The sequence below is a fragment of the Neovison vison genome, chromosome 4, assembly GCF_020171115.1.
Source record: "Neovison vison isolate M4711 chromosome 4, ASM_NN_V1, whole genome shotgun sequence".
Classification (NCBI taxonomy): Eukaryota; Metazoa; Chordata; class Mammalia; order Carnivora; family Mustelidae; genus Neogale; species Neogale vison.
The window spans coordinates 189689207-189833385 of record NC_058094.1 but is presented as its reverse complement, the minus strand read 5'-3'; the positions used below and the strand labels follow the sequence as shown (position 1 = coordinate 189833385).

The following is a 144179-nucleotide window of genomic DNA, read 5'->3' as shown; positions in this document are numbered from 1 at the left end:
AATCCCCGCAACCAGGGCATGGTCTCAAAAGGAGTGTGCAGACTCTGGGCAAGTAGGTCCTCTCAGCTTTGGCAGCCTCCTGGGCCAGAGCAGTGTCCCCTAAAGCACAGAGCCCCAGGGATGGGCCGCATCTGCCCGAGATCCATTTCTGTTCTACCAGAACTTCACCCCCACTCCCAAATTCTAACTCCCCTCTCACTCCCAGGGACTGTAGCCCTACAGGCCTTATCAGTATCAGGAATAAATTTCACAAACAATCCTGCCCCACTCGAGGTCAGAGCCGCCTTGCCAGCCCTTCAGGAAAACTCCTAATCCTGGTAGCTTCCCTCAAGCACGTGATAACCCTGAGAGCCTCACCTGGAGTTTCCATCAGGACTGTGGACGATCACCTGGAAAAAACTCCCATCGATGCCCCTGCCCACCCCCCCACACACACCACCACACGATGCTGATTCAATTGGGCCTGAGGAGTCCAAGAGCCTTAAGGAGGAGCAGCTTGTCTCACAATTTCCTTAGAAGCAAGAGGCTCTCTGGAGGCACCTGCATGTTGTTTTTTCCTCCATCCTTCAGAGAACCTTCCAAAAGAGGAGTCCGGTGGGTGCTTCTGGGATTCGTTCTGTCACCCCCAAGCCTGCGCCTTCTGGAAGCTCCGGTGAATCCTGCAGGCTCTGATCTAGCCCAGATTCACAGGTGTCACCTGTAGGGTCTCCTTCTCTCAGGAGCTTGAGTGTCTGAATGAGTTTTAGGTGACGGAAATGTGTGTTTTGGGGGCTGACAAGGAAAGTCTCCAAAGGACGACCTTCATGCTGGCCAAAGGCAGCACCCTGAGCACTCGATTCTCAGAGACTGAGGGACGGGGTCACCCTCCTTTGCCACACTCACAGCTTCACTGGCTCTCTTCTGTCCCTGGTAGACACATGCTGCGAAGGCATGTGTTTGGAGACTGAAGTTGCCTGATCACCATGGCGACGAAGTTGCCTGATCACCATGGCGACGAAGACGTGCTACCTGCATAGCACAGAGCGTCCTATATATTTAGCAACAGCAATTAGAAAGGCTGCAGTTGCAGCCTTGGGGGGCACGTTCCTGGCTGCCATGAGCATCTTGAAGAAGACACAGTCCCCAGAGAAGGCTGGATGAGAAGGTGGGAGGGCTGAAGGCCTCCCCGTGGCATGACTGGGTCTTGTGCAGTCCAGACCAGAGGAGGCAGCATGGCGGAGCAAGCCTGCGTGGATGGAGGACCAGGTGTTCTGGAAGGCAGGGCTTGTTAAGGCCAAGCCGAGGTGTTCCCAGGGTTTAGGCACGAGGCCAGGGCATGCACATCCCCACCGGGTTCTTGTAACCACCCCAAAAGATAGGGAAGCTTGTCCCTGTTTTGCAGACAGGAAGTGGGGCTCAGAGACAGTGAGTTGCCTAGTACGTGGCAGAGCTGAGAGGAAAACAGTCTTACTTTACAGTTCTAACTGTGGGGAACCTGGGTGGTTCAGTCAGTTAAGCATCTGCCTTTAGCTCAGGTCATGATCCCGGGGGCCTGGGATCGAGCCCTGCTTCTCCCTCTCCCTCCCTACCGGCTTGTGCTCACTCTCTCACTCTCTCAAATAAATAAAATCTTAAAAAACAAAGTTTTAACTGCAACTCTCCAACTCTCTATTTCTTGAATCTGCAAAATGGGTATAACAAAAGGTCCTGCCTTTCTTGGTAAATTCAAAGAAAACTTCTGAGGAAACACGCGACAGAAGGTGGAGGGGGCTGGCTGTGGCTGCCGGGCCTGGAGGAGGTGGGAGACAAGAGCAGGGAGTTACTGAGGGCAGATGGCTTGGGCACCCTGGGGCGGGAAGACCTCGCTGGCCAGAAGAGAGCAAACCTTGGGGTCCTGATGAGGCACCCGGCCAGAAGAGACGGACAGGAGAGTGAGTCTGGAAGCAAACACAGCATGGCTGGGAAACTCATGTATGGTTGCCTTTAAGAGGTGGCACTTCAGGGGCTCCTGGGTGGCTCAGTGGGTTAAAGCCTCTGCCTTCAGCTCAGGTCATGATCCCAGGGTCCTGGGATCGAGCCCCATATCAGGCTCTCTGCTCAGTAGGGAGCCTGCTTCCCCTACCCCCCTCACCTGCCTCTCTGCCTACTTGTGATCTTGGTCTGTCAAATAAATAAATAAAAAATCTTAAAAAAAAAAAAGGTGGCACTTCACAGCTGTGGGAAGAAGGTGGCTTCTGCCAGGAGTGACGCTAGAATGAGGACTGGCTCTGAAGAAAGAAAACTAGAAAACCCGAACTGAGGGGTTACGCTGCCCCCACCACTGTGTTCTTTGCTCTATACACATTCTCACGTCATCTCACTGGCTTCTCACTACACACTTATAAACACATTCTGTGGTTTTTCCCATTTCACAGAAGAGGGAACAAAAACACTGAAAGTGCGACTTGCCTGAAGTCATCAGTTTGGATCCACAATCCATCGTCCTTAGGTTCCCAAAGCGAGGATCTTGGCCACTGTTACAGGATCAGGCTGGAACCTTATCTCCCTCCTCACAATGACATAAATACCCAAAGGAGAGAGAGTTTTAATGTAGAAAGTTAAACCATCTACATTTCAGAGGAAAACACGGGTGAATATTCTTATAATCTTTGAGTGGGAAAGATCTTGCAAATATAACGTGAAAGCTAGAAACCCAAAGGAAAAGTCTGATAAAATTGACAGCAAAAGTTTGAAATTCTCTGTCAATAGAAGACCAAAAACAAAGGCAAGGAATTAACCACATCCTGAGAAAACTTACATCATATGTTACAAGTCCTAATATCCTAAATAAATAAAAAGCTCTTACAAATCAATGAGAAAGAAAATGAACGACCTAAGAGTAAAAAGGACATTAACAAGCATTTCATGGAATAGGAAGGAAACAGAGTCTACATTATGAAAAGAGGCACAACCTTGCTAAAAGTTCCAGTTAAAACAATGACATTATTGGGACGCCTGGGTGGCGCAGTTGGTTGGACGACTGCCTTCGGCTCAGGGCGTGATCCTGGAGTCCCGGGATCGAGTCCCACATCGGGCTCCCAGCTCCATGGGGAGTCTGCTTCGCTCTCTGACCTTCTCCCCTCTCATGCTCTCTCTCACTGTCTCTCTCTCTCAAATAAATAAATAAAATCTTTAAAAAAAATTAAAAAAAAAAACCAAAAACAATGACATTATTTTCATCTATAAGAATTGTATAGATTTTTGGAATGATTAATACTTGATGTTGTTGAAGGTGTGGGCAAGCATGTCCATTCATGTACCACTGATGGGCAACTCAGCAATACCCTAAAATGTGTCCATTCTTGGATCTAGAAGACTTGCTACAAAAATTTTCAGACAAGCTCATTGAGATGTGTGTGCAAGGATTTTTTTTTTATGGAAGTGGTGTATAATAGTGAAAGTGGGGCAGTGGGAGAGGATGGGCTGGAAAGGAGACAGATACTGGGCATGACGGGAATTCAGACGTTATGCTGTGGGCTGGGATGCTTGTGAGGTATTCTAAATGAGGCAGGTAAAGGAGTATGGGAACATGGTCAGGTTTGGGTTTTAGAAAGATAAGACCAGGTAAACTTGGAAGCACAACCCAGAAATGTACACCAGGAAGGTTAATTATGAGACTACTGCAACTGTCCAAGTGGAAGACAACAACTTTGTGAATATATGAAACACCTGAATTGGACACTTAAAAGGGCATGTGAATTATATCTTGTGGGGGGGGGGAGTGAGAGAGCCTACACTGAGTAATGATGAGGATATTTAAACAGTGGAATAGTTTTCCAACTTTCAATTCCCAGAGCCATATTAATGAAACTAGAAACTCTCTAAGGGCTACAAATTCTATTCCATGACCCAATTTTCCATTTGTTGTCCTTGCAGCAAGATGAAAATGTTATTATCTTAGCAGTTGTTAAATGAGCAGGCCTCAGGAAAATCCTCTCCATGGGGCCTGGGACCCCTCCTACTGCCTGCTACTTAATGCCTTCTTTTCTTGTTTTGAAAACAGTTGAGATTAAGTCTCTGCTGGCTGGAGAGGATAACAAGTACCAATAATATTTTAATTTTTTACTATATGCTAGGAACTATAAAATGCTTTACTTTTTCTTAAAGGTGAAATTCACATAGCAGACAATTAACCTTGTAAAAACATACAGTTTAGGGGCACCTGGGTGGCTCAGTGGGTTAAAGCCTCTGCCTTCGGCTCAGGTCATGATCCCAGGATCCTGGGATCGAGCCCCGCATCAGGCTCTCTGCTCGGTGGGAAACTTGCTTCCACCTCTCTCTCTGCTGCTGCTCTGCCTACTTGTGATTTCTCTCTCTGTCAAATAAATAAATAAAATCTTAAAAAAAAAAAACCATACAGTTTAGTGGCATTTAGTCCATTCACAATGGTGTGCGACCACCACCTTTCTCCAATTTCAAAATCTTTTCATTACCCCAGAAGAACACCCCATACCATTAAGCAGTACCTGCCCATTGCCCCTCTCTCTGTCCTCTGGTAATTATTAATCTTTCTTGTCTCTATGGATTTGTCTATTCTTGATATATCTTAACCAAAGGTAAGATATATGGCCTTTTGGGTCTAGCTTCTTCTACTTAGTGTAATGTTTTTGAGGTTATCCAAATTGTAGCAGGTCATCCTTTTTTTTTTTTTTTGAGATGTAAAAGATACATACTATTATAAAAGTTTCAGATGTAGGACATACTCATTCAATATATGTGTATGTTGCAAAATGATCCCTATGATTTCTTGGTAACATCCATTATCACATACTCACCAAGACTTTTTCTTGTAATTAGAACTTTTAACATATACTTTCTTGACAACTTCCAAACATAAAACATATATTTGTGTGTATCAAGTATTATTAACTATGGTTACCATACCTAGACTCCTTTTCTATGGCTGAATAATATTCCAGAGCGTGGAGGTACCATATTCGCTTATCCATTCATCCACTGATGGCACATATAAGTCATTTAATTCTTTACAATCCTGTGAGGACTTTTTTTCCTGTTGTTTTTTTAACTGAAGTGTGGTTGACACAATGTTACATTAGTTTCAGGTGTACAATATAGCGATTCACTAAGTCTATGCTTTATGCTCTATGAGGACTTTTTTGTTTTTTACAGAACAGGAAATTGAGGCACAGAGACATGAAGTGACTTGTCCAGAGTCCTACATGTAAGGCAAGGTAGAAGAAAAACTGCAACCCAAACAGTTCAGCTCCCTTCAGTGTGGTGCTTCCCCACAGAAAAGTTCTCTATTTAGGGTCAGAAAGTGAGACGCTAAAGACACATGTAGAAGGCTTAAAGAGAAAATAGAAAGAAACTGTTATAAATGTTGGTTATTTGTTCACAAGGATGCTCACTGGAGAATTATTTATTTAGTGAAAAAATGAAGACTGCCCCATATCTACTAATAAATGGCTGATTAAATTATACAGGGAGTTTATACACATAATTCATATTATAATAATTGCTAAGTTATGCTGAGTTCTTTCCATGTGTCACTCATCATTTTAAGGGCTTTATTTTGTATTAACTCATTTAACCCATGTGATGGATTACAGTGTGACCCTTAAAATAAAATTGCATAGGAATGTTTATGACTTGAGAAAATGTTCATGATCTATTGCTGAATGAAAGAAGCATATTACAAAATTATGTTTATAGCTGCTTTTTGCATAGTTGCTCAAACTTGGAACCAACCAAGATGCAGGAGGATGAATGGATAAATAAACTGAAACATCAAGATAATGGATTATATTCAGTGCCAAAAAGTCATGAGCTATCAAGTCATGAAAAGACAGGGAAGAATTTAAACGCATATTAGTAAGTGAAGGAAGCCAGTCTGGAAAGGCTACATACTGTGTGATTCCAACTCAACGACCTTCTGGGAAAGGAAAAAACTATGAAAACAGTAAAAAGATTGCCAGGGTTTGAAGGGCTGGGGAAGGAAGAAATAGGCAGAGCCCAGAGGATTTTTAGGACAGTGGAAATACTCTGAATGATCTCATAATGATGGCTACATGTCACTTACACATTTGTCCAAACTCACAGAAGGAATAACACCAACAGGGAACTGTAACGGGAGCTATGGACTTTGGGTGGTGATAGATGTGTTAGTTGTACCAAGTGTCCCCTCTTGGGAGACTGTGCGTGTGTGGGGGGGGAAGGGGTATAGAGGAAATTTGGACTTAACCCTCAGTTTTGCTGTGAACCTCAAATTGCTTTAAAAATGTGGTCTTAATAATAATAGAAAAAGCCCGATACAGATGTAAAAAGACCATAATTAGGTCTAGAAAATGGAATTATTGTTTTTATTATCTTTGTAGTTTGATGACTATTCCACAATAATAATCATTGATTTTTTAAAAAATGGTTTTAGAGGTGCCTGGGTAGCTGAGTTGGTTAAGCGTCTGCCTTCAGCTCAGGTCACAATCTCAGAGTCCTGGGATGGAGCCCTGCATCGGGTTCCCTGCTCAGTGGGAAGCCTGCTTCTCTGTCTTCCTCTGCCTGCCACCCACCTGTGCTCTCTCCCTCTCTCAAATAAATAAATATAATCTTCAAAACAAAAACCCGTTTTAAAAATAAATACATAGGAGGTGCCTTGGGGGCTCAGTCGGTTACGTGTCTGCCTTCAGCTCAAGTCATGCTCCCAAGGTCCTGGGATCCAGCCTGCATCAGGGTCCACACTCAGTGAGGAGTCTGCTTCTCCCTTGCCCTCTGCCTCTCCCCCTACTTGAGCGCTCTCTCTCGTTCTCTCGCTCTAAAATAATTTTTTTTAATTAAAAAAAAAGAAAAAAGAAGGGGAGGCTGACGATACTTTAAAAATAAACAAATAAATAAAGTAAATGCATACATAGTCAAGTGCGAGGTCCCGAGGCGCGGAGCAGCACCAGCCCTGCACTAGAGGCGGGCTCACTGATTAAAACAATGGGAGAGGAAGCCCAGCTGGCACCATGGCCAGGGAGTCCAGGACCCCTGGGGCTGACCACAGGAACCTTAATGTGAATTCGGATCCACCTGGAATGCAGAAGATCGTTTATGCTCTGGAGTACACTTGTGAATTCATCAGCACCCAGGAGAGGCACTGATGGAAAAGTCGCCCCGTGGCTGGAAGAGCAGTTACGTGTGCTACGTGTGAACATATAAAACAGTCTGGCGAAAACGCATCGGCCAACAAGCCAGGATGGAAGAAGAGATTTGGGGTTGAATTTAAGGAGATAGGAACAATTGTGTTCCTTTCCTAAAATACAAACAAATGAGCGAAATGTAGTCGGGTCATGGGGGGGTCCCTACAAGTCTCCCCACAGTACAGGTATGCTCTTTGACCCCTGTTATTTGGAACGAAAACTACCCCCAGGAGGAGCCCTGTGTTCCAGAGCGGATATGCTGATAAGCCAGGGGAACAGTGATTACTTACAGGTTTGAATGGCCTTTCCCCCACCCTTCCGCTCGGGACCATCAAACAAAATACCCGATCTGCTTCTTCCTTACCAAGCCCTTACAAAGGGCCATGAATTTGTTGTGTTGGACGCACAAGGCAGCCCCATGCTTCACCTCTTCCCTACATTTCTGCACAAATATATTTGGCTCATTGTTTACTTAGACTTGGCAACTTCCAGTCGACATCTCAAGGGAGGCATCAGGTGGCTGGGGAGTGGAACAAATGTTCGGGAAACCCTCAGGCCAGGTCCCTCGTCTGATGTCACCTGTCCCCAGGCCTGGAGTCCCAGTCCACTCTCCGTGGCCCTGGCATCAACTAGGCCCCTGTGGCCACTCAGGGTTGGCAGAGGGAAAATGTGCCCCCAGGGTATGGATCCCACTGGAGGAGCCACACTGAAGAAGTCACTAGAAATAGTTTTATTTATGTACATCCTAACCCCTAGAAGCCTCTTCCTGAAGGGCGTGGCATTCTTCTTGGAGAGGGCATTTGTGACAGAATACACGACTATGCCTTTTTTTTTGCCTTGTTTTCATACATGGGAGTTGATTAAATTCAAGAATCAACCCCTTTGCACACGTGTGATGAATACAGACAAGTGACTTTAATCTACACATGTAACCCTTGCTTCTTAGAGCAATTCATGCCTTACGTATATGGGAATTTTTTTAAGTAAAGACTCTTTAATCAGTCCGTAAGGTTTTTTTGGTAACAACTTTAATGAGATATAATTCACACAGCTTTCCATTCACTCATTTAAAATGTACAGTACAATGGTTCGTATTATCTTCAGAGTCGGGCCACCATCATTACAATTAATTTTAGAACATGTTCATTGTTTCAAAAAGAAACCTGTACACTTTAGTTATCATCTCTCCCCACCCATGTGTTACCCCCTTCCTCATTCATCTCCCAGTCCTAGGCAGCCACCCACCAATCTACTTCCTGGCTCTACAGATTTGCCTCTTCTAGGCATTTCATAAAAATAGAATCATAAAATACGTGGTCTCTTGTAACTGGATTCAGTTAACATGATGTTCTCAAGGTTTATCCATGAGCTAGCTCCTTATTAGAACTTCATTCCTTTTTTATTTGGGGTTTTCTTTTTCATTCCTTTTTTTATAACAAGTGATATTTCATTGCACAGATATAGCACATTTTGCTATCCACCAGTTGGTGGACATTTGGGTTCTTGTCACCTTTGGCTATTACAAATAATGCTGCTATGAACATTCATGGTCAAGTTTTTGTGTGCACACGTGTTTTCCATTCTCTCGGGGTTATACCTAGGAGTGGGTTTGCTGGGTCAAATGGTAATCCTGTGTTGAACTTTAGGACTATTCTCCAATGAATGCACCATTTTCCATTCCCATAGCAGTGTGTCCATCTCCTCATCAACACTTGTTATTGTCTGATTTTTAATAATAGCCACCCTACTGGTTGTGATTTGGTATCTGGTTGTGGTTTTGATTTGCATCCCCCTGAATGTTTGTCAGGTTGAACATCTTCCCCGTGACTCTGTATATCTTCTTTGGATAAGAATTTCTAAGGTACCTTTCCCATTTATTAAATTGGGTTGTCTTTTTATTATTAAGTTGTAAGAGTTCTTTTTCTCTACATATTCTAGGTACAAGTCCCTTACCAGATACATGATTTGCAATTATTTCCTCCCATTCTATGGGCTGTCTTTTTCCTTTCTGGATAGTGTCCTTTGAGGCAGAAAAGTTTGAAACTTTGACAGTCTAATTTATTTATTTTTTGTTATTGTTCATGTTCTGACATCATATCTAAGAAATCATTGCCAAATACAAGGGCATGAGGATTTATCCCCTACATTTTCTTTTAAGGGATTTCTTTTAGGTCCTTGATCCATTTTGAGTTACAGGGTCGAGCTCTTGCATGTTTGTCCAGCTGTTCCAGAACCATTGTTGGAGAGGACTGTTCCTTCCCCTGTGAACTGTTTGTCACTCCTGAAATTCAAGTGACTATAAACGTGAGGACTCATTTCCGGATGCTCAGTTCTACCTCCTTGATCTCTCTGGCCATCCTTGTGCCTGTACCACTCCGCCCAAACCACTCCCTTCTTTTGTTACCACCCTCCTTGATTATTTCTGCAGGACATTTGCTATTAGCCACGAGGGAGAATCTCCCATGGGCTGAATCTCAAGGAGCTTAGAAAGCTGTTTCTCGCACTTGCTCAGTAATGTCACCAGCAACATCTCTTTTCAGTCCCATGTGGCAATGCCTCCAACTTGGAGTTCCAGTTGTGGAGATCAACAGGGGAGATTTTCAGTGGGGACAGGAGCAGAGGACCCCTCCACCTCAGGAAGGCTGTGGGGTCCTGGGCCCCATGCTTCCTGATGCCCTTCACCCCAGGATACAGATGGGGGTCACAGGGGCCACCTGGTTTTCTTGGGCTTTTTCAAATGTCCAAATGTCCCTAAATGTCTAGTTTTCCTGGAACTCTTTAAGCTGTAGGCCAGGGTCCTGAGACTATGCTTTGGGCATGACTGAGGACCTGGTGTGAGAGGCGGGAAGAAACGGCCCCCATGTGCAGCGTGTCCTGGAACCGCCAGGCCCCCAGCCCCTGAACTTCGACCTTGAGCCCTGACTATGACCTTGACCCCCCCAGCCCCAGTAGGAATGAGCCAAGGCCTGCAGGGCCAAGCCTTTCCTGCTGGACCGGGAGCCGCTGAGCTCCGGGAATTGCAAAGTCTGTGATCCTGGGGCCATCTCTTCTGGCTCATGAGATCTGAGAAGCAGACCAATTACTATAGGATGGAAACCAGCCAAAGAGCAATTTCCAGTATACTCGGGTGTGGCCTGTTTGTGCTTCTGATCCTCTCCCATCAGCTGGTGTTGTGGGGCAGAGGCACTGGTAAGGATTATTGGAATGGTTGTGACATGAACCTTTCCCCAAGTCCATAAGAAAGCTTCAAAAGTAGGATTTTTCATGGGTGCAAAATATTACATTGTCTGCCTATATCATAATTGACTTAACCACTTCCTCCAAAAAGACTGGGGTCTCTTTGGAGGACAGAGCACTAAGTTTCCAATGCATCTCTTTGGATAAAGACACATGTCACCAGCATCAATGACCAGCAAGACAGTCACTCCCCATCTCCCCAACAAAGATAGTCCACAGACAATTCCTGTCACTGAAGGGTCAGCAGCTGGGACATGGCCCCAGGGTGCAGCCTGGCCTTCAGCTGTGGTTCTTCTGGAAAAGCCACAAAGCCTATTAGTGAAGGAGAATTCTGGCAGCACAGAGAAAGAGAATTTTTCCAGTGGGATGTGTTAGGATCCAACACTTTAAGTAGAACAATTTACTTTCAATGTCATTCTTGAAAGAAATCAGGGAGGAAGCCCCCATCAGACACAAGCTGTTTGTGTTTATTGGAACCTGAGAAATTGCCAGGGGGGCCCACAGGAACCCACCCAGGAGCCAGGGTCCCAACGAGGCAACACTGGGCACTCAAAATGAACAGAAGGGCAGACTCAGCCTGGAAAGCTCTCTGTGCATCCAGCAAATTCCCTGGGGCTTCATGCATGGCCTGAAGGTTTGACAGCATCTGGGACAAAGCCTTCATGGTTCACGCCCAGCATTTTTCCTGGCTCTCACCTCTTTGAGCGGCATCTGCAGAGAACTGCTCGAGTCATCCTTCAGACCTCAGGACCCAGGCATCCCTGCCAGGCCAGGCGGCTCTCTCCTGACACTCTCTTTCCCTATGGATTAGCTCTGTCCCCACGCCCATCTCCTTCACCAGTATGAGACCACATCCTGGAATGCGTGAGTGTCCTTATAAATATGTGTCATGTGCTCACATGGTACATTTTCATTTATGGGAATGGTATTGGGTTCTTTTTCTTCCTTGCCCGCCAAGCCCTGTGTTGTCGCTGGATGGGTATGGTTTGTTGAACATCAGGCATCTATCAGTTTGATGTCAAGAGAACAGAAACCACCAGGTAAAAAAAACCCGGGGAGTTTTGTCTGGCACTGGCTTGCTGAGATTCCAAGCACATGTGACCCACATTATCTTTGTGCCTCGTTCACACGGAATTATTCACCTTGAAATGCAGATGATGTTAGATGTTTCCCCTCTGATTTATTAGGAACCACCCACTAAGACCAGGAGGTGTTTAACATCAGACATTTTAGGACTCCTCCTTTGGATCCCACATCTCTGGGTGGGAGTGGGGGCGCATCGCCCTGAAAATGTCCTCCAGGTGTCCGGGTCACTGCGGCGCCCCCTGCCTGGGCAACGCTGCAGTCCTACCCCACAGCGCACATTCACTGGCCTCCTCCCTCTGTCTGGCAGGGCCCTGCCGAGGAGGACGCCATCACCCTCCCACCTGGGCCTGCCCAGGGCTCTCCACGCAGGATCCCTGCAGCCTTCTCCCCGCCCACAGGTGAGCTCACAGCTCTTCTTCCCAGTCCCTGGGGACTGAATGGCAGGCTCTGCCCACTGTGCCCTTTCCGAGCCTCCAAAATGCAACACATTCATTCTGCTTCTTGGGGCCATGAAGGGCAACAGCCTTAAAACTACGAAGTTTTTCCATATGGAAAGGAGGTCAAGATCTTAAGAACAGTAAAGTCTCTCCCTGCAAGGAGAAAAACACCTTTCATTGTCTCCTCAGCAGCCACGAGCTCACTCTGCCCCCACCCTTCAAGGAATTACTTAAATAAAACACCCACAAAACCAAACAACCGAAATCTCTCAACCTTTCAGCTACCATCGCGCTGCGCTGATGTTTACTGAGCACTTACTACACCCAAGACGCTTTGCCAGTCACTTGATAGAAGCATTTTATCTTCCCAAAGACACTGCGAGGTACAGACAAGAGTCTCCATTCTCCACAGGAGGCGTCCGGGACAGCAGAAGGGAGCTTGCTCGGGGTGGATCCGTAGGACCAGAACGGGCCCCTGCCTGATGCATGACTCTGAGAGCCATGGAAATATTCTGGGCTGAATGGACTTTGAATACCCGATGGCTTTTAGAAAACTGCACCCCATCTGCAAAGCCTTCCTCTTGTTGAAGCTAAGGATGACACTGTATGCAAGCTAGGCCTTGCTGATCCTTCTAGCACCTTCTGTCTGCCCCTCCCAAGGGATGCGTTCCAAACCTAGCTCTGCCAAAACTCCAGAAATTCATCCTGCCGTGTCTTGTGCTGCGTTGGCCTCACTGGCTTCCTGGGGATGAACAGGGCTGTGCTCTTTCGCAAAAGGCTGACAAAAGTTCAGCCACAAGAAAACCGGTTTCCTGCTTCTTCCTCCTCTCACTTTCAGGGGCTCCTTTCTCTTTGGTGATAGAACCAGGAGTGAAGGGAAGGCCCAGGAGTGGGTATCACAAACTTGCCCTGACATGCGCCGGCACACTCCCGCAAAACAGACTCCCAGATGCCTGGAGGTCTTCCACTGGCCAGGTTTGACTTTGGCTCTGGGTTCTCACTTCTCCTGAGGCCAGACTAGTTGGTTGCTCTGCCATCCGCGGCCCCTTGGCTGTGCTGACTTGCAAAAGCAGGAAGCATCACTCATCTGCGCGTGTTTCCATCTACGGGAGATTCATTCCAAAGCACAGACTTGTGAATCCACTTGTTGAGGGGCAGCGCGGGCACGTTTCTTCACCGTGGGAATGCCAATGACTGTGGGTCGGCAGCCTCGGACACAGGGAAAGCATTTCGCATCCGCTGCCCCTTTTAGCACAAGGGTTCTTAAAGCTGCGGGTCAGAAAGCAACGGCTCCCGCCTGACAGAGGAAGAAACTGAAGCCCTTTGGATTCTTAAAATTCAAAAAGGTCAATATAGTCCAAGGAACTTAGTGCCGCTGCAGCTGCTGAAGCCAGAGGTTAGTCTGCAAAGGGGCCTGATGCTGGGGCAGTGCCTCCCCAGTGCCCTCTAGGAGTTGTGTTCCCAATTCTTCAGCGGAGGGGTGCGGGGGGAGATACTGGTACAGACTTGCTCCCTCTCCTTTAACCCGAGAAGTGGGCAGGGCACAGGTAGGGGCCTCCACCGACACACCCATTCCCATAACTGGGCCACCTGCTAGGCAATGCCAACAGACTTTTCAAGTGTCCAACTCAGTAACTCTGTGACAGGCCCACTGTGTGCTGTCACAACTCCAGAAGGGGCACCTGAGAGCCATCAAACCCGTTTTCCAGAGAGGTCCACTCATCCACGGAGGACATGGTGAGGTCACTGGGGAATCCTAATCCCAGTGCCCGCTTCTCCCAGCCAAGCTGATACTCCCAGGAGACTCCCATTGGTGTCCGCCCCTCCCCAGCCAACAGGAAGCAGATGCCCTCTTGTCCTTGGTCAGGGCCCCAAATGGGCACCACAAGGGTGCTTGTCCTCCTCTCCGTGCTGACCTCAACCCCAGCCGCTCCCTCACTCCCTCCTTCAGTCTCATCGCTCCTAAGCATTTCCACTGGGCAGCCGGACCGCCCCACACCACGCTCCACAGACAGCAAACTCCCCCGAGGCAGGCTGAAGGCTCCTTCCACCTCCTGCTCTCCCTGCTCTTCCTCGGCCTGGCCCGCCCTGCGATGCAACGAACGGGGAGACCCCCATGAGAGTAAGTGAGAAGCTGGAGGGAGAAGACTGGTCTCCGTGGCGGGTCGGGCAAGGCCAGTTCAAGATGCCGGACAGGATCTAAACCCTCAAGGACTAGGGCCTGGACCACCCACCCATGTGGTTCAAAATAAAAGGAACTTAAAACTGCAAACCAGTACAACAAAATCCAGGACTCCAACCAATCCTGGCTTCCCATAGTATGTCATTTGATGCCGTTTTTTTAAAATTTCAGATTTCCAACTCTTACCCTCCCCAGGGTTTGGAGACATAAGTGAAAGTTTAATGTGCCTTTTGGGCAGTGTACATGGGGCTGGGGAGGGAGAGAGGTGAGGCAGAGTGTTGGGTCGGGGGTCCCGGAGCCTCTGAGGAAAGAACAGGCGCAGGTGGAGACCTCTATAGGATGGGGAGAGGGAGCCTGAGCTGCAGAGGGACAGGGCATGGCGGGGGCTGCAGGGGGGTGGGGTGAAGGTCCATGGAGATGAGGTAAGAGAGAGGGTTAGTCTCCTCCCCGTGGTGTTAACCTGGGCTTTCAGCCAGCCACGCTTTGTTCAACAACAGTCGTGGTCACTCTCTGTCTCGGGGATGCTTGGGGCCAGAGGTGGGAAAGCCCAGAGCTGGTCCAGGCCAAGGTCAATTCCCCCCAGGAAAGCAAAACAATGCTGACTCACCAAGTGGAACTCCCAGGGAGACGTGAGGCTAGGAGAGAGCTTCTCCGCGGCTGCGGGCCTCTTGGAGGGAGGCTGCCCACACTGATGTGTGTGCTTTGCAACGTGCTCAACGCCTGCCCCTTCCACTTACAAGACTCCAGGCACTGGTTCAGTCATTGTGCTGCCCCTGGCCACGGGAGGAAGAGAGGTAAACTCAGAGTTGTACAATTCAGTGACATTAATGACGCTCCCAGTGTTGTGCAGACATCACCATTATTTTCAAAAAGTTTCAACAGCACAAGCAGAGACTCAGTACCCATCAGGCAAGAACTACCCAGTGCCTCCATGCAGAACCTAGTAGCCTTTAGTCTGCTTTCTGCCCCTCTGCCTTTGCCTGTTCTAGATGGTTCTTCAAAGTGGAATCTTGTAACATTTGTCCTTTGGAGTCCGCCGTCTGGCTTTTTTCACTTGGCATGTCACTCGAAGTTAAATCACCTGTGTTGTAGCACGGTCAGCATCAGAATTTCCTCTTTCTCGGGCTGCATAGTCTTCCACGGCAGGTACAGACCAGTCTTTGTCCACGCATGTGTCCCCAGTGCTTGGGAAGCTTCCGCCTTTCGGTTGTTGTGAATACGCTGCTGTGAACAAGCGTGTGCAAGTATCTGCCTGAGACTTGCCTTCACGTCTTTCGAGTACGTGCCCAGAAGTGGAAGTCTCTTGAGAATATGACCCAGAGGCTGAGTCGTATAATAATTTTATATTTAACTTCTTGAAAATGGCAACACCACTGACGTTTTCTTGGGTTGTAATGTTCTGTTTCAAGAGTCTAAGTGACTTTGGCAACGTTCTTAAAACTCTTCCTAAATAAATAAAAGTAACAGAAGGTCCTGAAGTATTTCTGAAGCAAAATAAAATCCGACTGTGCAGTGGTACGGAATCTAGGGGAGGCCCTCACTCAGGGCCGCTCCTAGGAAAGTCCCTTTCCCGCGCCGGTCCCAGCCCGCGTGGAGATGCTGCCACCTTCTGTCCCAATGGCCACCACCCGCCGTGGACGCTGGAATGGCGGCCCGTGGGAGCAAAGCAGGGACTGTTCCCATAGATCCCAGCCCCCGCTTCACCCCAAGAGACAGAGGCCGGGAGGCACTGGGCGTGGACCCGTGCAGGGGATGGAGTCTCCAGGCTACACGCGTGGGGAGCCCGGCCCTGCACAGGCATCCAGGACCGCCAGGGGGCGCAGGGGAGCCCGCCTTAGGCAAGCGCGGGGCGGGCCTGGGGGCACCCCCTGCTGCTCCTCTATTCCTCAGACCGACTTCCCACCCGCCCCACTCCCAACCCCCAGCCCCGCCCGAGATGGCGGCGGGATTCCGTTCTCCCCTAGTCGCAAACAGAGGTCTCAGCGCGAGGCTGGGGACACCTGGGGCCAAGGCCGGGCCCAGCGCCGCCTGGGGGAAGGGAGCCTGAGGGTCTCCACCATTCCGGGACCCTCACACCGGAGCAAATGTTGACCACACCCAACTTTCCCTGTGGTCCGACGCTGAGTGTCCCCTCATCCGTGCTTCATACCTGTTTGTATCAGAGGCCACAGGTTCCTAGAGGACAGACAGGAGCATCAGGCACCTCTGTCCCGTGCAGAGGGGGCATATGCACACCCCATGTCTCCCAGCTGCCCCGCGCATAGTACTTGGAGCTCAGAGAAGGTGGATCGAATGAATCATTGACGAATTAATCAATGAATCAATGAATTCATGAATCAATGAATGGGAAAGAATGACTTTGCCCCCACATGGTGTACAGAGAAATGAACTGGGAGCCTGGCCACTGAACTCTGATGTCAATACTGCCACTGATTTCATGCAATCGATCCGCAATGTTTACTGATGCGGGAGGGGTCCAGGCCCTGGGACACTGGAGTGATCCCCTTTAAATTTATATTAAGGAAAATGCAAGCACAACAGCCAGAACTGGGGGCTTTGGGCCATAATGCAGTCTATGTAAATATGAATACATAAATATATATTGGAAGATAAGGTAGCAAAAGGATATTTAAATGTTTTTCATCATATTAAAAGCTCATTAAATTTCACCAAATTTTTACTATTGTACTGTTATTATGAGGGAATTTCCTTGTTTCTTGAAAATACACACCTATGTATTTAATACAAGGGGCATGCAGCTACAAATGACTCAGAAATAGTTCAGAAAAAAGTGCCTTTTGCAAAAATTATAAATTTAAAAAGTTCATGAAAAAAATCGATAAATAGGGAGGAGCTATTTGACAGTCAGTTGGCGGTACCAGTAGGAATCCAGCCTTGGTAGGGTTGGGGGTGGGGTTGGTGCTGGGATGTGAGCTCTGGGCACATCCAGGACCTATGGAGTAGAGGCTAGTGTAAACTGACATCCAGGACAGGCTGCCAGGGGAAGGGAGAGAGGTGGAGTCTCATGAGTGCCAAGGTTTAGGGGCTGCCTGGGTGTGGGAAAGAAGGTTGTAGGGTAGGCAAAGCCCCAGATGGCCCAGAACTGCAGTGTGGGGTGGGGGTGAATTGAACTGATTCAAAGGCCCATATTGGCTGCAGCCTTGGCACCTTATTTACCCACAATCCCTAGGGGAGACAAGGTTTGGTGGGAGCAGAGGTGCTCTCTGGCTCATGCGGTCCTCTCAGTGACCACATCTGTGCCAGTCGCCATATTGGGCCGTTGCAGTTCTTCTCTGAGGTTTGAAAAACTCTAAGGCAGGGGGAGAGATCTTGCTCTCTTCTCTGGTCAAGAATAGATTGTAAAGATATGAGCCTGGGATTACTGAAGGCTGTGCGTTAGGTCTATGGGGACATCTGGTCTGAGTGAGGAGGGGGCAAGGGATAACTCATTCTACATGAGGCCTTCCAGAAACCTTGACAGAGGCTTAGGAAGCTCAAAGCCACAGATTTGCCGGCTTTATTCATGTTGATACCTAAGCCTGTAGAAACTCTTGTATATTTAGGCAATAAGATGTATACAGTAATGCTCACCGCAGCATTATTTGTAAAAATGAAAAATCATGTTCCCCAGAAAGTGGATGAAATGTGGTAGCAGCCTCCTCCTACTCCAGCTCTTGTACAGCTGCCTATCACACTGAACAGGGCTGAGCTGCAAAAATATATTGTGGAAGTGACATTGTGTGACTTCCAAGAGCAGGCGATGAAAGACACTGGGGCTTGTACCTTGCTTGTTCTTAGAAAACTTGTTCTGGGCCCAAGCCAGCCACCATGTCACAAGGACACTCAAGCAGCTCCCTGAAGATGTCCATGGAGCAAGGGGCTGAGGTCTCCTGACGTCGGCTTGCCTAGGATCTAGAGAGGAGGTGAGAGAGAGCATGAGCGAGGAGAAGGTCAGAGGGAGAAGCAAACTCCCCATGAAGCTGGGAGCCCGATGCGGGACTCGATCCCGGGACTCCAGGATCATGACCTGAGCCGAAAGCAGTCGTCCAACCAACTGAGACACCCAGGCGTCCCAACAAGTGTTATTACAGTTTAACAATAGTTGTTACTAAGGCATTTGTTGCTTTGCATGTAGCAATACCTAATACAAAAGTTATATAACCATATAGTGAAATTTTAATCTGCTTTTTAAAATTTTTTATTTATTAAATATTGAGAGACTGAGAGCAGGTGGGGTGGGGAAGGGCAGAGGGAGAGAATATAAAAAAGACTCCCTGCTGAGTGCAGAGCTTGATGCCACTACCCCGAGATCATGACCTGAGCCGAAACCAAGAATCGCTCAACCAACTGTGCCACTCAGGAGCCGCATATTTTTTAAACTTTTTTTTATAAGTAATCTCTACACCCAACATGGAGCTCAAACTCACAACACTGAGATCCAGAGATACATGCTCTACCGACTAATCCAGCCAGGCATCCCTAGTCTGCTTATTTTTTAAAAGGGCTTAAATAGGCAAATCATAGACTTCTACTGAGCTTTAAGTGAGAATCTGCGTGAACTTTATGTGTCTGGCACATAGCAGGCACTCAATAGGCTTGTCACCGCACTCTTCTCCGGTTTCCTTTCCTTCCCTCAGATTCCCAGCTGAATTTCCCATTTGATAAACAGGTATTCTTCCTAGTTTGAATATTATCACAATATTCTCATTTGGTACGATGAGGTCATCTGTTCTCACAGTACAAGTTGGAGAAAAAGCCCATCTCCTCTTTAAGGCATTAGGTAAATATATATAATACACACACACACACACACACACACACACACACACACAAAGGGGTCAACCCCATCTGAATGCAGAGATCACAGAAGGAGAGCTTGCCTCAGTGACCTCTACTCCATCTTCCATTCCAAGCACCTAACTCTGAGTGATGGGGTCTAATTAGGCACTAATGAATTGGAACTTAGGGAAAGAAAATGCCAACCTGAGTTCCTGGCACCTCTACCCAGCAACACTAAGGTCTCAGGGAGATCTTATTTTGGTGTCTAGGCGAAAGACCTTTTTTTTTTTTTTTTTTTTTTAAGTAACCGTGCTAAGCCATAGATTTATATAATCAATCACATGAGAGACAAAATCGAGAGTTCTCTCTACTACTACTGGACAAAAGACAGATTCCTTGACTTATGAGCAGGGGGGAGAAGTTCACATTAACACCAAGGACTGTGTGCCAGTGCACCCATCATTTCACCCACCACTTGCCAAGCTGCTTAAATCACTGGCTTATCCAAAATACAGGGAACTTTTCTGTGCCTGCAAGTCTAGCAGAGCATGTATTTAAATATGAAAGAGACCAGTGAAATTCAAAGACACTGGAATTAAATGAGAAAATGAAAAGTTGTAAGTCCCTGCTAGACCAAGTCAGTTCAGTACTCCACACTTTGGTGAGAACCAGCCCCTCACCCCTACCATCATCCCGGGGGACTACTGGGGTCCGTTTCCTTGTTAATATCCAGCATGAACTATTGTGCCTCGCAACACCTGAAAATTAGGAAGCTAAGCAGGCCCACTTTTAAGAGAGCGAGAACAGACATTTGTTGACAGTGTCTAACTATCCCCACATTAACTCCCACCTATTCTCAAGTGTCAACTACTGCGTTTCCCCATCCCAAAGGATTTCAGAAAGCCTGAATGGTTTTAGATTTCAGCATGTCCAAATACTGCACCTTAAACAGTGGTTCTGTGTGGCCAAGGGTGTTTTAGCCTACCCTTTGAAAGCCTGGCACAGAACAAGCTCCCCTTTTACTTGACCCTCCTTTGCTAATACAAGGCTGTTTGGCTGGGCCCAGCACTCCATGGGGCAAATGTTCAAGCCAAGAATAGTCTTCATTCTTCCTGTGAAGCTTTGAAAGGCTTCTAAAGAACACAGGAAATTGTCAACCCTTATTTTCTATTGAAAATGGCTGACACTAAACTTTGAACATTCTATGGATTAATCCCAAATCATGGGACCCAATTTGCTTGAAAAGAACCAATTTTTTTCAGCCATGTCAGAGATGAGATACTCTGATAAACCATCTCAGCATTACTTGCAAAGAATGACATATTTCATAACTCCCATTACTGGCACTGTAGAAAACCCACTTTTTACCAAAATTGCCTTATTTCCACGGTGTACTCTATTGTCAAAACATACTTCACTTAGTAACTCCAAAAGGCTTTCTGTGTCTACAAAGAAGCAGGTCTAAAGACTTATCAAAGCACCATGCAAACTTACTAAAAATGCACCATCATTTAAATTTGAGGAGAAACAATACTCTTTGTCATGGGCCCAGCATCACTGCTTCTATCAACATCCAAAGATAATCTCTCAAGGTCCAGATATGTTCACATGACCAGTCTTCACTCTGAACCAGCAAGGGAGATATGGGCCCTAATTTATACCCGAAGAAACAACTGTTCATAAAGTAAAGTAATATGCCCAGTTCACAGAGATGGGATTTGAACAGATTAGTGTGTTCAGGGTTTTCTAGCACACTCCAGGTGGTTGTACGGCATAAGACTGAAGCACATAGGCCCTGATGTCATCACCATGACTGGTTCAAACCCAGCTCGGCCAGTTACCACTTTTCTCCTAGGTAAGTCACTAAACATCTCCAAGCCTGTTTCCAGTCTGTAAAAGGATGATACTGGTATCTTTTAAGGGTTAAATGAAGATAACGCACAAAAACTAGTTAACTTACCATCTGGAACATAGTAAGTGTTCAATACATGAATAATTGTTATTATTACAAAGGGCAAGGAAAATATCCTGAATGAAACACAGGGACTTTTGTTTACATTTGCAAGGTTTTTATTAGAAAAGACTTTAATTTACTGGAGTGGCAGACAATTTTTCCTTTCACATCAAATAGGATACCACAGCAGTCTTCATTAGGACATCCTTGGGGAGTCAACAAAATTATTAATGATCTACACACTACCTAAATCAATGGCTTCCAAAGTGGAATGAGCTAGATAATTCACTGGGGCTTAAGAGTGCTAAACTTTTTCCCCCCACTTTAAAAGTCTGCTTCATAATGTTCACAGTAACATAGTAGTACATGCATACAATTTATTATACAATTGCAATTATGGATACATGCTGAAAAATATTTAATAAGGAAACAGGATAAAGTTTGGAAACCGTGATCTAGATGACTTGCTATGTCAACATTCTGCTCTTGCTGCATTATCAGGCCATCTTATACACTTTCCTCTTGCTTTTACCTCACCTACTATACACCTACCTCCACATTACTAGGTCAGTTTCTCCAAGAGGATAAAAGGCACAAAAGGTGGGGCGGGGAGGAGGGGAGGTTCTCAGAATATGCAGGTGGTAGAGTGACACCAAATTAATGAGTCTAAGAGGCAGGAGCCTGTATGTATCTCTTCAGCTTTCAAGAGTATGACCCAAGTTACATAGAAATAAACCGTACATCCAATCAATTCATTTTATCAACTTCCCTGGTTACTTGTGAACTTGAGAACAAGACAAGTAGATCTCATCCCACTAGGTGGCAGTAAAGCTCTATCACTGTGGTGCCCAAACCAGTCAGTGGACTGACTTGGTCAATCCTGCATACTTAAAGACAGTGGTTACCAAATTGCTTCAGTCACATAATGCCTCTAGACAATGGAGAGTAGGCATTGCTTTTCTGTTTACAAGCTGGCCTTTCCTGATGCCTTCCTGAATGTTATATGTATTATGAGTAATCATAAAGCAGTTCTCAGAAATTCATAGGCCATACAGCAAAAACAGCCCTCAATATGCTTGAGAAGCCTGGAGTCAACAATCAGAAGACCCATATCAAATTCAGGTAAAACCTTAAGTATGACACAGATAAGGATTTGTGCAAATTTTTACTAGCATAGTAGAATAAAAATGACTTACAAACTTATCACAATATACAGAATTTTTAAATGGTAACTATGAGGACCTGTTTCTAGGAGTAATACTTCACTAGTTAGGCAGGTAGTCTATACAAAGTTTTTCATTTTGCATTCTCCAAATTCAATAGGTTGTCAACTCCCTAAAACCAAATCCTTCTGGTTACAGGTGTTAACCCAATCTTAACACAGGAAGCAAAACAAATGTGGGGGGGGGAAGCCCTACATATTTTACCTATAGTTATTCTGGAACACCTGTCTTGAATGAACCAGCAATTATTTTTAAAAATACCATGTTAACGTTCTCCAATAGCAGAAGGCATTTTAGGATTAACAAAACTTTTCCAAGACAACTTTTAACTAGTGATAGCCATCAAATAAGAATAAATGTTTACTGTGGTATTCCTAAATTGTGCTTTTAATGCCTCATGAGATCTACTTTAAATATAGCAACCCTGGGGTGAACTTATACGTAAAGTCAAGATTATATAATATGAATAATCTATGTTTTACATTTTGGATCTATGTATCTTTGAAAAGCATTAAGGGTCTTTCAAGCATATGGACTTGCTTAAATCCTTCAGCGTATGAAGCCAACAAAAATAAGAATTAGCACTTACTTCCTTCTGCTTGGATCATTAATTTTAAAATGTAACAAACACAGTGAAATTTTTTATGGTAATGAACTTGGTTGTATTAATTGTACTTAAAATGCCATAAAGCATTATGTTAAAATCTGTATCATATGACCTAGTGAAATTATACCACTTTCTTTCCAGTTAAAAGTTTCAGTTTCCAGGGACATAAGAGTTTACCCAAGGTGAATGAATTGGGATTTTTCTCAGAGGAATAACATATTAATGAGATAGTAATGAGTAGAGATACTATATATCTCATAAATTAGAAAACCAATACATAATCATTCCAAATGAAATAAACATGCAAGAGAAAAGATGAATTACAATTGTGGAGGAGGCAAATTCAAGTTGAAAAGTTTCTACCCAAATATATTCTAGTTTTGCGTATCAGCTGTAAAATATTTAAGAGCCCACACTCTATTACATCACAACATTGTTTATTATGTGAATTTTTTACAATACAAACAAAAAAATACAGAAATGCAATATATGAATACAGCTAAATGCAGAATGGTGACTTTTTTTCTTTTCAAGAGGCCATGATTCCCATTTCTAGTAAAATAAAGAGACGGCACATAGGTAGAAATAGGTTGGTCGTTAGCTTCACAATTTTGCCTAGAAATGATCTATAAATGCATTTTTCCCCCTGCTACTTACCATAAAGTGTAAAAAGGGAATTAAAGGAAAGTTTCCTTGTTGGTTTCTATCATATGAAAGATGCTATATTCTATTTTTAGCAGGGCCAATATATGGAAAATACCTAAATAAAATGTTATTAAAAAATGAAGCAGTAATGAGATTCTGGCTAAAGAGGGCACTAAATGAGAATAACATATATTTAAAGAATCCAAAACAAACAAATAAACAAAAAAAGGTTGTTATAAAAAAGCTCTAGGTGCATTGTAAGCATATAGGATTTTTTTTTCCATGTGTATTTTTAAACAATGGAAGTGTCAAAAAATAGGGTCAACTGTGTTAGACTAAATTACATTATTGTATACGCTGTACTGAATGGAACCTTTGTATTATAATTATCATAGAGAAGCATAGTTTGCATCATATTATGGCAATTTATCCTCAATGAATACCTTCCAGAGTCCTTTTATTTTGGAATATCCTGTAAACAATCAAACCACCAGAACATGATTGTACAACAGTAAAATGTTTTCTTGCATTAAATTGAAGACATCTGTTTAATAAAAAAACAAAAAACAAAAAACAAAAACAAAACAAAAACAAAAACAAAAACAAAAAAAAGAAAGAAAATGTAGGAAAGGTACTTAGAGCTGTTAGTTTCTAAGTACACAACACCCTAGACAATTCAAGGCATCTTAATCTCCATCAAGAACAAAAAAATAATAATTTTTGTCATGCTGTTAAATCCATCATTAAGGATAAAACTGGTGCAAATTGGTCAAACGGATCCAACAAACACTGATGTCCAAGCTGGCATATTGGCAACTAATACGTAACTGGTGGTCAATAGAGGGTTTAAAAGATCTTCCCTTTCTTCTTGTTCTTTTCCAAGGTTCTAAATGGTTAAAGGAAAATAATCAAAATGAGTAGCCATGTTATAAACATTACAGACAATACATGATAGTATCAATGGCTAATCAAGCTACAACTGTGTTAGATTTTTCCAACACTACTTTTTTTTTTTTTTTTAAAGATTTTATTTATTTATTTGACAGACAGAGATCACAAGTAGGCAGAGAGAGAGAGCAGGGAGCCCTATGCGGGGCTTGATCCCAGAACCCTGAGATCACGACCTGAGCCGAAGGCAGAGGCTTTAACCCACTGAGCCACCCAGCACCCCACAACACTACTTTTTTATTTAAAAAATTAAAAGGGGTAGTTGGGTGGCTCAGTCAGTTAAGCGTCATTGGATTCTTGATTTCGGCTCAGGTCATGATCCTAAGGGTTGTGAGACTAAGCTCCATGTTGGGCTCTGCACTGGCTGTGGAGCCTGCTTAAGATCCTCTCTCTCTCCCTCTGCCCTCCCCTCCCTTTGCTCTCTTTCTCAAAAGTAAATAAAGAAATAAAACTTAAAAAAATTAAAAAAATGAGGTTTAGAAGCGAATAATGAGGACAATGCAAATTGTAATAGACAATCGAGTATTTGACCAAATTTCAGGATAAACAGTAAAAACAGGACAAAAACCCATTTTTAATGCATGAGACCAATTCTTTCCAAATGAAATAGTGCAAATTGAAAAATATCAAGTGACATCAAATACAGTATCCTTTTCTTTTACTGACATTTGAATTTTGCATTATGTTTGCATTTACCAATAGATTTTCCTCTTTGCAGGGGAAAAGTTAATAGAAGGACAATGTTACAGAACAAGCATTTAACCCTGAAAATATTTAGCAGTGAGAGTAAACTGTAGAATTCTTTTTTTTTTTTTTTAAGATTTTATTTATTTATTTGACAGACAGAGACGTAGGCAGAGAGGTAGGCAGAGAGAGAGGAGGAAGCAGGCTCTCCGAGGAGCAGAGAGCCCAATGCGGGACTCGATCCCAGGACCCTGAGATCATGACCTGAGCCGAAGGCAGAGGCTTTAACCCACTGAGCCACCCAGGTGCCCCTGTAGAATTCTTATAGGGATACAACTTTTCAGTTTTTAATGGGACTAACAAGAAAAAGAACAAGTCAAGGTACAAATATTACTGAGTTTTGTGTAAACTAAGAACAAGTAACTGATTAGCTGTATTTGGAATTAGATATCCAAAATTTTATCTTAAGAAATAACTTTTATCCTAAAGAAATAATTCAGTACAAATAATTCAGGGGGTAAAACATACCCCTAAATGTGTAAAAGATCTTTGTAGCAGTGTTTTCTATGCTTGTTAATGATCGAATACAACTATTTTGTCCAATACTTGAAGAAAGAAGATAAGAAATTGATTATGGTAAGTCACTTAGGGAGAATGCTATGAAGCTATGAAATCATAATTATGAAGCCTGTTATGTCATGGAAAATATTTGTAATGAAAAGAAATACTGTCAGAGTAGACAGATTGCATCCATCTATTAAAAATATTCATCCATGAAATTAACTGTGCTTGGGTGACAAAGGGTGAGGTCTTTATTTATTTATTTAGTATTTATTTATTTGAGAGAGAGCAAGTGCTCAGGAGCCAAGGGAGTCTAAAGCAGGACTCCATCCAGGATCATGACCTGAGCAGAAGGCAGGCATTTAACTGACTGAGCCCCCCAGGGACTCTGAGTAAGGTCTTTTAAAATAAACAAGACAGGATGCCTGGGTGGCTCAGTGGGTTAAGCCTCTGCCTTCGGCTCAGATCATGATCTCAGGGTCCTGGGATAGAGCCCCGCATCGGGCTCTCTGCTCAGCAGGAAGCCTGCTTCTCCCCTCTCTCTGCCTGCCTCTCTGCCTACCTGTGATCTCTCTAATAAATAAATAAAATCTTTAAAAATAAATAAACAAGATAATAATTCCTTAAAACATTAATATACATATTTCTTAGGAATCTGATATGAATTACCTGGAAGAGTTCTGTTGTTCTAAAATACGTTGTTGGGCTTCCCAGTTTGCTTTCTCGTCTTCAAACTGACGACGTTTCTCCTCTAATTCTTTGTGCTGTGCTTCCAAATTCTTTTTCATTTGCTCATGGCGCCTTTGGAGCTAAATCACAGCACAATATGTAAAATAAAGCTGTTTAAGATATCAGGAGCAGAAGTATGTTTTCACCCAGGCCTTCTAATGTTAATAAGCACTGAGTTCTTATGCTATAAATTCAGAATACCACCTCGAAAGTGTTGTCTAGGATTTCTCTTTCTGTAGGACTTGCCACCCTAAAGGCCAGTGACCCAAGAGAATAATTTTGGGAAATGGTGAAAAAAAAGTACTACAAGTTTATAGTTGTGTTGAACTTTACAATGGACATATTCTATCTTATTTATCATCTCATCTTATTTTATCATCTCATCACTACCCATAAGCATGAAGAAACAAGGCAAGGAAAACATCACTGTCCTCACTGTACAGGTGAACAAAGAGTCGCAGAGTGTAAGTCACTTGCCCAAGATCACTAGCCAGAATATCGGAAGAAACAGGATTGAACCGGTCTCCTCATTCCAAGTTCAGAAAGCTGAGACAAGTGGAAAGAAAGCAGGTCGATAAGGACTTAAAGGGCTTCAAGATCACAGTAAGCCTCCCCAATTCCTATAAAGCAGTGGTTTCTCAAGTGTTAGTCTTCATATAAATCACCAAAAGTGCTTGCTCAAAATACAAATTACTGGACCTCACCCAGACATACTGAATTAGAATCTTTGAGTGTTAAGACTAGAAATCTGCATTTTCAACACACCCCAGTGATTCCAGTGCACGTATTTTTCCTACATTGAGAATTAATGCTGTAAAGAATGCTGGCTTAGAAGTAGAAACACTTGTGCAAAGTAACCGCAGAAACAGAGCTTATCTAATGGTTCCTTAAATAATTTCATTTAGGCACTAGTCAACCTGTTTCTGAAGAAAATAGTTACACCAATAAAAAAAAAATTAGGTTGAATCTAAATACACTTAATACCTGAAAACTATTCAACCTTCAGATGTCCAGGAATCATATTCTATTAATGATCATATTACATCAGTGAGTTAACATCCTAAATTTGGATGATAGTAAAATTCTGCATATATAATTTGTTTTCTCAATTATTTTGTAAACTACGAAGAGTGACTTCATAATTATTCTTACTGCAAAAAGTTCATGCAATTCCTACAAAACCATCTAAGATAAATACAAACAAACATGAGTCAAATTTGAGATACCATCTTCCTGATTACAGCAAACAAATTGCTAAGAAAATATAAAAATAGGAACACAGGAAAATGCCTCTAGTTATCAAAAAAAAAATGCAAGGGAATCATAAATACGTGATTCACAACAGTTACTTCAGAGAAGGAGGGAGAGACAGAGAAGGAGGGAGAGAACTACTATAGAGGAGAGTTACAAAGGTTAGAATGTTAAAATGAACTAATGAGGTCTTATTTTTTAAGCTGGGTAGTTAATTTCACAGGTATTCATCATTCCTTATCAGTGTATTTCTGTTACATGTAAGTATCTTTTGTGTTAACTACATGTAGGCAAAAAGTATAGGTTACAAGCCCTCTCAAAGGACTGTCAGGTGTTAGATGTCTTAACAAAATTCTGACTTTTTCAGATTTTAGAAAGGCATTATTACTTAGGAAAGTATATAAACTACATTTATAAAACACCTCCTGGGCTATCTAGGATAGCACTTATCTTAGTATCAAACACATTTCTATTTTTTGCAGTAAATTTTATAATATTCACATCAAGTGGAATAAAACAATTAGTTCTATGTCTGGTTTTGCAGTTTTCAGAGCTTATTAAGATTTAGGATTTGAAACTGTGGATACATGATTGTGGACTTATCTCGTGATTAAGAGCAAACGTAAAGACTTAATGGATTCAACTTACAACAATATGCGGCACTGACGTAGTTATTTTATCCTTCCTCTTATCTATAAAAAGGGAGATGGATAATAGTACCTACCTCATAGGGTTATGGTGTGGATTTAATGACACAATACATTAAGAATGCTTACTACTGTGCCTGATGCACTGTGCTGATGGATATTAACAGCTGTGCCCTAAAGAAACATTTCTAACACTAATGAACTAGAGAAAAAACTGTATTACACAAGGTTAAATAGGTCTCTTCACCTATATATTTATATACTTATATGGCTTACAGTATTAGGGGAAACTTGGCAGTTCTCTTTACAGATTCTTTGAATGCTAAGAAAGATTTCATCCTTCAAAGAGTAAAGTTTCTCAAAACTGTTATCACCACTCACAAAAATCATAAAACTCTTGAAGGGTTTTCCAGCTAGTTTCACAATTATTTGTTTATAACATTTACTCTTAGGAGCAGTTTCTAAAATATGTCTATGGCAAATGTAAATTCAACTACTTTTAGATTTTCAATGAAATCTAAGTGTAGAGGTAATACAGACTCTAGATTATTCCTGTTTTTATTCCCCTCTATTACAGATTTTCCAGATTATTCACTCTTTAGTGAAAGGGCAAAAACTCAAATGGACAGAATCAATAAAAGGCTGATAAGTAAAAAGATTAAACTTAATCTCTAAAATGTCATCTTATTAATAACAGATGCTAGGGATCCTATTCCTGCAATGCTTTACAGTCTCAAACCAGAAGGAAGTATTCCTTATCTTTGCTGCATTAAGTTTATGACAAATTTATCAACAAAGTGGCTGTCTATTTTTTTTTTCAAAGTAAGAGATCAAAGGTAAAGCCTAGTAATTTGAGAGTAATCTAATGTGGAATATAAACATTTCCTCCAAATTACTCAATATTTTACTCACTCCATGCATTCTATTTAGTGGATTAAAATACTTCTGGTTATTTAGTCAAAGAGGTTTCAGTATTTTATGCAATAATTACAAAAGCAATGAGATCAACCATAAGAACATAAATAAAATAGACCTAAATCCCCTTTTAATATACTTAGATACAAATATTATTAATGGAGCCACATATGAACACAAGGATCTCACTGAATTTTAACATTAAAGGTCATTTAAAAATATTTCATATTAATATCTATCAAACCAACTATTACTCAATTCTCATGTTACTGTTTTTTTCCTCCATCTTTCACTTCTTGAAGGAAGTGTGAGGAAATGTCTTCCAGGTCTTTTTGATTTATAGAAACTAAATGTATGACTCAACATCCAAGGTAGTAGATAAGCTTGCTGGGATGCTTTGTCACTACTCTACCAATGTGCTAACAATGGCAATTACTCTGACGCTATATTACAAATATGCCCAACTCATTTACAACAGCATCACCTTCCTTCTATTTTCTCCTCTTTGGCGGTCTATAATTTATCCTGGCAAGCCCTTAGTTCAGTTAAAGTTCTTTCTTTTATTTTCTCATTCATATGCAAATAACTCTGATTTATTATTATAATTCTCATACAAGCTTTTATTCTTACAACCACCCAAAACCCTTGATCTTTACTCTTTTTACCTTGAATACAGGAAATAGTTTATAATTTCATTTCTCATAATTTGTTCATTAAAACTGATAATTCATCGTAAGTATTCTATTATATCTTCCTAACAATATTTATGGCCACTTACATATTGAAGTATATATTATTATAAACAAAGTGCTTCCTTTTATTTCTCCATCTTATTACGTTAGGGCATTATATTAAATTTGGGAAAATATGTGTAGAAAGGTTTCATTATCTATACTAATAAAGATATTATTATTTTAAAAAGAAATAATGTGTCTGCAAGATGAAAATGTTAGGCTGATTACCTCAGCTTCTGAATCTTTCAGTTTTTGAACTTTTTCTTTGACCTTCATCTCAAACACCTGCTCCATCTCCATCTCCATCTTCTTCATCTTAGCTACATGCTCCCTTCTTTCTTCTTCCATTTGTGCAAGAGGGCTCCTGTTGTGAACATTAAGGATAAACATCAGAAGTCAAAATACTAATTCAATACAAAACTCTGAAACAGTGATGAAAACAAATAATATGCTGAATTCCACTACTAAATTCTGATTTTTTAAAGTTTGAAAATAATTTTTCAATTATTCTAACACCATCTTAAATGACACAGAACACAGATATTAAAAATTCTTTAGAAGCTTTACAATTTACAGATACTTATAATCTAGAACTTCCTTCCATTAAGTTTTATATTTAAACCTGGATCTCTAACAAATAATTACTATGAAAATAGATATTAAAAAAAAAAACAGACTATTGGGGTGCCTGGGTGGCTCAATGGGTTAAAGCCTCTGCTTTCAACTCAGGTCATGATCCCAGGGTCCTGGGATAGAGTCCGGCATCCAGCTCTCTGCTCAGCAGGGAGCCTGCTTCACTTCCTCTCTCTCTGCCTACCTGTGATCTCTGTCAAATAAATAAATAAAATCTTTAAAAAACAAAAAACAAGGGATGCCTGGGTGGCTCAGTTGGTTGGACGACTGCCTTCGGCTCAGGTCATGATCCTGGAGTTTCGGGATCGAGTCCCGCATCGGGCTCCCAGCTCCACAGGGAGTCTGCTTCTCTCTCTGACCTTCTCCTCGCTCATGCTCTCTCTCACTGTCTCTCTCTCAAATAAATAAATAAAATCTTTAAAAAAAAAAACACAAAAAAACTGTTATTAGCAGAATGTTTCTCTTAACCTAGTGTGTATCAAATCTAGAGATGACATAAAATAAACTTTAGAAGGAAAATGGAAAGGAACCATTCCCAAATTATACTCACAAAATGGAAAATGAGAAGAAAATCATTTAATTTTGTACTTTAAACAAAATTTTAATATGAAAAAAAGAACCAAGCTAATGAAGTTTAATACATGTAGACTATTTTTAGCTCTATAAATTTCTAAGTGTTATAATCTCTTTTTTAACAACTACTGACATTACAATTATAAGTTAATTAACACTAATTCAAACTTATTTTTATTTTTTTTTTATTTTTTCAGTGTTCCAAGATTCATTATCAAACTTATTTTAGTAACTGAATCACCATGTTGGAAATACTACCTACCAATCAATCCCTAGAAATTTTTCATTTAGGTATGCAGAATTTCCAGGCCATTTACGGTAATTTCACTGCTCATGAAATTCATTCCATGTAACTCAAATATTTCATTGTCCTTTTTGTTTTATTTAAAAAAATATTTGGTGATAAAACACACACAGATGATATATAAGAGAGAGAATCAGAAGCAAATAAATATGCTTATAATTATTTCTGAAATGCCAGAAAACAGATATAAACATAGTTAAATGAAGTATTTCATTCTACTGACATTAAAGTCCACAGGCTCAAATCTCTGCACAATTTTGTTTCTGGGTTTTTTTTTTTTTTTAATTTTATTTATTTATTTGACAGAGAGAGACACAGCAAGAGAAGGAACAAAAGCAGGGGGAGTGGGAGAGGGAGAAGCTGGCTTCCCACTTAGTAGGGAGCCCAATGTGGGGCTCCATCCCAGGACCTGGGGATCATGACCTCAGCTGAAGGCAGACACTTAACAAAAGAGACACCCAGGTGCCCTGAAATCTCTACACAATTTCGATCAAAATTTTCATATTGGAAAATATTGCAAACGAGTTTTATCTTAAGGCTAGTATACTTAAAGAGACAAAAATAAATGCCAAAATATCAGTAACTCACTATAGTCCCACGGAGGAAAGAAACCTGTGCTCCCTGAGGATCTTTGAAAACTATTCAACACATAAGACAACTTAAAAGAGACATGCCTTCTTCTGACTTTGTTGATAAACATGTTTATTTTGCCTTCACATCAACAGGCTTTGACCACTGATGGGACCACTGACTTGCACATTTTAAATTGGTGAATTTTATCTCAGTAAAGCACTTTAAGAAATTAAATCATGGCTTACAAACAAAAACAAAATCAGGCCTTGGATTTCACCTATAACTTCTAAGGTTAGTCACTTTAATCCTGAGCTGACATACTTTGATTACGGTAGACCTCTCTCCTAATGAGGCTGAGTATTCTTTTTTTCTTTATTGTAGCTAAGAATTTTTACAGCACTCTTCTTCTGTAATCAAGGAGGAGGACTAGAGAGCCAGATGGGATATATTAAATAAGAGGAACAGGACAGAACATTGGCTACTGATTTTTCTTAGCAAAAAGGGAGGAGAAAGACATGAAGTACTGCTGTGATCAAGATCTGTTTTTGCGGGCACCTGGGTGGCTCAGTGGGTTAAGCCGCTGCCTTCGGCTCGGGTCATGGTCTCAGGGTCCTGGGATCGAGTCCCGCATCGGGCTCTCTGCTCAGCAGGGAGCCTGCTTCCTCCTCTCTCTCTCTCTCTCTCTGCCTGCCTCTCTGCCTACTTGTGATCTCTCTCTGTCAAATAAATAATAAAATCTTTAAAAAAAAAAATAAATAAAATAAAAGATCTGTTTTTGCAATTAGTGTAAATTTGAATAAAATGTTAACTAAAGGATATTTCTTCACCAAAAGTAAACTTAAAAACCTGCGGTATATTTTAACAATTAAGCAATTAATCAGAGGTTCTGAAAATGAAACTAAACCAAATATTAACTTAAAAACCTGCATTCAAAAAGTGAGGCCAACTAAAATAAACTTTTATTTTTATTTTTATTATTTTTTAAAGATTTTATTTATTTATTTGACAGAGATCACAAGTAGGTAGAGAGGCAGGCAGAGAGAGAGAGAGGAGGAAGCAGGCTCCCTGCTGAGCAGAGAGCCCGATGCGGGACTCGATCCCAGGACCCTGAGATCATGACCTGAGCCGAAGGCAGCGGCTTAACCCACTGAGCCACCCAGGCGCCCTAAAATAAACTTTTAAATATAAATATCATTATTTCATTAAAAGTTAGGGGCCTTCCTGATAACATAGTTCTCATCTTCATGGCAGATGTTTTTAATATGGGGGCTTCCGATCTCTTTGGCAGAACTCTGAATGAATCCCCTGAAATGACATACCCAATCTGTGTGTCCACGCAAGCATTTTTCTGGTGAGAAGGTCCAAAGCTTTTGTTAGACTTTGAAAGAGTCTTTTATAAACCTCACTTCTCCTACCCCTCAAAACATTTTAAACTCTAGAAAAGAAATAATCTAATAACTATTTTTTCAGTTGACAGTGTTAATTGAGTATGTAAGTTTAAGCAAGAGAGATTATCCAATAATATTGTTGCAATTTGAAAACACAGCTCGAAACTGTAAATATATTAAATAAAAGAGAATTTCAGAGTGATCTTAAAATTTTATATTCTTATTTATAATACTCTATAAAATGTTTATTTAATTTTATCCTTGGAAGGAGAAGGCAATCATTTAAATATAAAGAATTTATCATATAATTTGCACATGAAAAGGGTACCAACTAACCAAAATTAAACACTGTCATCTTGATTTTTATTTAAAGAACTCCAAGAAAATAGAAGACTCCAGACAATAGGCTATGTTTTGAAATTTGCTTTTAAAGTCAAAATTTAAATATTAAAAATCTCTACATCATAAACCTGCCTAAGTCTTTGGGAAACAAAGACTTACATGCCTTCAACTGTGTCATATCTAAGAGAACAAAAAAGAGAGACTTAGAACACTTACAGTAAGCCACACTAAAGCAACAATTAAAGGCAAATTCAGAGATTTCACAATTGAGTAATTAAGGTCTGTGCCCTAAAATATTAAGTTTATGGCAAAATTTATTAAAGCTAATTAATTTATTTCCCAAAATTCTATTAGTAATTACTATACCAAATCATTATGAAAATAAAATGCTATGCAATTATCTTCTGACAGCCTGCTCAGATTTCTAGACCTATTTAAATATGAGTACTTTCAAAAAAAAGTTTGCAGAATTTCATATTGAGATACTTTAAGTTGTTCAGCCTTGCCAAAATATTTGACTCCTGACCAAATGAAATGATATTCCAGTGTTTAAAAAAGATAGTCATATATATATGTCTAAAATGGATTTTTTGAAGCCTCTCACCAGTAAACATCTTTCAAATCCCTTTAATTTTTAAATTAGCCCCTCATTTCTAGTCATCTTTATTAAAGTATTATTTTAAAAACTGTAATACAAATTTATGCTTACAATGTGGAAAACACAAAGATGGGTCATTTTTTTTCATCACATTAAACATTTTTTTCCAAATAAAACTTTTTACTAGACAGCTGCAAAAAGCATTTAATACTATAGCCTAACTGCTTTTTAATGGAAACTTCTTTACACACATAGATAGGCTAAAGCTTATAAACTTAAACTTCTCTTTTTTTTTTTTTTAAACTTAAACTTCTCTAAGAAATTTAAAGCAACTCTGCCAAAGAAATAAAAAGGCCAGGTAAAAGAATAAAAAGAAACAAAAAGGTATAACATAACCTGCATATCTCGCTAAATCCACAAAGATTTAACATAACTCCTTTGGGATCACTTTAAAGGGTTATAGTTCTGAAACCCACCAGATGACTCACCCTTTCATGTGACAAATAGCAAAATCATAACAAGGACCACACAAGGCTGACCTAGAAAGGTTCTAACAGTGGTTGTGTTATACACCCCACATTTTGAGTATAACAGAAGACAACCACATTTCACTTAGATTATGTGTGGTCTTTCCTGAAGAACACATTAAACAAACACATTCACATACTTTTTCTCCAATGGTTAGTAAGGCCACTATGTACACAGACATGTAGCAACTTTCATACAAAAATTTTCAAAGGAATTTCACTTAGATTTCAAAGAGCAATAAAAATTTCCAAAATTTTGGGAAAGAATACCAACACTTCATTTTGTCAAGTGAAAGCATTAGAGCCAACCATAAAACAATACTCATTATATTTTCATGAAAGGACATTTTAACAAACAGTAAAATATACAACTGAATAAATATAATTTTTTGAAAAAAACTTCAGAAAATTTCAGAAAATTGTCTTTATTTCTCTTTCAATGAAAACTGTATTGTACCAAAAGAGTGCAGAGAATCAGCTTTTGGAAACCTGTATTTTCAGTCATTTCTAGGAATCTGTTATCCACAAAAGTTTCCCCAAGCTTACAGATGGAGAAAACTATACAAAACAGAAAAATAACATATGGGAAAGAGGTAACAGGGTATGCCCAACTTGGAACAAGATACCAACTGTCATAACTGGTGCCAATGATAGACAGCAGTTCATAAAAGAGTCGTCAATCAAATGTGATTTTAAGTAAAAAAATACAAAAGAAGACCAAGGAAGGAAGAACTTGAAGAAGCAGGTTTATCAAAACCAATACTAAATAAATAATAGTAAGTTAACCTTCTCCTTATTGGAGGGTCACCTTCCTTTAAGAGATCTACCATCTGGATATTGCTAATTCTTCTTCCTTTTCCTTTACAACCCCTTGTTGAATCTTCTTTGATCTGGAACTTCACCTCCCTTTCTTCACTTCCAATTGCCTACCACCCTCCATACTCTCTAGTCAGGGATGAACAAGATATACACTCCCTGAAGATTTAACAAGTATTTAAATTGGTGACTTGATATTTTCTTTGCCAGATACAGACAATACCTGAATTGCTGCTAGAAAAATGCCATCTTCCAGATTTGGCCTTGAGGCAAATTATTATTTGATGAGATATGCTCAGCTACTTTCCAGATTTTTACCAAATCTGCGTTTTGGTTTCTTTCCAGCCTTACTGAGATACAACTGACATATAATATTGTATAAATTTAAGATGTACAATGTGATGTCTAAATCTTGTTTTAGTGTCCTTCCACAATAAAATCATTCTAGGACCACTAACCTAACAGAAAGGCACATTTTCAGATATACAAACCAAATATCTTTACCCACTATTCAGTTTATTCTACAGTCCATCCAAAACTGCCTCAGAAAATTAAATGTAAGATTCATTGATGGAGTGACTGGGTGGCTCAGTTGGTTAAGTGTCTGCCTTCAGCTCAGGCCATGATCTCAGAGTGCTGGGATCAACTCCTGCATCAGGCTCCCTGCTCTGCAGGGAGTCTGCTTCTCCCTTTTCCCCTGCCACTCGTTCTCTCAGTCTCTCTAATAAATAAATAAAATCTTTAAAAAAGATAAAAAGATTCATTGACCTAGTTTACTACCTAGTGCTTAATTGTGATTAACAGTTTGTAGAGTATAAACTGCCATACAAAGATTAATAAAACTAAATTTTTAATGGATTTGTATATGTATAAATATTAGATGAGGGCAATTTAAAACACAGGTCCACTAGCAATCAGTAGATAAATGGCTTTATGATCAATTTTATTTCTTCCTCAAATTGCCTGCAGATGCTATTTAGAGACCACACAAAGTGATCAAATGACCACCTTTCTTTTTTTAAGGACCAGAGATTATCTAGATCAGTGGTCTTCAAACTGAGGTCTCTATTTATCAAGTATTCCAAGAGTTACTTAAGACCGTGCAATTTTAAGAGACTCAATGTCCAGATCCTCAACTTCCATACAAAGTCTTGCCTAAAGTGATCTGCCTGAAAATTTCCAAGTTACAGATAGCCCATTTCTCACTTTATAGAAGGAAGACCTACTCTCTCCAAACCAGCCCCTATCAGAGATGCACTGTGCCAGGTGTATCTGGAGGTGTGAAAACCTCCAGGTGACAGGAGAGCAATCTGCTTCAGTGATTAATCAAAGTACTATAATATAATCCCACAGTGTGTCTGTATCTCCCAATATTAAACATGCTTCTATTAAGGGCTACCTGTGATATTAGAAATGCAGTATTTGGGTCCATGCAGGGATGTTCTGAGCTCAGATTCATAGTAGAGGGAGGTGGCTGGACAAGTGGCAATTTTTGTTTAATGACCCTACCTCTTCCATTCCAAACCCCCCAACAACCTCAACAGACATAATAAAAGGAAAAAGCTCTGTCGTCTCCTTAAAGAGAGTATAGAATGTTCATCTTAAAAGTAAAATGGGTTAAGAGATCTAGGTTGTAACAATTTTCTTCCCTTAAAGAAAAAAAGTGTACTTGCACCCCTACTTTATACCAACATTATTTACAACAGCCAAGATACTGAAGTAGCCCAAGTGTCCATCCATAGATGGACACCCATGTCCATAGTAATACATATGATGGATAAAAAAATATATAGGGGTATTCAGTCATAAAAAAGAATGGAATTTTGCCATTTGCAACAGTAGAGATGGAGCTAGAGGGTATAATGCTAAGCAAAGTCAGTCAGTCAGAGAAAGACAAATACCTCATGATGTCACTCATATACAGAATTTAAGAAACAAAACAAATGAGCAAAGGGAAAAAGACAATAAAAGAGAGATTGAGAGAGACAAACCAAGCAACAAACTCTAAACTACAGAGAACAAACTGATGGTTACCAGAGGGGAGGTGAGTGGGGGGTTGGGTGAAATAGGTGATGGGGATTAAGGAATGCACTTTTCATGATAACACCGGGTGATGCATGCAATTGTTGAATCACTGGTATTGTACATCTGATATGAATATAACACTGTATGTTAGCTAATTGGAAATAAAATAAAAACTTTAAAAATTTATTTGCAAAAGGAGCCATTTGATTTCTAATCGGGGATCTATTAAATGTGTGGTGTACAAACATGATGGCAAATGACCAGAAAAGAATTCATGGCTCTTTCACCTAGGGAATAAAACACTTCCTGTGACAAACAGTAAAATATAAAACTGCCAAAACAAAACTTAACAATAATAAATTTCAGCTATTGTGCATAAAGAATATTATCCCAATTTTCTATTGAGTAGCCAAGAAGAATTTGATGAAGATGAAACAATATGATTACTACATAAATGATACCTTTTCTGGAGGACATAATGTATACTTACTTGGTAAGCTGCCCTTTATTCTTGTTATTATCAACTCCATTATAAGTCACAGCTGCCAGTTTTCTGCTCCGGTAGTTCTCATAGTGGACATTATTAGTGACATCTTTCAAGTCCTGCATGTGTGTTCTGTCATAAATAAATAACATATGAACAGTTTGCTTCTATGAAAAAAGCTTTGATTTAATTCAAAACTTTATCAAAACAAAAATTCTAGACTTAAAACAAGCAAAAGACTATTCTTAAGGAAGAGAATTCCTGTCTTCATTTATGTTCAAGTCAGAGCAAGATACAACACGCTAAACTTGAAACCAATGGATTGTTAGGTTCCAAATGAGAGTTTAAGAGTTCTAAATCTTCTCAAAGCAGTTACTAAAGGATGGCATTTCCTCAGAAAAGTATTTATAGTATATAGTATATATTTTATTTTACTAGAGAAAGGAGATTAGCTCTTGGCGAAACTCTTAAAACCTCTAAGAAACTGGTTGTCTTTATTATTATTTGAGTTTTTAACTAAGGTAACACATAGGAACACTTTAGATCACATAAGTTGAACTCAAACTGAGGAAAATAATTTAGAGTAAATCTGTTTCTTTAAACTGTTCAGTGAAATGAATTTTACTCATGTATTTCTATCATATATAAAATCAATACATACATGAAATAAACAACATGAAACATGAGACATTTCCTCATTCCCTGAAGATTCTAGAAGCCAAAGACACTCTGAGCTGCTCTAGGATATCCTTTACCAAATCAGGGAAAGGACACACCTGGAGGGGCAGTACTCTGTATTGTTGGATTCTCCCTTTTCTCATACCATCCATGCCTGCCTCCACCATCCTCCACCTCCCTTACAGGAAACAAACAAAAAAGTGTACAGTTTCTTTTTGTTTGCTTGTTTGTTTTAAAGTAGGCTTCACGCTCAATGTGGAGCTCAGCACAGGGCTTGAACTCATGACCCTGAGATTAAGACCTGAGCTGAGATAGAGTCAGAGAGACACTTACCTGACTGAGCCACCCAGGCGCACTGAGGTGTACTGTGTTTTTACTCTCTCTGATATCCAGAAAACATTTGCTATTACTTTCCCTTTGTGAACAGAATGTGATTTTCAATTACTCTAATTTATCTCCTATTAACAGACATTTTCAAGCAGTTCTCTGATAGTTCACTCATCCGATGGAGTACTTTAAGTCTGGGTTTTCCAACAAGTCTCCTTTTCATTTATGCTCTGTTCCTTGAAGAATTTATCTTCTCCATGGCCACTATCCCTTTCCACTTCAGTCAAGTCAGGCAGCTCCTTATTCCTAGCATATCCAACTGGCTGAGACTGAATAGCTCATGCTAATTTGTCACTGACTCTTCAAACTTAAGAGTGCCCCTACTTTGAAAGCTCTCTTTCCAGCCCTGAAATCAAGTCACTCTAATCCGTGACAATTTTCTCCTTGGTTGTCAGCCATTTTTTGGGTTAGGGTCATAAAATCTCTGAAGTTTTACTGTAAGCTCCCTTTTATAAGAAGCATTTTTGCCATCACTTCTTGTACTCTTGATACAGATAGCACATAATAGGACCTTAAGGGGCACCGGGGTGGTTCAGTTGGTTAAGCATCTGCCATTATCAGCTCAAGTCATGATCCCAGGAACCTGGGATTGAGCCTCTCATTGGGCTCTCTGCTCAGTGTGCTTCTCCCTCTCCCTTTGCCTGATGCTCTGCCTACTTATGCCCTGTCAAATAAATTAATTTAAAAAAGAAAAAATCTTAAAAAAAAAATGGGTCCTTAACCAGTAATGAAGTATTAAAGCTGAGGTAAGATAAATACTTGATTTTCTGGAATAAATTACTGTTACCACCTTCTCTAAGTAGAGAATAAAAACAAATAACTGTGTAAGTATAAATTAAGTATTTTGTAATTTTACATATAGATTACCTCAACAATGAATCACTAAAGGACCTGAGGTGGAGCTGAAATACAAAATGCATGAAATAAAAATAAGGTGGACTTACTCATTGTTTAAGCAACTTTTGTTAATGCCATCTAACATTTCAGACAATGAAAGATTTTTTTCCTTTCACTAAAATACCCTTTATAATTACCTACTTCTGATTTTTTTGCTCTATTTCCACTTATTTACATGGTTCACTTTATTTTTTTAAGATTTGACTAAGTCCCCCACTCTTTTTTTTTTTTTAAGATTTTATTTATTTATTTGACAGAGATCTTAAGTAGGCAGAGAGAGGGGGAAGCAGGCTCCCTGCTGAGCAGAGAGCCCAATGTGGGGCTCAATCCAAACTTACAAGAAAAAGTGATAAAATATTCTTAAGCTTTTCATTTTATTTTAAGGCTTTATTTATTTATCTGTGAGAGAGTGAGAGACAGAAGTGGGAGATGGGAAAGGGAGAGGGAGCCCTCGCCTGAGCAGGGAGCCCAATGTGGGGCTAACTTCCAAGATCCTGGGATCATGACCTGAGCCAAAGGCAGATGCCCAACTGAGACACCTAGGTGCCCCAAGATTTTCCTTTTCAGACTATAATACTCTTCAAGAATGTTTTACAAACTTAAATGTAAAAACTATAAATGAAAACTTGTGAGAAGAAGCAAAGCAAAACCACCTAGCGTAAGTGAACATTTATGCTTTAGGAAAGAAAAACAAATGTGCTGCAGCAAACTGAACAAAAAAATTTCTCATTAAGTAAAATCATCTAAACATCTACCTTAAGGAGCTGAAAGCAAAGTCTTCATCCTACTCATTAATAAAAATATTAAACAGGACCACTCCCAATCTCACAATCACCACTGAATGACTGTATTTATCCTATGTTGACATCTTTTCTATGAATCCTTTATCTGACTCACTCCATGAAATATACGACTTACTCTGAATTCTTTTAATACATCTAAGTATTCATTTCATAGCACATATCTGTTTTCTATTATGCAACTTCAGAGTTTTTTTTGTATTTTCATACATGCACGACTGTCTTGCAGCTTTCCTATGCTTAATCTTCCTGCAAGAATGGTCCATTTGCTCTGTAATCCTTTTATACTAGTGAGTCCTACTCACAAGCTGCCAGGCTATAAACCTTCAAATGTTCAAAGTCTCGCTTCTGGCTCAGTAACTAGCCTTCCCTTCTACAGTATTTTAGCTATGCAAGCAATTACTGGTTGCAGCATATTTAAAAAATATGCAAGACAAAGTTACAGAATACCACTGTGTCAAGCACTGGGCAAGCTGCGCGGGGGATTTAAAATTGAGGAAAAGAACAGTATGAGAGAGAATGCACTGACAAGTAATATTTAAAAACATCCCCTACATATATATTGTTGTAAGCAATTATGAGTTCTTTTGAAGTCACATCTTAAGAATGGAAGAGAAAGGGAAAAGTTCATAATAGAAAATGAAATGTTACATTCTCAAAGCTGAGACAGATGACCTCCCTTTCGTCTGCATCCATTCTCTCACTGAGTGAGGCCTGGCAACCCCAATTGCTGAATCAAGCCTATCATCTACTTCCTACCAAAAATACCTGGTTATAAGCTTCTTTAAGAAAGACTTATAACACGGCAATCTCTTTGATTTCAACATTTACTCTGATATTTAGTGTACCTCTTGAGGTAGCAGTTTGACTCACTTAAATTCACCCCGCCACTTGTAAGAATAACCTTACTGTTCCATAACTTCCAAATATCAATAGGCATGTTAATACTTCCACACAGATAAAGATACTCCTGTGTATTGGGAAACTGGAGATTGAAGGGAATATGTGGTGGGGGCCTGGAGAAGCAAGCAAGATGGGGGTGGAGGGAAATGGGGAAAGGGCTATGAGATGGCAAGAGGAAGGAATTTATCTCAACATGAAAACACTAAAGTTCATTTTGATGCCTTTTCTGTTTCTTGCCCACAATGTCTCTGGTTTCCTCTCTGCTATTTCTTTTTTAATTCAAGTCCCAGTCCTCTAATCAGGCTTAGCTTAATGTCCTAGTCTCACATCTCACAAGCTTCCTTCTCTTTCATCAGCTGCACAAGGTACAGTTTAGGAGTAATGTTTTCTCACCTAGGAGGAAGATCAGTTTTGGTCACTGTGTTCCAGTACCAAAAATGCCCCTCTTGCCAGTTTCCAGGCCATGCACCTTTTAACATTCAAAGTCTAGCTTTTGACTCAAAATCTAGCCTTCCCTTCCACAGTTTTCCTAAATTTTTCACATGAAAGAGCAAAAGCCTCTTCCTTTCCTTCTCTCTTTTACTATTAACAATAAATAGACCCATTTTCCCATACATCTGTAGCAATAACACACCTTATTTTGTATTTTTGCTGACAAATTAAAAACCTTTGCAAAATAATTCAAGCTATCTCCAATCAATGTTTACCTAGTGCTAGAATGAAGGTATCAATTTCAAGTAGCTATATTTATAGAAGTCAAAAAGTAAATCTAACTTTATTTTCAGAAAGAAAAACACTTTTCATCATTGTTCAAACTTACCTTATCAACATATTTCTTAGAATTGTAAAATCACAATGTTCACCATTTTCAACTATAAAAAAAAACAAAACACATACATCAGTTCTACTAAGCCAAGTCTTTTCAAAGGAAATTTCTCAGAATATTGGAGGAGTAACAATGAGAGAATATGCAAAATTTCATTAACTTTTCATTAGATCAAAACTTTTCATTATAGTTTAAACACTTGTAACATAGTACTTAACTGAAGGGCATGCCAAACAAGGGTACTATAATATTACTTATTGTAGTGTAATCCTCAATGATAAAATATACAAACCTAATAAATGAGCTCATCAGAAACAATCTTGAAATTCTGAAAGGGGAGACTGTATATTCACTTGTAAGAGACTGTATTTATTCCATAATAAAATATATCTTTTTTAAGTTTTTTTATTTATTTGACAGAGACGGCAAGAAAGGGAGTGAGCACAAGAAGGGGAAGCAGCAGAGGGAGAGGGAGAAGAAGGCTCTCCACTGAGCAGGGAGCCCAGGGTGGGGCTCATTCCCAGGACCTGGGATCATGACCTGTGCCAAAGGCAGACGTTTAACCACTGAGCCACCCAGGTGCTCCATAAAATGTATTTTAAAAGCTTAGTGGGCACCTGAGTGACTCAGTGGGTTAAAGCCTCTGCCTTAAGCTCAGGCCATGATCTCATGGTCCTGGGATCGAACCCCACATTGGGCTCTCTGCTCAGCAGGGAGCCTGCTTCCTCCTCTCTCTCTTTCTGCCTGCCTCTCTGCCTACTTGTGATCTCTGTCTGTCAAATAAACAAATAAAATCTTTAATTAATTAATTAATTAATTAGTTAAAGCTTAGTGTTATGGTGAGGGAGAATCACTTTAGAAAAGCCTCCTTAAGGTGGCCAAAATAAAGCCATGAGTCAAGAACTTCAAGGTTCTTTATTTTTTAAAAATGAATCACTGGTAAGAACATTCTGGTGGGGGTGGGGTGGGGCTACTAAAACTAAAGAAACAAAGCAATTCCATCGGCACCTATTTTCAAGGAATATAAAAGTTCTAAAGGCTCAGCTCAGCAACTGAAGGTTACCAGAGGATGACAGAGAGCTGGGAATGAGTACAGTCACTCACTGATAGGGAAAACTGCTGATAAGGAATATAACTTGGAACAATCTGCTAAAAATTACAGAATTTTTCAAACTAATAACAACAAGTAGATAAAAACAATCATGACTCAATCTTGGTTCCAAGTTACTATAACACAGAAGATTAAATATTAAGTCACGCCAATACAATAAACACAAATTTGGGGAAAAGTGTCTATTGCCAAGAAGATTTCTGAGGTTTGGTGCTATGATCTAAGATTTTACTGGTATTTAAAACGCCTTAAAAATTAGTAGAGTATCTCTCTCTTTTTTTTTTTTTTTTTTTAGATTTTATTTATTTATTTGACAGACAGAGATCACAAGTAGGTAGAGAGGCAGGCAGAGAGAGAGGGTGAAGCAGGCTTCCTGCAGAGCAGAGAGCCCGATGCGGGGCTCGATCCCACGACCCTGGGATCACGACCTGAGCTGAAGGCAGAGGCTTTAGCCCACTGAGCCACCCAGGCACCCCAGTAGAGTATCTCTTAACACTTAATTTTTTTTTACTATAAAGATGTGACGCCAAGAAAAGATGACTTTTATCCCAAAGAAAGGATATCATCAATGTTTTGATTTGGTTTAAAATGCAAGTTGTTCTCATTCTTCAGGGTCCCAGACCCATCTGAGACTCAGATAAAAATGACAGTCGTTTTCTCCAAAAATTATTTTCAATTTCAGAAGATTTATTAGATCCCTTGGCACCAGCCTTTGGGCCCCAGGTAAAGAGTTTCTGCACTGTAAGTATGTTTTCAAACAAGAAAACACGAGTATATTTAATGACAGGACAGAGCATACTGACAAGTGACTTGGAAAGTATTACAATTGAGATTTAACACATACTTACTTGCCTGACTTAGTAAAACACAAGCTGTGAGAAACTGGAATGAACTTATGAGCATATGAGGCTAAATGAAAAGGAATTCAGAACTATCTGGAAATCCAGAATATTATCAATGTGAAATACAAACTTTTGATCACTTTTGTGAGATCTTATAGAAAGCCATTCACTGAAGAAAACCTTACCTTCAGCAACACCCCAAGGATACTGCCTTCCTCTGACCCTTTTGCCATTAACTTCAATGATAGTATTACTACCTACCACAGCGAGAGGTAAACGGTCCTATAAAACAAAGTTCAAATATATCTCTGTAGTCCTCACAAATTCAAGAATAAAGAAGTTAACATAACTCAACACATTACCAAAAAAACCTTACCCTGACAGTTTCTGTATTTACTTTTATAAGCCATTCACAATTACTATTTATTATTAAAATTGTCATCACATGGTATTCTCATCAATGTAAACAATGAATCTCATCAATGTAAACAATGGATAAAACTGTATTTTCTTTGAAATTTTAAGAATACTAAGGTATATATACTCCACTTATCAAAGGAGCTGTTTAAAAAATCATCTCCAAAAGAAACTGTCCCATATTGAAAAGTTAGAAAGGGTAAAAAACCTATTGGTAGTTAGAGGGAAAACACGAGGCTTGTGACTAGCCTGCCTATCTGATCACAAACCAACCCTAACAGTCCTGGAAGCAGAGATTATATGTGCTACAACTTTATCTATAGAACTCTAGCTCTGGCAGACTGGATTTGTGTACCTCCAGACTAACTCCGAGTACGATCTTTCAAAATTCTTGTAGTTTCCCGAAATATTTAAGAATATATAAAATATGTAACTATTTTATAAAACCATAGAAAGTCTTCATTGGTCAGATATTTGTATTTCATTATTCCAAGATAATTATTTGCTTAGATAATGCTATTAATTAACACATCATTTTTAGGTTCAGGGTACTTAGGAATGACTATAAATTAAAAAACGGAAAATTATGTTGGTACCAGTTTTGGTTTTTTTTGATACACAGACAAAAGAAAACATATTTTTGTCTGGCTCTTAAAGACTGTGCATAGCAGTACTTAGGAACAAATCCTCTCCCTTCTCATTACCCGTTTTTTTAAAGAGGAAAATTACATAATATAAAACCAGTTAACTGAAAATCAAAGACAGAGATTATAAAACAGAGATTATACTATTCATCTCTCTATTCTACACCTCTTATTACATATAACAGCCAATCAACAAAGTTAATTGCAAAGTTGAATTCAATAGTGAATAATCTCCCTAGTTCATTTTGTAAGCCAACTACTTAAAACAACTGATTTTTTTAAATCTTTTCTGTGGGTATTTCAGTGGTTTTAAGGCCCTAAAACATTTTAGTGTATATATGGGAATAAACCTACCTTTATCTTTTTAACAAGCTTATTTTCTTCTTCATCATCTGTCTCTGGAAATTCATATATTTTAATTTTATGTTCTTGGATTTCTTTCATTATCTAAAATGAAAGAGGAAGTTATTAGCAAAAGAACACCACACATACTTAGTAGATTAGCTTTATTTGTATTATATTCTTCTTAAATTCCTGATCCCTCAGCTCCAATTCTTTTACTATTTTTCAGTGATGTAAAACTGTAATCTAAAAGCAAAGAACTATGCTAATCTTTTTTTTTAGCTATGAAGCTGATATATAAATACTATTTCCAAAATCTGATTATTTCAGAAGTATTGAAGTTATATGGTTATAATACCAAAAGAGTTCTAAAAATGATGTAAGATTCCAGAAACCGCTTTCTCCAGTTGATTTCTACTATAATGGTTTTACATTATTTATTTACAATGACTGACCTTCTTTCTCTAAATAGAACTCTCACCAACTGTTTTATTCAACTGAATCAACATAGCTTCAACTCACCTAAATTTTTAGAAAATTTGGCAAAGGTAAGTGAAACTAAGTACAGTACCGGCTCCAGAAGAAAAATCGGCATGCTGATCAGAAAATATCCTTGGGGCACCTGGGTGGCTCATTGGGTTAAAGCCTCTGCCTTCCGCTCAGGTCATGATCCCAGGGTCCTAGGATGGAGCCCTGCAATGGGCTCTCTGCTCAGTAGGGAGCCTGCTTCCCCCCCCCACCCGCCCCACCCTCTCTCTGCCTGCCTCTATGCCTACTTGTGATCTCTCTCTGTCAAATAAATAAATAAAATCTTTTAAAAAAAGAGAAAGAAAAGAAAATATCTTTGCATATCCATTTGTATACACACACACACATGTCCATTTGTGTATACATACACACACACACATTAAGGAGTAACAGATATAAGATCAGGCAAGAACACACAGAGAAAAAACACGTCCTGGAAATTAAGCAGCTCCAGAGCTAATAAGGAAAATGCAGGGGGGATAAAAGGCTACTAATTAGTAACATCAGAAATGAACTTCAGACTAATTTCAAATCACTCCAAATTCTAAAGAGAACAGAGACACCCAAATAATGCTCAACTACCTACCCTATTTGAACTGACAATAAACCAATGGCCAATATACCCAGAACTAGGTCCTTGCCTATATGGGTATTTCAGCACAACCATCACTGCAGGGGACCCCTGTAGCATTAAGAGGCCTTAAACAAAGTAGGTAAAAGTGAAACTGACACAGAGAAAAATAGGACCACACATATTTTACAACTGGGATATGTATCAATATAGAGAAAAACATGAGAATAAATGATGAAGCATCAAATATATGACTAGGAGAAAAAAAAGAAACACTAGTGGCTTGATCTAAGAGCAGTGTTTCTTAGTCAGAGACTGTATATTAAAAATGCCAAATCCTCACCTTAATCTACAAAACTTATTGGTAAGGATATAGCCCAAAACTGATTTTCTTTCTCTTTATATTCTTTTTTTCTAGAGAGAGAGAGTGAGGAAGTGAGCTGGGCGGCAGGGGGAGGTGGTGGTGTTGGAAATCCTAAGCAGGTTCCACACCCAATGCAGAGCCTGACCCAGAACACCATCTTATGACCCTGAGATCATGGCCTGGGTCACAATCAAGAGTTGGGCACTCAACCAGCTGATACCCAGGCGCCCCCAATAACTCATTCTAAAAAACTTCTCCAAATAATTTTCACAGGCACCCTGTAATCAAGCCCCTTGTGCTCCCTGCTCAATGTGGAGTATGCTTGACCCTCTGCTCCTCCCTCTGCCCCTTCCCCCACCCCCAAAACATGCACAAGCACACATCTCTCTCTCTCAAATAAAATATTAAAAAAATATATATTTCTAAAGGGTGTGGAGAAGATTGGTGGAGGAGGTTGTAACAGTAACATCTAAAAGAGTCTTATTTAAATTTACAAAGGATAATGGCACTATTGGTAACGCATAAGAGCTCTGAGGAAAAAACTAAGGCAGATTATTTTCAAGAGTTATTTTTAATACAGTACAAATGACCATACAGTAAAGTAGCAAGAGAAATACACTGTAACACATTAAACTGAAAATACAAAAACTGCAAATTACATGAGTGGTATAAGAAACCCAAGAATTCAAGTTCCTTTTCTCACCTGTTTTTTAAACTGTTGGCACTCCTCTGGAGTGAGTGTGTCTGCTTTGGCAATAAGTGGAATGATATTCACTTTTTCATGCAAACGCTTCATAAACTCAATATCCAATGGTTTAAGTCTGAAATACACAATATTTAATATAATTGATTAATTTGGGGGAATAGATCATTCATAACCCCAGTGCTAAATTAAATACACTGGAACTACTTTAATTACTTATCAGAACCATTCTCTGAAGATGTACTGGGTCAGCAACAGTTAGGCAGAACAGGACTTCAACAAGCATTGGAATGTCTAAGAAGGCTTTGACTCCAGCCCTTGATCACCCTGATCATAGGGTTTGGGCCCTAAAGAGGAATTAGAAAAACCAGAAAATCTCCTAACAGGCTTTCCTAGAATAGCCTCTATACTTACTACTCAAAATTTGGGAAATCTCTGTTTTGTCTTTAAATAAAAAATAATAGTCCTCCTTGAACTCCACATTCTGTTCTTGCTGCCAACTTTATGTCTCAGAGAAAAGGCTCAAAAGAGACTGTTCTTCACCATCAGTTTCACCCATTACAATCTGGCTGCTGCCTTCACTTTATTGTTACACTTTCAAGAAGGTCACCAAATAATGTCATGCTGCTAATATAATTAACATCAATAACTCATAGATATTATGGTGTTTACCATTACTTCTTATATTTACTCATTATGCAGCATTTGACATTACTCTCTCATAAGCTGCTCTTCCCTTAAAGAAAGGTATGTCATAAAGGGTATGTCTAAGGATCTTCTCTGTAAGTTAGCCCCTTAAGAGTTACCTTCCTCAGAGTGCTCTAGACTAGGCCGTCTTTTCTCTCTACTCTAATTTTGTATGCTTATCACTGACTACAATGACCTCTATCATCCTCTATGAGTCTCAAATCTTCACACCCTGCCCAGATCTCATTCTTATGTTGGAGAGTCATGTTTACCCAGTGCATATATTACTTGGACACCAATTTTAGCTCCTCAAAATAAAAAGTTCATCTGAACCCCAAATTTTCCTTCCTCTTCTGTGCTATTTTTGAGGATGGTACTACAATCCATCCAATTACTCAAGGCTGAGTCCCAGGGTTCCTTCCTCCACTGATTCTCACTCCCAAAGATCTCCCAAAACCTGCTGAACAAATAAATGTATTACTTTGGTTCAGGTCACTGAGACCTTTGATACGGACAATTACTAGAATGCACCCAGTTTCCCTCCAAACCGTAAATACTGCAGTCAGAAAGGTCTTTCTAAAATCCAAATCTGAATGAGTCATTTTCCTGACTGAAAACCTTACCAAAGGCCAGATTCCTTGGCTAGTGTGGCCTACAAGGCCTGTGAAAACATAGCCTTTCTGGCTATCTTCATCTGTTAACATCCTTTACCATCTTCTGCCATCTCCTACTTGTAATGTTCCAGCCTTTTTGAACCTCTCATGATTCTCTGAAAGCACCATACTTTGATAGGTCATGGGCTACTGCCTCTACCTAAAACATGCTCCATTCCCATTCCCCTTCTACTTGGCTAGCCTAATTCCTATTGGTCCTTTAGGACTTGGTTTAAATTCTCATTTCCTCTGGGAATCTTTCTCCAACCTAACACTAGGCATCTTCTAAGAGGTCACAACACTTTATTTGCCATATATTGTGCATTTGTTTTCCCTATCTTCTCACTGGCAGATCCTTAAGAGCAAAGTCTTTGTCTCATACATCTATATCTCCAACAGCTATTATAGTGTTGACACCTGAAGTTCCCAAATACTTGACTAAAAGAGTAAGCTGCTGTGATTTTTCTTATGTTCTTGAATAACTCTAAATAAAAACCAAAGAAATTCTTCACATCTAGAATGTAGTACAGGCTAAAAATTAATATTCCACAAAAATAAATGAAGATGATGGGAGTATTTTGCATAGAAATACCATTCTAAACTGGTATTCTTTAATTTACAAACCTTAAAAACAACTGGAATAAAGATCTACTCTCATGATGAATTTTACTAATAAAAAATAAAGAGTTCTTTTAGAATACTATAGTTAAATAAACACATTGTGTATGTGGATATATCTGTATATACCCACACATACATATATGTAAGTAAATGGGAGGTCGGGGACCCAGAGACTAAAGAGGTATTCCTTTTTACTAACAAATAATAAATAATACTATATCTCTTAGTGGTAGTGATGCTGACTGGCAGAAAGATAGGGATTTGGAGTAGGAAGGCAGGTATGGAGAAGATACCTACCTCCTATTCTAATTTTCCTTATCCTGAATCCTTTGAAATGTGTTATTGGCATTCAGAGAATAAGGAACACCACAGAAAAGAACTGTCACTGGAATAACACTGTATTATCTATAAACAGCACCTTTACTTCATAAGTGCTAAGTGAAAGAACCTACCCAACTTTGAAAAAATTTAGGTTTTGCTTTTTTTCATCAGTCATTACATACAACATTAAATATAAAAGCCATGACCCAGTCAATTTCAGATCTGTAAATTTTTGTAGATTATACAGATTTTTCTAGATTATACTCACAACAAATTTAAGTTACCCCCAATACCACCTCATTAAACCAGTAACAGAAAAGAACTCAGTCTAATATTTTTAGACATCTTAAGATCATTTAATATAAAATATTAAAATTAAAATCAAAGTTAACAAGATTTTACACTTAAAAGTAAAACAGGACTTGCTGAATATTTGTTATCTCAACTTTCAAAGAGAAAGACACTAAAAAACAACCATGACAAAGAAATGGGTAAAGTCAACTTCTTAAATATGAAACAAGACCGAAGAACATTTAAATCATTTTAAAAATTAAACTTTAGGGGAAAAAAGGGTAAAACCTTTATAAAAGCCCCAATAAAACCCTTCTGCCCTTTTAAATTAGAATGCAAATTTCAGAAGCTTACAAAATGTCAACAGCAGAAAACATTTAGTTCACATGTAGATTACATTCTGGTTGAAATTTTTCCTCTGTCCATTTAGTTTTATTTCAGGTCATCTTTTCCAAGAAATTTAGTTTTAAACAATGGAAAGTCCTTTCTAGAATTTCTAGAAGATAAACCCACATTAGAGGGAAAAGACTATTTAACCTCAAAGCCTACAGCAAAATAAAATGACTACAGGGCAAATGACAAATATTTATAATATATACACATACACATATTTCTAAAGAAAAAAATCTTCTATACAAAACTCACTGAATGGCACTGATTTTTTTAAAATGGCAATCAATATTCAAAAGGGTAAGTATACCATTTTAAAACTCAAGTTCCAAGTCAGTTTTTAATTTTAATAACTATTTCCAAGCACTGAACAGAAAATGAAGCAACAATTCCTGAAGTCATAAATCAGTCCTGTGTTTACGGATGACACTGCGTGGGGTGAGGTGGGGGACACTGAAAATACAATGTTGAACCAACTTATAATTACTCCAAAACAGGACCCCTCATAAAAAGGAATCTAGGGACTACCCAGGTAAGATAGAAAGGCCCTGATTCAACTATTATTAGACTGCCTAGAATTTCAGTTTATAGTGAACAGGAGATCAGGAACTCTCTACATAAATTCAATGTTTTATTCTTTCACTTAATCCACAGTAACACATACCAACGGGCAAAACTTTGTTCCATGCCTCAAAGTAGTTAAGATGAGAAACTATTCAAAAGCATGTTTTTAGAAAATAAAAATTTTGAACCCCTCTCATTACAAATAAAAAATGGCCCAAAGCTACCACACACCGTTTGAATCATTAAAAAAAAATTTTTTTTTAAATCTTATTTCCCATGCAATTTTAAGAAATATACTTTCCCCTAGGGATGGAAGGAATGTGATTTCATGAGAATTACTAAATACTGGAGAGAGTCCAAAATATCTAAAATAATAAAACTGGATAAAAACCGTCTAATTTCTATTGACTAAAGTGCAGTTAAGATTTTATTCCATTGGCTTCCAAGAAAAGCCCTAACAAGTTAACCTAAAATGATAAAAAAAAAAAAAAAAAATACATAAATTCAGGAAGAAGCTAGCAGGTACTCATAAAAGGCTATATACAGTGTCTTGTTTTTGAGGTTTTTTTTTTTTTTTTTTAGTCTTTTAAGTAGATGAGTCAATTTTGCACATTAAATATGTAAACTTCTTAGAGCACTACAGAAGAATATTAGAAACAAAAGAAGAAATATTTGCACCATCATAATCTGACAGTGCAAAAATGGTAAACTATACAATTAAGACTTTTTGCTCAAACATAATAATGATGATGGGCATTAGTTTATCTAGGAAAATGGTGGAGAAAGCAGCAGAAAATAGAAGACAAAGGTACTGTTATGAAGGAACTGGTTTATACTATGGGTAATCTAAGGTGGCGTAATGCTATTTAGTCTGATGTTACATAATATTCCGGTTCCTTTTGGTAGAGAGATAGCAGCTCTACTCATCAGGTAGCTGAATTATGCGGAGTCATCTATCCAATGAAAAAGACTGAAGAAGAGTAAATACAAACATCTGCAGTTGACAGTGACACACGTATCTACTCAAATGACAGAGGAAGTACAAACAATAAAAAAAAAGAAATAGAGACTGGCCATACTAACAAAAAAATAATCAGAGCATATGAATGTCTAGATACTTACATTTAAACTCCTAGTAAGTAGACGGTTAGCACAGATAATATGAAACTTAAATAATATGATTGTGATAGCTAAGGTGAAACAGAGCCAAAGAAACTTAGTGAAGAAATAAATGGCACATAAGAACTTAGGTACTTAACTTTTCTGGTAATCTTTTCTATCAGACTCACAGTAAAAACATCTTTAGAGTTTCTTAGAATATGTCTAAGCTGTTATAGCTGTTTCCCATTATTTGGTAGTTCAATTTGTGGCAAGAGGTCAAAAGGAAGCTAAACTAGCCACACGGAGACATTAAACCATGATGGAAACACTTTCAATATTATAGTGAAGCAGGTAAAAAAGTCTTATGTATAAATTAAGAAATAAAATTACTATTAGCTTATCTAGAACTTAAAAAGTGTTTTTTATAGAAGTCATTTTTATATAGAATTTGGGATTTCACAACTCGTGTAGTTAAATGTGCTCCACAGAGATCTAGATTACTAAAATATATACCTGATGTTCAATAATAATAAGCAACAGCAAGTTACCAGAAGTATCAAGGTACTGACCCATGTCCTGAAGGAGCAATGAAATATAAACAACACTGCACCCTGTTATCAGGCATCTGACGTCTGTTCACTCGAGATTCTGCATTTAGGTAGTCCTCAAATTTACTATCAATGTAGTCAATAACAGGCTGCCAGCTAGAGAAACCAGACAAATAAAAAAATTAAGTTTCAATTTACATATGAATGTACAATTGATGACTGTTAAAGTGGAGTAATCATTATTTTTAAATAGGCAAAACCAATCGAACCACTGGAAAATATCTCAAATTATTCTACATATACTGATTAAGAAACAAATATTAATCACATTGAATAAATCTTGATTCATTATTTCTAAACTTTCCAAATCAAAGATAATTAATTATATAGAGTCAAAGCTCAACAAAATTATCGTATTATCTGCATTGGTAAGTACAGAGTTTTAGATTTCAAATGAAAAGATTAAATAATTCAAAAACTTCATGATGAACATATTTCGGTGTTGTTGTTTTTATGTTATGTTAGTTACCATACAGAACATCATTAGTTTTTGATGTAGTAGTCCATGATTATTTAGGTGTTTTAAAAACTAACACAGAGGGACGCCTGGGTGGCTCAGTTGGTTAAGCAGATGCCTTCGGCTCAGGTCATGATCCTAGCGTCCTGGGATCGAGTCCCACATCAGGCTCCTTGCTCGGCAGGGAGCCTGCTTCTTCCTCTGCCTCTGCCTGCCTCTCTGTCTGCCTGTGCTCGCTCTCTCTCCCTCTCTCTCTGACAAATAAATGAATAAAATAAAAAAATAAAAAAGCTAACACAGAAATTTACTTCAAAAACAATGTGGTACTCAAAAGAAAAATTTAAATATTATTTAGAAGATACTAAGGTATTATTTCCAAATAGAATGTCATTAATGTTTTCTAAACTTATAACTTGGAAAATCTGAATATTTAAAATCAGGTTTAAATTAGGATGTGACAGAAAATAATATATACAGTAAGTGGATAAAATTATAGTGGAAAATGAAAAGTTTTAGCTTCCTTATAATAATGAGAATTCTTGTTTCTATGTTGTTTTGGAATTTGCCTCCAAAATAATTCTACAACAGGTATTATCTCTATTTTATAGAAATCAGTTCAGAGAAAATAAGCAACATTTTCAAGTAAGTGGCCAAGTTAGTATAAGAACTCTAGTCGTAGGACTTAAGTTAAATAACTTTTGTTAAAATGAGAAGTTTAAAAATCTTAAGCAGAAAAACTCTAACTACCCCATACCCCAAACGCAGTACAAAGCAGTGATGATAATCCTTCTTACCAATTACTATTATCCACTGCATCTCCAAATCCTGGGGTATCAACTATTGTGAGCAGCAACTGAACACCACCTTCTTTGATTAAAACTTTGGATTGTTCCACCTGTAAGAGTCATTGGTACAGGTATTAATACCACACGTTACACCTGTGGTTTCCTACAAAGTAAGAGGCAGGGGATGAGCATTAATCAAAACCAACTGGAAATTTTTACAAACAAAAACCCACCCCCACATTCTCTTTAGAATCAATTACTGTGGATATTAGAAGTCCTGGTTACTTGAAAGAAAGGTACATATATAAACATCGGGTTTATGGTTTATAACTGACATAAAGAAGAAAAACAGGAACTGAGAAAATAGTAATAGTCACTAAAGCCATATAATACTCATATAATCTAAATGCATATCTAATAATATAAACAATGTGCTTGAATGATTCGGTAACTCATAGAAATCAAATGCAATTAACCAAACAAGTACAACTATTGTACCATTTACAATAAATGTTTTCCTGGACTACCTCCAGGAAAGGTAACTCAAGTTAACTTACTACCATTCCCAAATCTTTTTCAGCATAGCTATAATTATTTACACTTGTGTTTATGGTATAGTTAAGATCCAATTCTCTTCTCAAATATTATACCGCATATTTGACAGAGGCAATCAGCGGAAGTGCAGGCACTGAAAAAAAAATCCTACTAACTCTGACTAAAATCTTTAGTTCTCTTCACAATTTGCGAAAATATTCTATTTGAGAAAGGGTATTGGACTTAAACAATGCCAACAGCAATCTAAGATTTTCGGTAACCCTGAGCTATGTATTAGAACATGTAACTCATTCATTTGGGGCATATGTTCCTGATAAAGTAAACACTGATTCAAAGAGAAAAAGGGAATAATTGCCCCAGAAAAACACAAGCTTTCATTCAATGTACATTTATATCAAGGGCTAACTAAGACTAGAGGCTCTTCATATACTGACAGGTTAATTTAAGAGAGAAGAATTAGACACAAATGTTGAGTGTTAATTGCCAAAAGATGGTATGACTTAAGTACCATAAAACTTAAGGGAAAAATATCACCAATATGTGAAAAGCAACTTCAACTATTTATGTTTTGGAAAGGAAAAGTGACTAATTTCTAGGTAGAAAAGAAAAAGTTGAGTGTACCTTTTGGTATTATAAATATGATGTAGTTTCCATTTTCTTTGGGCATTTTTTACAGAGGCTAGGTAATGCATAAAGAGACTGAGGAAGTAAGACTGCTGAGCAAGAAAGTCTGCAGCAACACTGTCCAACATAATGTTGGACAGTTTCTGAGATGATGCAAATGTTTTGTATCTGCACTATCCAATACAGTAGATACTTGCCATGCAGCTACTTAGCCCTTGAAATGTGACTAGAGCAACTTACAAGCTGAATTAACTATTTAATTTGAATCAGCTTAAATTTAAATAGACACATATGGCCTGGTGACACTGAATTGGACAGTACGGGTCTAAGTCAGCCAACAGTTGTTAAAAAAAATAATATAAAAAAAAATCTTGTTAAAACTGAAAACACTGCCTAAGATTTCGACGTGTATGTCCATGGAAGGGCTTCTAACCTTTTAGACAAATAAAAGGCAAAGGTCTTATCTTTTAGACCAGTGGTCTTTATACTGTTTTAGTCCTAGTGTGAAATACCAGTGGAAATTCTGAACATCCCAAATATATTTATTTTTATCTACCAAATATACATAATTGGAAATCTGTTAATAAGTATTAAAACAGTATTAATTCTCTGTAGGTTAAAAAAATAAACATCAATAAATAAATAAACATTAATATTTTCTGGCCATTTTCAGTATCAACAATAGATGTGTATTACTTGGAAGACCACTGTTTCACACCACATAGTTAAGATAATACAGCTAGTCTGAAACCAGGTTACTCTCACAACATGAGAAAGGCAAAATGAGGAAATAAATGAATAAATAATAATAAATAATAAATAAATGAGGAAATCTTACCATTGTTAGATTTTCAAAACTTTTTAAAAAAAAGTGATACTGTGCCACATGATTTACAAAGTTCCCATTTTAAACATATGGTTGTCCTCTAGTCAAAGGACAGTCGAGTTGTCATTGAATATCAATTTTAAAAATGGACAATTTCCAACATCTCAATATACCTTGAATTTGCTTCCATCTCTTTCCATAAAAATAGCTTATTCATTTATGGTAACTGGCACTGAAGCAGAAATATCCAAAGTAATCATACCATCCCTTTCCTAATAATTCTTTAAATGACAAAGCACTGTATATTAGAAACTGATGTAAAATACAATTGTTCTACATGAGTCATCTCCCAATTTTACTCCCAAACCATTTCTGGTTCTCTTATTAGTAAGTAAAGCCCATTTCTATCTTCAATAATAGGTTGTATACTAATCACACACCATACCAGCTTAAATTTTAAGATTCTTGTTTCCTTGTTTTTATAATCAGTTTAACTTAATTGTTAACTGATATAAAAAATTAAGATCTGTATTTTAAATACTTCAAAGAGTCTATTTATAAAAGGTCTTTTCAGGCCTATGAATTTCTATGTATCCATATATGGTCAAATAGAAAGAAGAAGGCAACATATGGAAGATATCCAGAAAACTTAACTGTAAACTAGTGCCATTCACAGGATCTGACTGTATCCTACCATCTGGTTTTGCAAGTATCCTCATGGGATCCATGGAAAACAAATTAGTTCAAGTCCAGGAATTTCAAACTTTTCTTAAGAAATCTATTCCAAATGGCTACTTTCCCATGCACTTTACTTAAGCAGGTCACATCAGCATATTTTATGGCATCACTCAAAATCCTCTAAGATTAAATGCATAATTTAATACTGAAGGAATGAATCAAGGGTATTTTCAATTATGTGTTTCTCTCTGAAAAATAAAACTAAAGCCCATTACATTGTTTATGTATAATTAATTTACTGAGGCCTCATTTGGACTCCCTACTTTCCAGAAATCCAAGGCACTCTTTTTTCTAATATTGTTCCATTTTTCAATCTGAGAAAAAAAAAATTACACATTCAGTGTTTCCATAACTTCTTTCATTTTCAAAAGACCGTTAAAAGTTTTATAACATAATGTTTAAGAGCTATTTGTTAAGTAGAAAGTGTTACTTAATTAACTATATTAAATTTCATAGAGAGGGTTAAAATTTTCTGCCAGGAGCTTACCTCTCTACCCAAACTTGTTCAGGAGGTGGCATTACAGCCAAAGCTCTGCAGGGACTTGGGACAACAGAGACTTAAACAGCCTGAGATATTTCACTTAGCTCAAACACAAAAACTATCTATTATTTAATGCCTGATAAATAAATTAGATAGATATTTAAGATAAAGATAAGATATGTAAGATAAATATCTATCTTAAATACTTCATTATGTTCCACAAGAAACTAAGAGGCAATGACCAAAGGTACAATACTTACGCCTAAAGATTATTTCCGTCTCATCAAAACCCTGACCTAGTTTATTAAGAAAGCAGATCCAGGGATGCCTGGATGGCTCAGTCAGTTTAGAGTCTGCTTTCGGCTCAGGTTACGATCCCAAGGTCTTGGGATCAAGTTCCACATCCAGCTCCTTGCTCAGCAAGGAGCCTGTTTCTCCTTCTGCCCCTCCCCCTGCTCATGCTCTCTCTCTGACAAGTAAATAAATAAAATCTTAAAAACTCTTAAAAAAAGAAAGAAAGAAAGAATCTTTGTTTCAAAGATTTGAACTCTAGGGGCACCTCAGGTCATGATCTTAGGGTCATGAGATGGGAGCCCCACACTGGGGTTTGTGCTCAGCGTGGAGCCTGCTTGAGATCCCTTCTCTCCCTCTCCCTCTTCCCCTGCCCTCCACCCAGCTCTTGCTCTCTCTCTCAAATAAATCTTTAAGCACGCACATGTGCGCACACACACACATACACACACACTCCCTAAATCACTACCCCTAACTTTCCCTGACTCCTTACACTGAGATCTTAAGCAACTCGTCCCTTTCATTTTCATTAATGACCCCCCTCCTAAACCCTTTATTTCTTTTTCCTTTCCAAGCTCAGATATCTTTCTGATCCACAAAATTCATGAACCTCGATTTGACCGGAATTTCCCTGCTATCCAATAATCCTTCTATGTGCTCCTTAGTCTCATGCCACTCTCATTTCTCAGTATGGGTCTTCTCTACCCTATTTCTGTCCACCCTCAGCAAAGTACCTCATCTCTACATGAAGACAAGAGCATCCCCAATTTGTCTGAAGCAACAGCCCCAATTTGTCTGAAGCAACAGTCTTTCCTTCTGTTCAGTGGAACAGATCCCTTTCTTCCTAAGGCTAATTTCTTAATCTATATAATCTAATTATTCCATATTGGAGTCATATTGACAAGAGTTTAGACTATTTATCCTTTATTTTCAACCTCTAGTCTCTTCAGGGATTAATTCCCCATATGATATAAACATTCTTAGGTCTTTTTTGGAAATAAAAACCAAACGACAGCCTCAGTACCCTACACTCAACCTCTAGGTATTCACTTTCATCCCTTCCTTCATAGCCATCCCATCATCAGTGCCTCATTTACTACTCACTTCCCAACCAGTACCATATTGCCCTTCATTCCGACTACACTAAAATCTGCCAAGGTAATCTATAGCACCTTACAGCAGCACATTCTCACTAAATCATATTTGTTTGCTATATCCTTCATATGATTGGCTTAAGAACTTTGATTATGGGGGCACCTGGGTGGCTCAGTGGGTTAAAGTTGTCGTCCCAAAACTTGGCATAAGATAAGCATTCAGGGGCACCCGGGTGGCTCAGTGGGTTAAAGTCTCTGCTTTTGTCTCAGATGACGATCCCAGGGTCCTGGGATCAAGTCCCATATCGGGCTCTCTGCTTCAGCAGGGAGCCTGCTTCCCCCTCTGTCTCTCTGCCTACTTGTGGTTTCTATCAAATAAACAAACAAACAAACAAACAAACAAATAAATAAAGCATTTAAATGTCTGCTCTATGAATAGCTCAAAAAACTATCAATATTGGACGAATATCAACAAGAGAGTTTCCCAACTGGGCTTTACAAAAAGGTCTCAAGGATTCTATAAAACATTATCTTAGGGAGAGGATTCTTTGCTTTCACCTTTCTTCACCTCCAGAATTTCTATACCCATTTAATCTGTAATAGTGATTTGAAGGACTTCATAAACCAAGAAAAAAAGTTTTAAAGAGGACCAATATAAGGCTGCAAACAGAACTTTAAAAAAAAAGAAAAAGGGGCACCTGGGATCGAACTCCACATCTGGCTCTCTGCTCAGCAGGGAGCCTGTTTCCCTTCCTCTCTCTCTGCCTGCCACTCTGCCTACTTGTGATCTCTGTCTGTCAAATAAATAAATAAAATCTTTAAAAATAAACAAATAAATAAATAAATAAAAGGGGAAAAAAAACTAACACTCTTGGGGTGCCTGCGTGTCTCAGCTGGTTGAGTGTCTGACTCTTGATTTCGGCTCAGGTCATGATCACGGGGTCCTGAGATCAAGCCCCACACTGGACTCTGTGCTCAGCAGGGAGTTTGCTGGAGATTCTTTCTCTCCCTCTTCCTTTGTCCCTCCCCACTCCCATTCTCACACTCTCTCTCTCTCTCTCTCAAATATCTTTAAAAAAATCTAACACACTGATTTCACAAAAGAAACTGAAGCAATTTAGTCTCAGAATAAAGGACAGTCTTTCCCTTGGAGACAGTTGGCAACCTTTCACAGACTTGAAATAGGATTCAAAAATTTTCAAATATAACAAAATTATAAAATTTGCTACTATATACACAACACTGTATATAATATTTTTCTTAAAACTTTGTTAATCTGAAGATCTGGTGGGTTTTTTTTTTGTTGGCGGGGGGGTGGGAGGTTGGGGTACCAGGTGGTGGGTATTATAGAGGGCACAGCTTGCATGGAGCACTGGGTGTGGTGAAAAAATAATGAATACTGTTTTTCTGAAAATAAATAAATTGGGAAAAAAAAAAGATTTTATTTATTTATCAGAGAGAGAGAGGGAGAGTGAGCGAGCACAGGCAGACAGAATGGCAGGCAGAGGCAGAGGGAGAAGCAGGCTCCCCGCCGAGCAAGGAGCTCGATGCGGGACTCAATCCCAGGACGCTGGGATCATGACCTGAGCCGAAGGCAGCTGCTTAACCAACTGAGCCACCCAGGCGTCCCTGAAGATCTGTTTTTCAGAGTGGAACAAGTATTCAATGCTTTCTATCACTTCATTTTAAATAGTCTATTAAAAAATACATGAATAAAAACAGAAGTTAAAGGTACTATTTCATTCAATGTGAAATATTCTGAAAGAATGAAGGATAAACAGTACCCTCTCTAACTTCTTCCCATAGAGACAGGATAAAACCAGTTTGGATCAGGCTAGAAACACTGCAAAGCAGTAGTTCTCAAAATGTATCCTGACTGGCAGATGCATAATCTGTGTACTTGGTAGAAACATGAATTCTTTGAGCCCTCCTTCAAACCCATTAAGTAGCAAACTCTGAGGGGAGGTGGACTCAGCAATCTGTTTTAGCAGGCCTTCCAAATGACTGATGTACACTCAAGTGTGAGAACCACTAGTACCAAGAACTCTAGGACTAGAGTGTTGGCTCACATTTTGAGCTGCCGCACTCAGAGTCCTGAGGCCCAAGACAGGACACTGGGAATTAATCACAAAAGATTTCTATTTAATACTGAAAATTCCATTCAAATCAGAACCACTTACACACGAGAAGTTCAGAACCATCTCTCTATTAGTGTAGACACCTTTTCTTTCCTTCCAAGATTGCAAATGTGGAAGAATTTCTTATGATACCAGTCTTTTATAAATAAATAATGCTCAGGGAGGAGATTATGAGATCGCAGTCTTTATTAAAATCTCACTCCCTACCTTGCTACATCACAGCATTTTTCTTTTCTTTACTTTTTTTTTTTTTTTGACAGTTGGAAGTGTTCCAGAAAGCCTTCAGGTGAGAAACTGCAGACATATGTCTTTTGAAACTCGGGATTTTATGTTTCTCTTGGTCTGCCATGTCTGGGCTGAGATGTAATACTTCTGACCACCCTCCACAAAGAATTTATAAGCTTCCAAGAGGAGATTATCTTCTAGATTACTGAGCTTGGTGAAGAGCCAGTCAACTGTGAAAGAAAACTACCCTCTATTCTCTAAATAAATGGAATGACTCAGAACATGTTATGTTCTCTCCTGGATAAGTAAGAAAGAGAGTACACAGGATCTTCAACTTGTTTCCAGTATATGAAGGAATACCACCCAGAGTACTTCTCTGGGATTCTAGTCATTATCAACCCATTTCTCAGATGTTATAGATCTTAACTTTTGGTAAAAAGAAGAGATTTAAGAGTGATACACAGGCCTTTGTCATAAAAATCTTAGTAGAGATACTGTCAAGCCCTAATTACTCCTTTGTTTTCAAAAAAGGGAGACTTGGAAGATATTCACAAGAAGAGAACACTATTGAAATGGTACCTTAAAAGAAGGTTAAGTGAGTTAGACAGGATTATTTAGGAGACAAGTAAATGTAAAAACAATCCTGAGAGCTTCTTCCATATTCCTTAACAGATGCTAGCCTAAGAGAAATTATCTTCAGTATCTGAAATATAAGGGACAATTATCTAGACAAGGAACTTTTCCAAATCAAAGAGAAAAAGACAGGAAACATTAAGATGATCAAAACACTTCAAGGAAATCTGAATAGTTAATGAATATAAAAGACATGTTCAACCTCATAAGAATCAAAGAAATTGAACTGAAACAATAAAATACCTTTTACTTAATGTGTCACAGATGTAAAACAGAAACAAGTATTCAGATCCACCAAAAGAACGTATAAAAATATTCATATTGTTAAAAATTGAAAGCCTAAGTGCTTATCTACAGAATATAATTTATGATATAATCAAATACTGAAATATTACACAACAATGAAAAAGGACTATAACTATACAGTACAAATACCACAGACATAATCTTCAGTGAAAGAAATCAGACACAAAAGAGTATATATCTAAATGAAGTTCAAGAAAGACAGAATTAATCTATTGAGACAGAAGTCAGAAAGCTATTTATATCTGGAGTTGGGTGTAATACTGACTGAGGGGAGGCAAAAAGAAACTTTCCAGGGTGCTAGAAATGTACATTATATTAATCTGGGTGGTAATTACCTAAATATATGAACATGTATATAAAAGTTCATCAAGCTTTATGCTAAAATCTATGCCCTTTTGGTATAAAGCTACATATTCATTTAAAAATTATATTAAGAAAATTTTGCTCAAAAAAAAATAGAAATAGATCAATAAAAGTTTTTAAAAAGCTGACTCTGGCCTTGTTCTGAGACTATGAAAGAAGACTCTCACTGCTTTGTTAAAAAAGATTGAGATGGTGGCCAAGGATCATGTCAGAGAGGTAAATTAGGAGGTTACTCTAATAATCTAGGCAGAGAGATGATGGAACCCTACATATGAGAGGTATAATAAAGAATTCTGGATATACTGTGAAAGTAGAGATAACAGGATTTGTTGATGGCTACATGTGGACTGAAAAAGAAAAAAGGAGTTAAGGATGGCTCCAAGTTTTTTGATCTGAGCAACTGGTTTAGGGTAGACAGTACCATATAGTCTATCAGTATTTTTAATAAATTTGTTTGTCAAATTTATTTTTGGCATAAGGACTTTTAGGGGACATATTTTTGTTGAGCTGACCTAGAACGAATTCTTAATAAGAATCTTATTCCTTATAAATACTTATCTTTTGGTATTCATATTTCTTTTCTGAAAGGCAAAATTATAAAAGCATGCTCGCTGTATAAAATTGAAAAGACAGGAAAAATATTCAGTCTCACAATATGGAGAATCGTTGATGACAATATGATAATGAATTCTATTTAATATCCTTTTTACAATATGTAGACCATGACAGGATACACACAGTTGTAACTACATTACAAGCAATCTCTCATTATTTGAGCAAATACTTTGCTACAGAGTATGAAAGATTCAATTTCTTTACGTCAAATTCCTGAAATTGCAAGCACTGGTACTTTCATGTGTTCAGACACTGGTTAAAAAAAAAAAAAAATCACTGCATGGATGAATCAAGAAAGCTTGAGTATTGTTCTTTTGTCTTTATTAAGCAAAGTAAAATAAAACATGGAAAGGTACAAAATCTTAGTGAGTTAATTGGCTTCCATCATTTACCCAGCAGTAGTTTATTGGAATTTCAAGCTTAGTATTTAAAGGGAAGTCCTTACCCTTGAGTCCAGACTGCAAATTTAAACCTAACAAGCAACAGCAAACATCATGTATGTACTATTTGAGATTTAAAAAGTAAAACAAACAAAAAATTCCTTCCTGAAACTATCCCTTACTAGCTAGAGTCAGACGACCGGCTCTTTACTGCTTACAGAGGCATTTAAAATATATATATATTTTATTTATTCATTCATTTGACAGAGAGAGAGAGTCAGAGAGACATAGCAAGAGGGAACACAAGTAGCCAGAGTGGGAGAGGGAGAGGGAGAAGCAGGCTTCCTGCCAAGCAGGGAGCCCAAAGCTGATGTGGAGCTCGATCCTAGGACCCTGGGATCATGACTTGCCCGGAGGCAGACGCTTAACGACTGAGCCATTCAGGTGCCCCCATAGAGGCATTTTTTATGTTATTTTAACAATTTTCACAGGACTTCACTAATCAAATCATTTTGTCTTCATTTTGTCTTAACTGCCTAGTTGGGAAACTCTCTCTATATAAGATTTTTAAAGGAAAAGGTTTAAAAAAAGAAAGAAAACCAAAAAGCTGTTGGATGAAACATTATTAAATAGGGAGACTGTAGTAAAGGAAAGCTAATCCACCTATTAAGAACTGGTTAACCTATGAAACTAGTGTGTATTAAATATCAACAGTATAGAGACAGCATAATTTGACAGAAAACACACCAAACCAGACTGCTTAGATTTGTATCCAGTCCTGTCACTCTTTTTTTAAAAAAAAAAAAAAAATTATTTATTTATTTATTTATTCATTCATTCGAGAGAAAGAGAGAGAGAGAGCACAAGACGTGAGAGGGTTAGAGGGAGAAGCAGACTCCCCACTGAGCAGGGAGCCCGATATGGGAGTCGATTCCAGGACCCCGGGATCATGACCTCAGCTGAAGACAGTTGCTTAACCAACTGAGCCACCCAGGCACCCCAGTTCTGTCACTCTTAACTATGTGATCTCAGGGATATGACCATGTCCCTACCTCAGTTTCCACCCATGTAAAATGGCAGTAATAATACCACTTACCTCATAAAGTTGTTGTTAAGAATTAAGTAAGTTAATGCACATAAACTGCTTAGAATAGTACCTGGAAGATACTAATGACTTACTAAGGCAAGCCTGGCATTAACACCATACGCCAGAGCTACAAAGAGGACTCAGCAGTAATTACCAAGAACACTACTGGCAAGTACATGACCACTAAGATCTAATATATTTTAGAATAAATATTTTTTTTTTTAAGATTTTATCTATTTGAAAGAGAGAGCATGAGTGGGATGAAGGGCCGAGGGAGAAGCAGACTTCCCACTGAGCAGGGAGCCCAATGCAGGGCTTTATCCTGGGACTCCGGGATCATGACCTGAGCTGAAGGTAGACGCTTAACCAACTGGGTCACCCAGGTGCCCCTAGAATAAATATTCTTGAACTTAGGAATCTGCACTGTGCGGTTTCTTTAACATTTCTACATACATAGTTTACTTATCTTGAATTTAAATACCTAAATTAAAAAATTAGAACTTCCTCCTCTAGGGTTAAAATATACAACACTGGGGGCACCTGGGTGGCTCAGTGGGTTAAAGCCTCTGCCTTTGGCTCAGGTCTTGATCTCAGGGTCCTGGGATCTAGCCCCGCATTGGGCTCGCTGCTCAGCAGGGAGCCTCCTTCCCCCTCTCTCTCTGCCTGCCTCTCTGCCTACTTGTGATCTCTCTCTGTCAAATAAATAAATAAAATCTTTTTAAAAACATATATACAACACTGATCACAAAATAAATAAGCAATGTAGTGTCAAGTTTATCGAATACAATTTTGCAAGTAATTTGAAATTTCAAACTCTATGAAGGATACAAAAAAAATTCCTAAAAGAGAAAAACTTCAAAAAAAGAAACAAAATATCCACTTGACAGAATTACTTCTTAAGAATCTAATTACTAAACTGCATCTTGCAGTTTGATACGTATGAATTTCTTCCCAGGATTTCCCGAGCATCCTTCTACCCTGTGCACTAGAATAATCACTACCAATCCTTCAAATCTACCTCCAGCCTGAATAAAGCCTGTTCCATTGAGAACTATTCACCCCCCCTCCTCTCTGCTTATGGGCTATATATTACTACTGTACCATTCCACTAACAATTTTTTCAATTAACAGTTTAAAGGAGTACTGAAACAAAAACGTAATGTGAACCACATAAGTAATTTAAAACTTTTCAGTAGCCACTTTAAAATAGTATCTCTGGAAAGTGTAATCAATATAAAAAAATTAGTAATAAGATACTTTGTATTTGTTACATATTAAATTGTCAAAATCTGGGATGTATTTTATACTTGCATAACATCTCCATTTGGACTATCCATATTTTAAGAGCTCAACAGGCACATGTGACTACTGGCTACTGTACTGAACAGTAGAGATCCGGAGCCTAGAGTATTCTGTCACATGAAGTATGGTCTAACGGTCAGCAGCATCAATGTCACCTAAAATTTTTAGAAATGCAGAATTTCAACCCATCTCAGACTAAATTAACCTAAAACAGGAACTAAATTTAACAAGTTGATCTAAACACACATTAAAGACTGAGAACTACTTAGACTACACATAGCTTGGGAGCCTTAAAATTCCAATTGCCATTCTTCTATCACATAGGACTATGCCACTGAGTAATAGAGAACACTGTATTTAAGTAAAAATGGCTTTTCTGCAAATCAAGCTTTTTCTACCCTATCCATTAGCACATTCTCCAACAGTGAAAATACATCTATACTACCCAAATACCTCCATACTACCCTTGCCACATATGTCTACCGAGCACTTGAAATATGACTGGTGTAACTGAGAAACTAAACTTTAAATTTTATTTGCTTTTAACTTACTCAAACTTAATAGCTAAATATGGCAAGTAGCTACCATGTTGGACAGCCTAACTCTAGGGGTATTATTTAGTACTTCACAGTATAATCTATAGGAGGGTCCTAGGGACAAATTTAATAGAAGGTTCTAGCCAAGATAATTCCTCTAAATTCACCTTCTCTTTTTAATCATCAATCAGGTTTACCATTTTATATTGGATGAGGCCAAATATAAAACCTACCTCTAGGGAAGCATAATAAAAGTTATAGCATGTATTTTGTGTGTGTTAATATTACCCCAGCTTATCATCAATGAAAAATACAAATGTACATACCTGTACTGTCTTTTTTATTCTATGGGATGGACCTGGATACTCTGGAGAATACAAATCTGTGAGGAATAATGAGTTGATTAATGTTGACTTCCCGAGTCCAGATTCACCTAAAAGAAAAGGGGGAGGAAAAATTTGTTAAAGTTGGCAACTTTATCAACCTTAAATATTCAACCATTACCGTAACCAAACTTGCTTAATTAAGTAATTCTTGATGGAACAAAGAAGTGACATTAGAAAACATACTATAAAGACTCCCTGTTAGAATAAGTTCTTTGTCCTCATTTTCTTATAAGATTAGAGTCATGCTTTCAAGGAATCTTTTTAGCTTTGTAATCCTACAATCTGCACCCCTTAAAAGTAATGTACCTAATACAACAGTCTCCATTTTTAATAGTAATGTATTCCTAGAGACCAAAGTTAGCTATGAAAGAAGCACCCAAGTTTGGATTATATAATTGCTACTTCAGTGAAATAAAACATAAAAAAAATTAGGTATAAACATCTATTATAGGCAATAATTAATGAATGACCCCCCAAAAAAGAAATCCTACAACTATAAAAAGCAGAAATCTGCTGATAAAAGAAAAATTAATCAAAATGCATCTCAGTATAAAACTGAATCACAAAAAAAGTACTTCCAATTTATCCATCACCTTAATTATAAAGGGTACCTTTCCATAAACCAAATCCCAAAAAAAATCATAGGTAATTACTTTTTAGAGTGCTCCTGACTGAGGTAAGAGGTAGGAATGGAAGAAGGCAAAAAACAATTTCTGCTCAGATTCACACACTCTTCTTTAACTCTTTATGTCAAGTTTAATACAACATATAATATATAAATTATACATAAATATATAATTTTTACCAAAACATAAATAGCTTCAAGATCTACATAATACAAGACTAAATAAATTAAAAATCAAACTGCAATTATCAATTAATATAGCACAATTAAAGAATCTAGTTATTGTTAATAGTTCGGCTGGTTTAAAAGACACCTATAGCCTAAATAACTGATATCACAATATCAGCATTACTATTTCTGTCCAGGTTAAGTTCTTTCTTTTTATACTGGCTCCCAAGAAAGTTAAGATCTATACTAGGTTGTCAGGGCTTACCCTTTTGAATGAGAGGATGTCACTTTTTTCTGAATGTTAAAATTCCAGAAAATTCTAGACCAAGGAAAATACAGATTTTTGATACCTACTTCTTTCTCAACTCTTATATACTGAATAAAAGAGTAAAGACTAGAATAAAACCCAAGCCTGTAGGGGATAATCAGAAACATCTAGGCCTTACAGACGCCACTGTCCTACTGCCACTCACTATCTAGCCACAGTCAACCCCATCATGTTTTTCAACATTGCTATGGGCTGCATCTCCTCCAGGCTGTTTGCAGACAAAGTTTCAAAGACATCAGACAATGGATCTTGGAATACAGCATCAAGAACTACTAATGTACTGTCTGGTGACTAATATAATAAAAAATAAGAAGAGGAAGAATTACACACCATACACACACAAACACAACAAGAACTTTCATGGCCTGAGCACTGAAGAGAAAGGACTTGGTTCTAAAGGTCCCTGCTTTCGCAAATTATTTCAGGATTTATGCCAGGGTGGTGACTTCACATGCCATATGGCACTGGCAGGAAGTCCATCTACAGGGAGAAATCTGATGATGAGAATTTCATCCTGAAGCACAGGGTCTAGCGTCTTGTCCACGGCAAATGCTGGAACCAACACAAACACTTCCCAGTTTTTCATCCACACTGCCAACACCAAGTGGCTGAATGGCAAGCATGTAGTCTTTGACCAGGTGATAAAGGGCATGAATACTGTGGAAGCCACAGAGCGCTTTGGGTCCAGGAATGGCAAGACGAGTGAGAAGATCACCACTGCTGACTTGGACAACTCTAATAAATTTGATTTGTGTTTTATTTAAAACAAAAAAAAAGAGAAGAAAAATATCTATAATATTTTCATTTAGAAGCATAAATGAAAAATTTGCATACCTGTAAAAATATTTTGGGCTGCCAAATGTAAAAGTATACTAAATTCAAAAATTAATACTGCACTGACTAAAAGTATATTTAGAGACCTTATTTTAATTAACTTTAAAAACAATTTTTCTTTTTTTTGGTGGTACAGGGTAGAAGAACAAGAGAAAACAGGGTAAAATGAAAGGCATGACATGTCAAAGGGGGACAAAAGCCTGAAAGGCAACACACCAAAATGTTAATAGTGGTTACTACAGAGTAGAATTGAAGATAAGATTTTTTTTTTCTTAGCTTTCCACATTTCTGTGTGCTCTAAATTTCCTTCACTAACTTAATTTTTTATAATTTTAAAAGCATTCTTGAGTGACATCAGCAAAATGACAGACTTAAGAAGTTCCAAGCCCTCAAAGAAACATCAAAAACGACTAGAGACGCTGCATTAACTTTATAGGAGCTCTGGAAAAAGTCAAAGCTTTACAGCAACCAAACAAATGCCTAGTCAAGAAAGTACCATGAACAACAAAGTTCAGGTCATTTTCATTTGCTCTTGCTCTATTCTCTATATGGGTATGTCTGGGACTCAAGGGATTTAGCAGCCCAGTTCCACATTCTTCCCTCAAACCAGATGGAATAGAGCTGACTTTTCTTAAAATATTCTAACCTCTCCAGGATCTGCCAGAAGGACTGGTCTGTCTTGTCTAATTGGGATTTTAGGTGGAGGAAGCACTGGATACCATGGTAAAAGCTGAAGGCGGACTATAAATCCATGGATGCCTGGAGCAGAAAATTATGGGTGGGTATAATAAAGTATATACCTGATCCTAGAGAACTTAGGCTCATGCTTCTCCTACTAAAGATTAAGACTATTTGCTTTTTGTTCTTGAGCAATTCTCCTTTTGGGAACAATGGTTAAGATTGTTTCTTTAACTTTAAACAGCATGTATCTTATACTATTATAAAATGTCAAAATACTGTCTGCTTTTTTATACTCACTAAAAAAATCAGAAAACACCTAACTATACTTTCACTTACGATTTTTCCCCCAGTGAATTTTTTTCTCTACCTTCATTTAAACTCCCGTCATTCACTACATGAAGTAATAACTTGCATACTCTTGAACTAAAACTTAGGTCTGGTCAATTTTTAACATGTCAGACAGGCGATATCTAAATTAGTTAACCTCCATCCATTCCTAGACAACTCACATTAAAACTGAAGCTTTAAGATTCAATTCATATGTGATGCCCCTGAATGTTGGTTTTAACAACAAAAGATAGCTTATTTTGCTTACAATCAAGGTGAACATTTCAGGAAACTTCACCCACAGTCTCAGAGGTTTAAAAAATGTCAGAGTAAATTATTGGTGAGTATACGGACAGAAGTAGGTAACCTCAATTTAAAAGAAAATAAATATCCTATCTGACAACTTATTCTGTACATTTTATATTCCTTTAGACTGATCAAGAATGTAAACCGTAACTACAGTAACTGGGTGATCTCTATAGAAGTAAACACAACAAATAACTGAGTATCATTTGGCCAAGAAAAAGAATTTCAGAATCCAGTTTAACTTTGCTCACATTTCTCTACCTCTCATCTTCCACATTTATGCATGTAGTTGTTTCTTTTTTTTTTTTTTTAAGATTTTATTTATTCACTTGACAGACAGAGATCACAAGTAGGCAGAGACACAGGCAGAGAGGAGGCAGAGAGGAGGAAGCAGGCCCCCCGCCGAGCAGAAAGCCCGCTGTGGGGCTCGATCCCAGGACCCTGAGATCATGACCCGAGCCCAAGGCAGAGGATCAACCCACTGAGCCACCGAGGCGCCCCATGCATGTAGTTGTTTCTAAGTTATTCAGACTTATTCTGAACTGTTCTCGGCAAAGTACAATTTTTTTCATGAACTGCTCAATTTCTTTAATTCAGAGATACACATTTCCTTCATCAAGGTTTCTAAAAATGAACATCTCTCATAGTCAAAATGTGTATTTACTATACTAATTTTTCAGCATCTTTTTATTTTTTCATCATAAGTGTATTCTTTAATCCCCATATCCTATTTCCTTCATCCCCCCACCTACCTCCCCTCTTGTACCATCAGTTTGTTCTCTATAGCTAACAGTCTATTTCTTGATTTGCCTTTTTTCCCCTTTGCTGATTTGTTTTTAAAATCCCACATGTGAGTGAGATCATATGATAGGTCTTTCTCTGACTGACTCATTTCACTTAGCATTATACTTTCGAGCTCTAGCCATGTTGTTGCAAATGGCAGGGCTTCATTCCTTTTAATGGCTGAATAATATTCCATTATATATAAACATGTAATTGTATAATAATATATAATGGAATATTAGAATATGAAGAACAGTGTGTACACACACACACACACAACACACACACACACACACACACACACTTCATTCATTCTTCTCTATCCATTCATCTATTGATGTATATATTTGGGCTACTTTCACAGTTAATAACACCACTATAAACATAAGGGTACATGTACATGTATTCTTTTGAATTACTGGTTTTGTATTTTTTGGGTAAATATCCTGTGTGTGATTACTGAATCACAGAGTAATTCTATTTTTAACTTTCTGAGGAACGTCTATACTGTTTTCACAGTGGCAGCACCACTTTCCATTCCTACAACAGTGCATGAGGATTCCTCTTTCTCCACATCTTCACCAACAGTTGTTTCTTGTGTTTTTGATTTTACCCATTCTGATAGGTGTGAAGTAGTGATATCTCGTTGTGGTTTTGACTTGTATTTCCCTGATGATGAATAATGAGCATCTTTTCATGTGCCTGTTAGCCATCTGGGTGTCTTTTTTTGAGAAATGTCTGTTTATGTCTTCTGAACATTTTTAATTAAATTGTTTTTTGGTATTGAGTCCTATCAGTTCTTTAAATATTTTAGATACTAACCTTTATCAAATATGTCATTTACAAATATCTTCTCCCATTCAGGTTTGCCTTTTAGTTTTATTGATTATTTCCTTTGCTGTTCAGAAACTTTTTATTTTGATGTAGTCCCAATAGTTTATTTTTGCTTTTGCTTCCCTTGCCTCAGGAGACCTACCTAGGAAAATGTTGCTATAACCAATATCACAGATTCTTGCCTGTGCTCTCTTCAAGGATTTGTATGGCTTCAGGTCTCACATTTAGGTCTTTAAACCATTTTGAGTTTATATTTGTGTATGGAGAAAGAAAGTGATCCAGTTTCATTCTTTTGCATGTTGCAGTTTTCCTAACATCATTTGTTGAAGAGACTTTTTCCCATTGTATATTCATTCCTCCTTTTTGAAGACTGATTGACCATATAATTGTGGGCTTATCTCTGGGCTTTCTGTTCTATTCCACTGAACTACGTGTCTATTTTTATGCCAGTACCATATGGTTTTAATTACTACCATTCTGTAATATAACTTGAAATCTGGACCTGTGATACCTCCAGTTTTATTTTTTCTTTTTCAAGACTGATGTCATGTCACTATTTGAGGTTTTTTGTGGTTCCACACAAATTTTAGGATTTTTTTGTTCTAGATCTATGAAAAATGCTATTGGTATTTTGATAGGGATTGCATTAAATTTATAGACCGCTTTGGGCAGTACAGACATTTTAACCATATTTATTCTTCCAACCCATGAGCATGAAATGTCTTTCCAATTATTTGTATTATCTTGAATTTCTTCATCAGTGTTTTCTAGTTTCCAGATACTTAACAACTCTTTGGTTAAGTTTTTTCCTAGATATTTTATTATTTTTGCTGCTATTATAAATGGGACTGTTTTAATTTCACTTTCAGTTGTTCCATTATTAGTGTATAGCAATGCAAAAGATTTCTGTACAATGATTTTGTATCCTGTGACATAAGTGAATTCATTTATCAGGTCTAGTTTTGAGGGTTTTATTGTACTATTTCTTACCTCCCCCAAATCAAATCTGATTATATATCTCATAGACCATATCCTGGAATCAAGGAAATAAGAAGATCAAAATACTTCTGTCAAACTCAAACTTAATTAAAGAGCCCAATCAAAGGAAGGAGACCTTAATATTTTTCCCTAAAGTTCAGAATTTGACATTTAATTTTTAGAATGAGTTACTCTGTACTAAGATGATTTCTATTTCTTTCTAATTCACAGCACTGCAATGGAACAGGAGATTTTAACCATAAAGAAGGTAATTAAGACCATCTCCCACCAACTCTAACTCATGAGGTGAAGGAACAAAGTTCCCCCAAAGAAAGTTACAAACTGTAGGAGAAAAGGTTCTTCAGGATCCCAGTTTCATTCAGGGAAAGGAGGTAGAAGGAATGTACTAAGAAGCAGTTAAGAATTTACTAAGAGGTAACTGTGTTGAACATACAATGGGAGATCTAGATAAAGCAGTGGAAGGGTTGGTGGGGTAGCTGAGAAAGGGATGAGAATCTAAAAGGCAATATATAAGAGAACCCAACATTGTGATGAAGGAAGACTAAATGTTAGTTATGGAGGCTTTAATCCCTACAACTTCTTAAAGAAAGGAGGGATGCTTTCATTGGTGACCTAGAAAGGAACCTCAAAGTTGTGATTTGGACCCAGGCTTTCTTTCCCTTATACCAATATTTTCTATCTCCAAATCTTTCTAAAACCAAATGTGTATTTTCTTCATTATAACCAGAAGGCATAATGCAATATAGATAAAATTACATAGAAATAAAATTCTAGCAAGTTAATTTTTAGTCATCTAAAAACAAGGTAAGTTATCATTTTGGTCCCACATATTTAAACATCCTTATCATGATTAAGATCACGATCAATTCACAAGTAAGGGTCCCATGGAGATAAGAAATCCATAACCATTTGACTAATAATTTCTTCTTGTAATAATTTTTCTTTTACTTGCCCTGATAAAGACTTTAAGATCACACTGAAAACAGTGTCAAATTCTTCTTTTGATGATTTTATTTATTTGAGAGAGAGAAAGAGTGCACAAGACTGAGAGAGAGTGCAGCAGAGGGAGAAGGAGAAGCAGACTCCCCGCTTAACAGTGAGACAGTGAGAGCCCAGGACCCTGAGATCATGACCCAAGCCAAAGGCAGACACTTAACCGACTGAGCCACCTAGGTGCCCCAACAGTGCCAAATTCTGACTATAAAATATCCTCAAAAAGCGATGCGAAATATTACCTAGTGCTTTGCAGGAAATATAATTCTGTAAATACTTTTCAATCATCTACTATGTATCAGGCACAAGGGATTAAAAGGGCAAAATAAGACAGAGTAGGGGAGACAAATAAGTAAGCACATGCTATGAGCTCTGTATTTCGCTATATTTAAGATGCTACAAAACACAGAAGAGTAACTTCTAAATCAGATGGGAGTTAAAGATTTCCAGAAAGAGGTGACAACCAAACAAGACCTTGAAAGATAAATAAAAACTGGCAAAATAAAGAAAGGTACAGAAAAGAACTCATTAGACAGAAAACAGAAGTCTGAATCAGTGCAATTTATTCAGATAAAATACTATGTATGAGTTTCAGCCTCACAGCTACTAAATCAGTCTCCAGGGCCAAGGCTTGGGAATCACTAGTGATTCTGCTCTGTAGCCAATGGTAGAGAACCACTGACAAGCATACTGAGAGAGGAAGGCTTTAAAACAAAACAAAACCAAAAAAATGAATTTAAACATATTTAGGGCTTAATGGGGGGATGAGACAGAAAAACTTTTTTTTTTTTTTTTAAAGATTTTATTTATTTGTCAGAGAGAGAGGGAGAGAGAGTGAGCACAGGCAGACGAATGGCAGGCAGAGACAGAGGGAGAAGCAGGCTCCCCGCCGAGCAAGGAGTCCGATGTGGGACTCGATCCCAGGACGCTGGGATCATGACCTGAGCCGAAGGCAGCCGCTCAACCAACTGAGCCACCCAGGCGAAAAACTTTTTTTTTTTTAAAGATTTTATTTATTTATCAGAGAGAGTGACAGAGAGCACAAGCAGGGAAGCATGAGGCAGAGGGAGAAGCAGGCTCCCCACCAAGCAAGGAGCCCGACATGGAACTCGACCCTAGAACCTTGGGATCATGACCTGAGCTGAAAGCAGATGCTTAACCGACTGAACAACCCAGGCGTCCTGAGACAGAAAACTCTTAAAATGACTTACAGAATTTTGTTTTGTACAACTAGCAGAAGCAATCGTCCAGTGGTTATTAGTACAGCGTTTAACTTTAGGCTTTCTGGATGAGAATTTTGCCTTTATAGCATGATTACAGCAAGCAACATACTTGAACTTTAATGTTTCTTCACATATCAAATTAAACATAATACGTGAACTGATAAACTAAATAATACATGTGAAACCTAAGCACAGTGCCTGGTGCACAGTAAATGCTCAATAAAAAGTACTTTCTCTGTGAAAATATTTAATGAGATTAATAATACACGAAAAGGTAAGAAGAAACAGGATGAATTAAGATAAAAACATTTTAAATTTAACACCCCTTTCAAATTAAAAGTCAAAGATTTTACATCAATACAGAATTAGAAGAATTAAATTCACTTAACTTTAAGCTGTACTTTATCAGTTTTAAAAGCCAACTTTTACAAGATGGATATAAATCTTAGAATAGGCATGGATGGACTAACAAAAATAGATGCAAATTTATGTACAAGTACACACAATTAGTTCCTATGTACGATGCACTATAGTAGAGGCTTATGTTATGAAGATTTAAAAACAAGAAATTCATTCTTACCCCTCCACCATACACACCCCCATACAAATCTATACACGTACCCAGACACATGTCCTCTATCTGGGTAGGAGAAGGCTACAATTTACCATTTCATTCTAATAAGGTATAAGGAAGATAAGCATAAGCACTATAGCACATAGAAGAGGCAAGAAACAAAGACTGTTATGGATCAATGAAAAGTTTCCCAGTAAAATAAAAGCTACATTTTGAAGGGTAGGTAGGACGTAGGTAGTACTCCCAATATTCCTAAGATGGAAGAAAATTTGACCTAAAAACCTAGACGACTTCAACTTTCCTAAATAGGGTATCTTGCTTCACCTACCCTAACCTAACATACGTACAGTTCTTAGCTGCACACCACCATACCAACTGTCTGTTGTGAATGGCTGCTGCCACAAGGGCCCTGAGCAGAATATCCAAATAGGGAAAGGTGGTATCTATACTTGGTGTAATTCCTTCTCATGCTAACCTAGTCACTCAAAGCCACCATAATAATATTTTTTCCCTAAAGTGAGGAGGATTTGAATTTAAGACAGTTTTGAATCTGGCTCCAGAGTCCAAGTCATGTCGTAGCTTCTTGTATGGTTCTCTAAGGGTAGTGCACTCCTCATTTTCCCTCCTTGTTCCTGCTGGCTGAAATGTAACCATGATGCTCAGAGCTGAATTAACTACCTTAGACCATGAAATATACTGGGGAGAGAACATGCCTAGTGAAGCAACAAACAAGGAAGTACCTGGGGGACACTGAGAACTTAAAGCAAAGACATCACTTCAATCCAAAACTATTCAACTCTGGATTCTGAAATAGAGGAAGAATAAATTTCTAACCTGTCATACACTGTTATTTTAAAATTCCATTATTTATAGTAAAATTTAAACCAAATAATATTAACAAGCAAGACAAGCAAATGCAAGTACAAAAAAACTAAAAGTCTCATTTTGGTAAGACAAAAAATTAAAAACAAACTACACAAGATTTAAAAAATACATTTTAAGAATATTAATCCAATAAACATGTCATCGAAATACGAATTATTGTATATTAATTAATCTAAGGAGAGAACCAGAAACTCAGTGTTAAGTTTTTGCTGTGTGTCCTTAGATTCTACTAATTCACTCATTTATAAACTTTACCTTGGTTTATTTTAAAGTCTCATATGATAGAAGAATAAAAATAGCAACAAAACTTAAAAATGCACAAGACATCAACTTAGAAACAATGAGTTAACAGACCATCCACAGTAAAAGACTAATAGGCCTCTCAGATACAGACAAACCAAGTGGTTAAAAAATGGAAATGCTCTGAATTAATAAGCTTGATTGTCAGAATACACTGTATTATTTAAGAAAAATGTAAGAATAACACAATTCAGAATTCTATATCCTAACTTAAGAAAACAAAATTAGCCAATAAAATATAAACAGAATGCCTATCTGCAACATTTTATATTTCTTTATCACTAACATTATATTTGTTTACATGAATAAAACATGTAGTATTTTATATTCCTTTATAACTAATATTTTAAGATCTGTTAAATGAAATGCACTATAAATGTTCAGGAACAAAGTCACTGTCCCTCATTTTAATGGACCTTAAGAGAAATAAATGGATTTAATATTTTTTCTGTCCTTGTTAAAACAAAATATTATAATATTTAAAGATGTTAAATACTTGAAGAAAATTCTAAAATAAGAGTAACTGAGTTTGTTATATTCCCCCCTTACTTTAACATTAGATACAAGTTAAAATAACCCATGTCCTCTTTGAAGTCTAGCCCATGAAAGCCATGCATATCCCATCATCATTGAAAATTATTACATTTCAAGTCTAAGAATAAAACATTCATGAAATGTTTGTTCACAAGGTTTTGAAGAAAGTCACATCAATAATTATTTTTAACAGTTAAGGTAAAGTTCCCTTAGGTCGTTGGGATTATAAAGGCTCTCAGAGGTCCTACAATTATAGAGACTGTTCTACCCAGCAGCTCCTCAACTTTGCAGCCTTAGACTATTACCCCCAAACCCCTAAAATATCTAGTTAACATCTAACATATGAAGCATACTTTGAGATATTATACTGTGTAGTTCTTATAAATTATTTTTCCTTAATCATACATCGTTATAGCACCTAATATAAGTAACAGTATTGTATTAGTTATTGTTAAGTAGAGAATACATAGCTTAAACCTTGAGGATTTTTCATCTGTATACAGCATATAAACACTTAAGCACAGATGCTCCTCAGTTTTATCAATTAGTGGCTTGGAAAAACCTACTTCATTACACAAACTGTGTAAGGAACACACATAATGTGGTTTTATTATCAACATCATTTGCTAATTATGTAGTCTCAGAACATCAGAACTAGAATAGTCCTTAGAGACACAAATCAAACCACTTAAACATTAGAAAATGAAGCCAAAAAGAAGTTAACTGACTATGCCAAGAGCACATCAAGGTAACTGGTAGAGCAAGAACCATAACAGCCCTGTTCCAATCCCCAACCTTGGGGCTCTGCTCTTCGTGTAAATCTGCTTCTACATGAAGTCTCTGGGATTCTCCATGGACTCTCCATGGAGGCAGCTGTTTTCAAACTTTTATTACCACAATTTAGAGAAAACAGAGAAGCCGCCTCTACACACATTTTCCATGAAAACCCAGCATACACATACATACAAGTATACTTATCTGTATTGTACAAATGTATGTGCATACAAATTTAAAAGTTTAATGAAATAACACTCATGTTAAGCAAAATACACTCATTTTCAAATCATTTTTATTTTTCATTTTTTAAAATGGCTCACTAAATTCATATCATGATCCAATTTGAAAAAACCTGCCAAGGAGGATTCAAAGTTTCATTCAGATAAATCATCTCCCAACATCCTATAGCTTCTGCATCCCAACAGCTATCCTCTGATACACTACTACAATCGACAGAAAATACAGATAAAAAAAATTTCATTTTATGATTATTTATTAATAGCTGCTAATGTTGGAACTGGGGACATTTTGCCCTCGAAAGTTTAATTTCATTGAGAAACAAGCAATAGTTAAACAAAAAATACAGTGGGCATACATAAAGTATATATAGCTTGAAGTAAAGCTTGAAGAATCAAGGAAAACTTCACAGAGCAAGCTGCAATTCACTGAGATAAACACAGGAACTAACCAAGAAAACCAGTGAACAGTTAAATAATGCTTAGATGTGGAGTGGCTTTTTAGAAAGGCAGAAGCTCAAAACCTGTGGTTTAGCACTTGGATGAAGAAAAAAGGAAGCATAGGAGGATAAATAATTTTAAGAGTAAGGAGGATACAATTATTTTTAGAGAAATAAAAGATATCTACTAAGAGCAAATAGGCAACTGAGAACAGTTTTAACTGGAGATTAAAAAAAAATCAAGGCGCCTACACAAACTATCACAAAGTATCAAGGCTTTTTGCTTTTCTCAAAAAACTGAAACTGGAAGTCACCGGCAATAAATATTTTTGGGGTAGGGGGAGCTCCTGAGTGGCTCAGTTGGTTAAGCCACTGCCTTCGGCTCAGGTAATGATCCTGGAGTCTGGGGATCAAGTCCCACATGGGGCTCCCAGCTCTGCACGGAGTCTCCTTCTTCCTCTGGCCTTCTCCCCTCTCATGCTCCTTCCCTCTCTCTCTCAAATAAATAAAATTAAAAAATAAATAAATATTATAGGTATAGCTTTATTAAAATGACATGGAATGCCTCTGAGCAAACATGTAATCAAAGGAAAGGCCTTACATAAACAGACTGGCTAATGTTTTGTTAAAATAAAATGGTATGGTATTATTCTTGATCCCCTGCTCTGACAGGTTTCAACAACTGAACAAGTACACTTGCTGTGGGGTTAAGAGTGATTTATCATTCTGCATTACGCTGTAATAAACACAAACAAACTTGGATCCTAACTCCTTCCCTGTCACTAGGAGCTTAAATGACACAGACCATGTTTCATCCATATCCAGATTTTTAGGGAATAGAATACCATCTGCTACTTTATAGGTGGTCATTAAATAAATGAATGAGGAATGCAAAGATGTTGTCCTACTGGGCAGAATTTGACCAAGACCATGAATGAGATATCCAAGAGTAACAGAATTTCAGAGAACTAAGGATCTCAACAGCTTAGAAAAGAGGTCATATTTCAATGAGGTTTTGAAGGCTGAAGGAGCATTCCAACTATCTGGAATATTATAGGTATAAAAGACCACTTTACACCAGCTTGCAGCAACAGCATGGGAAAGAAAGCAAAGGTTTAAAAAAACAACAACAACAATATTTAACTCCTTTCAGGAGGCCTGTGCTGGAATTTAAACAAGAGGAAATCCTGGTGCTTGAGAGATCCTGTAGATCTTTTCTAACTTGTCCACTGCTTGCCTACTCTTGTTTATCCGGAGGTTTGAAATCAGTTTTATACAAATTCAAATACAAGTTCACCACAATACATAGTGACCTTGATCAAAATAATAAAATAATCTTAAATTATTTTATTTTTTTAAGATTTTATTTCTTTATTCATGAGAGACAGAAAGAAAGGCAGAGGAAGAGGGAGAAGCAGGCTCTCCACAGAGCAGGGAGTCTGACATGGGACTCGATCCCAGGACCCCAGGATCACGATCTGAGCCAAAGGCAGATACTTAACCGACTGAGCCACCCAGGCACCTACTTAAGCTATTTTAATAAAATTTATTAGCACTGTACCTGACATTAAAAAATCATCTCCAATGTTATGTATTATTAAGATCCAGGTGTTACTTTCAGCTGAAGTAGAGATGAGACAGTATCAAACTATATGGAGTTCTTAACCAGAATCCACCAGCATTATTTAAGGAGCTATTTCAAAACACATGACTATACTCTACCCCAGAACTAAAGCCCAGAATATCCCATCAAGTATTTCCATATATGTTTTGGAGATGCCTCCCAAAATGACTCGAAAGGTAGATGAAATTAAAAACTCTAGTGAGGTGCCTGGGTAGCTCAGTGGGTTAAGCATCTGCCTTCGGCTCGGGTCTTGATCTCAGGGTCCTGGGATCAAGCCCCTCACTGGGCTCTCTGCTCAGCAGGGAGCCCGCTTCCCTGTCTCTCTCCACCTGCCTCTCTCCCCACTTCTGATTGCTCTCTCTCTCTCAAATAAATAAAAAGAAAAATTTAAAAACAAAACAAAACAAAACCTCTAGTGAGTAAATGATGACAGGGCAAAATGCCAGATTCACCAACATTTAAAGATGGCCAGTAAAAGGGACGCTGAACAACCAGATAAATCAGGAAGCAGCATCGCAAAAATGAGAAAGAATTGCAAGGAAAAAGTAGTCATACCAAATAAGAGGTTAAAAAAAATGGCCCAGGGATAATGAGAAGTCCTCTTACTGATCTTTAAGAAGAGCAGTTTTGGACTAAGAAACCAAATGGTGAGGAATAATGGACAGGAAATTAAAAAGTACAGATTTATTCTTAATTTATATCTGGTTTAAAAATAAAGAGAGGTTGCTATTTTTTGTTTTGCTTTTTAGTATGCTCATCTCTCTGAAGATTTAATCTATCAAGAACAGTCTAGACTACACTAGACACTGATATTTCTTCCAAGATATTCCATTAACATGTGATCTGGGATTTGCTTTAAGACTATTTCATCTCCTGAAAATGTATTAGGACTGATCACATGCTAATACTAAAATGTAAGCTGAACAGGTTCCCCATGACCTGGTTCTGCAATTATCTAAACAAGATTTACTTATTTTAACAGTAATCAAGTGCCAGCACTAAGAGCTAAGTAATAATTCTGCTATGTAGCAAGTAGCAAACATTCCAACCAGCCACTCAATAATTACCTCATCCAATGAGTCAAAACACTTTCACTTGATATGTGTCATGGAGGCCTTAAGGAGGATGTTTATGACAGTTCTTGCTATATTCAGAGATAAAAGTATCATTTACACAGCTCAGTTTAAGCAATTAACTGCCCTTTTATCACCATGTTACAAAAAAAAAAAAAAATCTAAATGTCTATTTGGAAATTCTTTTCATGACTATTTCCAAAATGGATTACCACAACTTTTTGGTTAAAATGCACTCACTTGTCTTTACTTAGGCTACAGTCTGCAACTTCTCCTAGATTGTACATCAAGCTTCTGTTGTTCAGCTAAACTGTTTGTTTAGCTAAACTGAAAAGAGCTGAATTTGATAGATACTGTTTACAAGCTCTCCCCTCATCTTCCTCCAAATTCTTCACATTATTGCCCAAGATCACTCAATAAACATTCCTTCTTAAAAAGTCAAGTACTCTTGTGAATACTATTAGTCCTTCATATCTTGGTGGGGGAAAATCAGACTTTTCCTCTAATTTCTAGTTGTGGTCAGCATTTACTAAGGAAATAAGTGCTTTAATTTGGAGGGAAATCGGGATAGTTTTGAAACGTGTTGATCAGACTTAAGTAAAGATTTTGTGGCAATAGCAGAGTGGAGGGCTCTATGAATAGAGGGCAGCTTAAAGCCAATGTTTACACTACAGGTTAAGTAAAGGCAAAGATAGCAGGAAAGGAAATAGAATATACCAAGGAAAGAATTTTACTTAGAGATCTAGTGGACAGAAGAGGTGAAGCAACGAGATGACTTATGCTTGGGCTGGGAGCACATTCTATAAAGTGGCTCTAAAGAAGTGGCTTTCAAAGCCAAAGTGGGCAGGCTTTAATCACCTGACCTACATGCCTGACTTATTCTTTCAAGTTCTATAAGTCTCATATACCAAAACTTACACACTAAGGACCAATGGTGGGTTGTATGAATTATACTGGTGACTCTGTTAATCTGTCTTACCAATATTTCTTAAAACAAAACAAAACAAAACAGCATGAGTATGCATACAAAGAAATTGTTGTTAATGATATGAATGTTTAATAAAAAGCTAGACCAAAAAAAACCAAAAAACAAACAAAAACAAAACAAAAAAAAAAACAGAAAAAGCTAGACTAAAAATTTCACATCAGTAATCAAAGGCCTCCAAGTTAAAATTCAGAACTTTTGTCTAATACTAATTTAGTAACATCATTTTGCTATATTTGGCATTTTAAAAAGATTTCTACTCTATTTTGGCAAGGATAAGCTGAAACATGCTGGCACATCTATGGTAACTGTTTAAGCTGGTATAACATTTTCAGTTCCCATCCTTGTCTATGTCATCCCTTTCAGAGATCAAATGCACAAGGGAAAAACGCTGCAAATAATAGTTGGGGTAGGAGGACGATCTTTTGGGTACCACAATGGGCACAGGCTAAGTATGATACACTCATAAAAATAAAATTAATCTGCCACTGAGAATTAGTTTTTATTTTTTATCCTCCCAAAATCTTTATTTTTTTTTATGTTTCAAGTTTTATTTAAACTCTTATTAGTTAACGTATAGTGTAGTATTAGTTTCAGGAGTAGAATTTGCTAATTCATCACTTACATATAACATGCAGGGCCACGCAGCTGCTTTAAGTATTAAGGAGGGCACCTGTGATAAGACTTTGCTTTTAAAAACCTGTTTGACATAGAAAAATGCTTGTCTTGCATTAGGTGAAGAAAGCACATAAAAAAGAATATGGTACTACTGCTCTGCCTAAGAAACACAGACTATATATCAAAATTAGTGATTTCCTCTTTCTTTTTAAAACATTCTTTCTACTCCTTTGTATTACATTTCTAATGGAAAACTATTTTGTAACAAGTAATAGATTTATAGGAAGACTACTTTAAAACTACGTATCTTAATATATTTGTTATATCTAAAAACATGAGTTATCAAAAAATACAACTACGTTTCAAAGAAATGTATAATTTAATTCCTTTCTCTGGACATTAAAATAGACTAAGAGCAGTGCTCTTTAAACTTCAGAATGGGGAGTAAGGGACAGTTCTTGTCAAAACACACACTCCCCAATTCCCAGGAATGAGCATCTTGAATAAGAAGTCCAGATTCATTTTTTTTAAGATTTTATTTATTCATATGACAGAAAGAGAGAGCATGCACAAACATGAGCAGGAGGAGGGCCAGAGAGAGAGGGAGAGGATCTCAAGTTGAATCCCTACTGAGCATGGAGCCCTAGGCAAGGCTCCATCCCACCACCCTGAGATCAGGACCTGAACCCAAATCAAGATTAAAGTGATTAGGGCGCCTGGGTGGCTCAGTGGGTTAAGCCGCTGCCTTCGGCTCAGGTCATGATCTCAGGGTCCTGGGATCGAGGCCCACATCGGGCTCTCTGCTCAGCAGGGAGCCTGCTTCCTCCTCTCTCTCTGCCTGCCTCTCTGCCTGCTTGTGATCTCGCTCTGTCAAATAAATAAATAAAAATCTTTAAAAAAATAAAATAAAATAAAATAAAATAAAAAAAAAGATTAAAGGAGCCAGGGTAACAAACTGAGATCAAAATGTAGTTCATTTAGTTTCTTCATTTATTTGGCCTTTTAGATGACTAAAATTTTATAATGTCTCTTCCTTAATCAAAATTATCTATAATGATGGTTTGAACCAGAAATACTACTTTTAATTGCTAAATAACACGAAATCTTATGGAAACATGATTCAACAACAAAAGCAAAGACCAATCTATATGAGAAAAATTAATTTTGAGACTCAAAATTAAAATCTTTTCTGAGGAAATGGAGTGGGTAGGGGCAAAGGAAGATGCCATGCCCAGCGGTGAAGCCCAATACAGGGCTCAATCTTACTACCCTGAGATCATGGCCTGAGCAGAAATCAACAGATGCTTAACCATCTGAGCCAGCCAGGCACTCCTCAAAATCAAAATCTTAATGTCATCCTAAAAACAATCCCTAAGATTCATTCTTAATATCACTAATATTACGTACCTGACCTACTCAAGGAAAAATAAGATACTCAAAAGGTTTACAAAGGACAGCATTAATTCTGTAGCAACTATAAAGCAAGTGTACCCCTTAAGACTAATTAGTAATGTCACATAAGTAACTTGAACAAAACCCAAACTTCATTTTTATTGAAATGCACAGAACAGGCATGCACAAAAATCATATTTTATTAACAAGAATGCAAGCTACCTTGCTTAAAATGGGAAATAAGAGCAAATTCTCAACCATCTTTCAAATTAGCTAAGTCTGACTCTCACCAGAAAAGAGCTCTGCTGCTATACTGAATTGCAAAATAAAAGGATAACATGTATACCCTGAATGTCTATATCAAAGGAATTCAGCCAAAGCAAAAGTTCAAAGTAAGAATTAATCAAGTATTTAGCCTCTTAGCTGCCATACTGTTCTCAACCACCCCTGACCTTTCTTTTCTCCTCATCACAGATATTTGGATCTTAAAAGTAAATTAAGACATAAAAATGTGCTAATAAATATATGCTTAAAACTAATATTTTAAGTAAAAATATTTAAAGTAAAAATTTGATTTTAATATTTTACTTATTAACAGACTTAATAGATACATTATATATACAAAGTACATTCATTTATTCAATTATCTCAAGCACTCTGTGAGAAAGGAGTAATTACACATAGCGGACAGTCTTATTGTCCAACTGTCTCCACTCTACCACCATCCTAAATCCTCAGATTCTCAGGGGGTATGTCTCTCTCTCTTTTTTAATCTTAGCCATATGCCTAACTTAGAAACCTAACTAGGTAAATGTCTGTTTACCTAGCTAGCAAATGTCTGATAAATGTATGATAAGAAACTGAGATTCAAAGTGACCTAGCCAAGGTCAAGAAGCTCATTTGTGGCAGAAATTAGAATTTAAAACTAGGCTAAGAACATATTCCTTTTTAATACAGCAGTTGCTATATTAAGTATTAGAAAGATTTATGTTAAATATAGAAACCTGATTTTTATTATATGCTAAAAACATAAATAAAAGCATAACTGTAACTAGCTCTTTTACAAAATTGTCAAAATGAATTAGTCATTTGAAATTTAAGCACAACAGAGTTACTGGTTTCAGACCTCTATCCCATCTGACAAATAAGATATTATCCCCATTAAGCCCAAATAATAACTCCCCTGACTCTTTACATGGCCCTTTAAATGTGTACTACTAAAGCATTTATTAAATTAAATTGTAATTAGTAGCATGCATTTCCCTGGAAATTCCTTTGAGTGTTGAAGTGGTCATTTTCATTTATATATTATCCTATTAATCCATAATTCCTAGTACTTTATTGCTGATCAGTTTTATCAGAGGACTTAATGATCATTCAATTAAAATCTATTCTTAGAACCATGACAAGATACTATGGAAATCTCACCATTATGTTTTACTGTAATGATTACCACTTGTAACATAATAAACAATTCATAGTCTCCTATCATAAAAGCTATAGTTAAGAATGAACCACAAAACATCCTTCACATTTGATTCCTTGACATGCACTATCATCTGCTTACTCGAGGGTGCTATGTGCAAGAAGAGAAGTCCCCAAGTCTAAGATTTTCTTCCTTCTAAATATTTGTCTCAATTGTTAATAAATTTGGAGGCCAACCAAAAGTTCTCAAGCTAAAAGTTCCAAGGTTTTTTCCCCATTAGTCATTTTTATGGCAGTCCCCAATTATAATTTTACTACCTTTCTTTTCAGCATCAAATAAAAGTCAAATTATTTCTTCTACTCACAGGTCAGTTAATTCTATAATTAAATATAAGTTTTTAAAGCCTTCAAAATTATTTCAGCTATTTCTCTTCTACTTTCCTCCCTGAAAATTCAGTCCAGAAATCAATATCTGGGTCTGAGAAAGGAAGGAGACCATGTTGGAAGGAGCGCTACAGTAGCCTAAGAGCAGAGTGTTAGAAACTGCAAAATGAAGATGGCTTCGAAAGGTGTCCTGGGAGAAGACCTGAACCTAAACAGGATGAGGAGGGCACCTATGTGAGAAGACTAGCATGGTATGAGGTGTCATAGCATTTGAGAGGGGTGAGCAGGGTCACTGCATCAGAGATGAGAGGGGAGGAGCCTGGGGAATATAGCTGATTAGTTATCTACAGGCATAACTGATCAAGTAAGTAAACATATTAGGATAATGGTTTCTTATCTCAGAAAACACTACTAAAGAAAAGATGAAAAGTAGGACCCCTGAGGTAATGAACTGAAATTGTAAATATCAGTGTAAACTTAACAGTTTTCAATACAAATGTAGAGAGGGATAGATACAGATTAATATAAATGTAAATGAACATTCCCGGGTCCATATGTAAGCATATATGTATGTATAGAAATATACACTTGTTATTTTCTGATTTTGATAGTGTATTATGGTTATATAAGAGAATATACCAAGGTAGGGAAACACAAGTATCATGCATCTCAAATGTTTGCAGGGGGAAGGAAAGAAAGTTATATACTGTATTTGTAACTTTTGTGCTTAGAACTGTTTCAAAATTAATTAAAACATTATTTCAGCACAAGAATCACTATAAATCAATGCCATCGGCTTCTAATTACATAAAATACTTTATACCTATAGTTCCCAATTTTTTAGATAAATAACAACTCCTTTGGAGAATCTATATATCACAAACTATCCCCCCCCCCAAAAAAAAACACAACACAATAAAAATCTCAATTTTATTTCAGGAAATTTAGTCAGTGAACTCATTTTGTTTGCCCACATTTCCCCTAAAAAATCTGATTTGGAATCTTCAGTAACTTCGCTACTGCCTTAAATTATCACTCCTACATTATAAAATATATATTTAAAAAACTCAAATGTAAATGCATGAAAATTATATACTTAAATATGTTTCTGTTTATTCAAACAGAAAATTTAAATAAAACTAACAAGGTTGGCTTTCCCAACTTTAACCACCTTTGTAAGGTCTTTCATGGCAGGCAGGTTATATCTTTTCAACCTTTAAAATAATTCTTATGTTCTGAAGCTCAGTGGTGAAACAAGTATGGTTTATTAGCATAATATTATCTTTCCAACAAAATCTTCCTGCTGCATACTAAAGCATGAAATGATAGAGAACTTCCTGCTTTGGAACAGAGTAAACCTGGTTACTAACACAGAAACCACTCAATTTCTAATTGCTCTAAAATGCTTTGGAAAGAAAAATGTACTAAGAGTATGAAGGGGAAATTGTGACCTCCTGTGGTGCTGAGCTGTCTCTAGTTATAGCTCCAAAGAAGAGACATTAATACCATTTCATATTTAAAACGATTTCAGAGACAAGTGACAAAATTACCTAGGAAAAGGATGGACCCACCTGACCAAATCTAATAGTACCTGATCCCCATGCCCTAGATTATGGGTGATTTCAAAATTGCCCCTTAAGGATCAAGAAATAACACCCTGTCATTCCAAGAGAAAAACCACACACTAACAGACTCTCCTGTGTGAAAAATCTGTAAAGAAGTTTGCACTGACAAGGGCTTCCTTCATTACCTTGTCTTCAAAGTCCTAAGCACCTTTCTTTGCATACAGTGCCCAGTCTTTTTAAAATTTAATATTGATAGGGGTTCCTGAGTGGCTTGAGCTGGGCATATGACTCGATTTCAGCTCAAGTCGTGATCTCAGGGTTGTGGTGTCCAGTCCCATGTAGGGCTCCAAATTCAGGAGTCTGCTTCTCTCCCTCTCCCACTGCTCCCCCCTCAAATAAACCTTTTAAAATATGTAATACTGACAGACTATGTAACCTCTTTTCTGTCCCAAAGACCAGTAATTAAAATAAACAAATGTTTCATAACTTTTGTTTCAGTCCATCTATCGAATGAATCTTGAATATATTCAATATCAAGAAAACAATTTCCCTATGGCTGGAAAACATCAGCATTCTCACCGGTCTTCTCTAATTCAGCCCCATTTACTGTAAGATTTATTTTAGTGCTCTCAGAAAGGCTGTCAAAAGGGTAGCCATGTTTTTAATAAGTGTACTCTTTTATCCCCAACCCTCCACCTACCTCCCTATTTTCAATAGACTATGATCTATTTTCAAAGACTGTATTAGGATAGAACATGTAAAAGAAGTCAAAATAGATTAAGAATTATAATTCAAGGATTAACCTATATATATTTTAAAAATCACACTGAATGACTTTTTTTTAAGCCTACTAAATGAAATGGGGATATTACCCAGAGTACATTTCTTATGTATGTCAATCCAGGCATTATCCCATTACAAGATTGAAAAACTCCCAGTCTATAAAACTGCTTTGTGTTTTTCTAAATTATACTTTTCCACAATTAAAATGCTGAAAGTAAATCATATAAAGAATTAAATGTATAAAATGTGGATATTCTGACTACTAAAAATATCATGTACCATCTTCCCAGGAAATAGTGTACGACTGAAGACAGTGGTCTGCTTTTTAGCCATAGTCTTATTTCTCCAACTCCCACATTATGCTGTTTTTATATTTCTTATGTCAGTTATCATTTAATGTTGTAGTTAACTGGTATACTTTTGTCGTCCTTTACTATTCTCTTACAGTGTCTTCAACTACATTTACATTCTTCCCTTCAGCATCCAGAGAATGAATAGCTCTACCTTCAATTATACTATACATCTCAAATTAGGCAGAAAATATTTTCTCTTTTTTAAAAGTATATAGTTAGTAGAACAAACTTTTAAGAAAACAATTTGCCAATATGTACCAAGAGCCACAGAAATGTTGAAAAAATTTGCTACAGTAATCCTACTTCGGGGACTATCAACAAATGAATAAAGATACTGCCCTCTGCTTCCCAACACACATACACAAACCCTGTTTGTTTAAGAATCTTCACTGCCATGTTATTTGTAATAGGGTAGGGGTAAAAACAAAGTTAATGTCCATTAGTGGAAAAATAAGATACAAAAATTACGGTATATTCAGTCATAGATTAGAATATTATGCAGCCATTAAACATAGTTAAAATGTTGACCAAATTTTCCATTCCATAAATTTTTACTGTAGCATTACTATGAGATCAAAGAGAGCAAATCACTCAAATATCAAATGAAAAAGCAATGGTTAAAATTTGAGATAGCCACAGGTAGAAATATTATGCAACTGTCAAAAGTAAAATATTGAGGATAACTACAGCAAAATACTAAAAATTATCTCATCATTTTTACTTCTTTCTAGTATTTCCTAATTTTCATGTGTTTCAGGTATTGTTACAGAAAAGTCTTCTTTTCAGAGAGGCAGATCTGCTCTGATAACTCTAAACAGTTCCCACCATGTTTATTTTCTTCCTAGAAAATAATATAATCTGTAATTATTTTACATGTTGTTTGCCTATCTCCCTAAATTAACATAAACTCTAGTCATCTTCCTACACAAGTCACAACATAATTACTGAAATTTATAACTCTAATAATGCGGTACTTATATAAGGAAGAACTACTGAATGAAATAAACCAAAGGTTGGAAAGAGAACCAACCACGCACATATTATCTTTTAAAAATCAAGCTTCCAATAAATGGTTTGGGGAGAACTACTTAACCATTTGAAAAATAAAATAAACCAAATTCCTGTCTCACATCTCACATCAAAACAAAAAAGCAAACAAACAAACAAACAAACAAAAAAAACTGGGGCACCTTGGTAGCTCAGTGGGTTAAAGCCTCTGCCTTTGGCTCAGGTCATGATCCCAGGGTCCTGGGATCCAGCCCTGCATCGGGCTCTCTGCTCCACAGGGAGCCTGCTTCCCTTCCTCTCTCTCTGCCTGCCTCTCCGCCTACTTGTGATCTCTGTCTGTCAAATAAATAAATAAAATCTTAAAAAAAAAAACAAACCATATGGATTTAAGATTACAGAATAAAAAGTTAAACCTTTAGTCTATATACTTAGATAAAATACAGTGGAATTCCCAGTAATCCCGAACCAAGCAGGAAGACATAGAGAACAAAAGCCATAAGAAAAAAGATTGCATGGACAACATAAAGTCAAGTTAAAACACAACACAGAAAAAATTCTGGCAAAAAATGCCAATACCTAATAACAAATACTACTACTATTATTAATAATAATATGAATAGTAATAATAATAAATGCCCTGGAGTCCTGTATCTTATTAAAGAAAAAAAATGAGCAGAGCTTTTTAAATTAAACTAGAACATGCTACTTACAAAAGAATCAATACTAAAAATAAATACTAGAAAAAAAAACAGTAAGTTAACCAGCAACAATAAAATACAGATGAAAATAAGATACCAATTTTTAGGCATTAGATTGGCCAAAAAAAAAAAAAAAAAAGACTATAATACCCATTGTTGAGAGTATGCACAGAAAAGAATATTGTCAACACTAGGTTAAGTGGGAAAAATGGTATACAAACTATTTTAGGGCAATTTGGCATTATCTACTAAAATGCTTAAGGGTGCTTGAGTGGCTCAGTCTGTTAAGCGTCTGCCTTTGGCTCAGGTCATGATCCCAGCATCCTGGGATCCCAAGCCTCATGTTGGGCTCCCTGCTCGGCTCCCTACTTCTCCCCTGCTTGTGCGCTCTCTCTCACTCTCTCTCTCTTTAATAAATAAATAAAATCTAAAACAATAATAATAAATAAAATAAAATAAAACCCTTAAACACAGGAATTCAAACTTCCAAAGCTTTATCTTAAGGAATTGATTAAAAATACAAGGACAGACAGAACTATAATTGTGTTTATATATCATTATCCTGACTGGGGTGCCTGGGTGGCTCAGCCGTTAAATGTCTGCCTTAGGCTCAGGTCATGATCCCAGGGTCCTGGGATCAAGTCATGCACCAGGCTCCCTGCTTAGCAGGGAGCCTCCTTGTCCCTCTCCCACTCCCCCACTTGTCACTATATCTCTCTGTTAAATAAATAAGTAAAAATCTTTAAAAAAATTTATCCTGATGTTGAACAACATGGCAAATTATGGAATACCCAACCTATACAAGCCATTAAAGTCTATGACACAAGCATAGCTAGTTAGGTATTCAAAGAATACCTAACATCAAAAGATGATCATAATTTACTGCTTATTTTAGAGAGCAATCATGGAACATCACAGATAGATAACTCAGTGACAGGTTTTGGTAATATTTATTTTATTTTGCTTTTCTGCATTTCCTACTTTTTATGAATGAAACACATTATCTTTATTACAAAAGCACATCTTAAAATACACAGATGAAAAACCTAGAATGAATTTTAAAATTAAAATCGTGAATATGTGGACGTATGTGATTTCTTTTTTCCCAAAACTTCCTCTGCTTTAAGTTACTTCTTGTAAGTAAGATAAAATCCACATACCATAAATTTCACCACTTTAGAATGTACAATTCAGTGGTTCTTCTATATTCACAACATTGCACAATCATTGATTACTTTTATTACCAAAAGTAAAATAAAAATAGAGCTCAAGGAAGAAATTTTTGAAATATTACTCAAAGCATTCAAGTCTCCAACATATCTTAAATCCAGAATTACACATATCACAGAATGCCGAACAACCTAAAAACAAAATGAGTCAATATTACCTTTCAGTTTCTTCAAATAACTCTGGATGTTCTTACAATTCAAACACCAACATGAAGGTGAGAGAAAATGACAATTATGACGGACAATGTATATCCTATTACCAACTACACACTTCCTAAACTTTAGCTTACAAGTCATATACAAAAAACACATTATGATAAACTTGAATCCCCAAAATGGCCAAAGCAGTGTAAGTTCCTTCCCATTGACAAAATAGAAATGTCAATCCTGCTACTAAAGACATTTGGTATAGGTCAAATATATCATGACAAACACTAAATAAAGAAAATCTCTACCATAAAAATTGTGTGAAGTTCAAAACTGCAGAAATGACAGAACTGTGGATTTTATCCTCTAAGAATTAAAAGTACAAATTTCTAGTTATAAGTCATGGGAATGAAAAGTACAGCATAGGAAATACAGTCGATAATACTGTCATAGCTTTGTATGGTAACAGATGATAAGGTCATTTATGACTAATGCACAGAACTTTCAATTCACTATATTGTATACCTGAAACTAATAATACTGTAGGGTCAATTATACTTCAATTTAAAAAAAATTCAAGGGCGCCTGGGTGGCTCAGTGGGTTAAGCCGCTGCCTTCGGCTCAGGTCATGATCTCAGGATCCTGGGATCGAGTCCCGCATCGGGCTCTCTGCTCAGCAGGGAGCCTGCTTTCCCTCTCTCTCTCTGCCTGCCTCTCCATCTACTTGTGATTTCTCTCTGTCAAATAAATAAATAAAATCTTTAAAAAAAATTAAAAAATAAAAAAAATTCAAAATAATAGATTTAATATCACTTGTTTTAAAAAATATTCTCTGGTAAGATAAAGCAACCCATAGTCTGAGTTCTAAAATCCTGGAGAATTCTAGTAAAATTAGGATTTTATAATTAACATTTTACTTCTCAGCATAGTTGAGTCTAATTAAGAAGCACACAAGAGACAGTCAAATTTCAAGCCCTAATCTGTTTGACAATTTGCTGAATTAGAGACCTAAGTGTCTTCATTATTTGATATGCTTGACCCTGAGTTTTAAACTAAATTTTCAAATAAAGATTCAAAATCAAGAATTCCAATCTATTTATCCTGGTGGCAATCAAGTTCTTCAAAATCTAGGCTAGCCTACCTTTCCAGCCTAATTTTCAACTATTATAATGTCATACCTTACGGGTAAAATCAATGTTCAGGGCAAATTTAATCTTATTTAATCAAATTTAAACCCCTGTATCATGCATAAACCACAATTACATACAAAACTGACAACCTGTTTTTATTCCTACACCAACACAGATACTTGTGTCTGAAAATATATAACGTAACTAGTTTATATTAGTGCACCATATTGTCACTACACTAACATTCAGCAAGGTAAAATATTCACAATATGAAAGTATGTGGGAGCTGAAAATGACAGGGAAATAGAAAATTCACCTCTCCCACTTCATGCCTGCCCTAGGCCACACAACTCATTCCAGTGCAATGGAAGAAAAAAACTGCTCACCAAGTATTTAAATTCTCTAATTCTCAATCATTCCTGCCCCGCTATTCCCTCTCTTTTCTCTTTCATTTTTTTTTTTAGAAAAACATAACATCCAGATGAAATCATATAAGTTCAAGGCATACTGGGCACACTTTATCCAATACCCTCAAATGAGCCTCTGCATAGTACTTACGAACACACCAGACTGAGAAGTAGACTGAGTTTGGTTTTACCATTTTCTTAGCAATGTGACCAGGGGCAAGTAACCTAATCTCTCTATGCCTCAGTTTCTCCCTCTCTAAAATGGGGATAGAAATACCGACTTCATAGGATCATTGTTAAGGTCTGTATGAGGAGGTACACACTCAGAACACTGCCTGATACATAAAAGGTTATGCATGTATTGGCTATTTCTTCCCAAGTGGACCATCCACTAAATGTCTATCCCAATTCTGTTCTTTTAAAAATCTGTCCTAATACCTCTCCTCCTCAAATAAGGCAGAAATAATCTCTAACCAGGGACAAGTTCTCCAAATCCTTCAACTTCTATGACCCTTAATTTTGTATGACTCCACTGATTCATATATACTTCCTAGAAATGTTACTTACCTTTTTATGTGTACTTTATGTTGTCTAAATTATAAATTCCTTTAAGATATGGGAATATACACTATGCCTCCCTGATACAAAGAAGGCACTTAAATAAGCACTCAATAAATTCTGCTTTTTTGAGGCAAGGTTACCGGATAAAGGTTTTCCAACAAACGAGTTTCATAAAGAAATCAAATGTTAATATAGATTTTCAGTTTGTATCAATATATAAGTCTTAAATCAAGAATCCTTATAAAAACTAAAACTATTCTGAGTTTATATCTCAAAACTGAGGACTTACATAATGGCTAAAACTAACAACGCAAGAAACAACAGGTGCTGCTAAGGATGCGGAGAAAGGCGAACCCTCTTGCGCTGTTGGTGGGAATGCAAACTGATGCAGCTACTCTGGAGAAGTTTGGAGGTTCCTCAAAACGTTAAAAATAGAACTACCTTATGACCCAGCAACTACACTACTAGTTATTTATCCAAATGATACAAAAATACAGATTCAAAGAGCTACATGCACTCTGATGTTTACAGAAGCATTATCATCAATAGCCAAACTATGGAGACAGCCCAAATGTCCATCCACTGATGAACAGATAAAGAAGATGTGAGATATGTGTGTATGTACATATATGTGTCACACACACACACACACACACACACACACAAATGGACTATTACTCAGCAATCAAAAGAATGAAATCTTGCCATTTGCAATGATGTGGATAGAGCTAGAGTATATTATGCTAAATAAAATAAGTCAGAGAAAGATAAATACCATATGATCTCACCTATATGTGGAATTTAAGAAAGAAAACAGATGTATGTATGGGAAGGAGGCAAAAAAAAGAGAGAGGAAAACAAGCCATAGGAGACTCTTAATGATGGAGAACAAACTGAGGGTTGATGGGGGATGGACTGATTGGTGATGGGTATGAAGGAAGGCACTTGTGATGAGCACTGGGTGTTGTATGTGACGGTCATTTAATTCTCAGAAACCATTACTGCACTGTATGTTAACTAAGTAAAATTTAAACTAAAAAAAAATGAGGAACTAGCTTATAAGGAAGAACCCACAGTTAAGAATAATAAAGCAAGGTTAGCTTTAGCTTTCTGTGATTTGCAAACAATACTGTTATATTTGGCTTAAAGTCAGAAAAACCAACGAAGTATTAGACACTTACTTAAAAGGTGACTATGTGTTAGACACTCCTCAACTACGTAGATGAAAAGATTCACTCCTTGCATTCAACAAGTCTATACAGAGACAGCTAACTAAACAATAACATTCAAGGTGAAGTGGGTCAGGATATTAACACCCATTCTCCTTTAATCTCAGCTGAAGTCATATTGAGAAAAAGAAAAGACAAAAGCTGTATTTCACAAACTAGTAAGATACTTTCCATATTTCCTCTAAAATCATTTCAGCTGACTTGAATTTTTTTTCACCTGGAAAAATGTTCAAGATTTTTAAACCAAATATCTGGCCTTGATCCCGAAATATTATTCTACTAAGTATATGTTCAAGAAGTCATTCTTCAAACTAAAATTTTAATATTGAAAAATTTTTTAAATTGTTATAGTTCTCCTAACAGATCTAGAAATTTTTCTTACAAATTACAAAAAGATCTTTTATTTGTTTACAGTCTGTCATTTAAGATCATAAATGTTATATAAGTAAAGGTAAGATTTAGTATTCTTTTACATGTAATGATCATGTTAACTGCCCTATAAAAGGAAAGGTATGTTCTGCATGTTTTATCCATCCATCTATCTAGACTGACCTCTGCTTCACAGTAGCAATTTGCCAGCTGGGCATACTATGCTTCTACTCAACCAGAAACAGGCAAGTTAACCAACTCTACCAAACATCAAGTTTGCAGACTTTGTACCATGCTTTAACTACTTTAACTATCACAACACATACACTTCCAAACAGCCACAAAGTGACCGTCTGGTAAAATATTCCAGTTGATTGATAAAGTATTCTCGCCTCCAATGAAGGAGTTATTTCAGAGCTAATTCAATGAATCTAATATTCAATACCCAAATAAAAACAATAGGAGTTGAAACTAATTAGCAAAAATTAATGAACAGTACAAAAAAGACAAAGTATTAACTCAATTTTCTTTGTCAAGGACAGTGTATGCATTATCCTACCTTTCACCTTCTTAAAATGTATAGAGAAATACAAAGTTTCATCATCCTTAGGATTTACTTTCGAAAGAGCCTACAGCACCTGGTATTCCCAGGCAGTCTCCCATCCAAGAACTAAACAGGTCCGACCCTGCTTAGCTTCCAAGATCAGAAAAGATCAGGCATGTTCAGGGTGGTATGGCTGTAGACAGGAGTCAGCTTCTATGAAGTAAAATTATTATACATTTAAGATTACTAATCTGGGGCACCTAGGGGGCAGTCATTAAGAGGCTCAGTCATTAAGCCTCTGCCTTCGGCTCAGGTCATGATCCCAGAGTCCTGGGGTCAAGCCCCACATCAGGCTCCCCGTTCAGCGGAAAGCCTGCTTCTTCCTCTCCCACTCCCCTGCTTGTGCTCCCTCTTTTGCTCTCTCTAATTAAAAAAAAAAGGATTACTAATCTTATATATGATATACTGTCTCTTCAAATATAACAACGATGGTACCAACATACAGTCAAAATAACCTTTGACAATCTCTTAAAATGGACTTCAGGTAGGGTATGGTGCTCAGAGGATAAAACACTTAAGAAAAATGTAACTGAATTAGAGAAGAAAGCTGTATTTCACTCACTACAGAGCTTATACTCACTGAATGAATTTCCAGGGTAATCACTTGCATGATTATGAACCTCTACCCCACCCTTCTTTCTCAAATTCAGAGCACGTATGTTTAAGTTAAGTACACATGTGATATGACTATGTGTTAGACACTCCTCAACTACACTCCTCATAAGCCAGAGAATAAAATTATCCTGTAATAACTAACCACAAGACACTATTTCCTTTTGTAGCATTACCAATTGAAGAGAATTTCTTTACAGTGTTATATTCCTCTACCACCATGGCTTTTCAACTTTGTTTTTAAAATTGTGCCACCTTAAAAAAAAAAAAAAAAGAGGCTAAAAAATATATAAATCCTATCATGCCACCAGTTTAAATTTTAAAATGTACTCACATAAGGGGCATGTGGGTGGCACAGTAGGTTAAACATCTGACTTCGGCTCGGGTCATGATCTTAGGGCTCTGGGATGGATTCCCGTGTGAGGCTCCCTGTTCAGTGAGAAGTCTACTTGTCTCCCTGCCCCTTCCCCTGCTCATGCGCTAGCACTCTCTCTCTCTCAAATAAATAAATAGAATCTTTTTAAAAAATGTATTCACATAATAAGATATTAACACGATTCCTACAGTCATTTAGGCCACTGTCTTCTTAAATTCATTCAGAGCTGATTAATAACTTAAAACTCAGATCAAAATCCAATTTTAGTAAGAAAACATATCTTACCAACAACCATAAGAGTGAATTCAAACCCTCTCTTCACTGATTTTCTGTATACTTGATTTGGGAGATTTGCAAATCCCACATAGCCTTCAAGGTTCTTCTGTTGCTGAGAAAAGCAAAAAGGGCCAAGTTATTCATGTATCAACAAAACTCTTCTGTCATGTATTTCAAATTCCTGTCAATAACCTATTTTAGAAAACTGTAAAAACTATTATCCATGGCAAGTCAAACTGATTTTATAGTGTTACCAATAAAAGTATTAACTACAGCAAAAGACAAAGTGAATTAGGAGTATGAGTTGATTTGACAATATAATGGTCAATTATAAAAACCCAAGGGCAAAAAATAAAAACCAAAGAAACCTTCCTCAGAGCAAAGATTTCAACTTACAATTAGTCAATAACAAGATTCTGACCAATCAGCTAAAAAAAATCAATTAAAAAAAATAAAGTATTTTTCAGGATAAAAAATATTCAAATACCCTTATAGTAGGAACTCTCTTAATTATCCCTTTATTCATAGTAATCACCACAGGTATGAATTTCTTGAAATTTGTCTTCTTATTCATGAAATGAAATCAAATGCTGACTTTAAAACAATTTTCTCATAAATTCTTAGAAATTCTTACGGCCAAGTCAATCAGTGATCAGTATCTTTCAAGCTATTAATACCAGGTCCAATTATGCCACTTCAGCATTTCAAATGATCCTGTTGCCTCCCTCATCAGGGACATCAGATTTATCCAGATTTTAAAGAAAATCAGAATTCAGTTTTCTGCATGGTTTTTGATTCTTTGATCTCAACAATAGTTTCATGAGTAATTCAAAGAAACCTACTTTTAAATTGGTGTAGTAATTAAACCTGACTTTTAACTTACCCAGTGCTGAGAGAAACTGTCCATAGTTTTTAGACCATCTGAGTGAGTAGTCTTACCAGTTAATTTTACTTAGAGGTAGGTCTTAGTCATCATTAAAATACAAAGGCAAAATATTCCTAAGAGGTACATATTTCTCTTAAAAGTTTATGACACATTTAAAATCTCATTTAAAAAAAGAAATACTCATGAAATCAAAGCATTAACTCAACACACTTGGATTTAAACAGCAATCTGCATTCCTCACTAGCAGCACATGTAACAAAATCCATCCACCAACTTTTAGCAATTTTTTTTGAATCATATGAACTAATCTTTAAGCCAAATGTTGATAGAATAACCAAACCAATTAAATGGAAAAGCTAATTTTAAAGACTAACTAGGATATAATCACAGTACAGTATTTTAAAATCAAATATATGAAAGCTTACTATGCATTAAGCTAAAAATATATATTAAATGTAAGGCTTCCTTAGCTCGTATTTCATTGAACTATACGTTAAATTTAAGTTAATTTAGACTGAAAACATCTCTGTATAAATTATCTCATATACTCACAGCTACTTTGTAAAGAACACATTTCCATCATTCCAGTGTTCCAGATTCCAACAGAACAGATCCATAGAGGAACAGTAAATGAGGAATTCCAAGAATTGTGTATGACACATTCAGTCCAAACAGGAAAGGCAAATCCATTGGAACATAGCAAAAAATAGAGGGGAAAAAAAATGAAAGTTACTTACATGTAACTCAACAAGTTAGAAATAAATTATAAATAAGGTGAGGACAGGCTTTATACATGCCAAATACTTTTTTTGTGGGACATTAAGGACTAATGAATTTTAACTAATGTTCAGTAGCTTTCCTGAAGAACTCTTAACTTTTTATAAAAGCCAATTACTACTATGCCTTGTACTTAAATTTTTAAAAGAAATGGTAGAAAAGCTGTTATGGGGGTGCCTGGGAGGCTCAGTTGGTTAAGCAACTGCCTTCGGCTCAGATCATGATCCTAGAGTCCTGGGATTAAGTACCTCATCGGGGTCCATCGGGCTCCCTGCTCGGCAAGGAGTCTGCTTCTCCTTCTGACCCTCCCCCTTCTCATGCTCTCTCTCTCTCTCATTCTCTCTCAAATAAATAAAAATCTTTAAAAAAAAAAAGCTGTTATGTATGATGTTTCAGCAAGGTATATAAGGACAGGGTTTAAATCTCAAGGAAAAAAATGTAACTTTCATACAATTTTGCTTTGTCAATCTCTGAATTAAGACAGTCTATATAAGATAAATGCAAACATTTTAGTTAGAAACTTTTATACACTACTGTATTTCAAGTTCTATTGATTAAAGTTCAGAATTGGAAGAAACACAGACTTGTGGATACAGGAAAGGGAAGGAAGCTAAAGATAGCAAGCAACAAATGGGAAGATAAAGTTAATGTGAGCTGTGAAAACTGAAAGCAACTAACGAAGCATAGAGAAGAAAGTAGATTTGCTTTGGACAAAAAGTCTGTGAAAACTATATATTTTTATTTTATATTGACACAAATCTACGAGTTATATCACAACCTGGAACACAGGATGATATTCAAATGTCAACTTCACGGAGGCCTGCCCTGACCACCCTATCTAAAATTACAACTCCATTCTCCTCTGTACTTTGCTGCAGCTTTATGTTTTTCTACTTAGCACTTTTTATCATCTAACATACATTTTACTCACCATATTTATTGCACTCTCCACCCTATTCCACCTCCAACTACAATGTGAGCTCCTTAAAGGTGGAGATTAAATAAACTACATAAAATGTGGCATCAAAAAAAGAAGCCGCCATCTGGGAGAGTTGAAAAAAGTTTCAGAGAGATTATTTTAGGTTGCATATTCAAGGAACGCTCCAGACAAAAGGCATAAGAAAAATGCCAAAGAGTATGTCACTGTGTCTTATTCATTGCTTTATCCTCAAGTCCTAGAACAGTCTTTGGCATATAGTACAATATTGGGAATGGATTAAGAAAAGGGAGGAAAGATTTCTAGGCAAAGGGCTGGGACCTAAAGTAGAGATGAACTTAGTAATTTTAGGCCAAAAAGAGGTTACAAGAACTACAATGAAGAAAGTGGTGGATCAGGAAGAAAAGTGATGAAAACGAGGTCAGAAAGGCAGGCAGAGGCCAGATCATGTGGGACCAAGTCAAAGTAAGAAATTTGGATGTTATTTTAGGCATGATGGGAAGCCACTAGAGGGTTGCACACAGGCAAGTGACCTGACCTGATTTGTGTTTTAAAGATAGCTCTCAGGGCTAAGAGAAGAAGTGGAAATAAGAAAACTGGTAAGAAGTCTACTGCAATAGTCCAAGAAAGAAAGGGTATACTGAATTTAGATGGTGTGGTTACAAGAAGAGCAAAGAAGGGGGGCGCCTGGGTGGCTCAGTGGGTTAAGCCACTGCCTTCGGCTCAGGTCATGATCTCAGGGTCCTGGGATCGAGCCCAGCATTGGGCTCTCTGCTCGGCAGGGAGCCTGCTTCCCTTCCTCTCTCTGCCTGCCTCTCTGCCTACTTGTGATCTCTCTCTGTCAAATAAATAAATAAAATCTTTAAAAAAAAAAAAAAAAAAAAAAAGAAGAGATAAGAAGGATTCAGAATATGTTTTGAAGGTAAAACTGCCAGGACATTGCTAACACACTTTAGATGTGACTGGTGAAGGAGAAATAGACCAAGATAACTCCTAGGTTTTTGGCTTAAACAACTCAATGGAGTTATATTTCTAAGGAAAAATAGGAATAATGGGAATTAAAAATTAGGCAGTGAGGGCCCAAACTGTCAAAATCAAAAACAGCTTTGAATGTGTGATGTTTGATGTGTGCATAATGCATTCAAGAAGGCCAGTAGGCAGTTAAATACGTAAGTCCAGAAACTGCAGGGCTGGTTGATGCTGAAAACATAGATTTAGGAGTCATAAGCACTTAAGTAGTATTAGAAGAGGGTTGGATTCTCGAGGAAAAACTAGAGACTTGGGGGGGGGGTAGCCAGAGACCTGGAGCACTCTAACACTGAGATGACTGGGGTGAGAAAGATCAGTCAGCAAGAAGGAACACCAGGAATGGCTCAAGGTCACTCAACTGTGTTAAATGCCACTGAAAGGTCAAATGAAATACCAAAGACATAACCATAAAACATAACCAAAGAGACATAAACATAAACATAAAACTAAGGAGGTTACTGGTTTGGATAAGAGCAGTTTCAGTAACAGTGAGGAAGAAGAATAAGTAGGATGAGGGTAAACAATTTTTTGCACATAAATATAACATTTTAAATAATTCTATGTTTTAAATTAAATTTTTTAAAAGATTTTATTTATTTATTTGACAGAAAGAGAGATCACAAGTAGGCAGAGGCAGGCAGAGAGAGGGGGAAGCAGGCTCACTGCTGAGTAGAGAGCCTGATGCGGGGCTCAATCCCAGGACTCTTGAGATCACGACCTGAGCTGAAGGCAGAGGCTTAACCCACTGAGCCACCCAGGCACCCCAAAATTAACACATTACTTATCTGTGTTCTCTATAATTATTTCCCAGAGGGAGAAAACCATGTTCTACTCATCTTTATATTCCTAGCAAAATGCCAATACATGAGAGAGATTTTAAAAAGCTAAAGGGCTAAATATATATTTTTAAGAAAATTCCTTCTAAGGAAAAAATTGTGTCCACCCCCCTCCCAAAAGACTTTGGGATTATACCAATAACATACCATTGGTTGACTAAAACATATAGACTTTTCTTTCACATTTCATAAGAATCATTCCTTATCCCAAATTCTAAAATCAACCACAGTCTGTAATTCAGAAGACTTAACCACCCACTGATTCTTTTCCTGGGCAAATAAAATGTTCACAGTACCAGTGTGAAATATAATCTCTGAATAAGAAACATTATTTATAGATATGAGTGATATAACTGTGACACTTATAAGCATGTGAATAAAGATAAAAGTATATTCTCATGCAGGCTTCCACCAAAATACCTTAAGATCTTAAAAGTATTACTGGATTTGAAACATGAGTTACATAAGAAGAAACAGTTATCAAATCATCTTTTCTAAAGGCATACATTTACAAAATTCTTTTAGTTACTATGCCAAATTTCTATGTTAAAATTCATATTTAAGAAAATCAAATCACAACAATTTATTGCTTGTTACTTCACTGCCTGTGGAAATATCAACTTAAATACAATATCCAGTAATTTTAGTGTTTAACTTATTTAACCTTATTTCTATAAATCAATTATATTTGAAGAACAAGATGCTTCAAATAGATTCTAACTGATAGATTATTGGAATCCCTAAGAACACTTCATCTTTTCTTGCCACTTGTTACGATTACAAGGAATAAAGTTATGAAAATCTTGGCATCTGAAATCCATTATTGTTTTTAAAGGTCTGAATATTAATATGTTTTAATAAATTTTCCAAAAAAGAAAAGCAGTAATTTATTTTGAAAATGCCAAATATACATTTCCATAACAAAAATGCAACTGAGCAAGGGGAATTATAACAGAAAGAAAGCCTGACAAAAATCAGATTTTGAGGAAAATTAAAACATATCCAAGCTAAGATGTACTACAAAACCTTCAACTTCCCTCATCTTTACAAAATGAGACATTCAACCCCAAATTACCTTAGTAACACCAGAATTCTGTTTCTCTCCTTAATAATTGCAATTTTAAAAAATCATGCTACAAAGATCCAAGATTTTTATCCATAACTTTAAATTTCAAAGACAAACATTTAGTCTTTTCTTAATTAACTTCAAGTTCAATTTGTGCCCTCTGGAATTAAAAGATACATTGTACATTGTTTTACACATGGACAAAAATTAAGTTTCTTCTAAAATTTAAGCAACTCTAAACACTTTTGTCTACTCCTTAGTATTCTTAAAAGCCTTACATCATATACCTATATATATATATATCTGTTTTAGTCTTACATAACCCAATGGAAAAATTAAAGAATGCCACCATGTAAATGATTTAAATATTCTAAATATAACTGGTACAAAAATACCTAGATTTCAGATTTAATACAACAAGAACACTAAAATGTTACAAGATTTGCATGGGTATGTCCTAAATGTCGGCTTTAATGTCCCCTCACCCTGATCTTTTTGAAAAGTTCATGTCTTAATTTGCCTGCCCCAGCTCTTCCCTCTTCACTGAGCTGAGCAATTACGTACTGATGAAACTAACTTTTATTTTCTCTATTTTGGATTCCTAGTTAATGTGCTTAAAGTATTTTAATATTTAATTCTATGAATACGTGTAAGAATAAGGTAACATTTAAAACTTTTTTTCTTTACTCTGAACTTGGAATCTAATCTCTACTTACACAGAATTACTCTCATTCAATCAACATAATTACTGGACCTTCACAATGTATGTACTAGCAATTAAGTACACAAAAATTGATAAAAACAAGTTCCCTGCTTATGAAACCAAGAACCTAAGGTCAGGTAAATTAAAAGGCAATCATAACAACACAGTGATAAAATACTGTGATCTAGGCAAACATGAAGGATGGCTATAGAACAAAATAGACAGTGGGGGTTGGGGAGAGCTTGGTCCTATTTTGAGGTCAGATCCTTCAGCTCCTGAAGGACTAGCACACCTTAGTCTGATGAGAAATGTGGGTAGGTGCTGGAAAATATGGGTCTCAAGCAAACTAGTTGGTAACTGCAAAGGCTCAAAAGCAAAAAAGGAGAGCATGATTCTGTATGGGAACTACAAATTTAATACATCTCAGTTTCAAGGTCTGGGAGCTATAGCATAGGAAACTTGAACAAAAGCCAGATCATGAAGATTACTGTCAGTCACACTAAGGAACTTAGGTTAGACTTCATCTTGAAAGCTTAAGGAGAACATTAAAGGACTTGAAGCATAAGAATACACAATCACATTAATTCACATGCAGAACTGTATTCTTATTTTAGAAAACTACCACTAACAAGAAACTGAATATGAACTGTAAGAGTTCTCAGAATGACAACACTTTAATTTCAAAGACAAACATTTGGTCTTTTCTTAATTAACTTCAAGTTCAATTTGTGCCCTTTGGAATTAAAATATACATACATTGTACATTGTACATTGTACATTGTACAATACAATCCCAAAAGCTGGTGCAGTAACCCAGGGAAAAAATTAGGACTTGAGCCAAGAAAGAAGTGAGGATGAAGAGAAATAGAAGCTAAAATTCTACTGTCTATATTAAGGTAGCCACTAGCTACACACGGCTATCAAAAAGTTGAAATTTAGCTACCCTGAAATGAGATGTGCCTTTAAGTGCACAATACATATCAGATCTTGAAAACTTGGTATGAAAAAAAAACTATGAAAACTATCTTAATTTTTTTTATTTTTTATCTTTTCTTAAAAAGATTTTATTTATTTATTTATTTATTTGACACAGAGAGAAAGATCAAGGTAGGCAGAGACAGGGGGGAAACAGGCTCCCTGATGAGCTGCAAGCCTGATAATACACGGCTTGATCCCAGGACGCTGAGATCATGACCTGATGAGCCCAGCGGAAGGCAGAGGATTAACCCACTGAGCCACCCAGGCATCCAAAAATTATCTTAATTTTTAAAGTGACTGCATGCCGAAATAAAATTTTAGTCATTATTGGGTGACATATGAACTAAAGTTAACTGTACCTGTTTCTTTTTACTTTTTAAATGTGGCTATTAGAAAATCTTAAATTACAGCTATTACTTACAGTAATTTCTAATAGTGCTAGTTAGAAATTAATGAGATGTATTTACAGGTCTCTATAACTAACCTGCGAAGTGGTAAGGCTGAGATTTCTAAATTTAGGTTTGAACAATTGGGTTACAGTGGAACCAATCATTAAAAGCAGGAATCACTTGAGTTTAAGGTATTAAGTGGACTTTAGGGAGACAACTGTCTAGTACACAGCTTGCATATATAAAACTTAGTTCTAGAAATGTCTAGGTGAAACAGAACATTTTAAGCTAACAACACTTAAAAGGTATGAAGACCATGCATATGAATCCAAATACAGCACACGAAGTGGAACCAGGCCAGAAACAATACTAACATCCCACCACCTACATAAATCTAGAAAAAGATGAGAGATAAAAAGAATGAGGAAAAAAAGTAGTTCCTAGAAGCAGTTCAAGGAGGTCAAATGTAGTGGCCTTCTTCAAGAAGTGGTCAACTGTACCAAATGCTCTGGAGTGGTCACTATAAAGATACAGAAGAATCTACTTATCATTATCAGGGGCCTTTGTCAGAACAGGAGAAAGAACAAGAAAAATGCATACTGGAAGTAAATAAACAGTAAGTGCAGGGAATGAGTATATACAATTCCTTCAGAAAGCTTTTGGTGAAGAACAGTAAGGTAGAACCTGGAGAGTAACAATGGGTCAAGAGTGAGTTGAAAACGAGAGAGAGAGAGAGATAGATATGCACCCACTTAAATGCTAACAGAAAAGATCAAGTAGACAAATGGCTGAAAAAAAGGTAAATTAGGATACAGTGTTCTAGAATGAGGGATGAGGTTTTCTCTAAGGGCAAGAGACAAAATCATGTACTCATTTTAAGGAGAGGAGAGGGAACAGTAAAAGGTAAAACATTTGAATAAACAACCACAAGAATAGCAGGAAAGACTGTGAGTCCACAGGAGACAGCCAAGCAACTCTATATGCAGATTAAAGCTGAAGACCACACATCTGTGTGAATATATCCCAGAAGCCATAGGATCTTTTCGTCCAGTAGCAATCTGCAACATAAGTACAAGCCAATAGACTGTAAGAGTCATTTGAAACTGTTATTTTGCAGAAAGTGTGCAAAAAAGGTCAAGGGATCATGGGATCATGGGAGCAGACAAGTACAGTTGAAGTGATTCAGTGAACAAAAATGAAGTGGGTCAAGGATGAAAGGTAGGAAACAAAGAAATGAGATATCTGAAAGAATGTGAACTTGTGGTTAAAATGGGCCATACAATTAAGATTTTAGAGGTGGAACAGTAGTTCCAGATGATAACCACATGGGACCATGAAAGATTTTATTTTTTTATTTGAGAGAGAGACACAGTGAGAGAGGAAACACAAGCAGGGGGGTGGAAGAGGGAGAAGTAGGATTCCCACCGAGCAGGGAGCCCGATGCAGGGCTGGATCCCAGGACCCTGGGATCATGACCTGAGCCAAAGGCAGACACTTAACCCACTGATCCACCCCGGCGCCCCCACATGAGACCATTAAAATGATGGCCCAAGCACAACCCAGAAACTGGGAGGCTAAATTATTGAGTCAGTTGTACATATGGGCTCTAAAAATGCCCCAGAATAATGACAGAACTTGGGGAGGAAAGGAAAACTGAGTGTTTGGTGTCATCTTGAATGAATAAATAGAAACTGGCAAATTTAAAAAGGGTGAGAACATGTTGTGGTTAAACAGCATAAGCTTTAAAGAAGCAGGGCTTTTGTTAAAGAAAGAACTGTCTAGAATCTAGATTAGCACTGCCTTAATAAATATATAAAATAAATCACATATGTAATTTTAAGTATTCCACTAAACACATTTAAAAAACTAGAAAAAAGAATTTAACTTTAATGTGTCTTATTTAACCAATGTATACACAATACTATTTCAACATGCAATCAATATAAAAATGACTAGGGCGCCTGGGTGGCTCAGATTAAGCTGCTGCCTTCGGCTCGGGTCATGATCTCAGGGTCCTGGGATTGAGTCCCACATCGGGCTCTCTGCTCAGCAGGGAGCCTGCTTCCTCCTCTCTCTCTCTGCCTGCCTCTCTGCCCACTTGTAATCTCTCTCTGTCAAATAAATAAATAAAATCTTTAAATATATATATATATATAAATTACTAGAATTCATTTCACATATTCATTGCTCTGCATCCTTTTCTTTTGTAGTAATATCTGAAATACAGCACACTTCATTTAGAACTAGTCACATTTCAAGTGCTCAGGAGCCATGTGATTGGTGGCTCCCATACTAGATAAAGATATAGAACATTTCAAGAATATAAAACTTTCCTTTGTGCCAAAAGATCTCCTGGAACACAAAATGAAATGAATAGTAATACCCAGTACTAGGTGAGGAAGCTGGCAAATAATCACTCTCCTACATGACTGGTGAAATATAAATTTTAACCATTTCCCTAAAGAGCAATCTGGTCTTGCAGACCAAAAAGTGAGTTTTCATGCTTCCAGACTCAACACATTCCACTTCTACACATTTATAATTTTGAGAATATATTTAAGATTTAGCTATAAGAACATTTAAAAAACACAGTAACAGTGAAAGACTAAAAACCAAGTTCTAAAAACAAGCAAAAGAAACAATGTATCATGCTATTCCCTTTGTAAAAATACCATGCATTATAAGCTTGAGAAGAATAAGCATGACAGATAACATTGTATCAAGTGGAAAAACTGTTACTAGACAGTTGACACAGTATTATGTACCTTTAAACATTCTCTTGTGTGCACAATGCAAGACAATTCAAAGGATACAGACTAGAGTGACAGTTAAGAAAATGACAAGGTAAAGATCTCAGAAAATTCAGAAGGGGCCCTCAGAAGGGGCATCTGGGTGGCTCAGTCTGTTAAGCGGCTGCCTTCGGCTCAGGTCATGATCCCAGGGTCCTGGGATCGAGCCCCAAATTGGGTTCCCTGCTCAGTGGGGAGTCTGCTTCTCCCTCTCCCACTCCCCTGCTTGTGTTCCCTCTCTCACTCTCTCTCTCTGTCAAATAAATAAGTAAAATCTTTAAAAATAAGTAAAGGCAATAAGAAAACTCAAAATCAACTTCTTCAGAACTCTAGAAATTAACAAAAGGTTTGTAGCAATCCACAGAGCACTTACTCAAAATAAGGGGGCTGAATCTAGGTACCTTGCCTATTCTCATCTCCCCTCTCAGCTCCACAGTAGTCTTGAAAACCAATAGCACCCAATTATGGCAAAAATCAGCATCTTGACAGCAAGTGGGAGAAGGCAGAACAGGCTCTTTTAAAGCCCCATTCCCAGTGAATTATCATTATTTGGCCTGTCTGGTGTTTGGTATGGAGTCTAGAAGACTAATAACCACAAAGATAACCAGAGATTTCGGTGACAACACAATGGTGAAGAAAGCAGAATTTACAGAAAGTCAGCAAACAACAAACAGCATTAAGAAACCCTGGGAGGAGATCTGACCAGAGCTGCCATGTTGTATTATTTAAAAGGTCCAGTTTTCAAGCATTATGAGACATGCAAATACACAACACATAACATCCCATATATGGCGGTGGGGAGGGGGTTCAATAGAGACTATTTCCTAAGAACACCCAGATATTAAGCAAAGGCATATTTATCTTAAATATGGTCAAAGAACTAAGGGCAACAATGTCTAAAAAACTGAAGGGACGTATGAGAATAACATTCACCAGAGACTATCAATAAGGACACATTAAGTATTAAAAAGAACTAAATAAAAATTCTCAAGTTGGAAAGTACAACTGAAATGAAACTTCAGTAGAGAGGCTCAAGAATATATCTGAGCTAGCAGAAGAAGCAACAAATCTGAAGACAGATCAAAAATCACATTAACCAGTTTAACGGAAAAATACAAAAAAGAATAAAGAAAAAAATGAACAAAACCGGAGACTATGGAAGGAAAATAATCAACCATACCAACATATACATAATCCCTCAAGATGAAGGAAGAAGGGAGGGAATGAAAGAGAGAGAAAGGAAAAGCAAGGAAGAAGGGGCAAAAACTATGTTTGAAGAAATAATGGGAAAAAATTACAAAATTTGAAGAAAAACATTTTTCTACACATCAAAAGCTGAGCAAACTCCACAAACAGGATAAAAATCAAAGAGATCCATAACTAGAAATATCAAAATCAAACTGTCAAAAACCAGAGACAAAGAATCATGAGAGAGTCAAGTGACCATTACAGAGGACTCTCCATCATAAGTATGACTGACATCCCATCAGAAACTAGAGACCAGAAAGTAGAGGGATGACATAGTCAAGATGTTAAAACATAAAAACTGTCAGCCAAGAGTTCAGTATCTACTAAAAGGTATCTTTTAAAAATAAAAGAGAACTTAACACATTCTCCAATAAACAAAAACTGAGAGAACTCAAAATCAGATCTGCCCTACGAAAAATACTAAAAAGAATCCTTCAAACTGAAATGGGAGGATCTTACACAGTACCTCTAAGAAATGTGTATCACCGGTAAATGTAACAAGTAAATATAAAAGATAGCATAATTTGTTTGCAACTCTTTTCTTTTTTACCTATTTAAGGAACAACTTCATGAAGCAATAATTATAAAATTGCCTTGATGGGTCTATAATGTACAAAGATGTAATTTGTATGACACTAATAGCACAAAGGAAGTAAGAGGATATGAAACTACATAAAAGCAGAATTACTGTACTCTACTGAAACTAAATAGGTAATAAGCCAAATTTTAATGCTATAAAATCAGATATTAACTGTAATCCCAAGGGCAATGCCCCTGCTAGACACACACACACTCTCAAAAGAATATAGCAAAAAAAAAGGGGGGGGGGGTAAGATGGTACATTAAAAACATCTATTTAACAAGAAAAAAATAATTCAGAAAGAGAAAAAAAGGAAAAAATAAACAGAACCAGAGATGCTGATAAGATATAAGATATTTAGAAAACAAATAGCAAAATGACAGGTGAAAATCTTACCTTTCAGTACTCACACAGGATTAAATATTCAATAAAGGCAAATATTGGCTGAATAGATTAAAAACCATGATTCAATTATATGGTACCCACAAGAAACACCTTTTAGAATCATAGACAAAACTACCTTGAAGTAAAACGATTTCAAAAATGTAAAGAGAGCTAGAGTGGCTACAACACAAACATTAAGACAAAATTCTTACCACTGACAAGGATACTTAATACTGATTAAAATATCAACTTATCAAGAAGCATAACAATTATAAACATATATGCCTCTAAAAACAAAGCCCCAAAATACACAAAGCAAAGACTGACAGAATGAAAGGGAGAAATAAGACAATTCAAAAATAATAGCCTGACCTCAATACCTCACTTTCAAAAATGGGTTAAACTACTACAAAGAAGATAAATAAGGAAACAGAAAACCTGAACATAGCAACTAGACTTAACATATATAGAACATTGCATCTGAAATCAGCAAAATGACATTCTTCTCAAGTGCACATGAAATGTTCTCCAGAAGAGACTATACATTAGACATCTTATCACAATTTTAAAGGGCTAAGGTCAGCTACTATGGATATTAATCATCTATGAAAGAATGAAATTATAAATAACAAAAGGAAACTTGAGGGGCACTTGGGAGGCTCAATGGGTTGATCCTCTACCATCCACAGGCATCATCGGGCTTTCTGCACAGCATGGAGCCTGCTTTCCCCCCTCCCTTCTGCCTGCCTCTCTGCCTACTTGTGATCTCTCTTTCTCTGTCAGATAAATAAATAAAATCTTAAAAAAAAAAAAGGAAACTTGAAAATTTGACATCTGTGTAAGTTAAACATTACACTCTGACCAATGGGAAAAGAAGAAATCACAAAGGAGACTATAAAATTTGAGATTAATAATAAAAATACTAATTTTAAAAAAGCACAACATACCAAAACTTACTGAATGCAGCTAATTCAGGGCTTAGAGGAAAAGTTATAGCGGTAAATACCTATGCTAAAGAGAGAAGATCTCAAATCAACTACCAAACCCTTATCTCAAGAAACTAAAAGAAGAGCAAACTGATGCAAACCAAACAAAAATAAAGACTAGAGCAGAAGTAAAATATATTTCAAACATAATACAGAAAATAAACCAAACCATAAGTTGGCTCATTAAAAAGAAGTAAATGTGACAAACCTTAGCAAAGACTAATCAAGAAAAAAACCAAAAACTCTCAATAATGAAATTCAGAATGAAAGAGGGCAACTCACTACTAACTTTACAGAAACAAAAAAGATTATAAAGAAACCTTTGAATAAGTGTATGCCAACAAAGTGGATAACCTCGAGAAATGAAAAAATTCCTACAAAGACATAAACTACCCTAAACTGGCTCAAGAAGAAAAAATCTTAAGTCCTATAAGAAACAAAGAAATTACAGGGGTGCCTGGGTGGTGCAGTCAGTTAGGCATCTGCCATCAGCTCAGGTCATGATCCCAGAGTCCCAAGATCAAGCCCTGCATCAGGCTCCCTGCTCAGCAGGGAGTCTGCTTCTCCTTCTGCCCCTTACTCCTCTCTCACGCTCTCTCTCAAAATCTTTTTAAAAATAAAAATAAAAATAAATAAATTACATTAGTAACCAAAAACCTTCCCCCCAAAAAAGCCAAGTCCAAATGTTTCCACTAGTGAATTCTAACAAATGTTTAAAGACTGCCCAATCCTTTACCAAGTAATCCAAGAAACAGAAGAGGACAGAAGAGGTAAAACATTGCCCCGTTTTACCCTGATACCAAATCAGACAAACACATCAAAAAAACAACAACAGACAAATGCCCCTTACATACATGCAAAAACCATCAACAAAATACTGGCAAAACAAAACCAGCAATTAAAAAAAAAAAAAAGTATATACCATGACCAGTGGAATTCATCTACTGATTGGTTCTACATATGAAAATTAACCAATGTAATATACCGTATTAACTAACCAACAACAAGAAAAACACATGATCAGGTGCCTGGGTGGCTCAGCTGATCAAGTGACTGTCTTCCACTCATGTTATCATCCTGGAACACCAGGATTGAGTCCCACATCAGGCTCCCTGCTCAGCAGAGAGTCTGCTTCTCCCTCTGACCCTCCCTCCATCATGCTCTCTCTCTCTTAAATAAATAAAATCTTAAAAAAAGAAAAAAAAAACCACATGATCATCATAGACACAGAAAAAGCACTTGACCAAAAATCCAACACTCTTTCAAGATAAACACACTTAACAAACAAGGCATAAAAAGAAAACTTCTTCAAGCTCATAAAGCGTATCTAAGAAAAACTCAGAGCTAACATCATACTGAGTGGTGAAAGACTAAATGCTTTCACTGTTCAGGAAAAAGACAGTGATGTCTAGTGCCACTTCTACTCAACACTGTTCTGAAGGTTCAAGCCAAGGTAGTCAGCAAGAAAAAGATATAAAAGACAACCAAACCGGAAAGAAGTAAAACTATCTCTATTCACAGATAACATGATCTTATAAATAAAATACCTTAGCGAATCCACTGAAACACACATCCACACACCACAAACTAATAGTTGTAAGAAACAAGATCAACAAAAACTTACTATATTTCTATATGCGAGCAAAAAGCAACAGAAAATGAAACTTAAAAAAAATCATTTGTAATACCATAAAAAAATACTTAAGAATAAATCTAATAAAAGAGCAAATACTGTACACTGAAAACTAAGAAACACTGGCCAAAAAAAACTAAAGATTAAGTAAATGAAAGCTATTCTGCATTCATAGATTAGAAGACAATTTTGTTCAGATGGCAATACTCCCCAAATTGATACACAAAGCCATGTGTATCAAGGTCCCTTTGCAAAAACTAACAATAATCTCTAAGTCATGTGGAAATTCAAGAGACAAATACCCAAACAATCTTGAAACCATACAAAGCTAGAGGAGTCACACTTCCTAGTCTCAAAACTCATTTACAAAGTTATAGTCCTCAAATCAGTGTAGTACAACCATGAAGAGATGTACAAATCAATGGTGGAAATACACTCTTACATTTTACGGTCAACTCTTCTACAAGGTTGCCAAAACAACCTAATAGAAATTTTTTTTTTTTTCAATAAAAGATGCTAGGACTACTGGATATTTATATACAAAAGAAAGAAAATGGGTACCCACCTCACACAATGTACAAAAGTAAATTCAAAATGCATTAAAGACCTAAATATTTATAAGATCTAGATCTATAAAACTCTTAGAAGGAAACAGTGGTAAATCTTCATGATCGTGAATTAGGAATGGCTTCTTGAATATGACACCAAAAATAACAGCAATAAAAAAAGGTAAACTGGACTTCACCAGAATTTAAAAAGTGCTTCATAGAATACTGTCAATACTTCACTTCCAAAGTGAAGACAACCCATGGAATGGCAGAAAATATTTTTGTAAATCATCTATCTCAGTCTATTTTGGACTTACATCCAGAACATGTAAGGAATTCTTACAACTAAATAAAAAGGCAAATGACCTGATTAAAAATTGAATAAAGCACTCAAACAGACATTCTTCCATAGAAGATTTATAGAAGTTGCCAGTAAATACACAAGATGCTTAACATCATTAGTCATTAGAGAAATATAAAATAAAACCACAATGACAGCACCTCATAGCTACTAAGATAATTTAAAAACACAAACAATGTCAAGTGTAGACAGATGTGAAGAAACCAAAACCCTCATACATTGCTGGTGGGAATGTAATATACCACAGCTACTTTGGCAAAGAGTCTGATAGTTCTTCAGAAAATTAACATACAGTTATCCTTTGATCCAGCAATTCCACTCCTAGGTATACATCCAAGAAAACCAAAAGCGTAAGTCCACACAAAAACCTGTACTTAAATGTGTACAACAGCATTATTCACAATAGCCAAAAAGTAAAAAGAACCCAAATGGTCACCAACGGGTGAATGGATAAACAAAATGTAGTGTTATCAAAATAATGAAATATTGTTCAACAATAAAAAGGAACAAAGTACTAATATATACTAGAACATGGATGCATCTTGAAAAGCGAAAGAAGCAGTCATGAAATATCAAATACTGTATGACTCCATTTATATATGAAATGCTCACAATAGGCAAATCTATAGAGATGAAAAACAGATTAGTGGTTGCCAAGACCTACAAAGCAGAAGGAGCAGAGCAACAGCAGATAGGGTTTCCTTCTGAGCTGATAAAAATATCCTAAAATTAAAAACTGGGATGGCTCTATGAATATAACAAAAACAACAGAACTGTACAATTTAAAGGGGCAAATTCTATGGCACATATGAATTACATCTCAAAAAGCTGTTATAAAAGCAGGTATGTAGTATCTACAAGACATTACCTTTCACATATAGCTTATACATTTCCTTTCTTACACATACATCATTTTTGTAAAAAGACAGAAAGAAACTAAACTAGAAACTATTGACATTGGTTACCCACAAAGATGGGTGGAAAAGTGACAAGAAGGGGGATGGAGAACAGAGTAAGAGATCAAAGGTGAGATCAATACTTCTGGACATACTGTGTTATAGCGCTGACTGTTGACACCATAGTAATGTTTCACATATCCCAATAAAAAATAACCCAAATCAGCCAAGATGTGAAAAGAGTTCAAAAGGTTCTTGAAACAGTTAACAAATGAAAACAAACTTTATTTCAAGTGAATAACATAACTCCACTGAACACGGTAAGGAAGAAAGACCACAAATGACTTTGGGAAACAGTATTTTCACTGGATAGTTTAAAAACAAAAAAAAAAGTATACACAAATACTACTCTAGTAAGTATATCTGTAACAGCAATCCTAAAACTACAGTTATACATATACCAGAATTAGCAAATTCGTAATAAATTGTGGATGAGAACCAGGTTGTTCACTGTTGGGAGAAAGGAATCACAAGTACGGGGAAAAAAGAGGCTAGACTGAACCTAGTGTTAGTGCAGGGTTTCTGGAACCTGAAGACAATAGTATCAGATTAGCTCAGAACTATAAAAGAATTGGTTTATCAGTATGAATTCATGGTTTTTAGTATACATATACATACAAATATGGATGTATAAATATATATAAATATACAATTTCCTAGATCTATCTGCTCCAAACACCTAGAAGCAATGACACCCTAATAGCGATGAACACTTCCAGTCCTCAAATCTTGGTTTCTAAATACTATTCTCAAATAAAAGAAACTTGGTGCTCTTTGGAAAAATGATTGATTCCAGAACTTGGGCAGGAAAAATACAAGATGAACCAGAAAGTAAGAAAGTGCTCCCCCAAAACTGATAAGGCATGTTGAAAGGATGAATGGGAGCCAAATTCAAAGAGCCCCCAATGGTCACATCCAAGACAATGAGCAACACAACTGATAAAGTTAATTTTATATGCCCATACCAATATAAATAAATATCTGAATAAATGAACATGAGACACAATAGCTCTTTTTTCCAAAAGAATTCTTTTTTTTTAATATTTTATTTATTTATTTGACAGAGAGAGATCACAAGTAGGCAGAGAAGCAGACAGAGAGAGAGAGAGGGGAAAGCAGGCTCGTCACTGAGCAGAGAACCCGATGAGGAATTCGATCCCAAAACCCGGGACCATGACCCAAGCAGAAGGCAGAGGCTTTAACCCACTGAGCCACCAAGGTGCCCCTTACAAAAGAATTCTAATTTTAAAATGTAGATAACAGGGCGCCTGGGTGGCTCAATGGGTTAAGCCGCTGCCTTCAGCTCAGGACATGATCTCAGGGTCCTGGGATCAAGTCCCGCATCGGGCTCTCTGCTCAGCCGGGAGCCTGATTCCCTCTCTCTCTCTCTCTCTCTCTGCCCGCCTCTCTCTCCGTCTACTTATGATCTCCTCTGTCAAATAAATAAATAAAATCTTAAAAAAAAAAAAGATTTTAAAATGTAGATAACACAAACAGAAAATCATTATTAAAGCTAATAGCACAGTAGTAATTGTGACAGGCAAAAATTGACAATGGACAAAAAGTGCAATGAGAAATACATTATTTGAATAGTTCAACAAAGGACTAGTCCCTAAAATATGCAGCTCAGTAAGACAAACAACCCAACTTTAAAATGGACAAGACTTCCAAAAACCTATGGATGGCAAATAAGCACATGACCCTCAAAATTATGAGTCAGCAGGAAAATGCAAATTATAATCACAATGAAGTATTACCAATTTTACTAGAGTGACTAAATGAATAACAGTGACCATCCCAAGTGTTGCTGAGTATTTAAAGCAACTGTTCGTATGTACTATTGATAGGAACGTAAAATGTTACAACTAAGTTGGTAAACAGTTTGGCAATTTTTGTAAAAGTTAAGCACAGATCTACCAATACTTAGCCTAAGTACTAAGTAGCTAAATACTTAGCCTAAGTATTTACCCAAAAGAACTGTAATCATGTGCCACCATCATTACAGCTTTTTTAAAAGTTACAAAGAAAAAAAGCCAAAAAGAAAATATATCCAAATTTCAACGTAGGTTGTATTTTGCTAATGGGACATAGAAGTAACTTGGTTTTATACTACCTTCTATTTTCCAAGTTATTACTAAAGAACTTAAAGCATTTCCATTAAAACAAAAAACTAAAGATCACATAGATAGAAAAGTAATGTTGACCACAAGACAGTATGCGTTTTTATTTTTTATAGGTAAGTCAAATTTTTTTTTATTTTCCATTTCTGACAAGTTTATTAGAATGCAAAGGAAGAAATTATAGGAAATAATTCTTGCAAGATTCCAATCATGATGTGAACTTCAGCAAGGCAGAGAAACAAAGTCTGGAATACTAATAAAATAAGGTGGATTAATAGCTGATTAGAAGTATGTCAACTCAGCATAATTGTACACCACAAGGATCCATCCTTAATTAAACCCAGAAAACGTTATTCTAACCCTGGATGAAAACATAATGCTAACAACTGTCAAACCTGCATATGAAAAAAACTGAAAAAGATACCAAATACTTTATATGACACACTCAAAATCCAAATGAAGTTTAATATGGCAATATGTGTTTACAAAGCATGTCCTTTTTCACCACTCTGAACTGAAATCTGAAGACAAAGCCTCAGATTAATTCAGAACTGTAAAATGGGACTGCAAAATAAGAAGTCAGTGGTGGAACACATTTCACCTCTCAATCAACAAGCTCCTCTTAAAAAAAAAAAAAAAAAGGGCTGAAGAAGCAAGATAAAACAGCAGCTCGGGAGGAAAACGTAGAAAATCTTAGTTGACATGCCCTATAAGTCAATAAGAAATTAAAAGTCACCCTAAAAGGTAGTTTAACTCATTAACAGTTTATACAGCAAATACAAGACAAAGATTTATTCTGATCTATAATTTTAAGAACAAAAGATATTCAGTTTCTGGTGTCAGCAGGGATATGTACCAAATGGAGACAGTTCAGAGGGGATTAACAACAATGGTTGGAGGGATACAACCCCCAGTCATAAAGAAAATGTAAAGACTTAAAGTCTCTACAAAAGACTCAGAGAAAGTTGTGTTCAGACTATTAAGTAGTAATATTAAAAAGAGAAATTAGACTTATATTTTTAGTCTCAAGGAGTAAGTGATAACTTCTGAATACAAATATAAAAGACAGACTTCAGATATATACACAAACAGGAAAAAAACAATTATGGTCTCAGCTATTCAAAGGTGAAATGTGCTTCCTCAGAAGGCAGTGAGTTTCTAACACAGGCTAAATAAGCTCCATCCATTAGAAATAAAACACAAGCCACATATGCAATTTTAAATTTTCCAGTAGCCACATTTAAAAAAAGAAAAGGAAACAAGTAAAATTAATTGTAACAATACATTTTCTTTAACTCTGTACACTCAACACATTTCAACATACAATCAATACAAAAATAAGACACTTTATTTTTTTTTCAAAGTAAGTCTTTTCATGTGCTCGCTTCGGCAGCACATATACAAAGTAAGTCTTTTCAAAATCCTCTGTGTATTTTACCCTTATATCAAATCTCAATTCAGACTAGACACATTTTAAGGGCTCAGCAGCCATGTATATTCATGGTTACAAAATTGGACAGGGCAGTATTTATTAGATAGCCACTTGACAGTGGCTAATTTGCAGAGCAAATTAGAGCACTTTCTGCATAATTAAATTCAGCAACTTGATACATCTTCCAATCCTAAGATCTTGTAAAAATATCAAAAGAATAACAGAAGTATCAAGAACATACTCAAAATTTTCATAGGATTAACTTTACTCCATTTTAATCAGTCACTACTGTGCCTTGTACATTCATGACAGACATACACACACACACACACACAAACTCTGTATTTTACTAGAATTCACTCTGAACACAACATAGCAATTTCATTAAAGAATTCAAATTATTTCAGTATCTCTCTCCCAAACTAGCTTCTTAAAAGACATCAAAGACATTTCTTGTCAGAATATCAAATGCCATGACTTACAAAATGTTTAACTGATATTCATCCTAGTATTGCCTACCTCATAAAAAGAAATAAATAAAAATATTATCCATTTTATAAAAATTTTTCTATAGCTTATCTACATTACAAACCATATAGGAAAATAGAAAATCAATTCATCTTATGGATTCTTTTTTTTTTTTTTTAAGATTTTTATTTATTTATTTGAGAGAGAGAGACAGTGAGAGAGAGCACGAGCGAGGAGAAGGTCAGAGAGCGAAGCAGACTCCCCATGGAGCTGGGAGCCTGATGTGGGACTCGATCCCGGGACTCCAGGATCACGCCCTGAGCCGAAGGCAGTCGTCCAACCAACTGAGCCACCCAGGCGTCCCCATCTTATGGATTCTATTGAGTTAATATGTTGAAGTTCTAATGAGGATGTGACTATATTTGAAGATAAGGCATTTAAAGAAGTAATTGAGGTTAAAGGAGGAGGTCCTTACAGTAGAGCCTCAATCACATCCAACCGCTGCCCTTATAAAAAGAGGAACAGACACCTAAGGCATCTCACTCACTCTCCATGAACAAAGGAAATGCCATGTGTAAGGACACACTCTTAAGGAAGCTGTCTACAAGCCAGGTCACACCCTGACCTTGGACTTCAAGCCTCCAGAACTGTGAGAAAATAAAAGTCTGTTGTTTGAACCACCCAATCTGTGATAGTCACCCAATCTGTGATATGACAGCCCTAGCAGAGTAATATAGTTTCTAAGAAAGTACTTTCTAAAAATTGTATTGCCGGGGTGCCTAGGTGGCTCAGTTAGTTGACCATCAGACTCCTGATTTCAGCTCAGGTCATGATCTCAGGTTCTTGGAATTAAGCCCTGAGGCTGCTGGCTCCATGCTCAGTGGAGAGTCTGCTTGAGATTCTCTCTCTCCCTCTTCCCTTCCCCAAATGTGCTCTCTCAAATAAACCTTTAAAAAAAAAATTGTACTGCAAACCAAATTATACTGCTGTTAAAATTATTCATAAATTATGATAAATATATCTGTACGTTTAAAAATTTACTCTAAAACCAAAGATTTTAAGTCTGCTTTAGTGAGCTACTGAAGTAACCAAATAATATGATATCTCAAAACTACAAATTCTAACTTTAAACCATAACCAAAGCCTTCAACTTACATTTCATTATAAAAAGAATTCTATTCAAGATCAGTACTATATTTATACAATAAAGCTAGAGAGCGGTAGAGAGCTCAAAAAAGCATGCCACACATGACAATACTGCAAATATTACCCTAACAATATACTATTAAACATGAACAATAACTGATAATACATAAAAAGTTGACTGTGCTATTACCTACTAAAAGCATATCTTCTAGGAGTTCAAGAAAAGGGAAGGATCATCAAAGACTCAGATAACTGGCAAAAAGTTCCCTGAATGAGTAGTTTTTAGCTGGGCCTTCCTTAATGGATGGATGGGACTTCAAGGTAGCTAAGAACAGCATAAGGAGAGGCAAAAATACGAAGAGTATGACTCAACCTGGGTAGAAGAAAAAAGTCCAACCAAGGATATCTCAAAATGACTGCCTAAATTTTTAATGACAGAACACATAAGAGAATAATAAAGCATTATAAATACAGCAAGAAATCTGAATTCCAATACCTGCTGTAACTTAGAAATACACTCTGGTGGGTAAATTAATCTTTCTGAGCCTTAGACCAGGATAGATCTTTGCGAGATTGTTGCGAGGTATATATGAAATATTTGGCACTTCACATACAATGAGTATAATAAATGATGGTCATTGAAGTGGTTGTGCAATAGATGACAGCTATTATTAAGGACTCTGGACTTTTATCTTACAGATAAGTGATTCCCAAACTTGGCTGTAATCTGAAACATCTGGGGGGCTTGATAAAGTCAGATACCTAGGCCACAGCCTAGAAGTAGGGGATAAGAATCATGCTTTTAATTTGTTACATGGAATCCACTAATGACTAACTATACTTAGAACACCCATCCTTCAATTAAAAAACAATAGACCCTCCCAGCCCTACCCAAACACTTTCAACAAAGATTTCAATTAAAGGTTTTTCCATCAAGCATAAACCTGCTTTCTTAATTCCCTTAGTCCTGGCCAGCACTACTGCTACCGGTGCATTTACCTCATATATCATGTTGTATTTGCATGTTTGTGGTATTGTTTCTGCATTTCCTCCACGTTGACCAAATATTTAATTTTCAAGAAGTTAGGGGCTGCAACCTTTCAACAAGTCTAAAATTATTCCAAAATTCGAAAAAAAAAATTACATCTGTGTAATTATCATTTTAACAGCATAGCACCATGGTCAAACAAAAATTTAAGTATTTTTGATGGGTCCGCTTGCCAGTTAAGTCATTCCAGTTATCTTTCTAACTCACAGCTGAATTAACATCTCATAAAGTAACTCCTAGTCATACTGGATTAGATCAACTTTAATATTCTAACACAAATCCCAAAACAGGACTGACTACAGTTCTATCTAGGATCACTAATTTCATCCCTTCCTGCAAAGTTCTCGTGTCTCCAAACTTACACTAAACAAATACTTACTCAATTTACCCTTCTCAGCAACAAGAAAACGAACAGACTACAAGGCGTCCTTTGAGAAGTAAGGTCTTTGCAAATTATACAGTAACTATATAAAGAACTTTTGCACTTCTATTCTATTTGCACATTATTTTAAATACCTATGGAACAGGAATCACTTCCACATAAATTTCTTGCCTTTCCACTCAGCATATCAATTCTACAGAATATAGCTGGGAACCAGAAATGGAAATCTAACTTAATGCTTAACAGATAGCAGACCTTCAATAAAGAAATGAACCAAGAAATAAAAACTGAGCAACTAAAACACAGAGATTTGTAACAGTAAACTAGATAGCTACAGACTTCAAGAAAAGAAGGTAGGTATATCCATGAGAGAAATAGGTGAAAAGCTATACATTGTTAAAAAAATAAAAACTACTCACATATTGCATTATTTAATAGCCCTCTAACTCAGAGCATAAAATCAAATGTTCCTGAAGGTGACATTCACAAGTTCAGTATATTCCACTGAAAGCAGGGAAGCCAATCAGTTTATACATAACAAATACCTCTCTCCAATAATGTTAGAAATGTAAATGAAAACAAGTTTAAGGGACTGAACTAACAAGGAAAATAACAGGAAGGCAGAAGAGGCCTATTTAAAGATATTTTTGGGGCACCTGGGTGCCTCAGTGGATTAGAGCCCCTGCCTTCAGCTCAGGTCATGGTCCCAGGGTCCTGGGATCCAGCCCCACATGGGGCTCTCTGCTCAGCGGGGAGCCTGCTTCCCTCCCTCTGTCTCTGCCTGCCTCTCTGCCTATTTGTGATCTCTGTCAAATCAATTAATAAAAATCTTTAAAGATATTCTTTAAAGTAATGCTTACAATTCTAAAATATTGAAACTACAAAATGTCTCAAAATAACAAAATAGCTGTACAAATCAGGATATCAACATTGGAATACTATATACATATTAAAATAACCTGCATATAGATTAATCTACCAAAATACTATGTCAAGTAATATACCAAAAACTATATTAAATAGTAAGTGAATAATATCCTGGTTTTGTATAAAATTTAAGAGTTTACAGAGTACTTTTATTTATATTACCTCATAATATATAATTCACACCAGAGGTTATCAACTCTGGTTGCTGATCAAAATTATCTAAAATACTTAAAATGTAAATTTCTGAGCCCCACCTCATACCTAGTGAACTAAGCTTCCAAAGGTGTTAAGCAATGGAAGTGTTTTCAATGTCTGACCAGCGTTAAGAACCACTAATCACTAATATACCATTAATTAAAACCATGAAAAAAATATATATAATTAAGAAAGAACAAAAATTAACCATCAGCAATTGAAATAATTTTTTTTTAAGATTTTATTTGTCTATTTGACAGAGATCACAAGTAGACAGAGAGGCAGGCAGAGAGAGAGAGAGAGGGAAGCAGGCTCCCTGCTGAGCAGAGAGCCCGATGTGGGACTCGATCCCAGGACCCTGAGATCATGACCTGAGCCGAAGGCAGCGGCTTAACCCACTGAGCCACCCAGGCGCCCAGCAATTGAAATAATTTAATGGCTTTTTTCCTCCCGGTTAATTTGTTCAAATTCATCATAAAATCAACTAAGCATCTCTATTAAAACTTCTTAAAATTAAAAATGATTCATTCATTACTAAAAAAAATTTCTTTGTATAGATCACCTCACATCCCAGAATGCTACATGTAACAAATTTTTACAATGCTACATGTATTACCCTGGTTACTTAAATAATAGCATAAACAGAAAGCACTAAGATAAAATTACTATGAAGATTCTGCCTCCTCTTCTTACACAAGTAATAATCTCACACAAAGTATTTACAGTACTCTCTGAAATTAACAACACATACCAGAATCTTTCCCATAAAGAAAAAAAACTCTAATTACAATCTGTATAAAACAATTTGAACATTAAGGATACAAAATGTTACTCATGTAAAGAAACACTAGTGTGACCCTTAATGTGAAAGAGCTAATGCTATGAAATATATCAGTAGAAAGTTTAAATAAGTGAACATGTTAGTAGTACTTAAGAAATCTCCCTGATATGAGGAAGTGGTGATGCAACATGGGGGCTTAAGTGGGTAGGAGAAGAATAAATGAGACAAGATGGGATTGGGAGGGAGACAAACCATAAATGACTCTTAATCTCACAAAACAAACTGAGGGTTGCTGGGGGGAGGGGGGTTGGGAGAAGGGGGTGGGGTTATGGATATTGGGGAGGGTATGTGCTTTGGTGAGTGCTGTGAAGTGTGTAAACCTGGCGATTCACAGACCTGTATCCCTGGGGATAAAAATATATATTTATAAAAAATTAAAAAAAATTATTAAAAAAAAAAAAAAGGAGCGCCTGGGTGGCTCAGTCGGTTAATCATCCAACTATTCCACTCAGGTCATGATATCAGGGTTTTAAGATCCAGCCCTGCAATAGTTCTCCACAGGCGGTGGAGCCTGCTTAAGATTCTCTCTCTCCCTTTACCTCTGTCCCTCTCCCCAACTCCTAAAAAAGAAAAAAAAAAAAACAAAAAAGTACCAACAAATTCATTAACCAGACTATAGTATAGCTTTTGATCAATATGGTGGATTTCGTTAGTAAATATAAAAACTCAAAGCAAATGAATATATTCACAATAATCTTAAAATTTTTGTTTCCCATCCTAAAGGTCTCTCCTAGTATTAAGATTACCAGACATGCAGACTTAGATGTTCTCCAGTCCTCTCAATTTCATGTTCTAAATTACCTCTTTCAATATATGATACCTACTAATCACCCATTTACTCAGGTTCAGACACTGGATTCATTACTCCCCACCAACATCCCCTCACAACCATCCCCTACACTTCATGTACTTTGACACTATCCTAGTTCTGTCCTTCATCTTTTTTTTTTTTATTTTTTTAAAGGATTTTATTTATGCATTTGAGAGCAAGTAAGTATGCGACAGGAAGGGAGTGGGCAGAGAGAGCAGCAGATTCCCCACTGAGCAGGGAGTCTGACATGGGGCTTGATCCCAGGATCCTGGGATCATGACCCAAGCCAAAGACAGATGCTTAACTGACTGAGCCACCCAGGTGCCCTTGTCCTTCATATTTTAGTCCTAGGACTGCTATGTAAACCTCCCTCAATTCGCTGGCCCCACCTTGGTGTTCTAGCTATTCCTACTGCAATTACCATCATGATGTTCATGGTTACCATTCTTCTTTTAAAATCCTTCAATAAAGATTGTTTTTTAAATACTCAGTACAGGACACCAGATCTCTACTTATGAGTCTAGTTCCATAAATTACCATGAGTTCTCAGCCTACAATAAGTATCCTTCCTCCTCCTCTGTCTAATCACTCCTATTTACCTTTAAAGATTTACCTTTTCCAATTTAGAAAAGGTATCCTGCTCTATATTTTCACTGTATGCTCTACATACCTTTAAATCATATCACAAATGATTTACTAAGTAAATGCCAGGTAGGGATAAGTGAACAAAACACAATCCTTGACTTTAAGAAACTTAAAAATAAAGGGAGAAAAGTAAATAATTGCCATATAGTCTGATAACTTTTTTTTTTTTTAAGATTTATTCATTTCTTTTAGAGAAAGAGAGAGAAAAGGAACACAAGTGGGAGGGGCAGGGAGAGGGAAAGAGAACCTCAAGTAGACTTGGAGATCAGCACAGAGCCCGACGACACAGGAACCAATCCCATGACTCTGAGACCCAAGTGGAAACCAAGAGTCAGATGTTCAACTGACTAACCCACTCAGGCGCCCCATGGTAACTTTTTTTTTTAAAGCTACCATCTGCTCAATATATGAGGCTAAGAACTTGCCACGTTATCATCTAATTCTCATTTATCATTATCTAATAACTTTGTGATTCCCACTTTATAGAAGAGAAGGCAAAATTCTGTTATTTGCCCAAGACTCAGTTAAGATTTAGACATGCGAATCCAGGTCTAACTCCAGAACTTAAGCTCTTAATCACCTTCTATTTCGACTGTCACAGCACTTAACTCAGTATCGCCAGTGCCCATCACATAGCACAAGGCACAAGACATGTTTGCTAAATGAATTAACTTGAGTGGTGAAGTCCTAAGCTAGTAATGACTTAACATCAATACTACAACTTTATCTGATAATGTCTTGTGTCAAAGGGTTCAGGAGCTCTGATTTACCAACACATGTGAAATAATCAATGTCCCAAGTTACTCATATAGTTTATAATAGCAAAATACTGAAAATGAATGTCTTATCAGAAAGGGACATGCTAAATCATAGCCTACCTATAATGGGATTATACAGCTATATAAAAGAATAAGAATGCTCTTCATGTACTGATACGGAATAACCTAAGATACACTAAGCGGGAAAAATTAAAAGGTGAGGAAGAATGTGTGTCTGATGTTACCATGGGTGGGGAAAGGAGGAAGGTATGTTTTTTTTTTTTTTGCTTGTATATGTAAAAATCACCTCCAGAAGAACATAAAAGAAACTGTTAAATAGGTTGCCTAAGGAGGAAACTGGGTTACTTGAGGACAGGGATAGAAAGATTTCACTACATATCTCTTTTTAACCTTCTGAACTCTGAACCAAGTGATTGTGTTACCTATTTGACAATATGAACACCCCCAGAGGGGCGTCTGGGTGGCTCAGTGGGTTAAGCCTCTGCCTTCAGCTCAGTCATGATCTCAGGGTCCTGGGATCAAGCCCCACTTTGGGCTCTCTGCTCAGTAGGGAGCCTGCTTCCCCCTCTCTTTGCCTGCTTCTCTGCCTACTTGTAATCTCTGTCAAATAAATAAGTAAAATCTTTTTTTAAAAAACACACATAATAAAAAGCACTTTCAGAAATGAAAACACAAACACTAAGTAACATCCATAAGGCCATGGGCCATAGCTTTCTTGATTGCTACTATTTTGCAGTGTCTGACACTTTGTTAGCAGTTGAGTATTTGTTACATTTACAAAAATCTCAAATTGCCACCCCAGGAATATTTCAAATATATTTTACAAAGTAAAACTGGAAAAAATTATTTTAATTATTCTGAAAAACAATCAAGGCCTTATCCCAAGCCTACTGCTTATGAAACTCTGGAAGACTATTACAATCTGTATGCTTTTAAAAGTACCAAGATGATCATTTTACTATTGTTTCATGTTTTCTTTACATTTCAAATCTTTCACAATAAAGAAGTTAGGGGGGAAAGACTTTAAAGGGCTACCCAGAAAAAACACTTTAAATGAATCCACTGCCTGTGAATCACATCTTACTCAATGAAGCTGTTTCTTTTTTAAAAAAATTTTTAAAAACTCACCGATGGACATTAGAAATCAGGCCAGCAGAGCAATAATGGCACAAGGGCACAAGAAACTCTAGGGTGGGGGTGCCTGCGTGGCTCAGTCTGTTAAGGATCTACCTTAGGCTCAGGTCATGATCTCAGGGTCCTGGGATCAAGCTCCGCACTGGGCTCCCAGCTTAGCTGGGAGTCTGCTTCTCCCTCTTCCTCTGCCTCTTCCCCGCCCCCAATGCTTTCTCTCCCTCTCTCTCTTCTCTCTCTCTCTCAAAATAAATAAATAAAACCTTAAAAAAGAAAAGAAAGAAATGCTAGGGTAATGGAAATGTTATTTATCTTTAAAAAATGATTTATTTTATTTATTTGAGAGAGTGAGAGCATGTTGAGGGGGGCGGGCAGAGGCAGAGAATCTCAAGGAGACTCCTTGCTGAGCACAGAGCCCTATGCAGGGCAATCTCACAACCCTGAGATCATGACCAGAGCCAAAACCAAGAGTCAAACACTTAAGGATTAAAGCACCCAGGCACCCCAAAAATGTTCTTTATCTTGATTGGAATAAAAGCTACAAGGTATATATATTTGTCAAAATCCAATGAACTGAACACTTAAACTGTGCATTTTATTGTATGAAAGCTATACCTCACCTCAAAAAAGTTACTTAATTTGGAAAGCATTTTAAAAAGTGCAGATTCTTGGGACCCTCTCAGAGACTGTGAATCATTGCATGTGTGGTGGGAACTAATCCACATTTTCAACAAGAGGCTGTGGTTGATCCTGATGCATGAGGTTTATCAATTATGCTATGGAAAATACTGACCTAGCATAATGTTATGCATCCAGTTAACTAATGATCACATTTACAAAAATTCATGAATTAAATGATAAACTTACGTATGAGCACACACACAAACACGCTACCTAGGTGATTCTGATTACCAATTTTGAGAAATATGGTGAGAGCTCTAAGAGGAAGAATTATGGACTAGATGGTTAAGAAAGACTTCCTTCTTCTGTTTCCTATGATTCTTCAAAGGCTTCTCCATCACCTGGCACAGTGGCTCTCAATCTGGGGTGATTCTCTCCTCTCCCCCTCACCCCATGACATTTGGCAAGGCCTGCAAACATATTTTTTTTGGTCACAACCGGGAGAGTGCTATTGGCATCTAGTGGGTAGAAGCCAGGGATGCTGATAAACATTGTACAATGCAAAGAACAGCCCCCCCAAACAATTATAGAATTCCAAACTACAATAGTGTCAAATCTGAAAAATTCTGACCTGTAGCCTCCCCTCTCAAATGAAGCTACCAAAAGTACTCAGTTGTGAACCCAAAGGTATACAGAACAGAATTTACATGTCACCTCTTCAGGAGAATCAATTTTTACTTCCAGACTGGTGGGGGAAGAAGGAGGGAGAAAGCCTCTTTACACTGCATATAAGGCAAACAAATAAAATGTAAATGTAACATGAATAAGATTTTTTTTAATTCAAAATAATGTGAACAGAAACAACTTCAGGGTTATTTATTTACTCTCCTACTTATTTACTCTCCCCAACCTCAGGGGATACTTATTAACTCTCCTCACCCTTTTGAAGGTACTTTTGAAGTTAAGAGACACTTGCCTCAATAAAGTACATAAACTTTAGAATGACAGGCAAAACCTCATCTTTAGCTACCTTCACTTAGATTTTTTAGGGCTACTTCTTCCTGCAGCATAGTCTAACCCAGTGCTATTTAAAATGTGGTGTGTGGACCAGTGAGCCAGTCTGAACTGTTTATCGGATTACATCACAGAAGTATAGAAACTAAATTTTCACAGAAATGAAAACTTTTATAACAAAATAAATTTGTCTGTTGGGATTGAAAAAACATTCAGACTGTACTTCCCCTTCTTTAAATTCATCTTCATTTTTAAAAAAAATTTGCAGTAGTTTTTGCAATAGTATCAGTCAACAATGGATTAGAAACTTCAAAAGAAACAGGAAAGAAAAGGTCCTTTGTCAGTTTGAAAAGCAGTATCCTAACTGCACCCTAACTGATATATCTAGTAAGCAATGCCAGGATTTAAACTCATGTCTGCTTCACACCAAAGCCCATATTCTTAATCATTATACTATATTTGTCTGTTATCACTTTGAACTCAAATCCCTATATATAATACTATCTCTGGAGAACCGGACTGCACCAGCACAAATCAAAAGGACCTATATGTCTGGCGTAAAGCCTTCAACATTGAAAGCAAACCAAGCTGCCTCCTTGGCCCCCTTCCCTCAGGCTCATGCCCAAAACTTGGCTCTCTTGATTTCTGATGATGTAAACGGACAAGACAAAAAATAATAATTAATTAAATTTTTAAATGATAATTTTATTAGTATATTATAAATTATATATGTATACATATACATATATGTGTGTGTGTGTACACAAAGTCTAGAGTAGAGGCCCTAAACAATACTATCTTCTTTCGGTTTCTCTGGATCTTGTCCAGATCTCTCTAACCACATTTCATGTATGGAGCACAGAATAAATAAATCCAAGATAAGAAAAAGTCATATGGACTTAACAGCATTTAAAGTCTTCACTTCTCATACCTGGGTGGGTCAGCTGGTTAAGTGTCTACTTTTAGCTCAGATTGTGATCCCAGGGTCCTGGAATCGAGCCCCATGACAGGCTCCCTTCTCAGTGGGGAGTCTGCTTCTCCCTTTTCTCCCTCATGCTCATGCTCTGTTGTGCGCGCGCTCTCTCTCTCTCTCTCAAATAAATAAATAAATAAAATCTTAATATCCTCCTTTTCAGACCAAGATCTCCACACTATACCATAATGTTTAAAGACCTCTGACTTGACCCATCCATGCTGCACACCCCCCATGTGTTTTCCCAGTTTTGACCACATTTCTTAATAAAAATGTTATAACCCAACCCAATACACAATACATACAAAACAAAATTTAACCCTGCCTAAAATTCATGCTAAGTGCAATGTACTGCTATCTTCTCTTTCCTTCCTACTTTTTAAAAATCATTACATGTCCATGAAATTGGTTTCAAAACCCACTAACAGACCTCAACCTGCAGTCTGCAAAACACTACTGTAGAGACCAATAGTCTACATTTAACACTATGGTCTCATCTGGCAAGTGTAACCCATAATCATGCTACCTTACAATTCTACTCCTCAAAAACACATTTTTTTCCTACATCAGTTTCATGGCACAATAAATTTAGTGTCATTTACAGTCCAGATTTAGTTACAAGGAAAAACACACACATTTTTAAAGTTAGTTTTGCCTCAAAATTCAGTAAAATACCTACATGTTAAAGTTAAAATTTTTCACCCTCTAACAAAAAACTTCAGAGAGCTTATTAGCTCAGAATGTAAGACATGGTCCTCAGCTGGTAATTTAGTCATAGAACAGTACCCTACTGGCAATTCCTAGAATAGAATCTATAGTGAGTATGTGTATCATCAACAAGAAGTCTGAAGCCAACCTACTCTCCACTATCTTCACTCTGAATGGTCTATGTCACCTGACCACCTCCATTACTGGGACCTTGAAAACCACACATCTAACTCTTCCTCCTACCCAAGTTTTATGTGCGCGGTGTGTCTCTGTTGTTGACATTAACCCTCTACAATCGCTCTAACATGTCAGGAGCCTTACCTTGTGTTAGACTAGCTCAGAAGTTCTAGCATACACTTATTTAAGATTATTTCTGTGGGAAAGTGTGCAAATGCAAGCAACCAATTTTACAACGAACTTCTGAAACAACCTATTGATAACACTACCTTTCATGTAGCTGATGTACTGAAAACCTTCTCCAAATCAAAACCAGAAACCAAAAATTCTTAACCAAATTACAAAAATATCCTTTCTGTAAATTAAAATCTATTTGACATAAACACAAAAATAAATTTCTATTATCAATTATGATCTTCCATTCTGCAAGCCTAAGAGGGTGTGTGATATTTTTAATAACTATATTAGGAGAGCTTGGCTCCACCATGTTGTCCCATCACAGAATAACACACTACTACCATACACACCATCTATGTGGCTTCCACATTTATTTCATAGTTCCACTCAACCCTATCTCCTCTAGCCCCACCCACTGAACAGCTGGGTGGGATGAAAGACAGTTTCCTGCTTTCCCCAGCCCCTTCACTTGCTATTTGGAGGAATAAGGGATCCGGGCAGCAGTAACTAGCTTAATAATTTTTATCCTGCTAAGTCATCTTTCAGTCTATCAGGATTCCATAAATTTCATCTGTACCTGTACACTTAATGCCTAAAAAGTTTCTTCCTCAACTTGCTTTTATGTACTTGGGGAGTGGGAAACGACGACGACTGACTATACTCCTCACGTAAATACATAAAACAAGTAAAATACTTCTCAATCTAGATTATATGTTCATTTAGATTCTCAAGGGCACTCAGGAAGGTATTCTTCCATCCCATCAAAATAACAAAACTAAAATAAATCTTAAAGTTTAACTTTAACCACAAACTCACCAGTTACTTCAGTAACTAAGCCAACACCTGGACGTTAAATATTCTTTCCCTCCACTATATTAAAAAATAAATAAATAAACGATCTGAAACAGTGCACTCTGAAAATGTAACGTAGCAAATGGAAATGCGTTAGAAAAATCTCAGTTGCTTATTTCCTACTATACACAACTATGAAATGGAACTCAGGAGTGGAAAATGTGAATGAAATGGCCTTGTTCTTTTTCCAATACGTGGGGGAGGAAAGGAAATGAAAAGGCTTCAGAAGAGGATAACTGAAAATACTGAAATATGTTCAAAAATTAATTTCCTTAAACAGCACCAGTATTTCCAACTCGTCCCTTTTCCAGCGACCCGTTGCCACCCTTTCCACTCCTCAGGAGGGGTGGGGGCGCCCTTCCCAGGCTTTCGCTTTCCTCTTTTTCCTAAAAATTAAGCGCAAACCAGCTCCTTAGCCTCCGCACTCAAGCCTCGCCCGCCATCCACCCGCCTTCTGGGCCGCGCCTGGGGAAAGGAAACCCCGAGAGGCGGAGAGGCGGAGCGAGGGGGCGACACGGCTGCCGGAGCCTCTGCAGCCTCCACCGCCTCCACCGCAGCTTCTGCCTGCTGCATCCTTCTTCCTCCCTCCCCGCCGCCACCCTCGCGGGCCGGCCCACACAGCACCCTCAGCCAGGCTCGCGCACACGTCCCCACCCTCCTCGCCAGGCCCACTCCCCACGAGGGGAGCTCCGCGGCGGGTGCAGCGGCCGCGGACCGGAGGAAACAGGGCCGCAGAAACCGAGCCGGGCGGAGACGACCCCGCTAGGGCCGCTTCGGTGGGGCGGGCGAGGCCGTTGGTCACGTCTCCCCGATCCCCCGGCCCGTCCGCCGCGGCACAGGAAATACCGCCGCCTCTGCTCTCCTCACATTCAATTCAAACTGTCACCGCCGCTTTCACCCCTCCCCCCGGGCCCGCCGCCACCGCGCCCCGGGCCCGCCGCCGGCCCACCCCACCTCCTTCGGCCGCAGCTCCCCACATCGTCTGAAGGCGTTCCCCCAGCTCGATCTGGCGGCCGCAGAGCCCCCCCAAGTCCGGAGCCGCCAACCTGAGTCGCAGCGGCCCAAAGCTGAGACTCACCCATGGTGCTGCTGTTGACGCTCCTCTCCTCAGCAGCAGCGGATCTCGCACTGACCGACATCCCCTCCCCCCTCCGCGACCAGCCCGGGCGCAGCGCAGCCCGCCGATTCTCCAAAGCCGCCTACGCCGGTTTCGCGGCGTAGCCGCCCGGCGTCGCTGCCCCGCTTACGCAGGCGACAGCAGGCCGACTCTCGCCCGACTCCCGCTCGCTCCTCCGCCCCCGCCCCTTCAGACGAGGCTTCCGGGCCTAGCGGACGCCAGCCTCGATCTCGCGAGACTACTCCCTCCCTGCCCAGACGCCTCTCTCCATTTCGAACATGACTTCACTGGCATCAGCGCTCTTTTGCTACTCAGGCTTAGCCGCCATGTTTATATTGGCGGGATTTGGCGTCTCCAGGGTCATGGATAGTCAGGCCTCTATGTGTGTTTCTTTAACACTGCCTCTAAGGTTAAGTCACACTACGTTTGTCGGTGAAAAGCCTGGGGACGACGAGAGGGAGTGGCCGGTGCGCTATGAGGGTGGGGTTTTGCCCAAATTAAAGATGGCCTCTGTCAGTGCCGCCCCGCGCAATTTCACGTCAGGTTTTGGAGCTGCAGAAGCCGCCGGGTTGGCCTTAGCGCCTGGTTACGGATTTGGCGTAAAGCAAAGAGGCGCGGTTAACAGAGGCCAGACTGGGAAGGTGCGCTCTGGGTGGGGGCCGCGTTCAAGCCTCTGTTCCCAGCTACTGACCTGGCGGCATTGTGGGTGAAAGTGGAGAGACACTTTGAGCAGGTGTCTATGCCTCCATCCATCCTCGTGTCCTCAGCTTCCAAGACTCCTGAGGTGGAAAGTGAGATTAAGTCCTGGTTGCCCCGACATTCGCCTGGCGCTGTCACTTTCTGGTAGGCTGGCACAGCCAAGAGGTCTCCTGCTGCAGCTTCCACTGCGGACTCTTCACGGTCACACTCGTGTTAACTCACCTTGTTGGTTCTCGGTTCCCTCCTGGTGGAGCTATACTCTAGTTGAGAAAATGAATGAACACACGTGAAACTATTGGATAACAGTGATAGAATAATTGAAGACTGAAGTGTGGTGTCATACTATAGTAATGAATGTCGCTTGATCCTTGAATATCCCCCCCAAACGCTCGGTAGTCAAAGTAGCCTCGCTCTGCTCAGAACAACCGGTGGTCTGTTATACCTTTCTTGAAAACTAATGCCTGTCTTTGCTGTATAGTTCATGCACGTTATTACCTTTCTTGTTAAGCTACATGTTAAGGAATTAAATACATTCAATATAGAATATTACATAATATATGTAATATATAAATAATTATTTTGAGTCCGTGCAAGAATATTCATAGCAGCATTACTTATATTAGTGAAACAGCTTAAATACCACTTACAGGAGAATGGATGACTAAATTACACTACTGGACAAACTGACATACACGGAATACTAAACGGAAATTAATGAACTAAATCTACTAGTATTGATTTAGATAACGTTCATTAACATAATGCTGAGCAAAAAAAAAAAACCTGCAAATTGCAAAAAGATGTACATGGTATATCATAAATAAAGATTTAAAAACAAAATCTGAGATCAGATTGGGAAAATCATGTAAGGAAGTGATAGATAAATTCAGAATAGTGATTCCTTCCTGAGAAGAAGAGAAGGGAATGTAATACTTGGGTATTATATTGTAATTATATTCTGTAGTCTATTGTATACTTGAAGTGTTTCCAAGGTTTTTTTTGTTTTGTTTGTTGTTGTTTTTATGAAGGAAATTTTATCTAAGGAAACACCTTATTTTGAGTCTTGGTAACTACTGTTTCCTTAGTCTCTACTTGTACTGAATTGCTCATAATGTCTTTTAACAACTCATCTTTTCAACCAGTCATTGTGTTAACTTTCCAAAACTTCAAAAGGGCATTTTACTTTAGGAAATATCATTAAATTCCCACCTTGAAGAGGCAGTATAGGAAGGAATTTAAACATGTGACCTCTGAAGTCAAACTGCCTGGGTTCTAATCCCAGCTCTGCCATTTACAATGGATATACCCAAAGACAAGTTACTCAACCTTTCTGTAATCCAGTTGCCTAAGCTATAAATGGGAGTGATACTTACCTAATGGAGTTTCTGTGAAAGTTAAACGTGCCCAGTCCATAATAAATATTTAATGAATGTTACCTATATATAGCACATTTTAAAATATAAAATTATCCTGAATACTATTATTGTTTAATGTAATCTAAATAATGAAAATCTTTGCCTTTCATCTCTACTGATATATGTTTTTGAGGGGGATCTTTCAATGGAATTTTGTTATTTTGCTCTCTGAAAATGGATAAATTCTTTATAGAAATTGTAAGTTGTTTGCCTCAGGATTGTTCATGCTCTCCAGCATACTGCACCCCACACAATAATAATTTCATTACTTTCCATTGAAAATTATGTGGAAGGTCACAGGCAACAAGATGATGACAACCTATAGGACTTTCACCATAAGGAGTTCTAATAGTGTTATATAAGTATGTGTGTGTGTGTGTGTGTGTGTGTGTGTGTGTGTGTGTGAGAGAGAGAGAGAGAGAATGCATGCACATGCTCACATGTGTATTATAAATTTTATGTTGGGATGGAGAAAGTGAGAGAATTATTGTATTAGTTTTATAATCTCTCCTGCACTGTCTGCAGTATCATACTTGCTAATAAAATATAGTCTAGACCTTAACCTTCTGATTCAAAAACAGATTTTTAAAAAACTGACCTGAAATCCTAAATAGACAATATAGATTGTTTTGGTCACATATTTACAGTGTCCAACCTCCAATGAGCCTTCAACTTTGCCAAACAATACTTGCTTGCCTGGTTAGCTCTCTTTTCCACAACAGCCACTTCAGATTTTCTCAATTGTTTTCAAACCAATGCCCTCATTTATTTATTTTTTTTTAAAGATTCTATTTATTTATTTGACAGAGAGAGATCACAAGTAGGCACAGAGGCAGGCAGAGAGAGAGGGGGACCCTGAGATCATGACCTGCACCAAAGGCAGAGGCTTAACCCACTGAGCTGCCCAGGTGCACCCCCCTCATTTATTTATTTTTTTAAAAGATTTTATTTATTTATTTATTTGACAAAGAATGAGTGAGAGACAGCAAGCACAAAGCAGGGGGGATGCCAGGCAGGAAAGAAAAAGGTTTCCCACTGAGCAGGAAGCCCAATGTGGGGCACCACATGGGGCTTGATCCGAGGACCCCAGGATCATAATCTGAGCCAAAGGCAGCTGCTTAACCAACTGAGCCACCCAGGCACTCCTCCATCATCTATCATCAGCAAAAAATAAAAGTAATCAGAGAGGACCTCCAACAACTTCTGCTTCCATATTCATAAGCCTACCTGCATCCACATTTATCCTTTCAAACATCACAATGAATCAGGTGTCCCCCCCAAATCTGCGGCACACATTTCTATATGTATCCCCTCTCTTTGTGCCTAGTCTCATTTCTCCTGCCTTCCCGGGAACTTTACTCAATGAATTATTTATTCAATAAGCTTCTGGGCTCTGTCCCTACCACTCCACTGATACCTTATCTCTTTGTCCATTCATCTGTTGATGGACACTTGGGCTGCTTCCATAACTTGGTTATTGTAAATAGTGGTGCAATAAACATAGGGGTGCATAATTCCTTTTGAGCTAGGTTTTCATACTCTTTGGACAAACACCCAGTAGTGGAATTACTGGATCATATCGTAGTTCTATTTTTAATATTTTGAGGAAACTCCATACTCTCTACCACAGTGGCTGCACCAATTTGCATACCCACCAAAATGATGAGGGTTCCTTTTTTTAGTGGACGCTTTTACTTATTTTACTTGGTGTCTTTGTAGCATTTGATACTCATGACCATGGCCTGCCACATTTACATCTTTTGATTTCTGAAACCCACTTATCTCGTGTTCCTTCTAGATCTCTGGCTTCTTTATTCTTCCTTCCAGGGCTTCAATCTTCTGCCTGTCACTTAAATGTCCATGCACCTCATCACTGTGTCCTGGTCAGTTTATTCCTATCTCACTTTTTATGCCATGGTGATCTCATTCATTTCCAAGGCTTCAGTGACCATATATATACTAATAACTCCTAAATATAAATTTCTAGTCCAGTTCTCTCCTTACTACAAACCTGCATACCAGACTGTCTTCAAAGTACATGACCTGATAGACATTGTATTGTATTTGGCATGTAACAAATGTCCTTCTAAATTCAGGAAGTCTGCATAGTCGTCTTATGTCTCCACTGAGAAAAGAGAAAATATATGTGTCCTTGAAACATGTATCCCAAATTTATTTATAAATGCAATTTTATATTTAAAGGAATATATGCCCTAATATTCCAAGATATCTCAAAACAATACAGCTGTAATTAAAGTCCTCATTTTTATTATACTCACTTATATGTTCCCTATTTCTAAATGGTACCATCAGCAACTCAATTGCCTAACCCAGAAATATGAGTTTTATACTCAGCCCCACCATGTCTTCCTCTCATCTCCTACAACCATCAGAAAGTCCTGTCTATTTTTCCTTCTTATATACCTCCAATCTCTCCATTTCTCTCCATCTCCACTACTACTATTCTAGGTAGGCCAACATCATCTCTTGCCTGCCTCTCTGCAATAACCTTTCTGCCCAGTGCCTTGTTCAACTCTAGTTCATTCTTCATGTCATAGCCAAAGTAACCTTTCTAAACTTTAACTATGTCAATCCCCTGTTTAAATTCTTCAAACTTTCCCTCAAAAAACTTAAGTGATACAGATCCTCATTTTTGGTCAACCTACCATCCCCTTGCTCTCTAAACTCCAACAAGCCTTGCTGTTTTCTCTATGGGGAACACTTCATTCTCATTTTCCACTAGCTTTCTTCACCTGGCTTCTCCTTGAAGTCTCAGCACAGCCATCGTTTTCTCTAAAAGCCTTTCCTGATCTCCCAAGATTGGGCAAGGTGCCCACTTATCCCCAATAGTATCTCGTATTTTCCCCTAGCTGGAAGAAAATAGTACCACCCCCAAGTAGGGTGGTACTAATAGTGAAGTACTATAAATTCGTGTCTCTTCTACTGCAGTCTCAGCTCCTTAAGGACAGGGACTCTTGTCTTGGTTTGTCCGTGTATCCCCAGCATCTGCCACAGGGTATGGTATTCATCACTTCATTCAGGAAATATTTCTTGAGTCAAAACTGACGGTTGACTTGAAGATGAGAATTTTTATAGCTGTCATTTAACATCAATCTAATTTAACCTATATAACAGCTTTGTGAAATAGATACTACCCTCATTTCTTAAATGAGGAAACCAGCGTTTAGAGAAGTGAAGTGATTTACTCAAGGCCTTAGAATTTGTGAGATCCTGGGGCGACTGGGTGGTTCAGTGGGTAGTGAGCCTGCCTTCAGCTCAGGTCATGAATCCTGGGTTGTGGGATTTAGCCTGATCATTGATCATCGAGATCCCTCCTCAGCGAGAGGCTTGCTTCTGCCTCTGCCCCTCTCCCCAGCTCATGCACACACACATACACACACACACACTCTCTCTCTCTCTCTCTCTCATTCTCTCAAATAAATAATTTTTTAAAAAAACAGAAAGAATTTTTAAGACACTGAGACATGATTCAAAGGCTCGTGCTTTTCCAAAACACAAAAACTCTGGTGAGGAGATTTGTTCCTCTGTTGTCCTGAATCCTATCCTCATTTGCTAGACATTTGGTCTGGTGAAAAGGTTAGACATTTTCTTAGAATTTTCAGGTACTTCTACCTTTAATGCAAGAAGAAGAAGTCAAGGGTATTAGGTCTCTATATAAAGGTTTTTCTTGAGGCCCAACTCGGAACATGACAGTAAAAATGAGATAGCACTTTTCATTATTGCCAAAACTTAGCAAACATGTCAGTTTAGGTGGTAGAGATGGAGTTTGAGATTTCAGTTGCGTATTTTGTGAAGTGGTCGCAACATTCCCTATTAACAGTAATGTCCAAATATCTAAAACCCCTTGAGAGTTTTTATTCCTCTCTTGAAGTCCAATAGAAGAGGATTGAGAAGTGATTTAGAAACCAAAGAGCCTTGGCTAACTAAAACTTCATTTCTTGTGAAAATTAAAAACATATAACTTGTTCACAACAGTCGAAACCAGTTTTGTATGAATGATTATGAGAATATATTTTGTTTAAATAAACTTAGAACATAAAGCCTCATAATTCAAGACATTCGTCAAGAGAAATATTCTGCCATGCACAAAACCTCATTTAAGCATCATGAAATAAAAACACAGGGAATCAAGATAAGTATGGCTTAAAATATTGTGCTTAACTTTTAAATATTTGAAAACTAAGATCCCAATGTATTCTAGTGTTAAATGCTTGATCAAATAGCGTAGATATTAGAGAAAATTTCTGAGACCAATCTAACTAAAATAATCGACAGTGTTAATATTCTGCAAATGAAAGGGAAGAGATATTGACAAGCCCTCTTGTAGACTTAAGAATCCATATTGTACAGGAAGTCAAATGACACTTACAAAGTTAAACACCTGATAACAAAAATTAGAAAACATCAAACCTCATACTTCCTCTTCCTTTGTGAAGAGCAAACTTCACGCCACAGAGGAAGAGAAGCCAAAAGACACAGTAGTAATAACAAAACAAAAGAAGATAAAATGAAAGAACCATGCAACTTGAAGACCAGAGACTTAAACAAGCAGCAAAATAGCTCCCATTCTTAAATTCTTTACCTTAGTAGGAGGAGTTTTTCTTTTTCCCACCAGCCAAGAAGGGAGTGGAGGAGAAAGCACAGAAATAAGATGTCTGAATCCAGACTGCCCCGGGAGGCCTAATTTATCTCAACTTATCAGTGGAGGCTCAAGGAATTTTCAAATTCCAGGGCCCTCCTGGAAGATTCATTCCAATGCAGATGAGAGCCCCACTTCCCTCTGGGGAAATCCCTAGTAACAGACTGGCAGCACAGTTGCCTCTGGGTCTGCGGGATTAGAGGAAACCATTTACCTGGAGGTTTTCTTGCCAATCAGCTACTTGTAGAGCCATCCGATCTGATTATGCAGTACAAATACCATTGAGCACACCATTGGGAAAAAATCCCAACTGCATAAAAGAAAATCTATTGTAAGTGGAAAGGGCCATTGTTGCCAGCTCCCTTTGGCATTTCCTACCACTGAATCATAACCTGACTGATACAGGAAGTAGGGAAACATGGTTCTATGAGAAACCAGCTGCCTTCAACAACTAGACTTAATATGCTGACTTTGGCAATGATTGAATGCCTCCTGCTGTATAATAGGTTAGTGAAAGTGAATTGAGTTGAACTTAAGTTTATGTAGATGGAACATGGTAGGTTGGAACAAAGCTATGGTTTTAGCAAGCCATAGGAACCTGCCCTCTCCAAATCACTCTTCTAGCAGACTGCTGAGTGAGTTACTATTTCCTGAAGGCACACCTCAGAGACCTCATATCTAGGAAAACAGGAAATTCAGAGAGGAAGCAAATGCCTGTGCCAGACTAATGTGCTTACTTTATGTGGAGCAATTGCACTGGATTACCATGGAGACTGACGGGCGGAGGACAAAATGCTTAGCAATAGTTAAAATAGTATGTCATTACTTCCTTCCTTTGTGTGACTCTCAACAACTTAGACTCTTCCTACATTATACCTCCAATCATTTGACATTGTTTGGATCCTATTTTAAGGATATACTTAAGCATCTGATAAAAAAAATTGCATCTGTTTGTGATTGTTGCCCATGATTTGATCCATTTCACAGAAGGATTCATGATTGAGCTGATTTATGGTTTTTAGGTAATACTCTTTTTTCCATGATTTGCTTCCAGAAATTTGGCAGCAAATGATAACATTTTGCCAGTCAACTACTATAAACAAACATATTTTATGAAACCAAAATAATGGCCATCTTTCGCATTCAAAATGAGAGTAATACAGCATTAACTAGTGTTGAACTATAGATATTTCCCATATTTCCCTCAGGAGTTCTATTCTAAAGACTACATTTGTATCCTAATAGAATATACTATCTTAGGGGTTGGAAGAGACATTGCAATTTTAAACAGTTACCTACCAAATTCAAGAACTTGTTCAAGTATTATTTTTTTCATGTCATGTAAAAGACCATTGGAATTATAAATGTTAGAATTTGAATTAAATGAAACAGATGTATTACAGATGATAAATTACTTTATAGCTCCATAGTTCCCATATGGCATGGGTGTAACTCTCTTTCCCTTTTACAATTTATAACACATTAGTAAGCCAACTCTTCTGAAATCCTTGTTTGTGATATAAGTGTTCATTTTATTGCTTAGTATTTCAAATTATGTTTTTGGTTTGAGCTAAATGTCAATGACATTTAAATGCTATTGATGAGTACAAGACAATTAAAATGGTTTCTCTTGTAAAAGTTAGCTGTTTTTGCAAATATGTAAGAAAACATGATTATGAATTACTTTTACTATGCAATTGCAGAACCTGAGCATAGACTAAATCTTAGCCATCTTTTTATCTTGTGCAAACCTAACATAGTACCTTGCCTATAGTAGGCACCCAAATAGCTTTGGAAATAATAGCACATACTTTTAGGGAACATATGTGGCTTAGGAAACTGTATAGAATAGAAAAAACAGCATCAAAAAAGGGGGGGCAAAAATAAAATGGAACTTGATTGTTGCAATTAGGAAGCGATTATTATATTATCTTTATATTTGCTCCTTAGGGGCGCCTGGGTGGCTCAATGGGTTAAAGCCTCTGCCTTCGGCTCAGGTCATGATCCCAGTGTTCTGGGATCAAGCCCCGCATTGTGCACTCTGCTGAGCGAAGAGCCTGCTTCCTTTCCTCCCTCTCTCTGCCTGCCTCTCTGCTTAATTGTGATCTCTGTCTGTCAAATAAATAAATAAAATCTTTTTAAAAAAATTATATTTGCTCCTTAATTCATTCCCAACTTCCATTGCACATATACACATCGGTGGGGGGGGGGGCCCTTTTTTACACAATTTCCTTCCAGATTTCAAATGGCAGAGATTTCTATGTTTGTTCTCTTGATTTTGTTTTTTTGCGTGCGTATTTTGTTTTTAGTGTCACCATGTTGTGTTGGTTTATTTGGGGGTTTTGGAGGCACTTCCTTGCCAGTGCAATGAGAGGCACAGTTGCCACGGCCATTGACAAGACTGGGCAAAAAGGGCAGGACCACCTTTATTTCTCCCAGCCCAGCTCCTTCCTGCCCTTCTCTTTCCCTCTCAATCAATACTAGAAAAGAGACAGGCCTGACTCATAGCTTCCTAAGATATATTAAACTGTTAGGCAAATGTAAGCACAAACTTCTCAGACCTATGATGCTTAGGCAACAAACGTGAACATTGAAAAGAAACCAGGGAAGGAAGAGTTCACAAAAGAAAGCCCTCTTTTTCAGTCACGGGCAGATCCTCTCCCTCTTCCTTTCCCATTGTCACCAACATGCAGCAGTCTCCAGGAAGACCACCATTCACATTACAAGTAAAGAGAATTGCCGACAGAAGAAAGAAGTATTAGGAGACCCTGAGACCAATTATTCCATCTGTTGTGTCTATGTGATTCTGGGTGAGTCATTCTTCTTCAGGAAATCAAAGGAATGTCAAGTATGTGGCAGTTACTGGGGATGGTCGTGGAACAGAATGTAGATCTTCCAGTAACTTCAAGCTGCCTTCCTGCCTCCTCCTTGCAGAAGCACACACTCCAGATATAATGAAGGTCGAAGGAGGACAGTTGGTCAGGGAGAGGGAATATGTTTCAAAGAGTGCAATCTTGACCACTAAACTGATGCAGGGTGAATTCATTATCTTAATCTAAAGATCTGACTAATGAAGTGGAAGTAATCTACAAAGGGTGAGCTGTTTACTCTCATCAGTCAGAGGAAGAAATGTGAGAGAAATGGTATGGGAAAATTTTTCTTCTCAATGTTTCCTAGTTCATATAGTAAAAATAGAGGATAATTCAGGAAAATATCTCAATCAATACTTTCCCGTTATCTTCATGCCATGCCAGAATGAGGCACATCAAAAACCAAATTATTCACAAACATCCAAAAATCCTTGAAATTCCCCAACGTTCATATTAAGAGCCCCCTTATTAACTAAATTGTAATGTGCAAGGAAGGTAAAGACAAGGAAGGAAGAGACAGCAAGAGTATGGGATCAAGAAAGTAGGGAGCAGTGGCTGGAACAGCTTGTTCACACCACCTGGACTTCAGCTCAAGGTAGAAGGGCCAGCGACGTTTGGAGAATAACCCTGCAGTATTAGTTTGCTGGGGCTGCCGTAACAAAAGACCGCAGCATGGGTAGCTTAAACAATAGAAATTAATTTTCTCTCAGTTCTCTGGCTGGAAGTCCAAGATCCGGAGGTCCACAGGTTTGGGTTCCCCTGAGATCTCCCTTCTTGGCTTGCAGGTGACTGCCTTCTCTCTCTGTCTTCACATGGTCTTTCCTCTGTGCCTGCCCATTCCTGGTGTCTTTTTGCATGTCCAAACTCCCTCTTCTTACAAGAAGAATAATCAGATTGGACAGGGGCCCACCCTACTGGCTTTATAAAATTTAGTACCCCCTTTTAATGGCCTATCTCCAAATACCGTCACATGTTGAGGCACTAGGGGTTAGGGATTCAACATAGGAATTTTGTGGGGACACAATTCAGCCCATAACACTCTCCCTGCAACATGGCGGAGTCTAGTTAATATCTGTACCCTTTAATGTGGCCATTCCTCAAAAAGTTTATCCTAGAAAATTAACTAGGATATACACCAAGAGGGTATTTACATAAGGATGTTCATTGCAAAACAGCTGAAACCACAAAAAATAGTAAAGATAACCTGATTTTCCATTAAAGGGATATTTGTATCATAAATTAAAGTCTGACTATGCAAATAGTATACTAGGTCTGGCAAGATGTCCAAGATGTTACGTCAAAAAACTCAAGTAGCAGAACACTGTGTATAGTGCAAACTCATGTTTAGAAATTATATCATGTATTTACACAGGCCTAGAAAAAGGTCTGAAAGGATATCTCTTGAACTATTAACAGCGGTTACCTCTAAGGTATGGGCTCTGGAGTAGGGCCTTTCACTTTTTATTTATACTCTTATATGATTTCAATTTTTGCAACTGATGTGGTTACTCTTGTAATTAAAAATGAAACCATTAATTTTTTCATCATCCCTGAGGAACATGGGCTAGACAGATTAAAAGCCTATAAAGTATGATGAACATTGTAATAAATAATAAAAACTACCTATTTTTATCGAGCATCTATTAATTATGTGTTCAACAACTATTTCTGAGCCTCTATGTCCCAGGCATTGTTGGGCTCTTTGTATATATTACATCTAATCCTCACAAAAACTTTTCAAGGCAAGTTTTACAATTTTGATCTTATCAGTGAAGAAAACAAGACTCGAGGATGTCAAGTAATTTGAAAAGCTACACAGCTGATAAAAAGCCAGGTCTTTGGTCTACTTTATCATGCTGCCTTGTAAAATGACTTTCTTCAGTTGTGTACACAGGATACAGAAAATTACAATCCGGCTTGATGTAATCTTAGAGTCACATTTACAGGTCATCACTGTATTCTCTTAGCAAATAAATTCTACCTCTAAATCTAAGCTAAATCAATATCTATCTATCTATCTACCTATCTATCCATATTTCATCACCACTAATCTCAAGTATTTGCCAGAACAATTTTGAACTTA

At 37.5% G+C, this 144179-nt stretch overlaps 1 protein-coding gene, 1 long non-coding RNA gene and 1 pseudogene across 5 annotated transcripts in view; 1 reads left to right on the top strand and 2 right to left on the bottom strand.

The window, feature by feature from the left end:
* Positions 1-23079: 23079 nt before the first annotated feature.
* Positions 23080-133168, bottom strand: SEPTIN7 (septin 7). 4 transcript variants are annotated; one of them, XM_044246362.1, is made up of 14 exons: positions 133144-133168; positions 130905-130906; positions 97812-97914; positions 67048-67154; positions 54537-54637; positions 53247-53381; positions 48050-48167; positions 45896-45988; positions 44666-44762; positions 42522-42573; positions 38043-38168; positions 30002-30137; positions 26167-26306; positions 23080-24190 (listed from the first exon to the last, which is right to left on the bottom strand). In XM_044246362.1, the coding sequence occupies exons 1-14, from the start codon at positions 133151-133153 to the stop codon at positions 24151-24153; spliced, it is 1260 nt and encodes a 419-aa protein (XP_044102297.1). In that variant the 5' UTR covers positions 133154-133168; the 3' UTR covers positions 23080-24150. The 4 variants fall into 4 exon arrangements, with proteins under 4 accessions (XP_044102297.1, XP_044102294.1, XP_044102295.1 ...); XM_044246359.1 differs by lacking the exons at positions 130905-130906; positions 133144-133168 and adding exons at positions 114178-114182; positions 132414-132508; XM_044246360.1 differs by lacking the exon at positions 133144-133168 and adding an exon at positions 132414-132507.
* On the bottom strand, positions 96561-96679 carry LOC122905572 (annotated as a pseudogene).
* A 7532-nt stretch (positions 133169-140700) lies between the features above and the next one.
* LOC122904088 overlaps positions 140701-144179 on the top strand; it is a 16121-nt gene continuing 12642 nt past the window's right edge. The window contains exon 1 of the long non-coding RNA XR_006384150.1: positions 140701-140711. This is a non-coding gene — a long non-coding RNA (uncharacterized LOC122904088). The remainder of the gene's footprint in view (positions 140712-144179) is intronic.

Excerpts from the sequence above, each read along its gene's own strand:
- SEPTIN7 (XM_044246359.1), bottom strand. The coding sequence starts at position 132,474 with ATGTCGGTCAGTGCGAGATCCGCTGCTGCTGAGGAGAGGAGCGTCAAC. Across the intron at positions 54,638-67,047 it reads GAATAAAAAAGACAGTACAG|GTGGAACAATCCAAAGTTTT; the intron begins GTATGTACATTT and ends TGACTCTTACAG. Across the intron at positions 24,191-26,166 it reads GAACAACAGAACTCTTCCAG|AACCTTGGAAAAGAACAAGA; the intron begins GTAATTCATATC and ends TTAACCATTTAG.